The sequence below is a fragment of the Nymphalis io genome, chromosome 24, assembly GCF_905147045.1.
Source record: "Nymphalis io chromosome 24, ilAglIoxx1.1, whole genome shotgun sequence".
Lineage (NCBI taxonomy): Eukaryota > Metazoa > Arthropoda > Insecta > Lepidoptera > Nymphalidae > Nymphalis > Nymphalis io.
In genome coordinates, this window is record NC_065911.1 from 6,521,765 (window position 1) to 6,638,007 (window position 116,243).

General features: G+C 32.9%; 1 protein-coding gene across 9 annotated transcripts; it reads left to right on the forward strand.

The window, feature by feature from the left end:
• Positions 1–3,654: 3,654 nt before the first annotated feature.
• Positions 3,655–96,545, forward strand: LOC126777819 (zinc finger protein castor homolog 1-like). Of its 9 annotated transcripts, XM_050500993.1 has the most exons (28): positions 3,655–3,690; positions 4,267–4,411; positions 59,937–60,018; positions 61,103–62,000; positions 62,090–62,249; positions 62,428–62,560; positions 63,245–63,346; positions 63,622–63,688; positions 86,165–86,249; positions 86,377–86,503; positions 86,783–86,923; positions 87,139–87,340; positions 87,866–88,088; positions 88,473–88,605; positions 88,690–88,832; positions 88,954–89,104; positions 89,197–89,601; positions 89,685–89,786; positions 89,859–90,378; positions 90,498–90,853; positions 90,956–91,084; positions 91,304–91,452; positions 91,861–91,986; positions 92,284–92,403; positions 92,988–93,083; positions 93,468–93,565; positions 94,183–94,332; positions 95,196–96,545. In XM_050500993.1, the coding sequence occupies exons 4-28, from the start codon at positions 61,145–61,147 to the stop codon at positions 95,351–95,353; spliced, it is 4,932 nt and encodes a 1,643-aa protein (XP_050356950.1). In that variant the 5' UTR covers positions 3,655–3,690; positions 4,267–4,411; positions 59,937–60,018; positions 61,103–61,144; the 3' UTR covers positions 95,354–96,545. The 9 variants fall into 9 exon arrangements, with proteins under 9 accessions (XP_050356950.1, XP_050356949.1, XP_050356954.1 ...); XM_050500992.1 differs by lacking the exon at positions 3,655–3,690 and having other exon boundaries at positions 4,158–4,411; XM_050500997.1 differs by lacking the exon at positions 3,655–3,690 and having other exon boundaries at positions 4,158–4,411; positions 93,468–93,556.
• Positions 96,546–116,243: the final 19,698 nt, after the last annotated feature.

Genomic DNA, 116,243 nt, shown 5'->3' on the forward strand with positions numbered 1-116,243 from the left:
ACGTCTGTTTGTCCTGAGTCTGGGTGTAATTATCTATATAAGTATGTATTTACAAAAGAAAAGTATAATATGTAGTATATCAGTTGTCTGGTTTCCATAGTACAATCTCTATACAAGCTTAATTTGCGATCAAGATGGCCGTGTGTGAAAAATGTCTCAGGATATTATTATTATAAATGCGAAAAAAGACTTAATTTATTTGCTTGTTAAGCTTTACGTCTTAACAACTCAAACGCTCATCATGAAATTTTGCATTTTCGTTGTTAAGGATACAGAAATGGATAAAGGGCAACTTACACCTGCCCCGTATTCCTTTGCCGGCGAAGCCTCGGAAACTATATGTATATTCAACGGTTTAGTAATACAAACAGAAAGAGTTACTTTCACATACATAATATTATGAATATAGTTTATTTAGTTAGGTTTGTAGGCAAATTGGTCACCTGATGGTAAGTGGTCACCAACGCCCATAGACATTCGCATTGCTAGAAATGTTAACCATCGCTTACATCACCAATGCGCCACCAACCTTTGGAACTAAGATGTTATGCCCCTTGTGCCTGTAATTACACTGGCTCACTCACCCTTCGAACTGGAACACGACAATACCAAGTACTGCTGTTTTGCGGTAGAATATCTGATGAGTGGGTACCTACCCAGGCGAGCTTGCACAAAGTTTCACCACCAGTAGAGACATTGACGCTGAAAAAAATAAAAATAGTTTACATCGTCAAAGCGCCACCGACCTTTTTTTTTTATAGAATAGGAAGGTGGACGAGCATATGGGCCACCTGATGGTAAGTGGTCACCAAGCGCCCTTAGACATTGGCATTGTAAGAAATGTCAACCATCGCTTATAGCCAATGCGCCACCAACCTTGGGAACTAAGATTTTATGTCCCTTGTGCCTGTAATTACACTGGCTCACTCACCCTTCAAACCGGAACACAACAATATCAAGTATTGCTGTTTTGCGGTAGAATATCTGATGAGTGGGTGGTACCTACCCAGAGGAGCTTGCACAAAGCCCTACCACCATTAAAGAACTAAGATGTCCTTTGTGCCTGTAGTTATACTGAGTCACTGATCCATCAATCCGAAACACGACAACACTGAGTCAATATTAACAAATTACTGTTGGACGGTAGAATCTCGATAAGTGGTACCTAGGCTTGCACATAGTACTTACCATCATGGTGGTCATCACTTGCCAGTCTGTCTACCTAATACAATAAAAAATATATATCAATAACAATATCGTACATCTTTAAATGTTTTGTTCTTTCCATTCAAACAAAGTCAACCTTCAATACAAAATGTATGAACGATAAAACCATTCATATTCCTAAAAACCAGTCGCCGACCATTAAATAATTAAGTGCCATCACACCACCGGTTTGGAAATTATTAATTGGTAATCGGAGTGGGCTGGTAACTGGAGCAAGTTTAGCGATTATGTTAATTATTATCATAAAATATCTCGTTTTGTTGTTTTTTTTTGGAGAGTGTTCTTATTTTAAAACAACAATTATAATTTTTTTTTAAGCTAACGTTAGTAATGATATAGTTTTACTAATTTTATGTTAATTTTTGTTTTTATTTTTTTAATATACAAATCTTTTTTTCAAATATGTACCGAATTTGGGGTTATTACTTATTCACTTGCAATTATAAAACAAATATAATAATGTATTAAATATCCTTTACAAACATATTATAGGCACATTGTATAAATACGAGTATAATTGTATATTTGAAGTGAGCAAAACTAGATTTGTATAATTGCGTGATGCTTATAATTGCGATGTATGATGTTAGTAAATGTCACAATTTACATATATACAAATTATATATTGGATGGCTTCATATATAAATGAATACGAGATGTAAATATGACAGCAAATTTTTGTCATCGCAAAGTCAGTACATTCTTCCTAGGCAAGATGTAGATATTCAATTCTAACACCGATAATTGTATATTAATTCTACACAAGAATATATATTTGACTTATTTCCGCCCGCGGATTAGTTCGTGTTTTGGGGTGGGGGGTGAGGTTCTTGATCTCGGTTTTAAGATATAAGATAATAAATCTTGGGGTCCAAATCTTGCGTCAAGCCGTATTACATCAAAATCGGTTCATTGGTTTCTTTAACTTTCACATTTTTAAAATTATTAAAAAAAAAACTTTGGACTATTCGATGATTTTCATACAGGATATAAAATTAATTATATATATGACGATTACATGTACTTATAAATTAAAAAAAATAACAATTGAGTTTCTCCACTCCACCAACACAAACCAGCAACAAAAATTTTAGTCAATACCTAAAATTTGTATTGTTTTCAAAGTATTCATTGTTATTCTAAGTTTATCTATCGACAATTAAAACATTATTATTATCAACCACTGACAACTGCTTTAAATTTTCTAAAACAATATTCAAATTACATTCGAAAATTAATACGCAAAATATCACATTTACAGTCTACATATAAATAGATCTCTAGTAGGTATGAATATAACTACTGTGACACTCCTTTGAGTTGTCTGGTTTAAATTTCGAACAGTCCAGGATATTTAAATGTTTCTTTTTTTATTTATTGTTTTCTACGTTTTTTTTAATTGTCATAAGTTTTTTTTATTCTGTCTTATTAGGTCTTACAAGGCTGCACTGTCGAGTTACCGTTGCCTTCATATCTATTTTTCAACTACTCGCCAGTAACTCAATTAACTGAGCTCTTTCAAACTCTTCGAGCAATTTGCCTACTTTTCCGGCCTATTGGGCTATTCTATAAAAACAAACTCAACTCAACGCAGAAAACCGTCGTGAAATGTCAGAAAGTGATATGCGACATTGACCATTATAATGATAACAATACACAAATCAAAATGGTATACCGCCATGAGTCGGTTGTCAACATTTCACGGGTGAGTAATTGAGTTCTTACGAATTAACACTAAACTATGTTTGAATACCTAATATATTATATAGAGGATACTTACAATGAATTAATATTGACTGGCGATAGGAGTCGCGAGAGAGCATAGATAGTTTTTAACAAAAAAAGTTGTTGGATTTTGGATGTTGTTGGATTGGATTGTGGGCGGTAACTTAGAGCAGGAATGTGTATATGCATAATTACTTACCTACACTAGTCATAACTTTCGGCTGCCCAACATTTCGGTTACTGGTAAGTCTACTTAACTATTGCAGCTTAGAATACAACAGGGTACAGTATCAATATAGCCAACTCTACTACTCGTATGGAGGGTACGTAACGAGGCTTTCGGTTATTTAATTACTCATTATATTCATGTGACAAATAAAAACAAAATAATTAGCACCTTAAAATATAAAACGACTAACATATATGTTCAATGTACACAATATTGATTATAAGTCATTCGCCATTGAAAGAATCATCGCTAATTATTAAATGTAGAGCTACATAAGCGATCAATCAGATCGTAAACCAATCGGTCGAAGGTCGCGTCGTTGCATTACGCTCCAATTTCACTCATAAAAACATCTCGTCCGACCTCACAGTTAACCCTACACCGAACAACACAAGACCCTTTACGTTTTTTGGCAGAAAAAAAAATGAACTCGCGCGTTCTTGCACCCGCTGAGTATTGAAGTATTCGTGGCCGAGCGGCTGCACAGCGCGGTCGCTCCGACGCAAAACGTACATAAAAAATTCATATTTCGAATTTCCAGGAGCGCGGGAAAAGTTTGACATCTGTCAAAGTATTCGTCATAGATAGTAATCCGATGAAACTTATAAATGTAGGCGTCACGGAATGCGTTCCGACGAATCGTATATTTTGATTAGCACAATCGGTGTTTATATTATGATTCGTACAATTTAAAACGGGTATTGTTTTAAATATTTCGACATTGTCAAAGTTATAATACGGCAATTGTTTAATTTAATCCGCGGGAACGTAGTCGTTTACATTTTTGTATAGTTATAAACATTATTGATAATTTCGCGGAGGAATCGTGCGTGGTTTTTATGAATGTTTTTGCGTATCGTGCTGTGGTGGGGGAAGGGTGGGGCCTCCGCTGACTCGTCCCTCTCCTATCGAGTATTTTGATTTAGTTTCCAAGTCTTACGCGGTTGTGGCAATTTTTTCAGTCGCGTGTGTAAGGCGCGCGCGACTGTATCCTTTACGAGTTCCGAATTTTACTTCGTGATCTTTTTTCGAATTTTTCGCGCGCTCCTCGAGCGCGGGCTTCTAACTTTTATTATTTCTTACAGCCAAGTTATCTACGCTTAGTACAAACTTTTTTGTTACAAACTGTGTGTGTATTGCTGTGTGTGATCAACTTGGATTCATTGTGACATTGTGTGTGACTTTTATTTAGTTTTCAATTGCTTTCAAGTTTGGATGTCTTAGATTAAGGTAAGGATATCCTTATTTTTATTTACTTTAGCTTTACTTGAATTAATTTTTGTTACATATGTAGTAGCAATAAAATTTAAGAGAAAATAATGAAAAAAAAAAATTAGTTTTAAAAATATTTAAGTACATGAAAATATTAACTTATTATTATTAATACGATAAACTAAATCAATATATCAATATTTATACAAAAAATATCTCGATAATAGTTGAAAAGTTAATCAAATTTACTTAAAACTAACTTAATATGTTGTATACAATAATAATTTAAGTCCCTTCCTTAAAACAGTATTGTAATTATTATATATTAATAAATTTTGTCTTCGAACAAAATAATCCGTTATTTTTTTTGTTACTACAAATATATCTTACAAGCAGACATGTATCTATATATATATAGGTTTAGGTCATAGGTCGTATAGAGAAGAAAGATCACGCGGTACCGGGTTCAATCCTATATATATCTTTTGTTATTAAAACGGCATATCATATAAGTTATAAACAACAAACAAACACAAAATACATATATTTATAATTTATATCCAATGTGTATGTTCTTAAAATATATATTAAATAATACATTTTTTTTTACATACTGGACTAAAAGCATATTTAATTAAGCGTGTTATAATAATACTTATTTTATTATAAAAATAGTTTTAACTTAGAATTATCCAAATGTACATCACCTCTCTACAATTGAATTAATTAATTAATCATATATAACACATTATAATTATAAATATGTTAATATAATATGCTATTTTAACTTCAAATAATATAAACTTATATTTTCTACAATATGTTAAAATGTAACACACCTAGTTGACGAAATAAAATCACCAATTATTGTATAATTAATGAAACATAACAAGTAATCATCAAACAATAATGTAAATTATTTTTTAATAATGATAGCGCGATTTACACTGGATATCTTATAAGTACCTTTCTAATGAACGGTCAATCATCACGTTTCCATTTAGGAGCTGAGTAATTATAAAAAAAATCTGTAATTAGCACCGCGGGGTAGAAAGTATTTAGCGTTTGGTTAAGATATTACTTATATTCTTCGTGATACTTGCATTTACTATTTAATTAATAATACATTCAAAGAACAATATCTAATTAAATCTGAAAAATGCGTAATCTGTAAAAATTAATCTTTATATCTGTGTAAGTAAATAAAAAAATATATATGTCTAACATTATAATAAGGACGCTTAAAACCTTTTCAGCACGTACGAACGATGTCACTTAAGTAAGTCTTTACAAAAAAATATATATTAATAATATTAAAATAAAATAAAAATATGAAACTTCCAACACGTTATATTCCTAATGTTTTTATAAAGAAGAAAGATTATAATTAATCGTGAACTGCGTTTGAAACTTAACGGTTCGGATAATCAAATGTAGTTTTAACTTAATTTCAATATAATGTTACATTATCTGTGTACTTAAGATTTACTTTCAAATATTTAAACTGAGATTATATCGTAATAATTCTAACAGCCTAAAATTTCTTATTCAAATAGTCATTTCGTTTTCTCAATAGCCTAACAATAAACTCACTAAATGATTAAAAGAATGTAAGAAACACAATAATGAGATTCAGAAGTTAAATTATATTTGTGTAATTTGAATATTTTAATCATATCCATTGTTGAAAAACTATTATTAACACCAAAACTAACGTTTGAAAACAAAATACGCGGGCGAATTAACCATATTTTTATTTACAAATAAAATAAAAATTGATAATTCAAAAATTAAATAACACAATAAATTTTATCATTTAATAAATAAATAAATTTGTTTTGCGGTTACATTTAATATTTTATTATTCAGAATTATAATTAAATTTGTAAATGTAATTCGTCTCCTGTTTACACTTTACACAGATAATAATTAATTAAGAATGACGAACGACGAATTTGTTGCATACGTTTCATGTATTTACATAAATGCATGGATTTCCATACATTAATTTAAAGAATATTTTTATTACAATACTTTATCACATAATCGTTTCTTGCGGTTTCATCTTCAAATGCGGCGCCTTTATATTGCGTGAACTTCGAAGACGAATTGAAATAGATTATTTTGTCTATAATTGATAAGTAAGTTCTTTTTAGGAGTTTTTAGTAGGAACTAATTATTCGCTCAGTAAGACTTTAACCGTTTCATGATTCATTTTTAAGCTGTTGCGAATATTACTATCGAAACTGCAAATGAAAATGTCTGTCCTATTATATTACATGTATGTTTGTATGTTACTTATTTGCTTATAGACGTTTCGATTAATTTGAAATTTTGTTACTTTAACGTAATATTCATGAGGCATGAAAACTATTGTAATTAAAATCATACTTACTGGCTAGGTCTGGCTCTATACTAGGAAAAATATATTTAGGATCATTTTATATTAATATATGACTTAAATAAGATGGTATGTATACTATTTACGTTTATATATAATACTTTATATAATGAGAATTTCGTTTTGTTTCTATTGTACATATTCTATGTACTTGAATAATAAACGTATTTGATTTAAATACTTAGTTAATATCATATAATGAAGCAAAACTTAGTTTCGTCAACTTAGTACTAAGAGATTGTGTGTTATTTACATTTATTGTTAATAAGTGTATAATATAAATTATAATATGTAATATTTAATTATCATTTTAACAGATTTGAAATTATGTTGTAGGATTAATTTTATTGATATAATAATGAATAATCCTTAAGCGATTCGAACGAACGAAATCAATTTTGTTTATTTTAGTCTAAATTTACATTTGTTTAATTTAAATTTTTACAAAATGCCACATATTTGGATATGAAATTTAAAACACGTTACAATACTAATGTTAATATAAATAAGAAATATTTCAATTAATCGTGAACTGTGTTTGAAACTTAACCGTTTGAATAATCAAATATAATTTTAACATTTCAATATAATGTTACATTGGCCGTGTAATACTTTCAAATATTTGAGCTGAGATTATTTGGTATTTATAGAAAACATATTGTTATTTTATATTTTGTAATATAATTTAAGCACCAGTAAATTTTCATGTGCTTAATCTGTGATTATAATTCATCTTGTGTTTGACGGTGAAGGAAAACATCGTGAGGAAACCTGCATGTGTCTAATTTCACTGAAGTTCAGCCGCATGTGTATTCCACCAAACCGCATTGGAGCAGCGTGGTGGAATAGCTCCAATACCTTCTCCTCAAAAAGGGAGGCTGTTACTGGTAATATAATTTACGTTTTAAACAATAACAGTAATACATTAAAGTTTATTCTAATAAGTCAAAATTTATCTGTGTTGGAAATTTAGACGTAAATAAAATATTTTTTTTATTTGTATTACGAATATTTCAATTCGGTAAAAAGTAATAAATTGTCTATGGTAAAATCTGAAAGGCTTAGATTAGAATCTGTAATATTTGACAGCAAGACAGGCTATGTTTGAGTAGGGTATATGAAGGATACCTCTAAAGTATTAAATTATTATATAATAATAATAAATAAACTAGACTTAAGACTTATAGTGATCTTAGTTCGCCCTAAGTAAGCCCTAAATAATAGTAGGAGAGAGGTGTTAGGTACACTATTTCCTCTTCTATATGCAATAATTATAATATGTATGCAAAATTTCATGATGATCGGTTGAATAGTTCACAGGTGAAAGCGTAACAAACGAACACATATACAAGGATTAATACAATTTATTATCTGTATCTCAAAAAAGTTAGTCCCCAAGTTCCGTAAGCTATTTGAGTACTTACGTCTCATGAGGTCTGCCCTTAAATAAATCCAATGGCACGTATCCGTCAAAAGATAGTGTTTATCAATATCGAGAAGTTCGTGAATATTTACAAACAGTTATGAATCAATTATATTTATCTTTCGAAATAAAAAGAATATTCTAGAAATAGTATATTCTAAGTGATTAAAAGAAACCACCACATGCCTACATGTAATTAAAATTAAAGAATGTCTTTTGTACATAATTTATTTAGATTTGTGTAAACTACACATGTGTACAATAACAGCAGTAGACTTTTTAATTTATTCAATTATATTTGAACAGTATTTATATTCTGTAATTTAATTATTAATATTAATAAGAGATGTATATATTAGCTTATAATTTTATCACAAACTTTGTTAACTACATACACCTTTTCGTTCTTTTACTAATTGTAACATTTCATTTATTTAAATGTCAAGTTATTTAATGTTTCTTTTTTGTTCATTTGCGTCAAATCGTAATTCTAAATTTAAATTCTATAATTGAATTATTAATATTAGTTGATTGACAATATACGTTTGATATTTAGGCGATGTGAAATGTTTTATAATATACATTAATAATATTTCAAAAATAAATGTTTGTTAATATTATAAATAATAAATGATTTTTTATAATTTTAATTAAATAAAACAAAATGTTATGTTTTCTATATATTATGATAATAAAGTTTGAATAATTTTTATTTAAATTTTTTGAAATGACGTAAAGTGACATGACATTTTTGGTAACTTCTTCGTAACTTTGTAAGCGCTATTTATAAAACAAGCAATTTTTTTATGTTTCTCAAGATTAAGGAAAACCCCGTTTCTTATAATTCATATTTAATTTGTAATCATATTGGTGGTTTTTATTATGAATATTTACTTGACTATCGTCTGTTTTTGTGAATTTTAATAATACACACTTTGATTTTAATAATATTGCAAAAACTGGTTACGACTGATGCTATTATAAGCTATTTTTTATTGTTAATATGTTGCGTTATCTATTTTGTTATTCTGCAAACATCAGTATATGTTAAGCGAAATAAATAACGAAAATTGCAACGCAAACGTAAGTTATGCAAGGATGTTGCACGAAATCGACACGCCCAGCCTTATCAGTGGAAAAAAAATCGTCCTTTCATCGGATAAGGTCGCAAGCCGTTCATTCGGTCATCCATTCACCCATCAGGATTTCGACCGGAAGCCCGCCTTATCAGGCGAACGGAGGTGACGTCACAACCCTCACCAAACAATCAATGTGAGTCGAACGTGATCGCTATATAAATACAAAATATAATATACAATCATAAAACAATGCGAACCGGGAAACGTACGAAGCAGTAACTTGTAAATATTCCGAATATAATGTTCATATATTTTAAAAAGTTATGACCATAAACAATTGTGTTTAATTTTATTGTGTTCCTTGGCTCTTTGTTATAGAGCCGCGTTGATGTCCATAAACATTTCGTACTTGCCGCTCAAGGGACATTGATAATATTCAAATATTCTCACGGTGCTAACTGGAAACGTACGTGTATCATAATATATATCTTTCAATTGTAATTCCGAATGGATTTCCAATAAAAAACACATTTCCTAATTTACTCGGACCCGTGTACTCGGTATTGTAACAGAACAATGGTATTGAATCACGTCACGTGACTCATTCGAATACACTTAAACGGTTATCGATAAAAGACTTTTCGATTTTTCAAAACTGCCAATCGTTTTTCGAAGTCGCTTAACTTTATCGCCCGTGGAATTCCAATTTTCTAATATTTCCGTTCTCTCGACCACAGAGTATTGACTGATACAGATGAATTCTTATTAGAATTTTATTTGAATTTAATTTTCTATTATGTCATGAAACATAAGGTAAAGAGGTCGAGGCGTTTAAGTACACAGACGATATTTTCACATTTGTAAAATTAATAGGGACATATCAACGACATTTATTACACATATCTAACCATTACTAGCGAAGCCATCTTAAAAGCACCACTATCCCACAATCAGACATCTGTCCGCCCGTCACATCCCGGTCCGAACCATATACAGGTTATTAATTGTTACTTACAATTGCAGATTGGCAATTTATTCAACTGATGTCTCCATTACCGGTATGGAAACTATTATTTTTGACATTTGATGGTAATTTTGTCTCGTTATAGCTCCTATTTTAAGCTAGAAACAACGATGCGCTTCGCCGACACGCCATATGTAGTATAATAAAATGTCCTTTGAGTTTTTACTGTAGAAAAAATCAATTAGATGTCGTTTTACAGTTAATACACTTTAAGCGCTAATTAAGTCATTATTTATCTTTTATATTTTATCTTGAATGTCTTAACAAATTGAACGGATAACTTTGTACGTTTTTCAACTTAATTTATGACCAAAATATTTATGTACAATTAACTTAATTAACTAGGTAATTAATTAATCAAAGGCTAAATTAAAATCCGACCAAATTGCATTGTCACTTACATTATGGTTAATTATGTTATAAGCGTAAGATTCTGTATTTTACAGGATAAATGATGTTCACATCGAAAGCGGTAACATTTTATATTAATACGATTTTGTCGTCTCATAATTATCATAATAAACGGACACATTGCGGAATCGTGCATTTTTGATCTTCTCTTTCTCATTATATATCCGTCTCCTTCGCCCCACACATGCAATTGTCATTAACCAATTAGTAAGCAATTTTCGCCCTTTCCACCTATAGATAAGATACATTTCAGCTTAAACAATTAATATATTAAAAATCCAGCTGCTTGATATTACGTTTCTTAAAAATGTGCCATACTTTTAAGTAATAAGATACAATTTTGAACACAAATACACAATCAATGAAGCTCTTGGTATGAAATGCGAAATGGATTATTTTTTCAAAAATGGAATTAAGAACAGACAATAACGCTCATTGTTTTAAAGATGGCTGCATTGTTGGTTCAAATATGAGATTATAACGGTTTAAGATAACATAATTTGAGGTCAAATTAAACGGAAATACATATTTATGTTACATTAAAAAAATACTATAAAGATAATTTGCGACGACCGGAAACGTTATATTAAATCTTTCTTAAAATTCGATTCACAAGTGTACGATAATTATAAATTCATTGATAGATTTTTTCTCGATTTCCTGAATCGGCGAAACTTGTAAAACAGTATTTAAATAACATACTTAATTACTTTTATTTTTATAACCTTTAAAAATGTATTCAAACAATTTAATTGCGAACCAAGGCCGTTACAAATAAAATGCAAACGCTATTTTCAATTTAAGTTCAAACGTGGAACGAGTTCCATTTTATACTACTTACGCTTCGACCTCGATCGTATACAAATAATATAAACAGCCGATAGACACATTTGAAATTTTATTTAATCCTATGTTAAATAATAAATTTTAACGAATTCCTGTTTCAAATTTTAAAATAATTTATATTGTTCTTAAAAAGTTGATCATGCATAGGCAAAAGAATAGATTACGAGTGACGTGTCGAAACTTCCACAAAGCTGTACGTTACGAGTAATTTAAATAGAGCGATCCCTCAATTGGGGTTAATTCCACTGTTTAAGGAATATGGAGTTTAATTACAAACTGACGTATGCTTGTGAAATAAAGAAAATAACACAAAATTAATAATGACATCGCTACTCGAATTTTTATTGATGGTTTCTCATGTCTATATTAAACTGAGGTCCGCGTATGTATTCAATTTAAAGGTTATCTACACAATAATGACTTAGGAATAGCTTATATGAACGTGTGTTTATATTATGTTCTAACTTTTTTATATTCAAGTGTGTGGAGCTCCCTTAAATTTTTCCCTAGTTTATGTATGATGTATATGTATTCGTCTTTTTTTATATAACACGTTAATTTAACTTATTTTAAGTCTAATAAGTTAAATCTAAGTATCATAAGTTAAATTTTGATTGTTTGTAATTATTATTTAATCCAGCAATTAATACAATAACGTAAAAAAATACTTCAATCGAACTTTATTATATCTGTTAGTCGGTAACGAGCTATAAAATAATTTAGATTGTACAAAATATTTCATTTGATGCAAATCGATTTTTCGTGTTTGGGAATTCAACTTTTAAAGATCAATCCTTAATTGGCGTTCTACTTTTAAATTGAATCGAATATAAAAATTTTCTGTTTCTAATATTGAGATATATTCCAAATACAAATAACAAAACGTTATTTGAATAAAATCAATTAAGCATAGTACAATCGGGCGCCTCTGGTTTAGACTTTCAATTCGGTCCGGAAACTTCAAATTCTAACAACATAAAGAGCACGTTTGCCACTCTTACATCACAAGACTTGGAAGTTTTTATCAAAACGTGATCACTCTTTTTGTTGAGTCCACATATTCAGATGTGTAATGACCAATCTCCGGGCGTCGAGAAAAAAAAGACGAGAGATCATTCGAGGCATTAATGCATCAGTTACTAAACCGTCAGAGGCATGCTCTTGCGCATCCTTAACGCATTCATAATAAGAACAAGACGTTCCATTTTCGAATTACAAACGGGGAGCGTTCCATCATCGAATAGACGGTTCATATTCAAATTTCTGTTTTGAAAATAGAACGAGAACATTCGAAATTAGATCTGAGTTTAGAAAACTGTGGCCTGCTCTAGAGCCCTGAGTCAACGATACATTTGATGCGTTCAGGAAATTAGCCGGATACCGTTCGAATACTTTTTTACTCACACTTAAATAATATTTTAATATTTTCAGTCATATTAGATTCGTCGTCGACAATTGATTGTGACCAAAAGATAGCTTGAATTCAAATTGTTTTTGCCGTTATTTCTTTGTAAACTTTTTAGTTAAATTCCTCACAGAAGGATTACTAGGTAAATTTAAGCACATTTTAACCGATACAAATAAATAGCTTCGTCAGTATCCGGGTATTTGGTTTTAATTTAAGTCTATTTGTAACGAATGGAAAATACACAATGAACGTATCGCAACAACGAAAATTGAATTTAGTACATCTCGGTGTGATGTTCACAAAATTAAATTTCTATCAATATTTATCTTCAATCAATTCACTGATTGAATATTAAAACTTCGACAAACACGGGGGCGGTCGTGACATGCAATACATACTTTATATATTTTTAATTAAGTCTAAAACATGCTACGTTCTAACCACATATTCGGGGTCAACACTCTTAGATCAAGCGCTTACCATTCTACTCTGACCTCCGAGACCACTATGTTAACACTTACCGTGGGTCAACAGTAACTGGTAGTTTGATCCCGCAGCGTGGTCACCCATCAATCAATGGGATCATATCTCCGCCGAAACGAAACTAGCTGCGTCCGATATTATGATTTTATACGTTCGGGTAATATTTTATTCAAATCTAAAAGTTGATTGAATGTTTTAGTTAAGATGTATGGTTTTATGAGCTCGGATGGAATATTATAAATAATCTTTATCGAATTTTGTTACACATCAAACGCATTTGTTTAAATGTTTATCTTAGTTATTAAAAAAATTAAGTCTGCAGGAAAACATAATTCGTTCTCCAGCCGGTCCCGCACGTCATAATCCGTCTCGACGTTCGATATTTGAATACTCTTAAATTTGGAACGCGCTTGTAATACGAAGTTAGTTCGTTTCGTTTTTCAATTGCTTCACTTATATTTTGAATTTAGAACGACGAGTTTAAGATATGAACGTTTTGCTTTTTTAGCTTTCGCTGACGTTCGAAATTTGAAATGTTTGAATGTTACACGTGCGCTTCCAAACTGGCAATATTTTATATCGAGGTAGGTTATTTAGAGCTTCATATTTTTTGAGTATAACGTTTTTTTTTTCTTTATGATGTTCTTAATATAGAAAACGTCTTGTTAAGTAATATTATATATTAAATTAAAGTAAGTAATATGTTTAGCGAGTAAGTCGTAACCAGAAACAGAGTAAACAATGCGAACAATACATAGATAACTTAAGACATATATCTTCTAGAGACTGACCACTATCAACATGGCACGCCAAGGTATGCGACCCGCCACCCCAGGTTACACTGGCACGCGCCAGCATACACAATGGCCAGGTTACGTGGTTACGTAACCACACGCGTACAGAATTCACCCGTCGCGATTTCTCTCACCTTTCATACAAATGACAGTACAATAGAATTTATTCGATAGTTAAAAATTGTCTAGACGTGCCCGTTTCGGTTGATGCAAATTGATTGATTTGTTCTTAGGAAATTTTGATATTCAAATGTTATTATTAATTTAATGAATCATAACTTCACGAATTATTATAAAGTGTATTTATGAAATAATTATCGTTTATAATTTACATTTGTAAATAACGAATTTCTTTATGAATGACAAAATATCAAACAATATTTAAAAAATTGGGACAAACATTTAAATAAAATGTTTTTTTTTTAATTTTGTCTTATATAAGTGCTAAAGGTGTTAATATGTTTTAATTAGATTTGTATAATAATGAGACTAATTAAGTCTCACGTTTTGAATACTTAATTTGAATTAGCTTCGAGAATAATTTAATACTAGGCTGTGCCTGCGCGTGGACCGCTCTCATTCTGACGAGACTTAACACCGCGTCAGAGGTCACATCTCGAAGACAATGCTCAATGAAAGCCTCGGGGGAGGGATCTGGGGGGAGAGGTAATTATCCCCCACTAGTCCGCCACGCCCGCCATTGTGTCGCGAATGTGTGCTGAGGTGACGATATAGGATATTTTGATTTTTTTATTAATTGTCTTTTTTATTGTTATTTTAAATTGTGATTTTTTTATTATTCTCATTTTGCAAATAACGTTTAATATTTTTAAATGATATAATAACTTTATCAACGTATAATTCTCATCTAACTAGTAAAATCCAGTTTTGTGAAGTTTTTTTGTTATCGATATATATAATACTAAATAGTATTATTTAAATCCTTGTTTGTTACTTTTTTATCAATGTCAATTTTTCATGCCTCTTGTCATTAATTGTATATATTTCTCTAATTAATTCATTCAACTCACTTCGTAGCATAAGCGAAAACCGACATATATATGAAATAAGAGTGATACGCAATTTTGATGCGTATATCCATTAAATGTTATAATTATTACCGTCAATGGCGCCTATCACTGTCTGACATATGACGATATTGGTCTGAGGTGAGATTTTCCTAACACAATTCCTCAATAAAATGCGAACATTTCAGAAATCCACTAAAAGTAAATCTGCTTCACATGGTGACAACCGACTTATGGTGACCATTTTGAAGTGTGTTTTCTTGAATTGTTATAATTGTCGATTATCACTTTCTGATATTTTACGATAGTTAACTCTACTGATAAAATGCAGAATACAGTAAAAAAATTCAGTTTAAGGGTTTTTTTATAGAATACGAAGGCCACCTGATGGTAAGTGGTCACCAACGTCCATAGACTTTGGCATTGTAAGAAATGTTAACCATCGCTTACCCACCAATTCGCCACCAACCTTGGGAACTAAGATATTATGTCTTTTGTGCCTGTAATTACATTGACTCACTCACCTTTCAAATCGGATCACGACAATACCAGGTACTGCTGTTTTGCGATAGAATATCTGACGAGTGGGTGGTACCTACCCAGACGAGCTTGTACAAAGCCCTACCACCAGTAAACAAATTATAGAAAATAAAACGTAATGGATCCAAAGGACCGGACCTACCAATATATAATTTCATAATCGCGGTATATCCTTAGTATTTAAAACAAACTAAAGTGTGTATTTATTATATAAAATGCTGGAAAAGACTAAATACTGTTTCTTGCCGGTTCTTTTCGGTAGAATCTACATTCCGAACCGGTGGTAATATTGAATTTATTCAGTACTATGGTAGTAACATGAAGATGTATTTTAATTTTGACTCAATAAGTTTATCCAAAGTCGCCGCATGCGCAGTAATAGGCACGGCTCGTACGAATATAAAAATCTCATATCAATTCGGATACGTGATTGATGTTATTGCTTCCCGAATTGATGTTTTGAAACTGTGCCGGCTTTTTGTGATTTATTCCAGGAATCACTGAGTTTCGACATTTGTTGCCTTTTTTATATTTTATTTTCTTATAATTTTTACCTGTTGTATGAAATTTTATTGCCAATGTTAAATTATTGAATTCGTTTTTTAAACAAATTCAAAAATCAAAATGACAGTCCTTTTTTTGGAATGTTTTTTTCATTAATCGTAACCGGAATCGAGACCGGAAAAGAATTTAATTGAATTTGAAAATGGAATTAAAATACAAATTAAAAAAAGCATGTTCTGTCACAATTTTAATAATTTTATCAATTTACAAAAGAACATCATTTATAATTTTGTAAGCATATACTAATTTAAAACTTTTGAAGCATAATGTGTATTATATTAATAAACAAAATCCACCCATCGTATTCATTAAAATAACTCATCCTAAACGTAAAATATCCAGATTGTCGATAAAGTTTTTATTAGATATCGTCTTCAGACTGACATAATTTACTCATAAGTGTTTAAGAAAATAAATAAAAAAAACACATGAGTAAGCCCGTCTGGTAACGCCTGCTACTCAATAACGCATCTGGATTATTTCTACATCATAAATTGTATATTTATAAATACATAGATTGTGGGAAATTACATTTTATCGGTAAATATAAATCGTTCTATATTTAAATATATTTCGTGTTTAACGTTTCATTTTATGATCAACTATTTCACCATTTTAGGCGTTCTTTTTTTAAATATTTTAACTTCTAATTCATCTTATCCTTCTGGGATACAATGTAGTTTACAAATATCAATAAATAAATGTATTCAAATGAGGTTTGACAAATACAAACCATAGAGGTATTTAGCGTTTTATTTTATTAGTTTAATAAGAAAAAATGAATGTTTAATTGATTTAGTTAAGATCGATCCGTCCACAATCAGCGCCCGGCTCGTTTATGAATGTGGTATTTGTCCGTTTTTAGCTTCATTCCTGTTCCGCGGCAGCAAATTAAAAATGTAAGAATTCTCGCTTCAAAGGAATTTATATTTTATTTCATTTCATTAAAATCCGCCATCTTTTGTTTCCCGGGGCCCGTTCCGATCGGAATTCATATTTTTCTGTGTTTTGTTTCGGTTTTGCGAGCGCCGTATTGTTTTATTGTTATGTTCGGTTCTAAGCGCTGCGGTTCACGTTCCGAAACGAGTATTAATTTATTTCTTATTTTTGATGAATGCGACTTTAGAATTTAAAGACGTATTTTAGTGGCGATTAAGAGGGAGCGATTATAATTCGGCTTTTGGGACTTCAATCACGATTTTTAGTTAGAATTCTGCGGGTAAAAAAATATGTCGGATCTCCGATTGAAATCGCCTTTGCCAGTCAAGATTAATCATAACTCATACCGTAACACATCGTGTGCTTAAACTATTAAACGGTACATCGACTCGGAACAGACGTAGATACGTATCGTTTACCGAAAATAATACGGGCTCGGTAATCTGACGTTCTCATACGAGATCTCTTGCGCAAGACATTTCCCGCCTTCCGACAACAACGAGGATTATTCGTTACTCATCAATCTCAAATAGACACCGCACTCCATTGTTCCCGTGACATTTAAACCAATTTATAAATAACGAACTCTAATAAATTCTCACCATCTATTTATAATATTATAATCAAATTTGAAAATGTATTATGAATAAAGTAACCGAATTTGATGTTACGTTTAATGTATTCCAATTTTAAATTGTGTTACGTATAGGTATTTTGAATTTGTATTAGAACGCATTCCTAATTGTTTGTGTCGCTCGCTGGCATTTTGGCATACGCTCTAGCGCTATCGGCTGATACGTTTTCGTATTTCGAACGTCGCTTTGTATACGAATTTAGAAAAGCATGATGCTTATATTGCTTTCTTTCTGTCGTTGCACGTCATTGTGTGCAAATGTAATTGTTGCCGCGTCTGGTTATTGCTGTTGAGCCGCGTTTACATGCTTGCTAGAGCTAGATAGACTGTTGTAGGAACTATCTTGAACATCAAACTAATTGAAAAAAAGGTATCTATTTGCACTTTTCAATTAAAATAAATATTTAGTTATCGTTTATAATTCAGAATATTATTTAAAAATCGAAAAAACAATTTATACCATATATCATATATCATATTTATATCAAATACATATAAGTAAGTACTTATTATCTCCAAATTGTTTTTTCGCGATTTATTTCCTAATAGAATTCTAATTTGCGATAGGAAATAGAGGTTTACATATTAAATCTGTTAATTCAACGATTCGTGTAACTCGCGTGTTTACTTGGAATCAAGTGAAGCCGTCATAAATATTAGAGATCGTCCGGCGTAAGGCCGCCTCCATAAAGATTATGTTCGATGTTACGATGACGTATTGATGGCTGTTAACAATGTTAACACAAAAAAATATGCATTTATTTTTTATAAGCTTACAGAAAAAAATATTAGTCGTATTTTTTTTTACAATTCGTTCGATTTTTGAAAATGTTTTTCGAACGGTTCTGATAATATTTGAGACGTAATATAAGAACTTACGTATTTTTTTTTCTACATTTTTGTCTCTAAGCATTTGAAAGCTTAGGTTAATCTTACTAACATTTTAAAATCCAAAGCAAGTTTTGCGAAAAAAATTTATCAAGCTTAATAAGTAAAAATAATGACATTTTTACTTATTAAGCTGTATTTCGTCTTCGTGGTGCAGAAAAACGATGTCGTGACTAAATTGTATCTTACAATATTAAAAACAAATTGAACTTTAAAGGTCTCAATAGCGGTCAAAGAAACACGTGTTCGTTTTAACCATGTAAAAATTTAAAACAAACTAGCAGCTAGAAAGTGTTGATTTTTATTTGATTTTAGTGAAATATCACAAAAATAATTTAAAAAAAAAACGCCGCAAAATTAAGCGTCAATATCTCAAGATCAATAACGAGTTTAGTCATAAACAAATATAACGTAGACATATTTTACAAATATAAATATATGATCCCAATTTGGCACAAATATAAGGTTTATCTAAAAATGCATTGTCAACTGAATCGTATGAGAATTAATGCACGTAAACATTCAACTGTAATATATTGTATCTGTGCCAAGCAATATGTCGCCAATGCCAAATTCGAAGCCACCTCCGCGTATTGCCTATCCCAAATTATTAAAAAAATCGTATTATATACGATTAATCAAATTTAAAAATAAAGCGGGAATAAGAACACTTTGTTCCAAATTTGAATTATTAAATGCACAAACTTGATTTTCGTTTTCGATTTATTTGTATCAAAGTAAAAATTAAAGTAATTCTTATTTTAGTATTAAAGTTGATGGATGCCTACAAAATATTGTTTCAAAATTATTTTACAACATTGTTATTATTACATAATTTTTTTTAACAAATATTTTTTTAATTCCATGTGACATAATTTCGATCGATGGCCATGTCACGTGACACGTCGAGACGCGAAATAGACGAATGTATTACAAATATACCCGAGCACATAATATCAAACGTATTCATCACTCGTAATTATTCTAAGGATAGATTTCAGAGGGATTTGTTTGAAATTAGAACACGTACTTCTGGCGCTCAATAATAAAAAAATATAAAATTATTTATTGTTTAGATAATTAATTACGGTTATGATTTTACTTAATATTTGTTTATAATTGTTTAAATTCAATATGGATGTATATAATAAATACATATATCGTTAAATTGCGATTTGAAATTTGGACCGGTATTTTTTATAGATAGAACTATGATACATTGCAATCGTTTTTCACCTAACATTTTCACCCGTACGTCTAAACTAACATTACATCGACCGAATAATAGCTAGAATAGCCCAACTAAACACTAGTCTCGTCTCGAAATAGGGCGCCTATGCAATTATTTTAGTTCTGTCTTTCTGAAAATTGGCAAGAGAACGATTCGCACGCGGCATTCGGTTGGGAAACAGTCGTAGTACTGTCCAGTTAATAAAGAACCCCGATACGACCCCAACACTTAACGACTCGTTATTAAATCGACGAATGGATATACCAACTTGGATTGGACATTATAAATAAAGTACACTGTTTCGAATAGATAAGTACGTTGTATTTTTGATTCTTTTTACAGTGATTTATAATGTTTAATTGTGGTTGATGTGATCAGAAGTGCAGCCAAAATTATGTAGGTTCGATCCAATAGTGTTCCATCTGATATTATATTTTGATAATAAATCTTTAAAGGTAATCCCGGCGATATAAGTAAATTATTTAATTACGCACCGAAGTTATAAATAAATGAGGTTTATTTAACGAACAGTACAGAAATATCTTTGATAAAAAGTTAAATATGAAATTCATATAAACATAAGTCATTGCAAAAAATTAACATTTCATAACTAGTTATGGACGTTTGTAAAAAAATTAAAAATATCATCACAAGTTATTAATAATTGTGCTACAATTTAATACCATAAAGAGACAAGAGAAAAAAGCCGACCAACGCCGACGCGAACTGAAAATTTACATTTGTAATCAGTACCATTAACGTCGACAATAAACTGCATTGACATGTGCCCGAGCGGGACGGAGCTATCGCGAGCGAGCGGGACGGACAGCTATCCGAGCGCCGTCGCGAATACAATAGTGTCATTGGTTAAACAAAAGACTTAATTCAACATTGATGCTCTATTGAAAATGAACTGTAACATATATCAATAGAGCTGATATTCTAATATTAACAAAAATTATATACGGTGTTTATAATAAATCGTGTCACCGGCGCGTGCACCGCACGAAAGGGAGAAACGTATCGCGGTAAAAAGAGACGGGTATATTTCGTTGATGTTTTTAATTTCAATTACAGTGCGTTCAGATTTTATGCGTTTGCGAAAAATGCGCGCAGATTTATCGTTTCGCTTTCCGCGTAGTCTATTATCGCGTACGCATGGTTTATCGTACACGCACATGTAGGTACATGCATGCAAAAGTTACATGTAGCGATGATATGCAAATGATTGTAATTTATTGATCCGTTCGTAATAACGCACGGCACGACTGTGTTTTTGAAAATTAATGAGTCTCTCTTTGTTAAGCTGCTTATGATTTCCTTGTAAGTTAAAAATTATCCCTTTGTTAAATAATACATTTTTTTTTAATATACGATTTTTATTTTTTAACAATGAATCAAATAGATCTTATTTATCTATACTATATTTTATTATATTAATACAATGTTGCCATTGTATTAAATATCACAGTAATACAAGTCAATGCTAAACATCTACATATTTAAACAAAAGTGCTTTCATGTTTTAAAATAAATCATAAACATATAAACAATAACGATGTAAAACAATAAACTTAACACATAATAGAGTGCGGAACAGGTGCGCACGCGCACGTAAACGAACAGAAACCTCGGTTCGTATGAAATACGCGACACGCTCAGGTTAATTAATATTATACTATTCTAAGTCTCGACGAAATATTGTTGTTATTTATGCGTCTGCGCAGATCTAGAACAAAACGAGGAATGTTAGTCCAGACTCCAGACACTAGATCATAAATGTGTTTTCATATTAATATTGTAAGAGTAAATTGCTTGAGAGAATGTCTGTATAAATACTTGTTTGTAAAGTTGTATTTATATCGTGAGCTATTGTATTCATTCCTTGTATTCATTACTTTATCGTGTTGAGAAAACTAGCGAAGATTATGAAAAACCAAACTGACAACTTCAATTGAGTTGATGAGATATCGTGAATTAAATACAATTCTTTCTTCTTTAAGTTTCTTTAAGTAACTAAAGTTGAAAATTTTGTTATTCATTATTCAATAAATCAAAAATTGTATTTTATAACGTAGCAACATACGATTCTCTAAAAGTAATTAAAAGATAAATAAAAAATGTAATAATTTACCTTTTACTGCACTGAATGTAACGTTTGTGTTAGCAGCATATGTACAAGGCGTAGACTGAAAAGCGGCCTAGCTGGGCCTACGAGCTTTTCACCTAATTATCAAATATCATATTGTTAACTCTTTTTTATGATTTTGTACCTTAATTTTGTCTTTGTTTCTTTTTTGTGAATAAAGTTATTTTATTATTATAATTATTAATTTGAAATGTAATAAATATAATTGAATGTAATTTAAATGTAGTAAAGAAAGTTTAGATCGAAATAAAGTCGTGTTGCACATCAACGTGACAATTGTCGCAATCGACGTCACACGCTCAAACGTCCCGCTATTTACGGGCTGTTATGTTGTGTTGTTCTTGCGCGGGACGTTCGCGTTACATTCGATTTCGTATTTTGTTACGTCAAATTCAAAACGAATGTATTTTTATTTTGTTATTATTGAAATAAATATTTTTTACACAATTAATTTCAAAATGATTCGAAAATGGAACGTGACGGCAAAAATTCTAAATGTAAATTAATATATTATTTAAATATTTAATCGAATTATTATATTTGAATATAGAATGGATATTTTAAATGTAATGTTAACATTCTACGTAGCAATTTAAAATTTATGTACACATATAATACATTTCATACGCATTTCTTAGTTCAGAAATAGAAAATGATACTAACAAACAATAAATATATTAACAATTGTATAGATCGAGATTTCAAAACGATTTTTATCAGCAATATTAAACTAAACTCCAGTGTTTATTGACAACGCCATTATAAAGTTTATGACAGTCATAAATTGACTACTGCTCATACAAAGTCACTACTATGAAATGAACAGACACACATATTATATTATTACTATCATTAATGTAGCTAAAATATAAGGATTTCATGTTTTCAATCATTTTTTTAATTGATTTTAATAAAACCATCTATATAATAAAGCCGATAAAAATTAAAAAATTACAGCTTGTGTGTTTATTATATGAATTGCAAATGAAAAGCAAATTCGACTTTTTATATGGAAAATAGTTCCACGAGGACTCTAACCTTTCAAACCGGAACACAACAACTCAGTTTAGCGCTGTTTGGTGGTAGAATATCTGATGAGTCTATCCTCGCACAAAGTCCCACCGCCCAGTGTAGAATCTGCATTTAATTTTAACTAACAAAGTATCTTCATGATAAAAAGAAACGGATATATTATTTCAATAAACATCTGGTTCAAGTAAACATTTCGTTAAAGATGAAAATCTCATCTCATTTTATGAAACGAGATAAAAAGAAGGCGAAGCATAAATATTATACCATTTCAATCAAGTTACTTGGTATTTTATGAAAAACTCACTTGAAAAACAATCATTCAATTTGTAATGCAACAATGACCTTAAAATCAAACGTGTTAATGCATATATTCGAATGCACCGCCGCAACCGAACGGTTTTCTCAACTTTTTTATTAACGATCTAATACGTAATATTGTTTTAGTTTAAGAGATGACCAGTAATGTATTTATATTTTCCGTTATCTTTTTTAAATTATCTAATACATGTTTAGCGTTCTATATTTAAAATAATTCATTTTATTTTATTATATATATATATGACAGGCCGGTTGGCGTGGTTGGTAGATACGTGCCTTTCACGCCGAAGGTTGTGGATTCGATTCCCACCCAGGACAGAAATTTGTGTGCATGAACATGTCTGTTGTCTGGTTTCCATAGCACAAGCTTTGTACAAGCTTAATTTGGGATCAGATGGCCGTGTGTGAATAATGTCCCATAATAATAATAATAATTATTGTTTTTGATTTGAGAACAATCAAATATTATTTGCCTTTGCCTTTCTATCTATTTATTTATATATGTCATTTGTAGCCGGTTATATTATTTAAAAAACGATTTATCCTTTTAAGATAAGTACCTGTCATATAGATAAACTTAAAAAGCAAAACCTTATCTAAATAAAAAAATGAAGCCAAATCGTTAGAATTGTAAACGATAAATTCATTTAGTATTATAAGATAAATAAAAGTGAATTTTATATTTCTTAAAATAATATTATAACGAACAGATGTATTAATATACAATATAAAAAAACCAAAGCATATATTAAATATTATCAATAAACAATTGATTTTCCACACCCATCTCTTATACTATTATGATCATAAAGAGAGACTCTGAGTCCACATCCTGTAATATGACATTCCAGCTGTCTCTACATTTCGTTATACATTGACGAATTAACAAGAGAAACCTTATAAGATATCAGCATGTATCCTATGTTTAGCCAGCGTTGTATAACACTCTAAACAATTTAATCGAAGTAACGTTCTTCCCTTGATCCCTTAGGACATTCACCCTGGCCTTTTTTTCCACGAAAGATACCTTCCTTTTTATCCATAAAGTTTTTATACGATTTTAATTGTGAGCATTTTTTGTAAACGTCATGTTGACAGCCATTTTGATTAATCGTTAATGATTCGGTTTTTGGTTCGTAATCGTTATAAATTAGTATAAAGTTTAGCGTTTAACGTTCGGCGTTTGTGTCGTTTTGTTTATGAATTGTGAGTTATATTATAGATTTTGAATATTTTCTTAAATTGAATTTGGAATGTTTATTTAATGATAGTATTTTTTATATTAAATTTTCAAATTAAAATTTAGAATAGTGGAATGAAAATATAAATTTCATATTTTCAAAATTTAAAAATGGAACATAATTATTTATAAATTAATTGTTACTTTTACGTTACTTTTTATTGTTAATTTAAATAAGAACGCGAATTGTTGAAACATAAATTGCATTAATTAGCGGCGTATTTTATGATAGTAATTTAGTGAATTCACACTTTTTATTTATTTTTTTTCTCGCTGGAAAAACACATTTATGTGTTTCCCCCACATGAGCTGGGGGGGTATGTGGGACTCCCACATCCCGCCGGAATACCCACTAAAAAACCAGTACCCACTCCGTCTTGTCGGGGGACGTCACGGGATCGCTTGCGCATACTACCGTGCCGTCCCGACGGTTGGCCCGCTTCTGCGGGCCTCCAAATCCTAGGGGGTTCTCGGGGTACAGAGACCCCCTAGCCCCGGCGACACTCACGGCGGGAGGAGAAGATGCGCATAGCGCCGACGTCTTCTCCCTGGTCTTCTTCGGCGAAACGGGTCAGCGGAGGCACTCTCCTCGCGCTCCCGCTCCGCGGCCTCCTTCTGTGACATGACATGTTCGCAGAAGGAGACCATCTCCATCCAGCACCTTCGCTACCAAGCATGGCATTTATCACGCTCGGCAGCGAAAGGTCTCCGCCGATTAAAGTCGTCAGGGAAAGGCGCTAAGGCCCCCAAGCGGCACACTCCATCAGAGTGTGGCATGCCGTGTCCGTAGGCGCATCACACTCGTGGCAGGAGGGCGTTACCTCCCGCCTGACTATTCCGTGCAGGTACATACCGAAGCACCTATGTCCAGTAAGCACCTGAGTCAGTCTGAAGATCAGTGTGCCGCCTTTTCTCGTTACCCAGCGACTCAAGTGGGGACGGATGGCCTCCACTATCGCCAGGCCTGCTGATGGGGACCTCAGATCCTCCTCCCACCTACGAATCAGGGCTTGCTGGGCGAGAGTCCTGATTCGCAGCACCTCCTCCAACCCTGGACGGTCGCCATGCGACCTCACTTCCGCCCGGAACCGGTACACTTCCGCAAGCACCTCCGCCTGGAGCTCCTAAGGCGGATCGCCCGCGAGAAGTGTTGCCGCCGTCCACGACACCGTACGATATCCGCGTATCACCCTCACCGCTATGATTCTCTGCGGCCTTCGCAAGAGAACCTTGTTTCTAGTGAATTCACACTTAGTAATCTAAATAAAATACATTATAACGAATAAATATTAATTTTCATTCGTATGTTTTTCGTTCCATCATCGTTATTGTTGTATTAAATAAAATTACAACAATCGCGTTCCATCTCAGGCTATTTATTTCGACATAAAAACCAATTCAAAACTATAAAAGGATGAGATAAAACATAACTAAATCTAACTCGTTCAATGTAGGCGCACGTTTCAAACAATTTAAAAAATAAAATTATCGCCGCCCGCATGTTGAGTCAAAGAACCCTTTATACCAAAAAACACCCACTCCCTCACCCTAAACTAAAAATTGTTCCAGAAATATTAAAATAGTCAAAAGAGTTAAAATTAAAAAACGGGGTTAGACAAAAACACATAATCCGAAAACTAACACAGCTGAGCGTATCCCACAATAGTTTCGGGATTTAAGCAATAAAGCGCTTTACAGCGTGGAATGATTGAGAATGAGAATGAGAATATCGATGATAGCTTTTTCTCTCAAAAGGTCTCTCTCTCTTTCATTTCGTAAAATTATAATAATAAAAGAAAATAATACTATAAAATTTTAATAAATAAAATAAGTACCTACTATTTGTATAATGAAAACATTGACAACAAATGTGCTTAACAAACCCCGATAGGTAATAATTTAAGAAAAAACTATTCACACATCCATAAGAGGTTTTTAAAAATTCCAAATTCAAATTTCTTTGTGTCCAGTTACATTGATAACTCTTTGTATAGAAAAGCTAGGGAGCAGCATGACGAACGCAATTTAAAAAATGGTAGGGTTTCGTTTTACGTTCCAATTCCACAAAAATGAACCCGCGACGAGTGATTTGACGACTTGAACGGATTGTAAAACGGAATGTGTTATGCGGTAAGGAACTAGCTTTTAATTAATTCGTTTAATTATTTATTTTTTATAGTACAACGTATTTCCTGTTTCCATTTAGTAAGTAAATTAATATCATACTGTGTTTCTATCCTAATTAAAAATGTATTCCAATAAAATAAAGTAATTATAATTAATTTAGTTGTAATGGAAAAATCTATTATGGTTTTCAAGAAAAAAAAATATAGGTAAAAATATAATGAAACATTACGAGTGAACCAAATATATTTTATAATGAAAGAGCACTCAAATCTAAAATTAACATGAGTGAAAACAGAGTTTGAAATGTTCCCATCCACTTGAAAGTGTTTTACTTTTAAGTAATTTCACTTGTGTACATAAACCCCTCATACATCGCACGCACACATCGCCTCGGCCGCAGATGTTGATTCCATAAAATAATATTTCATGTAAAGCACTAACCGCCCGACCGAGGGCGGAAGGATTGAGTTCTATTTTTAAATTTTTATATTTCAACAATTCACGGCGACCAGACTCTTTGTGCCGGAACGTTTTTTTTCACATTTCAAAAATTACTTACAATTTGTAGTGTACTGTGTTCGATCGAATTTTATCTTACGTGTTTTGCGAGTCGACGATTACAGGTAAAAAAAAACAACTTAACTTGATTAATCATTCATTTTGTATATACTTTTTGCTTATTTATGTGGAATTTTCCCAAATAATTAATAGTTACAAATTTCAATATTTATCAAACTAATTACTATTCAAGAAAGTAGATTCAATTGCGATATATTCACAAACGTCAAACAACATTTTGACCTCCAAAGCTATTCACATACAACTCGCGATCATTCATCAATTAAATCGGTCGAGGACTCGTTATTAAAGAGAACAAAAAAGGAATAAGTCTCGAGGCGAGTTTAAAAAGCTTCGTTTCGAAGTAAAGAATGTTGTGTACAATCTCGGTTCAGACAAAAAAGTGACAACAGATAAAAAATAAAGCACAACACAACACGGCCGGGGAACAGATTATCAGCGCTAAAAGGGTTGCTCCCGCGCTCTCCTTCTTTTGTTGCTTCCAAATTCAAACTTCAAGTCCGTACAAGGAGCGTTCGAATGCGAATTCTATTTTTGAATATTCTACCGAGAATTTTTAATTAATGCCGCTCGACTGTGCTCGTATTTTTAAAATTCGTATTCTGTTTTAAATCGACTTCGATATTCAATTTTTGCGTTCGATTCCCGCGTTTTTATTTTTTATTTATGTTGTGCGATAATGACGTTTCGCTTTAAGTGCTTTATTTCGATTGCCGATTTTATTCCGATGTTCTCCTTGAAGGTCGGCAGTTTTAGTGATTAATGACCGAGATATGTGGAGTGCTTTTTAAACGAAATATTGAATTTAATGATGTTTTGTGGAACTCTCCGCGATCTGTTTTTATTTTGAGCGTGGGTGGATCTCTATGGACAATCTCAATAACACCGTTTTCACATCTATGATAAAGACGTATTGCTCGTTCATCGAGAGCTCGGTTATTATGCGTTATAATTTAAAATTTATTGACATTAATAAGAGACTGTATGATAAAACTTTATACTCGCTCGATTAACTGGCAATTTGGTGTTTATTGCGTCCGTCGTATCACAATGAGCCCTTATGAGGAACCAATGAGAGTGAGCAGAGCTTAGGAGTTCGTTCCAGTTGGGAATAATAAAGCGCAGTGTCCAAATACACGATGTACGTTATGTAATGCAAACTGTCCACCGAATTATAGCTTCGAGTAGCGCTATGCCCTATGAGGTGCATCTCACTTGTTTCAATAATAAAAATTAACAATATCGATTCTGCAAAAATATAAAACCTTGACATTTACGTATTTATTTTAATAACTTCCAGTAACATTGTCTAAATAATGCATCATCTAATAAAATCTAAGATTCGTTATTTTAACATACAATAATCCTAATATACTCGAAATAAATTAACCACAAATTAATTATAATCGAGTGAGCAGTGTTTTATAGAAGAGAATCATAGCATGTAATAGCGCTATATCGCGCTATATCGAACGGAGATTCCACCTTTATTCTAACAAGTCGTGCACTTATGAGTAACCAATAAGTCGCATTAAGGGGTCACTTGACGCACAGCACACGCAGCGCATACGCAAGTCGTTGCCCCCATTACAAATGGGGACTTCTTATGACACCTATTACTGACATATAATATTCTTATATTAAATACTTTAGTAACATAGTTCGTGTTTTATCATATAAATATTGAATGTTCCGTTGTTGTAAAGACGGCAACCTACCTGGTTAAGGTAGGTCCCGGTAGAATAATCGGGACTATTTTATATATTATTTCATATACAGGTAATTACAGACATAAGTAAGGTAAAAATTTAGTTCCTATGTTCTTCAGTGAGACTCACTCAGGTCACGATTATTTCCTATACCGCCGAGCGCGGGGTGAAATATATATAGCACATGAAAATTTACTAGTGCTTGCCTGGGTTTGAACACAAAATCATCGATTTTATATATATTTATAGTTATTATATATTTAGAAATTAGAACACAATAAGTTAGTATTAAATTAATAGTAACATTATATGACAAAATATTATATTAAAATTATGTTAAAATTATTCAATTTTTTGTTCTCCTTAATAAATGTCATTCGAAACGAAATATAGTTTTATTCTTAGTACGAATCTTAAGATCTTCTAATCACAAATAATTTATATTTCGAATATTAAAAAAAGAACGAATTTAATAACAGGGGTAACGTGTCTGCCATCTTTCAAAAAGCAATTGTAATCATTCGATCGTATAATAGCTTCACTTAATATTCCATTTTCAAAAATATTTGAACCGTCATGCTCGTTCCATTCCTTTGTATTGGAATTGTAGCTGCTGTTATGTATCAGATTTTAAATTTGGAATCGATACCTATTGGTTATAAATGAGAAATCAACGAATAAGGAAATGCTGTATTATTACTTTAAATAATAAAAAAATTACATTACTGTTTTTTTTTTATATAATAATTTCTCCAAAAATATAAATGTGGCGAATATAAAAGCATTAATTTAATTATGTGTTTCTTATTTCCAGGTAACTATCCTAATCGTGTTTAGAAATTTACACAAAAGGAGCAACGGAAACGGCTGAATTGTCACGAACTTTTCCGCGAAGTGAGTGATTACATCCTAATTGGAAAAATGTTCTAATAAATAATTTTGTATTATAAGTTTTGATAAAGGTGATGCTAAAGTCAAAATGTTTAGTTAATATTATGCATTACAGTTGCTAACAAAGAAAAAAAGTTACCAGTTCGGAAATTATATTAAGCCTAAATTTAACCAAACATTGAAAATTTGCGGTTTATCTTTTTAAATATTAAATAAATTGTTATTTAATACGAACTTTAAATTCATTGTTTAGCATTATTATATATAATTTAATAGTAGTAACCTTCAGCAGATAAAGATTTTTTTAAACTTTTGGTTGAACATTTTTAAACTTACATTGTCGTATGCAAAATAATTAATCCACATTGGGTAGAAATTAAAAAGCATATACTATATACATATATATTAATAGTAAACAGTTGTTTATATAATATTCTATTTAGCTTTTGTAAATAAGAGGTAATTGCTATATATATTTGCTAAATATGTTTTAATCAGTTTAAATGTTCAAGTGAGTTTTTAACATTTTTTAATTGATAAAATAACTGTAGCTTTGCTTTTTTTTATACAAAACACTTTTTAGGATATTCTGAAATATTTTAAAACGCGTCCATAACGGATACACATATGTGATTTTATTAGTGTCCCCCTACCCTTGAGTTTATTTAAAAAAATTGGAAAGCTGAGCGCATTCAGAAATAATTGATGATGGAACTGGACTCACCCCTTCGTAATCTCGTTGCTGAGGGATAACACTCACACATGCAACACTTATGTACTCGTATGCTATAAACTTTTGTATTTACGGCTGAGTCACAAAGGGTTATAGTTTGACGCGAATGAATATATTTTTCGGATTAAAAAAGACCGGGACAGGATTTCGCTTAATTGATGAAATGTTTCGTTGCAATATTTAGTATTCAAATTTCGAACTTTTATATTTAATTGACTGATAAAATAAAACAAATTTTAAATTATTGTTCTATATTTTTCGAATTTCAACTGCCATTCCATTAAAAATAATCCAATTGAAACGATTATTTTATATTTCTATCTTTATCAAATGTATAATTTTAATTAAATTTCGAATATTAATTATTTATTAATGTAAACAAAATCTCATTGGATTTTATTTTGCATTCTAAATTTGAATTGAATAAAAAAATTTAAAACGACTTTTTTATCGAACGGTAGGATTTGCGTAATCATTCGAGTAATTATTTGACATTCAAAACGCGCCTAATATCGTCTCGGTAATTATTATAAACGCATCGATATGTATACCATTAACACCTTAATTAGAACTCAAATCTATGCGTTCACAATTACAATCGACATTTACAACGGGCAACGCATCCACACCATTACTAAAACTAACAAGCAATTATCGCCTTCAAGCTATGTCATTAAGAGCCAAAATCCCTTGAGTTTAATTAAAACAAATAAAACATCCGCTTCATTATTACAATCGAGAATCGATAGCGAACGTATTGATATTAAAAATCGTGTTTTTGTCCATTCAAAGTTGAAACAAAGCGATGATAATTCGTATGAAATGACTTGCATGTCTTTCTCATTGTCCGTCTATTCATAAAAACGTATCAATTTTTTTTAAATCAAAGATTAATTGTCATTAATAATTGTATACGAAATGGACGAAGGCGATTTGATTTTTTTTTTGTTACGTAACGATGAAATAATGATTCCCATACACTAAGTGGTTAAGATGTATGGTTCCCGTATAAGTGAAGATATGTTTTCGTTTGTTAAAATTTCAAGTTTAAAGTTTATTTTTCGTTTCGCATGCTCTGAATTATTTATGAACAACTCACTTCCCGGGACGTTCGCTAGCGTTTCGTTTTCGGGTATAAATTCATCGAAAAACGCCTTTTATACCGCATTAACATTATTTATGGAACTCTCGAACGGAGTAAAATATGATTTTCGAAACTCGATTGTCTCGAAAACCATTTTTTTTTTTTTCGAGCATCGAAATATTGAATTTTGTTCGTAATTTTATTTAAGAATTCCTTTATACGATGGTATTTTTCTACGAAAAGACGAGGGATTTTATGAATACCATATTTAGAGAGGAAAAAGTCAGAACAAGTTGAGGCCGAATTCGACGATTGGTTCGTGAGATACTTTGTAACAATGCGATTATTGCCTTTTTAACTGTTTCCGAACAAACATCAATTAAAATACCAGGTATTTAATAATTGATGATAAAACAAGAGAACATTGAGTTTAAAAATAACTTAAACAATGAATTAATATTACCAAGTCGGCGCAAGGACCGCATTCTCTTTTAACTTTAAACATATAATTGACTTTTATTTGACTATACAGACTTCTAGATAATTACTAGGTCTCTAACACGTAGGTTTTAAGACACGTTGCCTTAACACGAATTATCCTTTAACCTAGATTAAATTAATTACAATTCAACGAACGTACGCGATGAAACAGTGCCGTCCATAACATAGGATTATGCAAAAGCAACAAAATACATTTTTCGGTCGATAATGGTCACTTGATACGCCGAAAACGGTATAGAAAGTCGTAATAACATATTTGATGTCGTATAGAATAATTTCACCGATACGTGAGCGGGAATCGTACCCAGCACCTGAATACTGATTACAGTTTTCCGAAACACTCGGACGTTTCCGCGGCAACGTTTCTAGGATTATGTTTTGATAATAACCTTCGCTATGCAACGTTAATGCTAATTAAATTGCGCAAGCGCATGACAAGTGTGTATTTCTACTGACATTTCTATAAGATTTAAATGTATATAAAATGTCAGCGCACATTAATTATCAAAATGTAATAGATCGTAAATTTAGATTGGAAACGAAAAAGTACTCGTATCAAATACATAAACACACTTACAAATTATTAAAATATAAAATATTTATTTAACAAAATATAAATGCATAATTAATGGCTAAAAAAATCAATTGTTATAAAAGCAAAATTCGAATTAGTAAAAATAAAAATCAATTCCCATTAAAATATATTTTTTATAAATACGAAGGAAGGCAGTGACAATTATACGGCCAGTAATACTAGTAGCCATATTGCTCCATTGTGAAACTTCAATAACTGCGTAGCCCGCATATTAAAAACCATCGCTCGGACTAAACTGCCAGCGAAAACGGGAAACAATCGGCCAGCCATATTTGAAATCGGCGTTTGAATATGGAACTATTTAAAATTTCGAATCCGTTGCGTTATCGCCGCGACGTGCTGGCGTTTCCCGATTGTTCTTTTTTTAATTTGAAATTGGAACGCTATGACGATATCCGTTTAATAACTCCAACTATGACGTTAGATGTCTTAAAAGTTTTCTAGGTTTTTATTTATACATTAATGTCATCATACATGGCCTTACTTATAAACGTTATTAAACGGGCGATGAGTTAGACGGCACTGTATTCTTTTTTCGAATGTCGAATCAAGAGCGAAAACAGTGTTTAACCGGATGTTGAAATGTTGATTTGCAGCATATTTTTTAGTTTTCATTACAAAATTAATATTAATATATTATTAATGTTTCCTTAACATTATAATAAAACGATGACAGTGTTTTATTGAGTAAGTATAAGATGTAAAGTCAATCAATATGCATGCATACATACAGTGATTAGTGTATATGCTCGAGGAACGCCATTTTAAAACTAACCATAATTAGTTTATTATAGAATATAACGGTTGAAGCCCAAAAAGGCCAATGGATCTAGTGCCTTAACATACAACTTTATATGACTTGACGCTTCCTATTGATCGTTTATATCGATAACAGGCATTTGATGTGTATTTATATCACAATCATATTTTGTTGTCTGTTTGTTAAGTGATAGAGTGAGGAAATATTGAGTGCAACTGTTTCGTGTTCAGTTGTGCACTATTTATATAAGTTGCCCTAATCTGTTGGCTACAATAAATCGGACGGTGGGACATCGTTATTATGACTGACTTAGGTACCGTACAGAACAGTCAGTGTGTATTTATAACCTTCTCGCTTTTTATAATATGTAACAATAACAGCCTGCTAATGTCCCACTGCTGGGCTAAGGCCTCCTCTCTCTTTTGAGGAGAAGGTTTGGAGCTTATTCCACCACGCTGCTATAATGCGGGTTGGTAGAATACAAATGTGGCATAATTTCATTGAAATTAGACACATGCATGTTTTCTCACGATGTTTTCCTTCACCGTTAAGCACGAGATGAATTATATTCACAAATTAAGCACATGAAAATTCAGTGGTGCTTGCTCGGGTTTGAACCCACGGCTTCGGTTAAGATTCACGCGTTCTAATCACTAGGCCATCTCGGCTTTTTTATAATATGTAAGCGGACTGGCAAATGGACCTGTTGGTAAATGATCACCAGGATGGTAGTGTACAAGTGACGAGGTACTTACCCAGGTGGACTTGAACAAAAACCTTCTACCAAATTAAATATTTTACGTCAGATGGTCGCAATGTTTAGCTAGTTACAATATATGTATTTTAAACATAAATTTTTAAATGAATAAGTTTTTACGGCATAATCGATTGATACCATCGTCTAAAATAAGATTTAAAAATTCAGAATCGTGATATCAAAATGTCACCTGTCATATATTATTACATAAATTACTTAAGCAAATAATATAAATACCAATTGCCTTAGACAAGAATGATTTATAAATTTATTTAAATTTTCTAAGAACGTAATACTAAAAATGGCGCGATCTTAATGTAAATCGGTTTCTTGAAATTGATAGATCTGCTTCAAATTCACTTATGGTTTGGACAAATAAAAAAAACTGTGAGTGACAAAAAAGTTTCATTAACACGGCAGGCGGGCAAATTAAAAATAATAATAATGGCAACATTTAATTTTTTACGTTTAAAAAAAGAACGATGAATTTAACTGTTGATTTATATAGCTATAAAATATAAAAACAGAAATTAAATGAGTATAAAGCTTATTCGATTAGTAATCAAGAAAGTTTAAATCGTTATCACATAAGCTTTAATTAACATTAAATTAGTATTCTTTATGTGTTTATGAGGTGATAGGGCTTTGTATAAGCCCTTCTAGCTAGGTACCAGTAGTAGTACCAATTATATACCATACCAGCCATCAATTCTAAGATGTATCTTGTCTGTTGTTACACTGGCTTAATCACCATTTAAGCCAGAACATAGTAATACAGAGTATTACTGTTAAGAGGTAGAATAAAAGATGAGTGGGTGGAACCTACCCAAACCATCCCTACCACGAAATTTCTCTCTGATTAGTAGCTATGTACTTATGATTGTAAATAGAATTTAATTATAGATCGTGTTATGTTTTAAGACGGATAATGCAAAATTATTCCATATTCAAATAATATACAAATTCGCAGCTTTATATGTTTTTTTTTTTTTTGTTTATACATTGTGGTATTTGCGTTTTAAGCCACTCATATATTATGTAAATAAAACTCGAAGCGATGACAAATAGAATTGTAATTTGACTACGTACTACAGTAAACAAGCAAATTGGTAGCTTCCTTTTGATTTTTATTTTATTTTCATTGATAAGCCGTCTCGACAATTGCTAGGGATTTCGTCTGGAATTGACTCGATGGGACCATTGTGGAAGACTAATCTATGTTAACTGGCTTATATTCACGAATCTGTCTGTTTTTTTTTAATAAATTTAAAATATATATTATAAAGATTGTAATGTTTACGATGTTTATTTATAAATTATCATCTTATATTCGTTTTTTTTACGTCGAAGAAATTAATATTGTTAATTTTCATATATTTAGTGATTTTGCAAAAAAAAATTCGTGAATTTTATTCGTTTCATCGATCTTACGGTTTATTGTGCAAAATTTTCACATCTGAGTCTTCACCCCATTTCAGAAATTGTGTTAGCGTCAAATTTTTAACCGGACCCCGCGTCCACTTACCCAACCCTTCCAAAAAAATATAAAAATAAAAAAGCGAAGGGGACTTTAAAATCGTTATTATAATCTCGGACGCCATTTTGCCTAGTACGGGGGACGCGCCCTTCAAAATTTTAAATCTTTTTTCAACAAAAACCCCTTTGATGTTTATGCATTTCGGCAATATCTCCCGCTCGACTAGATACGCGACATTTGGCCATTTCGAGGATTTTACTGATGCATATTTTAGATAAAATTTTTAAAGCCACTCGCTGCCCACCCGTGCTTAAATGCGACGTCAACAATTTATTTGTTAACTATAAATCATTTTCACTTTTGCCGTACAACTGTACGCTTCGCTGCTTCGCGATTGTTCTTCGCGATTGTACACGTGAACTGTCTGTGCCTTCGAAACGATGGTGACTCCCCATATCCCTTTGAACTCTTGTACGACTCGGTCATACTGTATACAACAATCAGCACTAACGCAACATCTAATTAATCAACTCATTTAAAAGACAAACAACTCAAAAAAGACGTGTGGGAAAACGTATCCGACGCAACACATTCCAAATTCGAATGAATCTGAAAGGCGGGCAAGATTTGAAAAGAGAATGAGATTTGAAAATAGAACATGCCATTAGGAATGAATACAATAGTCTCATTGGTCGATTTGAAAAAGGAACAATTTGTTAAACGTCAAATATGAACTTTTTTATTTCCGTTGTAATGAAACGCGGCTCAGTGTGATGTCTAGTACACATCTACGGGGTTTTTGTTGGATCACCGCGCTCGTTTTTCATTTGTTTTGTCCGTCCATCCGCTGTACTTATTAATGTCAAAATTTAAAATAAGAATCCGAGCAATATACCGAAATGCCAAAGGCGACAAGATTATTACGTTATTAAAGTCTTTCAACCGCAAAGACGTCCTAATTAATAGTCGCCGGTGCGTGCAAACTGCTTATCAAATACACAATAAAAAAAACGAAACAAATAATATCATAGTCATGTACACATACAAGATATATAGATATTCGGATTCTGTTTTTTTGCGTTCGCTGCCTACATATTGTCTACTCTCTCATGCGTCCAATTCTATACCCGACAGACTTTCTATCTCCCAATCGTTTATCGGACGATCGCAAACACGAGCAATGACATGAAACTATCAATATTTCTAATAACGTTTAAAAACAATGTATTAGTTTTGTATACGTAAGCGGCGGCCATATTAATCATTGGAACGAATTTCCGTGCGCCATGTCATATGGAGTTCGTTTATTAAAAATGTGACGTATCAAGATCAACATCTCATAGAATGAGATAAAGATATGCAGGGGCTGAATGTGAGAGCGAGACTGATATATGCTGACATTTCAACGGGTCATCAACCCTACGAGCGTCCTTCTCTAACTAGAATTCAAATTTGATTCGATTTTTGAATTGTTCCTAATTTTTTTTAATATCGGCCCGTTCGCTCCGGGCTCCGGTCTTTACGCCTTGTTTTATATCGAATCACATGGTTTATTAAAATTTATTTCGTCTAGATATTCACTTGTTTGGCTTCCGTTTGATGTTCTTAATGGTCTGGTAATCCATAAAAGAGGAATAAATGGTTGTAAAATATCGTTAAGTAATTTTATACCTTCACAAAGATTGATAACAGCCCGCTTCGAACTAAGATCGCGCCGCTCAAGCGCGTTTTAAGAATTCGGTGTTTTTTACCTGACTGGTTTTATATTACTGACATAACTTTGAATATATTTGTTATATAAAGGATTATGATAAATCGGTACATCCATATGAACAGCCGACGGTTTTTCAAATTGTGTTTGTCCGATTCGTGATTAATACATTTTTTGCTTTGATTTTGATTTGATTCGAATTAGTTTTTGCTTCGCTTAGACGACAGATCAAATAGTTATAAATATCATTAGCTTTGCGTTTTTGTTAAACTATCGACCGAACTTCAAATAATAGCTTCATTAAACGCTCTACGCGTAAGTCCGAGGGCACATTGACATAAATGAATGTAAGGCCAGGACGCATATACAGAACACATACGCCCTAAGTCTAAATTAAAATGCAAGAACACAGTTCTATTCGAAACAAAAGGTACAAAAATGTTAAGCAACCCATAGGAGAATCATAAGCGGTCATAACTGGTTATTCCGATCCATTTATGGCGATGTAATCCTATTGTGAGATCCTGCCTCTATAATACGTGAGTGTGTGCGTACAGAAATACACATAACAAGTATAAAATGTGTTCAATCATTAATTTTGTCTGTAATTGAACGAGTTGCGATCTCCGGCAGCGCAAAAAGCTGATGTTTCTCCGAAACTGAGCCAAGTATTAAAGTGTACCGATCGGATGACGGACCGACATCTCGAATTTATACGTTCATAAAATTCCTTTGTCAAATTTACGTCGGAGTTCCCAATAAAGTGGCCGCGCACGTTGAGCGCTGAATTCTTTACCGAAATCATCGTCTACTCGGGTTTTTCTGCCGGTTATTATCTTTCGTATGTACGCATGAAAACATTTACGTCTCCCATTAGAGGTATACAGCTTTGAAATTCTCAAAATTTAACCAAAGATTAGACGTCCGGTCAGAGCCACACACGTCTCTTTAATACCCCGACGCTTCGCCTTAAATGAAGTACCGGCCACAAGATCGATAATTACTCAAAAATAAAAATCTCCACCGAAACGCATTCATCATTTATCAGCGACCAATATCGGCTACTTGGACAGGCCACTTTTCTATTATTCATTAGCTCATTGTGGCGTGACGATCGGGGGAGTAGGGCGGTGCGGGCAGGGGGTAGAGTCTGTGCTGCAACGACCTGAAATTCGGTAACCGACTTAACATTAATAATTACTTCTCAAAATAATGCTAACTCCGATGCACGACTCTGATAACGGACTGGTACGGTCAGCATAGCGAGTAGCTACCACGATACGGTCGCCATAGAATAACGATTAAGCCTAATGCTATGTCACTGTTGTTTCATTCGATATTTAAAAATGTGAATTGAATGTTTAATATCCTTATAATTATTTTATATTTCATCTAAATGTGATAAGCTACGAAGGTCTAACAAAATTACGAATTTAGATTGCAATTAGCTCGACTTTATATTTTTATTATATGTCAATTTATTTATAATTAAAAATTTAAATTGAGTAATTACAGAAATTTGTAATCTTGGCATTTACGAAGTAAATTTTTAAATGTTTATTTAAAATACATTTAAAATCTGTACCATGGTCGTATTTGTCGATAAAATTGTAAATAAATTTAAAAAACTTTTTGGAACATTATTAATTGATAACGATCTAAACTAAAAATTTCCGAATATTCGGACTATAATATTTTTTAATTAAATATAAAAATATTAACCTATACAAAAATGCATTTTACTTACAAACGTAATTGATCGATTAAACGGTGAGTTCTCTTTCTGTCATCATTGATTCGACATTCGAAAGAATAAGATAGCATTTAACTAATCTGCCCCATTAAAATGTGTAGGTAAAGCAGTTAATGAATATTAATTTTGAAATAGGAATTAATATAACGGTTATTGGCGACCGATTCATTTTCTTATCAGTCCCATTGTTTTGCATTTCGTAAATAGATCACTTATCTGTCACTAAGAAGTTGACGGATTGTCGAACTGGTTTTTTTCTTAATCTATAATCTTGCGCAAGACGTTGCATCGGTTAATTAATTTCATGCGGTGTCAGGATCGATCACATGTATTTAACATAGTTTGTTTGTTTGTTGACATGTAACGTTATTCTTAATCATGATCTCGGACGATTTGTGTCACGATGTAAGTATAATGCAAATAATTTCGAAAGTTTTATTGTAAGTGGTATTTGATTGTAGTTTCTTCATACGGTTTTTTTTATAGAGACATTTGTATTTGGAACTATAGTTTGTGAACATTTCATGGTCATATGTAAATTCAATTTGGGAAACGCAAAACGCGATACGATTTGGTAGTCATTTAATTACTATAAAACATCAAAAACTAAGGTTATATAGTGTTAGTATGTAAGAAGACTTTACTTCGAGGTAGGGCTTTGTGCAAGCTCGCTTGGGTAGGTACCACCCACTCATCAGATATTCTACTGCAAAACAGCTGAACTTGTTATTGTTTTGTTCACGGTTTGAAGGAAGGATATAACATCTTAGTTCCCAAGGTTGGTGGCACTATGCGATGGAAGGGATGGGTAATATTTCTTACAATGAATGTCTATGTATAGTGCCTTTAGGAGGTCCATTTGCCCGTCCGCCTACGTAATCTATAAATAATAATAACATCTTAATAAAATTAATAATAAACAAATTCCAAATATAATTATCTATCCTTACTCAGCACGTGTTGAACCTCGGCTCGGATACTTCGAATATATAGATTTTTGCTGGCCAAATATCTCCGTAAGATATTGTCGAATTCAATTTATTACACAAATAATTCAATATTACCAAACAATTTACATAGACACAACACGATAACAAGTTACAATATTCTTGAAATAGGTAAATTTTGTGTTTGTTTTCACGATTCCGATCGAAGTAATAAATCAATTAGCTAATAAATATAGATAAATAATAAAGGTGAAAATACATTTTTGAACTATTACATTGTTAAAAAATTCAAAACGAAAATATGATTTAAATTATTCATTAAATACTTTTACTATATTTTTTTTTTGAAAATCGAATTCCGAATTTTATGGCTTAAATTTCGTTTTAATTTTGTTATTTAATAAAGTTTTATCCGATAAACATGGTGATTATTATTATTTAAATTTATTTTAGTAAAAATTATCTATTTTTTGACTGTTAAAAATGGGAATATACTACTGACGTACCGATTGAACATACTTGAAAGTGTGTCATACAAACACCATATTTATCGTTTTTGATGATATACATTATTTTATGTTATTAATAAAAGTCAATCAATTATAGTTCAAAAATGACGTCATGTTTATATTTTACGCAGTTCGGAATTATATTTATTATCGAGTGGTGAGTACTATTTATTCTCGTTATTCCTTTATAAGATATTCCTAATAATTTAATATATTCAACAAAGTTTTTCATACTAATTAAATAGTTTAAGTTACTTAGTTACCTTTAAGTAAATTTTTTATTATTTTATGAGTATAATAAAAAGAAGCATGTAAAGTTTATCCATATATGTCTTTAGTTTAAAATGAATAGTAAACATTATATGACTAATAAATAATTCAGTCATCACAAATGACTTTTATAGTTAAATAGCCGATACGAATCCAGCGTATACTAATAAATGCAAATTGAGCGATTAACGCCATTTTAAAATGCGATGTTTATTCATTTATCTTTATTTATAAAAGCTGATAATACAAAGTTTGAAATTATTTATTGTTATTGAATAAACGTTTTGCGTTTTTTTTTTACTTATTTAATGCAGATTTTTTTTAAAATTTTTCTTCTATTTTAGTGTTGATTTGTTTTGTTATATTACTATAGTCAGAATAAAATTACAGAAACTATAACTAAATATTTACATAATAATTAAGCATTACAATGACAAATTAAAAATGAAATGTTATATTTACTCAACCACCTTTCTATTATAATTTAAAAAAAAATAATTGGACTATAATAAATCGGTTTTAAGCGTAACAGAGAGGCCAAAGTCTAACATATGTTCGCCCTTGACCGCAGATATATAAGCAATCGTTATTTAGAAATAAATAACTTGACAGGCCCCAAACTAATTATGTTACACGATTTCTCAGAACTAAATAGAATGTATAGTACGCGATGTAACTAAAACTAATTCTGTAATAGTTACAATTACAATACGTCGTAATATCGAATTTTCTATACTATTATTTAAATAACAATCATTGGTACTTCATAAAAAGCTAGGTAAGTAGGTAGTTTTATACGCGTTATAAAATTACAAGTCGATAACGCCCGAGGCGCTTACGGTATAAACAGCGCTCCAAATTCTTATGTCAGAATACGATTAGAAATTTCGGTTTGATGTAAAACTGTGTACCAGTTTATATTATAACGAGACATTGAAAAAAATCGCAAGAAGTTGTTTGCAATAAGATCTTTTGTGGTTTAACGGTATCAACTGTGTACAACATGGCAACATTATTGACGAAACATTGAATATCTGTGACGACCTGCAATGTACATGACCTACAAGTTCTAAATTTAATTATTAAATTTAAATATATTATAATATATCTTTTATAAAAATAAATATTTTGTAATGTTAAATTGGTATTTAAAAATAAATGAATTAATGAAATTATGAAATTTATGATACTGCAATGTAAACTTGTCCACGAATCTATTCCCATTTGAATAGCACTCGTTTTGTGTGAAACAACACATAATTACCGACATTCACGGATTTTATCGTGCTTGCATTCTTGTCGGTGATTTTGTTATTATTTTACCGACAAATGTTGAGCAATCTTCGGTGATTTATGTGATTTCATGTTTTTATTTGATTAATATTATATTTTACTATTTTCATAATATACTTTGAACTATGTCATATTTTGTATAGTTTGTACGATTTGAAATTATGATTCTAAAAAAATATTTTCTTAATATTAATAATGTGAAAATGTATGAAGGAACGGATTGAAGCGGTTGTTTTTGAATAGAGATACTTTATAAGTCGGAGAGTGACGCAGGTTTTTCAATATGAAAATATTGTACATTAAGTAACGGTTAATATCTAGTATCTATGTAAATAACCCAATGTAAAAGGTGTTTTACAATTTTTTTTTAACAGAGTAAATTAGACCCAACTACATTACTACAATGTATTAATACGATATCGGCAAACGCATTATCCTTTTTGTCTATCGTAATCGAGTAATAACGTAAACAAGGCAACGTATGTTTGCATTGCTCCCAAATCTTTGTGTCAATACTAAGAAATTGAGAAAAAGTTTTTTTTTTTTAATTCCACCAAGTATTTGATTTTACACTCGATATATTCGAAGTTTTTTATAATAACACGAATAAGGGCCCCCTATAGTTCCTATGCGTATTTGTTTTCACTGAGTTAGTTGTAATAATATTGACAATTCTAACGTTTAGCGGGTGACTAGTCAAACAATTATGTCTTCTTCTTACGTATGTCAAATTAATAATGACAGAAAGAGAGAAATCGGTGTTTAACTGAACAGCCGCTAAGCAACGTTTATAAGTAAGGCCGTATAATAATTGTTTTCTAATCGTGTACGTTGAGAATTTATAACATAATACTAATACTGGTTGTGATTTATTGAGTCTTGTATGTCAAAACAACGAAATAGATTCTAATAAAATCTTCCATTGAAATCGATCAAAACATGGATAGGTTATTTTTATTTACAAAAAAAAGTCATTTTACCAATAAAACATAAGAAACTTAAAAACAGAAATACAATATATAATAATAATTCAACGATGCCTCGAAAATACCAAGGAGTTTTTTTTATTTTGTCAGTTAATTAAATAGTTAAACCATTAATAAATCCTACGCGATATTATCTACCATCTAATAAGCGTAAATAATTATAATATGTATATCCAATAAGTAACGTAAGATTGAACAGATGGAATCAAAACGCGAAGGAATTCGTGTTTCAAAAACCTATAATGATTGATTGTCAACCAATGACAATCGCGTATTCAAATTCCTTACCAATTTGAATGTCGAACGAGTTCTTTTTCCTGTTTGTGGCGCGTGTTGCCTGTAACGTTTCCATAGATAATACAATAAGCAATTACTTTATATATTTTTTTTTACTCGCAAGTAGACTATTGTTTGGAGTAATGAGACGAAGTTTTTGTTGAGTTGATTAAGATGTATAATGAACAATATTTAAAAATATATAAAAGTATAATCGAACAAAGAGCTTAATTACTTTTTTTAATTTGATACGATCAGATAACGCGACTTTGCTCGTTTGGACGTTTAATTTAGTGTTTGTCTTCTATTGTTTTTCGTCCACCAATTTGAAATCCTAAGATTTATATACACATACCGTCATTAATCCATTATATCTATTTGGAAATCAAAATATCCTTTAAAGCGCACTTAAAAGCGCTTTTGAATCGTTATTTTACAAGATTAAAATATAGTATTGTATCAAAAAGCACTTGAAAGAAACTCTCAAAGTTGATAAGATTTAAAAAAATAGTGATCATTACAGGCTACAGCTGAACGTATACAGCCATATATTCATATTTTATAAATAAACAGTACTCTAATCTAATACTATCTTAAGAGTAATATATAATAATTAAGTCTTTGAAATAAAGAGATACGTTGTGGGGAAGAAAGTAACCTATTATAATGCATTCGACGGGCCTAAACAACTGGGTTCGTTTAAAAAGCCATGTGTAAGGGCTGCTACTTACATTAATAAAAATAGGCTTGTGGGGAACCGCGAGGAAAAGTATGAGTACGTCATTGATAATAATTCTTAAATTTAAAAAAAATGTTTTTTCTTTTATCTGTGGAAGATAATTGAGTGTTTTTAGTTATTTTTATTTTTGAAATGTTTCTTTAAATTAATCTCGGATATACCGAGACTTCTTGATATACAGAATACCATATTATAGTAATTTAAATGTACCTTTTAGACTTTTTTTAAGACAGCTTTAGTTTTTTAAGCAGTGATGGTATTTTATCCCAAGTGGCAATCGCCAGCCCTATATTAACCGTACATGTGTGTGTGCGTATCAATGTGGGTGCGTATGTAATTAAAGTATGGAAATAGTTATATGCGTTTTGAAGTGTTTTCTTCATAAAAGTCGAGTGTCTGGGAACACTCTCGTGTCAATGAACCCGATTAATTTTTTCTACTGTTTACTAACATAGCCATATTCGATTCACGGCTGATTCATTTTGTAATATAAATAATACGTTCATTTTAACTAGACAACATAATTTGTTATATCTTAGTTTATAATAAAATAACTGTTTTAAAAACAACAATTTAATCATTATATTAATGTTTTATGCAGCACAGTGGAATACAGTTATGGCTCTTTAGCACCTCTAAAATTAAAAAAAAAAAACCTAACCAATATTTCTACATCCTGTGGTTAAGACTTCAAAAGCGTACAGCAGACAAAATAAATCTTAATAACTTAAAATTAATCTCAAAAGTTAATCTATATTACCGTGTTTTTCTAATAATAACGATTACTAAAAAAAATTGTTTATTACACTTTAGGAACCGGTAATATGAGTGTTGCGATATTTGACTTGAACGGTTAGTGAGGTCGTTAATCTCGTATGGACCAAAACTGTCTGTTGTATGAAAAATGTGGACGAAAAGCTTTGTGACGTCATCAGTTAAAACATCTAAGACTTAACAAGATAGCTATTTCACAAGATCAAATTGTCACAATGATGATTTTATCTAAAATGTCAAGAAATTCCATCGTTCAATCTAAAATTAATATAATTATTAATTACTATAAATTTTAACACAATACTAATAACAGGTCAAATTCTTAAATTTAATCTTTTATATAATACTAAACATTTATAATTAATTATTCAAAAATATATAAATGCTTTATGAACACCGAAAATATAAACAAACGATATTACGTCCGCTTAAGAATATTAAAAAAAAGCTTCACCATAATCTGTTATTTACATTTTAATATTAATTGCGTCTCATTTTCACAACTTTATTTTATTGTTGTATGATTCTTGAAATACCATTAACTAGTAAATCTATTATCTTATAATGACATTAAAATTTTATTTACATTAATTGGCAAACCGTTTAAAAGTTACCAACCTCTATTGTAAAATGAATTACTTTATAATGTAATATTTTCCACAAATACAAGATAACTATTTCGCACTGAATAAAAAAACTAGGACAATGGTACACGACTCGACTCACGACCAACCCACGGTAATTGAAAATAATAATTGAATTCGAATTAAGAATACGAAATCAGAATAGAATGCGTTCCATATTTGAAATTCGCGTGGCCGCGTACCTACGCTCTGTTCTTTTTTAAAATTTGAATTTGGAATCGTGTGTGCTCTATTGTGTAGCAAATGATATTCTCATTGCGTACTCTGTTACTTAAACTTTATAATAATTTCATATAATAATAATAATAATAATAATAATATCCTGGGACATTATTCACACACGGCCATCTGCTCCCAAATTAAGCTTGTACAAAGCTTGTACTATGGAAACCAGACAACAGATATACTACATATACTATTTTTCTTTTGTAAATACATACTTATTTAGATAATTACAACCAGACTCAGGGCAAACAGATATGTTCATGCACACAAATATCTGCCCTGGGTGGGAATCGAACCCACAACCCTCGGCGGCTCGGCTTGAGCCCTAAATATTCGCTTTCGCGATCATTTTGAACTGGTTAAATAAAAGTTGTATATCAAATTATTATTTTTGAATAGTGATCAATAGATAATAAATTACGCAAAGGAATTTACGTAAATAAGCATTACTCAACTCTGACCTAGAAGTAGTAACAAAACAAAATAGTCAATTAATAAGTTTCGAAGTATTCGCCTCCAAGTTAATTGAACCGTCGCTAGGCAAATAAAATGTATGTCTGTAGGAATGTGTGTGTGCAATCGGTCGAACGTGATGTGTGTGACAATAACTAAACACTAACACCGGAAATTTATGAATTTAAATGTGAAAAGTGTTAGGAATTTAATGACAGACTTCGAAGTAAACCACGCCATGTCTTCCTGGTGCTCTATTACATAAATATTGAATAGTTTCATTGTTTATGGTCGATCGACTGCGCATAGACAATTTTCTTAGATTTTTAACTGGCACTGTTTCCTTTTCGTCATAACAAGCGGTAATAAAAAGTTATAGCGTAATGATACTGTTACGTTTTTTTATTATGATTCGATGTTTGAAAGGTTTTAAGATAAATGAAAATTTATAGTGAAGTTTTTTTTGAACAATTCATAACATCGCATAGTTGGCCAACGCTCATACCTAATTAGGCTTCATATGACAGCTACAAGGCGTGGCCTTATAACAAACGCTGTGACACACGGACGCACAGCACGGTAATTCTCCTTTGTATGCTAATAGAGAATTATCTAGCCTCTCGAAATTGTAATCTTGAAACTTGCTTGGAATTTCTTCATCCGTTGTACGGGAATTGTACTGAAGTTGTCGCGTTGACGTTCGCTTGACGAATGAGTTGTTGGGCACGCGTTTTTAATTACGAATTGAACTTTGTTCGAAATTAAAAAAAAAATTGAAATGTAAAAAAAATATTTTTTTTTGTTTATTTATTGGAACACTATTTATATATACATGGAAATGAAATTAACTAAACAAGGTAAATAATTATTAATTTATTCCATATAGAGATGACTAATAATTAATTTTATTCCATATCTACTCGTCTCCCTTTCCCTTGGCCGTCGCCCTGTTTATGAAACCAAAAAAAAAAATGCCTACATGGCCACCCACAAAATGCTCGTATCCAATAATTTGTACTAAAATAATTTTTTTTTTTCATTTCACATAAATCCGCAAACATACATACAAAATTGAACTATTCCTAAGAAGATTAAAGTCTAATAATATGTGATTGAAATATTAGAACCGGACGTAAATGCTTTGCCTGAACAAGTTATTTGACAATTCGTGATAATCGTATTAACTTATTACGGATGTAGGATTTTTACACACAGTAATTCCTTTTTTTTCTTATACAGTCTAAGACACGTGTATTATCTGCTGTCTTAAATATAATTGCAATTTGGCTTTTATATTCTTTTTTTCTTTTCAAATCGAATTCGTTCTATTTTTAAATAATTACAAAATAGGAATCAAATATTTGACATAGAATTATTATATAGATATAATATAATTGCGTTCAGTGCTACTCTGTTGTCGATTGCGCGATACAATAAAAATCAGCCACCCGCGTATCCACCACCACCAGCATAAATGGAGCGGTGAAGAACCATCTGCTTCAGATGAGCGTCCTTTGTCCAGCAGTGGTTTTTTTTTTTAACTTTTACATAAATCGCTATAGTAAAAAAAACAACCATACTTCTGTATGTATATTGAATTGAAGGATGAAACGATAATGTTAGGAAATTATTTCTTAACACTATCTAACTCTTTATATAATTTCGAACGAATTAACGTTAAACATTATACTCATGTTTATAAATAAGTTAATTAAATAATTGTACAAGAAATATATTATTATGAATTATTTATATCATCGAAATACCCACTGGTGGTAGGGCTTTGTGCAAGCTCGTCTGGGTAGGTACCACCCACTCATCAGATATTCTACCGCAAAACAGCAGTACTTGATATTGTTGTGTTCCGGTTTGAAGGGTGAGTGAGCCAGTGTAATTACAGGCACAAGGGACATAAAATCTTAGTTCCCAAGGTTGGTGGCGCATTGGATATGTAAGCGATGGTTGACATTTCTTACAATGCCAATGTCTAAGAGCGTTGGTGACCACTTACCATCAGGTGGCCCATATGCTCGTCCGCCTTCCTATTCTATAAAAAAAAAAAAATATTCAAGTATTTTACCAAGTTAGTTATGTAAGTTATGAGGTCATACGAAATGTTACTAACTTGAACAACCGCCACGCAACAGTTAGTACACTTATCATTCTAGATACAACTACATTCAAATCATGATCATATACAATGATATCATAATTATAATCATCATATTGTATATTGATAGGAGGGAACAGCTCCCCGCGACTCCATCGGCGTAATTTTTTTTTAATTTAGGTGGACTAATATGTTACGTCTCTTGTACCGTTAGTTGCACTGACTCACTCAACATTTCAATCGGAACACAACAATAGTTATTGCTGTTTACCCGAAGCCGCAATTTAAATTCCTTGTGTTCTTATTACGATTACTTCAATAGCTTAGTTGTGATGACGTAACAAACCATCATATAGACCATCTCAATATTCACATGAAATTGTTTGCGTCGTTTCTATCGTAGTTTCCAGACGAATTCAATTTGACGTTCGAAATTCAAAATTATTAAACCGGATTATTAATTCGAATTAGTGTTCGAAATTGAAAATATAACCCTAACATTGCCCATTAAAAGAACATCAGTAACAGAACGGTTTTATTAATTATAATATATATATGCGCAATAGCATTATTAAACATATAACACCTTAGTGCAATAAGTCACTGTATTTATAATTCAGCACGTATCGCGAATAGACCAACGCATTTTAAACGTACGAGACCTTCGTTGACAGGAAAATGACGATCATTTGAAGTTAAATTAACATTTTCATATTTAAATCGGGACATTCTGTTATGAGAACGCTATGGAGATTGTATTGAATATTAACATTGATTATAATTAATGTTGCTAGTTAATAAAATTATTATCGTTGTGTGGATGTGTGATTTAAATGAATTATATGCTAGATGAGACATAATTTAATACATATATAATAATATTATAAATTCGAAAACGTTGCAAGTCTAAAGTAACGTTACGAATAGACTATGACGAATTATTGTTAGAAATGCATAGCTAACGAAATATGCTTTTTTTAATAAATCCTCTCAAAGTATAAAGGGGGTAAAAGTTAGTAATTGTTAGTGCAGATTATTATATTTTAGATATAATCAAGAATATTATTAAAAATAATACAGACAAATAAAAATGATCGAACTATATCATGAGAAAACATCTAAAACTATTCATAAATATTATCTGCTCTACCAAGTGTCTATAAATAATTTGTGTATTATCAAAGTGGGAAAATGTCATTATAATGCCCAAAAAAGATGCATCTTATCAAAATGTTACCAGCATTAAATAAACGAGCTGTTAATTTAATAATATCGCTCATTAATTTTTTTTTCGGTAATCAAAATCATAAAACTAATTTCTACTGCCTACGCGTTTTAAAATTATTCGTTCTATATATAATGAAATCAAAGTGAGATGTATGTTTGTTTATTACTGTATTATATATAATTATTAAACATTGAATAATTTTACATACGTTATTACTGTTTTATGTATTTTAATCATTAGGGTTGTAATACAGTCATTTAACCTTTATTAATAAACGGACACAATAAGGCAAAAATAATTAAAATCGGACATTTATTGCCGAATATGAGAACATTTAACCAATTAATCATATTTATATTTAAAATAATAGCTGTATTACAAAATTGAATAACATTTATTAAAATTAAAAAAAAAAATGTGTTCGAAAAAAAAAAAGAAAAAAAATACATCACATAAGTAAAGTCACGTGACGTTAATGTAATCGAAAACGACCGCCGATGGCGACTAATAAATAACCCATACAAAACCCGTCGTTTTGAAATTAATAATGTATGGAAAACAGATAACACATATCAACCTACGCGCATTACGATCTAATTAAATAACTCCGGTGTCGATTACGAATTGATAGACTTGTGTTTACATTAAAATCGAGTTAAACAACAAAATATTCCGTTAACGTAATTAGACTAAAATGATTGCTGTCCTTATTACCCGTATACATAAGAATGAGAGAACAATATTTTTAGTGGCATTTAAGATATTTTAATCAAACATTATTGTTTTAATACCTATTGTGTTATAGAAAAACTGTTGTCGAATTTGTCAAAATTCTTATATGAAAATAATAATAAAAAAAAAAAATACACGGATGCCCATTATAAATGACATTTTTAAAATCACTAATCATTTCTCCATTAAACATTTAAAAAGTTAAAAAGGTCCGTTTATATGACACGGTTCGATGAAATGTCATTTTAAATATAATTTTTAAAAAGAGAACGTCTCCGCACGAGTGCTGTTAGCCGTTCCACAAGTGATCATTATAGGCCGTAAAGTCGCCGATAAAACAGATTAGCGCCGTTTGAATATTCAAACACTTAGTTGTGAATAAAATCGTTGATGTGTTGATTTAGGGCTGACATCTTTTGATTTCATAGCTTACATTAGATTTAAAGGCTGTAAATTTTATATTTATTTTATTGTAGATATTGAATTTAAAAATATTTAGGTTATAATTTATAGCCTATTAATACAAAGTTATTATACATTTAGATTTTATTGATGTGATGCTTATAAAAAGTTATTTATTTAGAAATATTTTTTATTGAGTGGCGTAGCGTCTACGAGATTCGTAGCTCTACGTCCTACAAGGAAGCGGATGTTCGCAAGCTTCTACGTTACGTCGCTAAAGCAATATTTCCGGGAATTTGAAATAAGTTATACAGCGCATATGCAAATAGTTTTTTATGCTATATTCAACCAAGACAGAGTTGTTGTTGTAATCATTTAATGTTATGTAATAAATATTACTATATTACAAAACAGTGTATGTAAGCTTTTCGTATACATATATATATATATATATATCCATATAATTTAATTTTAAAAATACTCAAGTCATTACGTAACTCAAAACTAAAGTGATTAAAAATGTAGATGTCTATAATTAAACGAACGAGCGTAATAGTAGAGATTACGTACCTCGACCATATCTAAGTGACTAACTGTCCGTACCAAATGCCGAAGCTAATCTATTAAACGCTGTCAACTCAAAGCAAATAACCTTAAGATATAACATTACACTTATAACAACCTAAAAGCAAGTACGGTAATATAAAAAAATGGCGCGGCTCGTGCTTGTTACGCTACGCTAATTACAAAAGCGGACACACTACGTGTCGTAATCATTTATTTAGAATCGATTCATATAAACATACCGTGAAATCTCTTTTCTAAATTTAAAAGTTACTCAAACATATTTACCGGCCACAAAACAAAAATTTAAAAAGTCAACGTTCTAATTCAAAAATGGCGTTCGAATTATGATTTAAAACGTGTTCCGGAGAAACTCGACGTTTCTAAAAACGAACATCTAGCGGCGACGACCGCCGTCATTATACATACGGGTAATGAGAGGTTGACTTACGAGTAAATTGGACATTTACATAGACTAGTAGTAGTGACTAGTTAAAATAAAAACTAACAAAAACTTTCATTTTAATATATTTTTCATTGCATAACATAATAAGTGTTTTAATTCAATTGAACTTTTATATTATAATTTTTGAACATTTTAAAATTATTTATAGCATAACTAAAACAATATAATGTTACCCACCTACAAACGCCAGATGTAAGTAATAAAAAGCTCGTTATCGAGCTTTTACTTGTACTACACAAATGCCCACTCTACTCGTGTGTTGAACGAAGATAGTGTACTTCATAATAATATAATGTTTCAAATATTTCAAGGCTAACCGTTCTCAGCTGTCAATCATAATACGCTATCTGTCTTTGTCTGTTATACGCTCCGTTATATGTTTATCTCACTCGGTCGCGCTCGATCGGCCGCCTCGCCTTTATTTGAAAATTTGATTTTAAATGTGGAATGAATAAGCATTATCTTAAGGAATCCATTCTTTTATTTGAATTTTTAATTCCTTTTTTCTGGCTGACTACCGCTTTTATTTTTTCTTTTAATCATTTTTCGGCCAGGACGTACTTTTTTAAGATTTATTAGATGTGAATACGCTTGGAACTTTTTTTAAAAGTGATTAAGCCTTTTTGGTGTCGAATGAAATTTGTTTATTGCATGTTTAACACTTTTGTCGCCTCTTTAAGATAAATATTTATAGGAAATATAATATTTCAGCAGTAAAGTGAATTTGTTTATGAAATTGTACACTTGAAATATTTCTGTGTTAATGCAGCAGGAATTTCTCTCGTGTGGAATTTGTCGAGTTTGTTATTGTAAGACAATACGTTGCATTTCTAGACAAAAGTAATGCAGAGCTAGCGTCTAGATTCGCCCACGATATTTTTTATCTTAATTTATTTCATAACATATAATAAAATAAAATTACAATAAAAACAAATGTTATAATTATTATATTTCCATAAAACATTAATAATTGTATGATTATTATTGAAAATATAAATATATTTTTAAATATGGTATTTTGGTTTACGTATGGCAACATACATCCTTGTCATTAAAATGTTGACGATTCCAAGTGTAGCGTCTAGACCCACCACGATCAAATAAAAAGTCCTACGCACAAATCCGCGAATCGACACTAATCATTGTAACCGAACACCCGAGAAGTAAACGCAGAAATGTTATTGTTACATTAAGAGGACCTTAAGTTTGTTCTAAGAAGCTCATATCAAAACATACAACTGAATTGACTTGACACTTATTATTTAATTAACAAACGAAATTAACCCTTATATACCAACCAATAAGATCTATTATAAAAATCCTTTAACGCAAATAAATAATTGTCGCAATAAAGATTTGGATTTAAGTGGAAACGCTTGAAATTGGAACGCATGCGTTTACAAGAAAAATATTTGCGATTAATTGATCTTGTTTCGTTTTTATTATTAAAGTATTAAGGATTACATTTCATTGGCAAGTGGATTCTGAAATGTTGTTAATTATTTGTGTCGTTACACGCAAATATCTCGTTTCGTTTGACGGTAACGAAGACTTTTTAAAAAGTCCTTTGTTAGTCCCATGAAAAAAAAAAAACATAATATGAAACATATTCTTTAACAATGTGTGTAACAATGCGTCAAATAGGCATAGCTTATGTAGATAAGTTATGCCTATTTGACCAATTTCGGCCACGGCGGCCAATCTCAAGAGAGGCTAGCTACTGCGCAGGATATATTATAGTATAAAACTGTTTTTTATATAATAGAAAGGCGGACGATCGTATGGGCCACCTGATGGTAAGTGGTCACCAACACCCTATGGCACTGTAAGAAATGTTGACCATCGCTTACATTGCCAATGCGCCACCAACCTAAAATTTTATGTCCCTTGTGCCTGTAATTACACTGAATCACTCACCCTTCAAACCGGAACACAACAAAACCAACTGTGGGCACAAACAATGGTACTCTCTCTATTCCCTCGGACTCATAATCCGATTACTGGTGGTAGGGCTTTGTGCAAGCTCGTCTGGGTAGGTACCACCCACTCATCAGATATTCTATCGCAAAACAGCAATACTTGATATTGTTGTGTTCCGGTTTGAAGGGTGAGTGTGCCAGTGTAATTACAGGCACAAGGGATATAAAATCTTAGTTCCCAAGGTTGGTGGCGCATTGGCTATAAGCGATGGTTGACATTTCTTACAATGCCAATGTCTAAGGGCGTTTGGTGACCACTTACCATCAGGTGGCCCATATGCTCGTCCACCTTCCTATTCTATAAAAAAAAAAAAGATATTACCGCAAATACGACACGATTTTACGTGTTTTCTGAGGCACGGGAGTGTACACATTTCCAACGTCACTCTGGACAGCTATTGAGAACAGAAATGTTTAACGGTAAAAGCCCAAACTTTTCTCGGGATCTGCCTTATATCTAGATACAAAACCAACGAGACAGCCGCTAGAACTAAATAAGCATAATAGTCATAACACGGAAAGCTGTATAATTGATTGAGCGACGCATTGTTTTCCTTCGCGGAAGAATTTTTCCCAGTCGTGGCAACTTAAAAGGTCGCTTAAAGTTTAATACTATAAATTTTCTTAGCAATATTACTTCATCCATATAGATATATTTATAGTGACTTGACTTTGACGAGCCGGTTGGCGTGGATGGTGGCTTGCCTTTCACGCCGAAGGTTGTGGATTCGATTCCCACCCAAACATTTGTGTGCATGAACATGTCTGTTCGTCCTGAGTCTGGGTGTAATTATCTATATAAGTATGTATTTATAAAAGAAAAGTAGTATATGTAGTATATCAGTTGTCTGGTTTCCAAAGTACAAGCTTTGTACAAGCTTAATTTGGGATCAGATGGCCGTGTGTGAAAAATGTTCCAGGATATTATTATTATTATAATGAATTCATTATATAACTAATATTATAAACGCGACAGTAAGTTTGTTTGTTATGCTTCCAAGTTTTAATTACTCAACCGATCTAGTAATTTTGAATACATATAATAGAAAAGTACATAGGGTACCTAGCACTTGACCAACACATAACCCCCATTCCCTTACACGCGGGGGAAGTGGTATATGGTATATACATAAATTTCTACATATCCATACATTAATTTATAATATTGAATCTATAAATTCGATAAAATTCCCAATATGTCGCCCAGTCACAATAACCAATCAGCGTACGAGACGCGTAAGTATATTTCGAGTAATACATATTAATTCGTAATGACGCTAGATCACCGAAGGGCCGTATTATCCTCGACACGTACACAGGCTGAGTAAATCCATAAACGTGTTAACTGAGACCATAAATGTTTAACATGCCTTTTTTGCACCAACCTTGGTCCAAACAATATCCAATAATAACAATAAAACCGTCACAATTACATGCGCGAGCGCATTATTAATATTGATCGGGACCAAGATGGCGGACAAGATGGCCGAAGGACGACGGAAGTGGCTTAATAGGCGGATTTTTCATAAGAATTTCGGTTACATGAAGTTTATTAATGTGTCGTTTATAATAAATCAGTTTTTACAGCTTAATACATTTATAAGTTGGTGTCTCATTAAAGTTTCGCTGATGTTATGGAAGAATAACCTTTCAATTTTTATGGTACCACTAAATTTTGTACACAATACGACATGGTTGTATGTTGTATTGTGTGTAACTGACGTCCTGTTTTGAGGAACCATGTGCAAAAAAATTGGACGCTAAAATATATTTTTTCGAGAATCAATGTATAAAAATATAAATGTTTGTGTTTAGTTTTATATATATATAGGCACTTGTAGGTTAGTGGTGTTTACGTCATATCCTGAATCGCTAGTAAAGCCGTGGGTTTTGCTAGTATATAAATCAAATATCTAACACAGACAATGCGAAAAGTAAAAGTATAATCAAAGTCATAAACACAATAGATTTGACACTCAGTATTATATATTTTATACCTTACAAAATACATAGCAGTTAAGAAATAATTACGTCACTTTAATTGCAATTACATGACCTTTTACACTTTACATAACTAACTATAGACAAAGAGCTTAATAAAACTTTTTGTTCCATAGACAATGACTCTATTCTGTTATAAATATTCAAGGCTAAAAACAAATAGATTATTATATAGATCTATTGATATAAAGAAAAGATTTTGGGGCAGTGTCTCAAAGGTTTTTAATAGTAATTTAAGCGAAGCGTTAATCAACCATATGATATATAACTGAAATGGCTCGACCATTTCAAAACGAGAAATAGTATGCAATTTCTTTCTTTTTTATATAATTTAAAAGTGTTTTTAATAATTACCCTTCCAGCATTATGTATAAAGCTGCAACCACACTGATGCTATTGTTTAATATCAAATCGTATTTAATTTGATGATATAAACACAATTTTCATTTTAACATGAATATATAAAACATTGGAATGTTTGGCACAACTATCGAATATCGATAACAAATATTCGAAAAATTCTATCACGTACATATAAAGAGTATATCGATAAACATATTCATACTTAGCACACTCGATATATACCTAAATATATACAAACGAGGCAATCATATACAAAAATAAAACTTAAATCCGTCCATTGTTTCTTAGAAATGCGAGTGACGTGACATGTTGACATTTCTCAGTTGTCGATGTCGAATAACTTGTGATATGACAACTAGAGACGGGATTTTATCGATATGTGTCAATCGTTATAAATTTGAAACACGTTCTTCTAAGCTTTATGATATGAAGCAACTTTATGATGAAAAAAAAAATAGTTATGTACCAATGATGGATAACAAGGGCTTCACAAACATTGCTCCAACGTAGGTAGGGGGAAATTACGTTACGCTATTTCATCAGACACACGCAGTAGGGCTATTCTGTAAGAACAAACTCAAACTCACCGCAAACGTGATGTTAGATATTGATATGCGACATTGACCATAATAATCATAACATTTCAAGAATACACATATCAAAATGGTATATCACCATAAGTCGATTGTCACCATGTCACGTGAGTAATGTAAACGAGATAAGTCAGCTGTGATCGACCAGTACCCCTCGAGAACCCCTTCTGTAAATATCTATACGGTCTACTAGCCCATCTTGAATTTATCTAGATTTAACTTAAATCATAAGCATTCACTAGTGGCTTTGGGCAAGACCGTCTGATTAATTACCGCTAGAATTGTTGCGTTTCGGTTTTAAGGATGAGTTTGCCAGTGTAACTACAGGCACAAGGGACATAACAACTTAGGTCCCAAGATTGGTAGCGCATTGGTTTGTAAGTACCAACGTCTATGGGCGATGGTGTCCACTTATCATCTAGTGGCCCATTTGTCCGTCCGTTTGTCTTTAACATAAAAAGGCATATTTTTATTTAATAAACCGTTTTTTGTTTCAAATCATTAGCACAAAATATTACTTAACGTTAAAGTTTTTTTTATTTAACAAAGTTTACTCGGAAAAATGATATATCGAATGTTTAACGAACACTCGGCAAAAACTCCAAGTACACTTTTTGTGTTGAAAAACTCGAGCTTGTGAAATCAATGGACATGATTAAACAATTTATTTGAATATATTTTATATAATTAACTAGTGTTCCGCCTGAGGCATTTGCAGTGTGAAATACTCCTGAAACGTGTATGGAAAGTTTGATAATAATCGGCTTAGTAATTAAAACGTGAAAACGTAACAAACAGACTCACTCACTCGTATTTATATTATTCGATAGTTTTTATAGTTATTTAACATATAAATAATCGTGGATGTATTTATCTGACGAACAGAGCATTGGACATGTAAAAAGTTTAATTGGGAGAATGTAACATTCATTTTTATAAGTATTCAAATCAGTGGTCAATATTAACAAAAATATATGATTACACAAAATGTTGCCAGATAAAAATATAAATTTAGCGTAAGTAAGCCAGTAAGTATCCCACTGCTGGACAAAGGTCTTCTTTCCTTTTGAGAAGGTTTGGACCTTATTCTACCAGGATTCCATCCCTTCAGGATTCCTAAGGACGTTTGTCTTCACCGTTGATCACGATAAACATTCGAAAAATCTGATGCTTTGTCGGTTTTGAATCCCTAACCTGAACCTTTGAACTTTTCGTTAGCATTCACGTGTTCAAGCCACGAGCCACTCTGTATTATATAAAATAGTTATTCAATTCATCGTAGCACTACTCTCGATGTTTAAAAAGTTTAATTAAAATATTAGTAATTCGATGTACACTTTATAAATAAGTACAATATAAGTAAGCGCTTCAAATACAAAATAAATTGTATATGCTTTTTAAATACTTATGTTGTGTGTGTATATATTAATTATTGTACTTAATTGATATGTTTATGATTAATTTGTCCTCTGGAAAGAATCGGTCAAGGCTGCCCACTTCAAGGATTAGAACTGCGTAACAGATAACACAAGCCTCACTCTCATAGTCGTGGGGTGACAATCCGACACCACCGGAACAGGCCCAAGAGTAGTACCGTTAGTCCCGTCTAACGGAACTAACCTTGGGCCTGACTATACTACCTAAAATCTTAACAGCTTCATTAATGTCCAAAATCTATTGATTAATTTAAACTACCCAAGCAGTGTTTTATTCTACCCACTTATCTAGTGGATAGCTTAATGACTGTACCATAACACACATCCTGATTCCACGTTGAAACCTGACAAGGGTACCCTCTTGATTAGTCAGAGGAAATGACTAATTCGCCATAAGACCTCTTGTATTTATATCAATAATTACTCGTGAACACTTTTCTATGTTGTTTTATGTCCGGTTATTATATAAAAATGGTATGATGGTAGAATACTGTAATTAAGTAACGATCGGTTAATGATGTACAATAACTTTAAAATATAGAAATCAATATGTTTTACATATAATTTTATATTAGGGTTTTGTGTAAGCCGATCTGGATTGGTACCGCTCACTTAGTTATTCTGGCGCTGAGCAGCATTACTTAGTATTGTTGTGTTCCGGTTTGAAGTAAGGTTCCGGGTCCTGTGAGTGAGCCAGTGTAATTACAAGCACAAGAGACATCTTATCGTTTATCAAAGTTGGTGGCGCGTTGTGAAGTAAGGAATGTTTAATATTTTATTTATATGCGATGGTGACCGCTTACCATCTATTACCAAATCGGCCATTTTGTTAGTCTACCTACATATTGTAAATGGAAAAATTATTAAAAATCAAATGTCACAAACATTAGAAATATTATTTGTGAAGTGAAAACGTCTCGATAACTAGTCTGATTATAACCGCGTCCGAAGGCCGTAAGTGTTTAATGAGTAATTGTATACCGATGTAACTTATTTCGACTCGAATACAAGTTTATTTTTTTTATAGACACGCTCTCAGCTCGTTTTCTCGAAAACAGATCTTATATGTTAAATATAATTAATTTCGTAGCGAGTTGATCGATGCGTGATACTTTGTGTTTTTTATCGCTATTTTTTAAATTACAGCGAATTACGTCAATTCGTCTAGAAAACGGGACGGCTTTTTTTTATATTCGTATCGTTTTACGCGAATTTAGCGTGTTCGGCGATTTTATTATAGCTTCGAATTCCTTGACCGCTTTGTTAATATTAATCTTAAGGCAATCTCGAGTTTTTTTTTTAATAATATACAATTACCAAACTGGAGTAATTACCTACGTTTCTATTACACGATATTGCTAAATTATTAAGTTTTTTAAAATATCTTATTAGGTAGATTTAATTTGTTTGTAATAAAACGTTTAAAGTTTTTTTTTTGTTTTAGGTTATCTTTTGGCTGATCGAAGACTGAAATAGAAACATACTAAGCCAATTAGGATGTAACTGAACAGAAAATTAATTCCTTGGTAAGTGTTTTTTTTTTCAACATGGCGTTTAATTGGCGCTAAGATAGTTTGATAGGGATTCATGAAAAATCATTGTTTTGAAGTATTTGAATGTTACTTGTGTCAGGTTGCAAAGTGGGCTGTTTAGTTTTTAAAATTTTAATATTGATTTAGTTTAAATAAATAAATTACACCTTATCTAAATAAATAGTGAAACTGTATCTGTTATCTGGACATGCAACGTTTTTATACAGATTAATCGTGTGGGAACTTTTCATCGATACAAAAAACTCATGAAAAAAACTCGCTATTCATTTCAAATTCTCCACTGCAAGTTTACCCACGACTTGACGCCAGACAACATTAGGAAAAAGTGCTAATGTAAATGTGTCAAAAACGCCGAATTAGTGTTTTCATATCTTTTGATAACTAAATGAATGAAATTAATGATAACTTAGATTATTTCTTATGGTAAAAAATAAAAAGATTTCTTGGAAATACCATAAAATTTCAACTTCCGCGTAGACGAAAGGGTAACAGTTCCAAGTAGATCAAAACTATATTATATATTTATGTATTTAAGTTGGAGACTTTGTATGATTGAATACACTTATCTCAGGATCAAGCAGCTCTATTTGCGTTAGGGAATCCGTTTATCGAGGAAGGTTATATTATGCTACAAAACTAAGGAGTTGACTACCTAACAATAACCTGAGTCAATGGCAAACTGTATGAAACAGGCGTATAATCTTAACCGTGGATGAAACCTCGGGTCACAACTAGCAGCTATTAATAATAATCGATACAACATTCAATCGTTGCCAGTAAAAGTTCGAAGGTGAATGACCTCAGTCATTACATAAATACATTGAAATCAATTTATTATTTTCAAACAACGAAGAGAAAATTTTAAAACGAAATCAAAACATTCTTCAGTATTCAGCTAATCTCAGCATCAACAAAAGACTATTGTCTCCCCTCGACACATTGTCTCAATTTAAATCGAACCAAAATGAATCACTGTTATTATTGGATACTAAAATGTGTTGAATTCATATTTTATTGTTTGTAATCTTATGAAACTTACCGTCCCGTATTGTTACAGGTCGGACTCGCTTAAAGTCGCGGTGATCGGAGGCCGAGAGCGATGACTACTGCGATGGCAGCTCACCAGGAATCTATACATGAAAGACTGAAGCCTGGACCGGAGGAACCTTTGTATCTGCACCATGGCTCGACCTGGAACACGGAGAACTCCGACCATCAAGAGGAACACAGCACGGACATGTCTCCATACTACAATATGCCAAAAAGGAACAAACGGAAGAATTTTAAGCCGAGATGTGCCCCTAACGCGACGACGTTCTCCGACGAATCGAACGGAGCTAATTGTGAGACAGGCTCTGTTAATGGAAACGAGAGAACCACTCCGGAACAAGTCGAGGATGAAAGAGACGAAGCGAGTTACGCTAAGATAGGTGTCAAGAACTTTAGTCTATTAAAAAGCGGTGCAGTCGACCTAAGTAGGAGATTAAGTACCGACTCAAATGAAAACATAGAAACGAATTACCAAAATAGTCCAGACGAGAAGAAAGTCGATTCATTTCAGCGCTCGTATATACACAGCTTACAAATGAACAGAGATGCTGAAAAGGATCGCACAATATTAAAAGTTAGTAATTTACAAAACAAAACATTCTGTGCCAAAAATCCCTTCGCTATATCCCAGTTAATTAAGACAAATTCACCCCCAAGGAGACGGGAGTCTGATTCGGATGACGAGATTAAAGGTCAGGACATAAATGTTAACGAGAGACTTGAGAACCAGGACGTGGTTGAGAATGAGGGTCAGCAGAACGGTGACGCTTCCAACGCCACCAATAGAATCTTAAGGGATTACGCTATGAATACCATGAAAGAACTACTCGGAATCTACGGGCTGTCGTCGAATGAAGTAGCTGATGCTATAAGTGGGCAGATAAGAGCGTTGGAGGCACTTCAAGGTAAGATGGTATTTGATATTAACAACAGCAAACATAATAATGAGTCATATAATTTTTTATTTCAATATTAACAAACATCTTTTCAACAGGTAAACCGTTCACCCAGTTACCTCTGAGTCTGAAACGACGTCACGATTCTGGTGATGGAACTGACAGGAGTTTCCGGAGATCATCATCAGCTACTGAAGACGAGGGTTCGACTAATATTACACCTCCGAAGACACCAGATAATGATATAGAAGCTCAGAGGTAAATAATATTAATTTATACGTAACTATAATTTCACAGTTTCGCATCTCGTTTTATATAAATCTTTGAGTACAATCGACATGTTCAACTCAGCTATCTAACTTTTCCAAAATGAAAATAGGCAATTATTGTAATATTATATCAAAGGTGTAATAAGTTTCGTATTTTTTATATTTAGACAAAGGGCACTTCAAATTATCAATCAGCAGTCAATGAGGCTGTTCCGATCACAAAACCAGGAGGAGGAGGCCAGTTCTGATGATGGAGACCAAACCTTGGATCTCAGCGTGTCCAGAGATACAGACGGACAGGTATTAAAGTTGTAAAACGCCTTATTAATTCTACTTTTAGTAAAATAACTAAATATTGTCAGTATCAGTAATAGCCTGGTAATGTCCCACTGCTGGGCTAAGGCCTCCTCTCCCTTTTGAGGAGAAGGTTTGGAGCTTATTCCACCACGCTACTCCAATGCGGGTTGGTAGAATACACATGTGGCAGAATTTCAATGTAATTAGACACATGCAGGTTTCCTCACGATGTTTTCCTTCACCGTCAACCACGAGAGGAATTATAAACACAAATTAAGCACATGAACATTCAGTGGTGCTTGCCAGGGTTTGAATCCACGATCATCGGTTAAGATTCACGCGTTCCAACCACTATTATTACCAAATATTGAATCAAAGTTAAAATCTAAATATATTTCATTAAGTACTTAAGAAGTACTTTTAAATCGTTTTACAAGATAACATTAAATATAAAACCATCGTTAGTTCAAAATGTAGATTCTACTGAGTACAACCGTCAAAAGATAATATTTTCCACTAATTAAATTACTTAGAAAATAACAATAAAGTTTTAACAAAATATTATCATTTTTGATCGATGAGATGAATCATATATTATTAATTATTAACACACTAATAATTTAATATTAATTTATTGAACGACTTTTATTTTAAGCTTTTAGTAATAGCTATAATTTTTACCCGTAGGAACAGTCGACAACTTCGAGCGCCGGCAACAGTGTATCGGAGTTCGAACAACAAAGTATTTTAATGAGGAAGAATCTTGAGGACTTAGCTAACTTACAAATGGTCAGTTCATTTATAATCTATAATAAAATATTTATATATTTGTATTTAACTAACGATAAACTTTATTAGTACCAAAGGTGGTTTATAAAGTTTTGTTTTTAATATTATGATGATATTAAAATTTAATGAGTAGCGATGTCAAATGCCGCAATTGATGAAAAATAAAGGAAATATTAATAAATCCTCGAAAACAGGCGTAATTAATATTATAGTTAAAAAAAAAAGGGAATCAAGATTTTACAAAAAATAAATTATATAGTTTTATTTGTTTTTAGAACTTCTTCCAAAAACAATCAATGATGGACGGCGATGATTCACAAGAAAGAAAACTCCAGGCCAGTGGTAAGTCATCAAAGCATTATTCACCTCTATATACCTTCAACAGAACAAATGCATAACGTTATATACCATAATATACTAAATACCTCTATGCAAATATTCATATCGACATATATTTCATCTTACGTTTTATTTATCATAAATAAATGTATTGATTAAATAAAATTATTCCTATAGTGAAGATAAATCAATATTTTCCCCTTTTTTAAACTGGCAACAATAAAAACAGATATTTAATTGTGAACGATATTGGAATCATTGAAAAAAACGCTTTTTTTATCATGCGAATGGTTTATAAAGTAAGTTATAGCTTAGAGATAGAAGAACATAATCCACACCTTATATAGGTGTTAGGTAAATAAATACAAATACAGATAATTATCGTAAGCGCGCTAAATAAAAGAAAACCTTAAGATTGTGTAAACACGAGAAAAACGTTTCAAAGTGTGACACATTTTCAACGATAATTGTTCTAATTCTCACTAAGAGTATAATTAGTGTCAGGAGCGATGCTCAGTTTAGCGGACATTACAATGTATAAATGTTGCAATATTTAAATTGGTAATACCACACACTTGGAAGGGTTTTAATCGCGTCTGTATACTCCAACTCATCATATATAAAAAGCTTAAAATATTATCTTATAATCATTGTTTTTCATGTCTAAAAATAGGCTTCATAGGTCTATGTACTAGCTTAAAAGTACTTATTACGAGCCCGTCTAGTTAGGTATAACCTTCTAAACACATATTCTACCGCTAAACAAAAATACAGTGTATTGATGTGTTCCGGGTTGAAGGGTGAGTGAGCCAGTTTAACTACAGGCCTAAAAGACATTAGCTCCCAAGGTGGGTGACGAATTGACGGTCTATGGGTGGTGGTGACTACTTACCATCAGGTGGCCCAATTGCCAGTCTGACAAACTATACATTGTATAATAATATAAGTGACCAGCAAAAAGCCCAGATCACATTATAGTGCGAAGGCATCTATCAGCTCGCATTGGAGCAACGTCGTAGAATACGTCTTAAACATTATTCTTGACATGAGGCATATATATAGCCATTAGTAGAATGTTTACTGGTAGATACATTACTATACTCGCGACCGTTGAAAATATATATATATGTGCAAAAAAAAGTAAATTAAGTATGTTATCATTCAGATCAAGTCTTTAATGCAAGTGTATCCTTATTAAAAGTAATATATAAGTAATTGTTTGAAATACGATTTATATAAATATATAAATATGTATATATATGTAATGTAAATTACATGATATAATCAACAGTTAAAATCTCTTGACTGAAGATAGAATTAAAAAAAAAAAACGTGTAACATGTTTTTGTAATGGTATTAGCATAATTGCTATGTTGTTTAATTTCAAAGTATCCTACTTAATATTCCATTATTTTAATACATTTAAATAAATAATTTAAAATACGAATAATATAGACGAAAAATATTATTGTTCGAAATTTAAATTAATAAAAGTTTGTCTCGTATTTGGCGGCAATTTTGAAGAAACTAAGATATTCAATATACTAGTTAATTGTCACTAGAACAATGGAACTAATTGAAAATTTTGACCTACGCACGCTAACAGTTGAAGTTAAATAAAAAGCTTTGAGTAATATTTAGCTATAATTCAAGATAACACGAGAAATAACAATCATTTGATAATTCTAATTATTTAAAAATCTAAAATGAAATATTCGCTTATTATCGATAACATCTTTGAAAAAAATAAATATTTATTTTAAAAATGGAATACTTTCTTACTATCGATTACACTGACGCCTTTTTTTCATCTGTGCATTTCAATATATACCAAAAGCTTTTTTTTTTTTTTTTTTTTTTTTATATCGCCGGGAGGGCAAATGACTCAACTCCACCTGATGGTAAGTGGTAGTAGAGTCCAAACGCGACGACGGCCAGTACAGACGGGAAAAACGTTCTGCACTAGCCGCCTTCGCCTTGCCGGCCCGCAAGATGCCTCTTCACGCCTCGTTTGAAGGAACCCGGGTTGTAAGAGGAGGGGAATACGTGAGCTGGTAAGGAATTCCATTTTTTGGAAGTGCGACAAAGAAAGGAGTTGCCAAATTTCTTTGTTCGCGATGGAATTGATGTCACAGTTAGGCGGTGACATCGAGAACCAGCTCGCGTGGACTTAAGAAGGAAGGGGGAAGCAGGAATTAGAGAGAATAATTCCTCAGAGCACTCGCCGTGATACAGTCGATAGAAAGCGCTCAGTGCTGCTATCTCACGACGCAATTGTAAAGGTTCAAGGGTGTTTGAGACCTTTACGTCGCCAATAATGCGTACGGCACGTCGCTGCAACCGGTCCAAGGCCTCAAGTAGGTACTTAGCGGAGCCATCCCAAAGGTGCGAGCAATATTCCACGCAAGACCGTACCTGTGTTTTGTACAGCAGGCACAGTTGTTGTGGCGTGAAAAAGCGCCGCACCTTGTTCAGAACTCCGAGTTTCCGTGAAGCTGTTTTTATAACAGCCTCGATGTAATCCCTTGGACTAAGGTCGCAGCGAACGTCAATCCCCAGCATGGCGATTTTGCTTTGCATCACCAGCGGAGTACCACAGAGGGAGGGAAGAGGGGAAAATGTTGACTTTTTCGCCGTGAGAGCGCATACCTGTGTTTTCTTGGCATTAAACTCAACAAGATTATCAGAGCCCCATTTGGCGATGAGATCTAATGTCCTATCGAGTTCAATGACAAGATTCTCCCGCCTCTCCTCAGTTTCCGCCCGCCCAGCCACTGCGCGTCCGTGGTATCCACCATGCACTGTACTATCATCTGCATAGCAATGTATGTTCCCAAGGGAGAGCATATCATTGATATGCAAAAGAAAGAGTGTGGGAGATAGCACAGATCCCTGGGGGACCCCAGCATTCACTACATAGAATTGTGAAGCGCAACCATCTACTAAAACACGAAGGCTACGCTTGTGTAGGAAGCTGGCAATCCAGGTGCATAGCTGAGCAGGCAGACCATATGCCGGTAGCTTGGAGAGAAGACTTCTGTGCCAGACCCTGTCGAAAGCCTTGGAGATATCGAGGCTGACAGCCAACGATTCTCCATGCTTGTCGATAGCTTCACCCCAGAGGTGTGTTACGTACGCTAGAAGATCACCTGTGGACCGTTTTGGTCGAAACCCGTACTGACGATCATTAATTAGACAGTGATCTTCTAGGTAATGGATCAGTTGGTTGTTTAAAATCCGTTCCATCACCTTACAAAGTACTGAGGTGATAGCTATTGGCCGATAATTTGCCGGGTCAGACCGATCCCCTTTTTTGGGAACCGCTTGCACATTAGCTCTTCTCCAAGCCTCCGGCACACTTCCCGAAGAGAGAGAAAGTTGGAACAGGCGCGTTAACACAGGAGACAGCTCCGCTGCGCACTTCTTCAGCACTATGGCTGGTATTCCATCGGGACCGCTAGCTTTCCGTACATCAAGTGATTGCAGCTCCGCACGCACATCACGTTGCCTGATTTTAATGTCAGGCATCGTATGGCCACATGCAGGTATTGTAGGTGGCAGTGCACTACAATCATCGATGACGGAATTGTCGGCAAAGAGTTTAGCCAGGAGATCAGCTTGCTCTTGCGGACTGTGAGCTAGCGATCCGTCCGGATTTCTGAGCGGTGGCAGCGAAGGTTGGCAGAAATTGTTTTGCACAGACTTGGTCAGACGCCAGAAGCTACGGGAGCCCCTAGGATGCGAAACAAGGTCATGACCAATCTGTACAATGCGCTGTGCATCCGCTCTCGTGTATGCCTTTCTACAGGACTTGGAATTTTTATTATAGTTTGCTTTCAGTGAGTCAATGTTAGATGCCCCGCTAATGCAACCGTTGATCCACTTGCGATATGCCGCCTGCTTAGCTGATACAGCATCGGCACATTCACGAGTGAACCAACGGTTACGCGTACTCCTACTGACGAGATCTGAGCTAGGAATGTAGTATTCCATTCCCAGCATGATCTGGCCAGCAACAGCAGCGGCACTAGCTGTCGGGTCATTCCCACTGAAGCAACGTTCCTTCCAAGGGACCGACGCATAGTAATCGCGCATACCGTCCCAATCCGCCGACTTATAGTGCCAAACGCGACGTTTGCATACCGCTAGTGGCGGCAGCTTGGCCTGTGGCACTCTGGTAGAAATAAGGCTGTGATCCGAAGAGCCAAGAGGAGCTTGAACCACAACCTGATATTCCACCGGGTGAGAAGTCAGCAGAAGGTCCAGTAGAGAAGGTGCTTGCCCATCAATGTCTGGGATCCTGGTGGGCTGATCAACCAGTTGGGTCAAGTCATGTGTGAGAGCAAAAGCATGAGCAGTCCTTCCAGCATGGTCAGTTTTGAGGGATTTCAACCAGGATTCGTGGTGAGCATTAAAGTCCCCCAAAAACACCAATTCCGCGTTAGGAAATTGCTCTTGCGCAGCATCTGCCACCCGACTAAGATGGTCAAATAGTCGGCTTGTCTCCAAGTCACCATTGTGGGATCTGTAGAGGCACACGTAGACTCGGCTCTGACGAACCAGGTCCACACGTACCACCAACATGGAGAAGGAGGGGTCCTCCAAGCAGCGCAGTCGGTGACAGCAAACATCCGTCCTGACGAACAAGCATACTCCGGCTTTCGCTTTGAAGGATTCTTCAAGCGTGTAGCCGGGATAATTAAGGTAGCTGGTATCGGCAGGACGGAGTATTTGTGTCTCCGTGAGAAACAACATTGCTGGCCGTGCTGTCTCGAGATGGTGGTGGACAGCGTTGAGGTTAGTGTGGAGTCCTCGGATGTTAGAGAACTCGACCTCAAACAGCGAGGGTATGGTGGGGGTGAGCACCGCTGAACGACCGTTATTTCTTTTTTGTTGCGCCATTTGGGAGAAATTAAATGGAAAAGAGACGTGAAGCGAGCGATGTATTGCCACGATAGGGATGGGCAAAGTGTGGAGGCGTGTTTCCCCAAGTGGTTGCCAAAAGGAAAAATACACTGACCCGCCGGACGGAAGGGCCCCCGAACCCCCCCGGAAGTGGCCGCCGGGACCCCACCTACCGGTCACCAACCGGCACGACGGTCCACCCCGAGATTATGCGTGGCCTGGTGGGGCAGCCTCACGAGCTGGTTAGGCACGCTCGGGCCCCTGTACTATGCCACGGGCGGCCAGCGGAACAGCCGTTTCTTCGGGTCTCCCTGACCGGCAGGTCAATACAGTTTCCCCCGGCATTGGTTCAACAGCCGTCTCCAACCGGACCAACACCCATCGCGGCAATACTCGCTCGGGCTCTGGCTGTACGCTGGCTGACCTCGAAACGCGGCTGCAAGCCACTTCACGAGTTTTTCACCATGCGTACGGTGGTAACAAGCCAGGCGGATGTTAGCATCCTACCACCAGATGAGCAGATGGTCGCTCAGATATCCCTTAGTCGCCTCTTACGACACCCATGGGAAAGAGAGGGGCAGTGAAATGTATTCTTTCTCCGTCACTGCACGGAAAAAGCTGCTGGAAAGACATTAAAATATCCACAAAATATTTAAAAAAGAAACGTATAAATAAAATAATTTAAGAATTCCAGTGACAAATTTCCCGCTTCAATTTAAATGAGCAAATATTAAAACGTAACTGTTCCAATAATTATATGCACAACAAACATAATTAAAATATTAGTTCGAAAGCACCGCCACAGTCTAAAATAATTTACCACAAAACGGTGGATTCTTTACACGTATCCGTGAAATGTGACATGCCACTAATTTATTCTGTGATCGGCTATTTCGGCTGTTTTGTCTTAATTATCGATTCTAAACAAATATTTGTTCTATTGGACGTTGAACTCGGAAAGTTGTAAGTGTTGAGTTGCTTTCATTATAAAAAGTAATCGACTCTAAAATGTTCCATTTTTAAATTCAAAATTTTTTTTTTTTACAATTTTTTATTTAATTAAATAGGCGTAGGTAAATAAGTATAGATCCTATATAAATCATATTAATTCTCTATTCTTATAAATACTTCAAAATTGCTAGAAATTAAAGTTAGAGCAAGACAAGATAAAATAAATTAATGTTAATAAAAAAAAAACACTCAAACGCTCAACAAACCATGACGATAAAATACAAGCGGAAAAAAAATGTTGTAAATCAAAATAACTAACAAGGAAAAACGTCAAATTCAATTCATCTAGTTTTAGGTCCCTTCCTCGGCGGCCCCTAGCTGTAATTGTGGAAACCTCAGCTTTAATCTCCTCAATAGAACGAATTCACTCAATTGAGCCCCGCCGTTGGGAGCGAGTTAATATACTCCCATTTCGTAATGCTTTATATGACCCAGTATTAGGTCATTTATATGTGTATTTTTGTCACGCTTTAAATTGATAGTGTTAGACGTTGATAATATGATAAAGCTTAGGTATTATAAAAGACCTTTTTTATGTTTTTAATTTTTTTATGTATTCGAAATTTAAAAACTGCAATTCAATGTGATATTTAGCATACATTTAGACTATTATTATTATGACTATATATTGGTGGATAACTGAAATCAAATTATGAAATATAATTATTTCATTATATTTTCATATTCATTGTCTTAAATGTGTAGTGAGCCTTATATAATGAATCTGTGTGTATTCGTAGAAACATCATAATTAAAAAATATTTTCCATGTAAATTATATAAAGTTTAAACAAAACACTTTGATTTATATTTAATTTATCTGAAAGTTCGTTTGTTCTGTTTGAGATAACCAATATATTATATTATATTATATACTTAAAGGTCATTCGTAAATTGCTTAAAAGACCAAAACGAGTGTCTGATTATATTAGTTTTTTATTTTTATTTAACATAACAAAATTCTCATTAAGTTATTGAAATCAGATAAAAAAACAAATTGATTTATATAATTATATCATAGACATACAAAATGTATACAATATATATGTATATATATATATATATATATATATATGTAATATATATGTATTATAATATATATGTATATATATATATATATATACATTATTATAATGTGTGACGTATATTATTAACTTAAACAAAGGATATGCAATTTCGTTGATACGACAAATTAGTCTTAGCCGCTCGTCTGTGCTCCCCCTAAACTAAGTTTCCGAGGCCGGTGGGGCACGCAATAGGCAAATAGTTTCCCATTTACCGTATAATAGTTCGTTCCATTGCGTCCGGTGCGCGGCGATTTGCTCTATTGTCGTGAGACTGCAGTGCTTTGTAACACCTGGGAGACGAACGCTCGTACAATGTACTTGTTAGTCTTTGAATCTTATTTACATTCTTTATATACCTAACAAGATCAATATATATAGTTCCTTCTTAAATCACCAATGTCTCTGTGTTGTATTTCATAATTATTATAAATTAATAAATGTTTCGCTCGATACATATTTTTAAAGTTTGTTTTGTCAACGGTACAAATCTATCGATAAAAAAAATCGATTTAATATTACAAAATTGAAATATTCGATTCAAAATACAGACTTCACACTATTTCTAGTTACAAGCTCTGAATTCAGAACATGATCCTGGACACCGAGTGACTGCTTAGTCGGGTTCATTTGCATTCTCATTCATTCTAGACTTAATGAATTCAGGGCTTTCTAAGAAATTAATGTCAAGCACAATGTCACTCGCAGCACAATCGTTTTAATATTAATCGAGTTTATAACTCTGTACTCGGTATGGTCGCGTTCGATTTAAATGGATTTCATAATATCGATTACTCAATGTTATTCGATTATTTTTATATTTAGAATTGAATTTGAAAATAGAATCCAATGGATAATCTACAATTATAATAGCACTTTGTTTTTTAAAAAAGGAATGCATATTTATTTGACGTCAGATCGTGATATTTTTTTCATTATTCATTAAAATTATAATTCCAAACCAACAATATGTACATTCATGTGTATAATATTGATTTGGAAGGTTAATCGTGATTACTTAATAATGCTGTCTTCTTCTTTCGAATGTCAAATCAATAATGAAAGAAAGGGATAAATTAATGTGTCACCAAACAGTCGCTAGCAACGTTTATAAATAAAGCCGTATTTTATAATTTTTTTAATTATAATAAGTGCAATTATTTTGTAATGAATAAAACATTTTCTTAAGTAACAGAATTTTGACTACATTCAGGCCAAGGCGGCCTTCCAAACCTAACTATTCAGAAGATATGATAGTCTTAGCACCATCTTAGGGTTCTCTATTCCCTGACTCGATACAGAAAGAGGGCCGGAGGGAATGATCTCCCTCCGGCCCTCTTTCTGTATCAGCCAGCAGGAGAAATATCAGAATCCTGGCAACACTGAAATTTTATGAAAACCGATTAAAATAATGCCGGGAATCGTACTCGGTAACTCGTCTAATACAGTTCGATCCAACGTACGATACATGTATAATCTTAATCAATAAACATTACAATTACAAATTACTTCGCATTAACGGGATCCATCTTTAATAATTGAAGTTAGTTTTTTCCCGCTAATATAATCTGTAATCCTAAGTGATACGTACATAAAAATATTATCATACAATTCTTCAAAAATCACAAATAAATAATCAATTTTGTCTATACTTCCCACGTTCTCTATCTCGCTCTTTCTATGTTAGAAATTCGTATAACATATACAGCTGTCTCGCTCCAACTGGCCCCGAAACAAACCCGAGGCGATAAAGCAATAATTTATAATTTAAAATTGTTAATTATGGTTATTAAAACACTGCTTCTATCTTGTCCGTTTATTAAGTTTTCTGAATATTTATTATAAAATATTAGTTTCCGTACTAAATAAAGATTAATATTAGGGTTCCTTAACGGTACAATAAAAACTTTAAAAAAAAAATAACGATATTAAAAATTAATATTTAATTCACAACACGATATAAGAGAACTGTAATAATTGACTGCCTCGTTGGTCTAGTGGCTTGATGTGAAGCCGCAGACCCGAAGGTCCCGGATTCAATTCCCAGGTCAGGCCAATAAAAAGTTATTGGGTTTTTCTGTCAGAAAATTCTCAGTAGCAGCCCGGAATCTGGAAGTTGGAAGTGTGTACACTCCCGTGCCTCGGAAAACACGTAAAGAGTTTAGGCGCAGGACCAATGGGGTCCTGCGCCTGAACTCTTTCTGGCCGTGTCGGGTTGCCGTCGCATCGGACTATGAGAGTTAGGGAATACAGAGTGCACCTGTGTTTGCGCACACACTTGTGCACTATAATATCGCCTGCGTAGTTGGCTAATCTCCCTTGAAAATTTCTGTCGTGAAATCAGTCTAGAGGACATTATTATTAATAAATTATGTCCAGATGTCCAGTAGTGGATAAATATGGCTGAATATAATGATGATGAATTAAAAAAATCAAATCATTACATTATTACATCAAATATTACAACCTCATATAAACCTTCTATAATAATATCCTGGGACATTATTCACACACGGCTATCTGATTCCATACTAAGCAGAGCCTGTACTTTGGAAACCAGACAACTGATATACTACATATACTACTTTTATTATTGATTTTATTTTGATCATAGTATTGATTGTCCAATTAAAAATACATACTTATATAGACAATTACACCCCGACTCAAGACAAACAAACATGCACACAAATATCTGTCCTGGCTGGGAATCGAACCCACAACCTTTGGCGTGAAAGGCAAGTATCTACCAACCACGCTAAAGAGTTAATAATAACCATGTTTATAATTAAAGATGTTATTAATACATAAGTATTCTTCCTATGTGAACACTTTGCTTTACAAACCGTGAAATATATTATCCTTCTATATTATGTGTTATTTATATAAGCTGTGATTAAATATACTTTAACTAAATATATAACTAAATATAAAGCCGAGATGGCCCAGTGGTAAAAACGCTTGAATCTTAACCGACGATCGTGGGTTCAAACCCGGGCAAGCACCACTGAATTTTCATGTGCTTAATTTGTGATCATAATTCATCTCGTGCTTTACGGTGAAGGAAAACATCGTGAGGAAACCTGCATGTGTCTAATTTCATTGAAATTCTGCCACTGTGTGTGAGTGTATTCCACCAATCCGCACTGGAGCAGCGTGGTGGAATAAGCTCCAAACCTTCTCAAAAAAGGGAGAGGAGGCCTTTAGCCCAGTGGGACCTTCACAGTCTGTTACGGTACGGTATATATATAAGCATTGCAAGTATTGATTGTCCAATTAAAAACTACCGATTCGGTTTCGTTCCCTGATAGAAGAACCGGCGAAAGAAACTAACCTTTTTTTTTCTTTAACGTATTTTATAATAATAAAAATCATACGGAACCTGAGTTACGAAATTATTATTCTTTTTTTAAATAAAACGAATGATATCACATCCTTTCTAATTCGGTCTCTCGATTGCTTCGTAATCGATTTATCAATCGATAGAGCTTTTAATTAGTTACCGATTATAATAATCATTATACTGTATCGATGTTTCGTGTAATAAAACGATTATTAGCGGAGGTCTTTATTGTGTTGTAAATCTTGCTAAAACAGCCGTCATTATATATAAGTAGAAATTAAAAGTAATTTAAACTAGTATATTAGCTTATATGACCTTGCTTATATATATATTTTATAATGGAGAAATGTAGAAAACTTCCATATTGGCCATGTGGTAAATGGTCACCCCCACCCATAGCCAAGACACTAAGATATCTACCAACCATTAAACCGCACCGACAGCAAACCCAGTAACTCGTTACATTTCAATTACATCTAACATCTTCAATAGTTGAATTAAATATCTATCTTTGCAAAGCTTTCAATGATAATTTCTTAATAGTTTTACCTATGAATCGGAGCTCAACCCATCATGCTGCTTCAACGCTGCTTAACGTTATCTCTACATTTCCTTTAGAGCACGTGGTATATAAATTAAGCAATTAAATCATCTGTTATCTAGATTTAAGATAAAAAATACCAATTAGATACCGTTCTATACAGTACAAGTTACTTATGAAACAAAGTTTTCCCGCCGTGCTTGTCTGTCTGTTTGAAAGCTAAAAGAACTACCGAACAGATTTTGACACGGTTTTCACGAATTGCCGTAATTTGCAACACGGACCAGCTATTTGGAAGTTTTCGATGCTTATTAATATTTTTAATTTTTTCATCTTATCAATAGCTTTAATTTCAAGCACGAAGCTCCATGATACGGTCTGTTATTAGTTTTATATCGAATCAAGATTACTGCAAGCTTCCTACGAGCGAGAGGATGCAGAACGATCGTTTAAGCAACATGTGTGTATGTGTCATTGTTAATTAGCATCGTATCCTTTAGATAATGGAACAGGAGATGTATGGACGGGCATAAAACTAATTTAATTTTAAGCATCTTAACAACGTAAAGTACTATCCTTATTAATATAAATATCAAAGTGAGTTTGTTTGTTACGCTTTCAGGCCTTAAATTGAATCATCGTGAAATATTGCATGTGTTGTCAGAGGTACAGAAAGGAATATAGGGTACTGGTGGTAGAGCTTTGTGCAAGCTCGTCTGGGTAGGTACCACCCACTCATCAGATATTCTACCGCAAAACAGCAGTACTTGGTATTGTTGTATTCCGGTTTGAAGGGCGAGTGAGCCAGTGTAATTACAGGCACAAGACATAACATCTTAGTTCCCAAGGTTGGTGGCGCATTGGTGATGTAAGCGATGGTTAAGATTTCTTACAATGCCAATGTCTAAGGGCGTTTGGTGACCACTTAGCATCAGGTGGCCCATATGCTCGTCCGCCTTCCTATTCTATAAAAAAAAAAACGAAGGAATACAGGGTGAAACCGCGGGCGAAAATAAGTTATATGAAGGCAAAAGTGAGTTTGTTTATTTGTTACGCTTTCGCGTCTTCACTACTCAACTGATTATCATGAAATTTTGGATACAAGTTCTCAGGAATATATAGAAGGATATAGGGTAGCTAGGACCTCCCTAACAGCGCAGGCGAAGCCGCGGGCAAATACAATAAAATTTGATGGTATTAAAAGGTTAACGTCCTATTAAATTGGGATATTAATGCTAGGCGAAATACTATTAATTTGCCTCTTAAACCGACTTGAGTTGATTCGAACTTAATTTAAACTTATATAATTATAAAAAAATGTATTAGAGTACACAACGAATTACACCAACTATGATTATTATTATTAATAACATTTATGCTACTATTTTCATAAATTCATATGAAAAATGTTTATACCAACATTCCGATTCAAAACTCATAATACCAACATACGAATAATCAGCGAACAGTATTGAAATCCAGGATTCACTAGCTGTTGTATATGTATAAAAAAAATAAAAAAGACTCACACCTCCATGGATTTAATACGCGTATAATTTCTTTGTGGCACCGCGCAGAATGTGAACAGACGTCATAAAGTATGCATTTCTTCCTATGCCTGCGTGTGCGCAGCGCTCACAAATGAACGCACGCACACACGCAATGTAAGGTCCCTCAACATAGCCCGGAGTACTTTTTTTTTTTTTTTCATGTATTCCAAGTTCATTATGCGATGACCTTTATGAGTTGAATCGAAATAAAGCATTTATAAAAATAATAAGAAATTGAATACATATTGTGTTATGGATTTTCGCGTCGATCTTTTGTTGTTTTAAATCTGAGTCAATGTACATAATATAACAGTTTATATATTAAAACTGTGCTATAGTGATATCAGAAGTTCTTTTGTTAAAATATCTCTATATTTTTTTCGTATATTATTATAATTTGATAAATATTAATGAAGTAGGCTATAACTTAAAAATAATAATTATTTTTAATATTCAATGTTACAGTCTTAGGTGTGACACTCACACATATAACCTCGTCCTCTTTTGTGTGAAAAGTACATGCAAATAAAGCTCCACGCACACATGTAAACGATGACAATAACTCAATCGTACGCATCGCCTTTGCATATTCATTTGGCTCGCAGTTTGTATCTTTGTATGAAATTATAATGCATTATGTGACCCGGCGATGCGTCGTCCTTTTTGTTACAAAAAGCTATTTGAGGTGAGCGTTATTATTGCATTCGAGTATTAAAACGAGACTGAATATGGTCCTTGACCGTGTAGGTGAGCTGTTTTGATTTCTGGAATACCTTTGATTTAATTCATTGTCATAAGTAAGTAAAGTAAGTAACAGCCTTTAAATGTCCCACTGCTGGGCTAAGGCCTCCTCTCCCTTTTTGAGGAGAAGGTTTGGCTAATTCCACCACGCTGATCCAATGTAGGTTGGTGGAATACACATGTGGCAGAGTTTCGATGAAATTAGACACATGCAGGTTACCTCACGATGTTTTCCTTCATCGAAAAGCACGAGATGAATTATAAACAGAAATTAAGCACCCACGTTCATCGGTTAAGATTCACGCGTTCTTACCACTGGGCCATCTCGACTTTGACATAAGCTGTATCATATTTTATATATTGATATATTGTAATAGTTGAAGAGATTTACGTTTGTCAAATAGATAAATTACCCAGGAATTAATGATCGTCAACGGAGAATGGTTAATTGTTCAGGATACATTACAGCGATCGAGTGTAAGCGTTATCTATAGTCACTTATCAATTAGAGTTCTAAGCTGCAGGCAGGAGTGCAACTTCGAATCTTTGAACTGCTATTGAATATTTCTTGACAGAAAAATCCAATGATTTTTTACTGACACGCGTTTGAACCCGGGACTTCGAGATCTTTTAAGCTAGTCACTAGACAAAAGAAGCATTCAAATCGATATTCAAACAATACTGTTTATTACATATCTATACTTATATTATAAATAATAATAATAATAATATCCTGGGACATTATTCACACACGGCCATCTGATCCCAAACTAAGCAGAGCTCGTACTATGGAAACCAGACAACTGATATACTACATATACTACTTTTATTTTGTAAATACATACTTATATAAATAATTACACCCAGACTCAGGGCAGACATGTTCATGCACACAAATGTCTGTCCTGAGTGGGAATCGAACCCACAACCTTCGGCGTGAAAGGCAAGTATCTACCAACCACGCCAAACGGCCCTCAAATGCGAAAATAACTCTATCTGCCTGTTACGCTTCCACTACTAAATCACTGAACCGATTTTCATTAAATTTGACTCGCAGCAAGCTTGAACTCCAAGAACGGAGAGGCTTTAACTAGGACCTGATCCATTCACGAGCGGATGAAGTCGCAGGCGGAAACTTATTCTAAACATTTAAAAAAAAAACGACAAGTGATACATTAAACATATTTCAATATGCATTAAATACTTGAATTTATTAAATAATGTAATGTTAAAATCTGCATTAATAAGTTAAGCTACGCCTAAAGTATTATCACAAAGCATCCATCATTAAATTAGACTTAAAGCGATTGTAAAAAAAGTATACATTACTCTTACCACGTGACCCTGCATAGAACAAGATTAACAGTAGAAATGGCATCGGTAATAACAGACAATCGTAACGTACCCTATAAAAGGTGGTACTGGTACTTGGATAATTATACTTTTAATACTCGTTATCTGATAAGAATCTTAATACAATTTATTATAGGCAATATAGTTCAAAATGATACAACAAAATCATCTGCTTTTCGCATCAGCTCAGCCTATGCATATAATAATCTCTTCCTATGTTGAAGTCGTTAACAAGTAAATAGCAATTATAAAAAGTCACTTCTATGGTATTCTCAACTCTCTGGTTGCGGTCCCGAAACACGGTTGAGATAAAAAGCTGTAAAATCGGAATGGCGTCGTGGATTTTCGATTACGTGTTCTGGCTGCAATAACTTAGGTTTCTCCGAATAACTTAAGTTTGCGCGGAGTTAAATTTTATTTATTTACGACCGAACAGAAATATAAGAAGACATCGTTTCACGAAACTCCTCGCGAAATTAATTCGCGGTATTTAAAGATTTTTTTTTTTTTAATTTCAAATGGTTTGGTGTAGTGCATATCAAACTTTTAGTGGTCTGGGATTCGATTCAGAATTAATAACAAAAAGGGAAAATCATTGAATTGGGTTCCTGGGGAGGAACTGAGTTATGTGGGATTCTTATTCACTAAAACTTCTGGTATGGTCGTGCTAGACACTGATCTGAAAGTTAGGGGATTGTTTTCATATTTAAACCCTCTGTGCTGTACTCCGCAGAAGACAGGGGCGGGAGTGATCTGCACACCTTGTTAGTACGTCATGTATATCCTACCTTCTCAAGGTAAGGTCTCTAGCTGCAACAGTTTACGCAAAGCCCCCAGCCCCTCACACATTCTCAGCTTTTAACAGCTACCCTCTTATCGTACTTAACGTTGTATAGTATTTTGAACTTAAATCATACAGATAATTAAAATTGAAGTGTCTTTCTGTGATTTCCAAATAACTTATTTAAGTTAATATGGCTATTTGCGTTACCTAAAGCAAAACAACATTTTTTTAATTAATTATATAATTCAAATAAGCATTATGTACATACGTTAAAATGTTAGATTTCGTAAGTCGTATTTTCTTTACAAACTGATTTTTTTTATGTAAGTATGTATGTATGTTTGTGTTATTTCGTAATATGTATATTTTTAGTGTACATATTAAATAAATAAATAAACTTACAGAGGAAAATATCAATGTCAAAAGATTCACACATAAACTGCTTCGGTACACGTGTCGGAAACCTAATGGTTTATTATGTAAATTTTATAATGCCTACGTGACACGCGTTTAGCGAAAACGTTCCTAGATTTATAAGAAATTACAATTCATTGTTTATTCAACAGATCGGAGATAATATTTAGTTGTTCCGAGAAATATTATGTGAAATTAAATATTTCATTCTGTATGATTTTCTGCTTAAAGATATGCCGTCGAATTTTATCCATAGCTAGGGGTAAGTGGCCTGTCTTTCAGTGAAGTAAACTCGGTTCAGTGATTTAGCGTGAAGGTGGAACAGACATACAGCGCTACTTTCGCATTTATAATATTAGTACAGAAGTACAGATATGATATTAAATGTACATGAAAAACGATTCGACGTGTTTTTATCTATAATTATAATAATAATAAACTGCAATCGAATATTTCGAGCCCCTTTTCCCACTAAAAAGGAATATTTGCGAATGTGAAATATTCCTAGCGTCAGTTGTTTCGAATGGTATTTCAGACAACAGCTATATATATATAGCTGTTATCTCTATATTATATATATATATATATACATTCGCGATATATTTACTGGTGGTAGAGCTTTGTGCAAGCTCGTCTGGGTAGGTACCACCCACTCATCAGATATTCTACCGCAAAACAGCAGTACTTGATATTGTTGTGTTCCGGTTTGAAGGGTGAGTGAGCCAGTGTAATTACAGGCACAAGGGACATAAAATATCAGTTCCCAAGGTTGGTGGCGCATTGGATATGTAAGCGATGGTTGACATTTCTTACAATGTCTAAGGGCGTTGGTGACCACTTATCATTAGGTGACCCATATGCTCGTCCGCCTTCCTATTCTATAAAAAAAAAATTGTCCGTCAATGCACAATGTTATATTACAGCTTTGACATTTGACAAATATAGAACATTTAAATTTGAATTAAGATTACTTAGAATTAAAAACTGAGAGTTAATATCGAACCGATTTCGGATCAAGCGACTTAACCCGAGAAATGACAAAATATCTCTCGTTCGAATCGAATGTTTCGATTACCACCTGCTTGAGTATCGATTCACAAACGTATTAGTTTGTCTTAAACGAGAAAAGTTAAACATTTTCAATGACATAACATTTTGAATGATTCATTAAGAAATTATTATACGATGTTAATGTCAAATTGAAATCGATTTTTCTATTTGTATTTCCGTTGCAAGAACTGAAACGATTCAACCTTATATATTATAGCAACTAGCGAATTAAAAATCTAATTAGTATAAACTATACCATAAAACTTGTTACCAACAATGTAAATACCAGAATGACAATTAATAAAAACGATAATTTTTTAAATCGTGTATTTGACATGACCAGAATCCGAAACACGATAAAAAAAAATAACAACTTTAAACGCTCGAACAATTATCTTAAAAGCTGACGTCGGTCCATCACCAATTAAAACCTTACGTCCATCCACAATTCTGATACATATCGGGTTGAATTAGACAAAAAAGGCAGTTTCGATCGTTCTAATTGACTACCATTCCGATTGAGATTGTAAAAACAAACGAAAAGTAACGCAGAACTCAGCATCAGTACAAGAAAGATTAAACAGAGCAAAAACTAAACAAGATCATGCGGAATCGTTTACTCCAATCACCGCGCGGGGCGGGGCGGAGATGGCCGAACAAAGCCGAAGATTTATAGTCTCTATTGTGTATTGTGATTACTATTTATCGGTACAGAAAATTTAAAATTTAAATATAGAACAGAAAAAGAATTTCGTAAAAATCTAAATTTGAAATCAATACGTTACAATTCGATAAAAATGATATATATTCGAATATTCCTATTAGAACTAGTAATCGGGAATCGATTGAACATATCTCGATCCTGTATCGATCGATGGCCCCTGATTTGATCTACGCATGCGTACGTTCATAATTATCTGCGTTCTTTCATCCGCCGACAAGAGTTTATGACCGCCTGCGCTGTGTAAACGTCTCCCTTCATATTACTAAGTAATTAATGGACTTTACTTACTTAATAAGAATAATTAAGTATCCGATGATACAATGCGAATTACTGATGAGTTATTACCTTATTAAGTAGAAGTCTCGAATGCTTTTATTACTGTACACAATGTATACATCAGCTCGATTGTAAAAAAATAATATAAGTAATCGTACGATATTATTAAACCGAACATTCCAGTTAAAATTTAGCTTAAGTCATTGTTTTTTTAATTGGCTGCGAATAAAGGCTATATTTCATGGCCCGTATATTGTTTAGTTCTGTTAAATAGTTCTACGATTAAGTGCATTAATGGTAAGTGAGGATCTAAGTAGCATTAATGTTAGTTTCCCCCACATGAGGTGGGGGGGTATGTGGGGCTCGCCGGCACTGAAGGCGCCGTAATACCCACTAAAAAACCAGCGGTACCCACTCCGTCTTGTCGAAGGGGCGTCACGGGATCGCTTGCGCATCCTACAGTGTAGTTGATATAATGGCCTTGAAAATAATCTCAACACAGAATTCTGATATTGGTCACCTTTGATAATGAACAAAGGTCCATATACCGCAAACTCATCTTAATAAATTGCTGATTGAATCTTAAATCATAGACTAAGCGAATACAATAAATACAAATTAAAAACAAAAGGGAACAAACTAGCGTAAAGTCTCTGGCGTATATTTTAAATTATAATCGATCTCGCTTTTTGTTCACAAAAAGATCTCACGGTGCGAAATAACAATGAGATACGAATATGTAACCATCTGTACAGGAAAACGAAATATAACATACAATATCAGATCGAATACTTGAAATAGATATAAAAATTCATTATCATATCGCGGGGATCTTAAAATGAATATGTTAATATAACTAACCATAATTCACTAAATATCGACGCATTAAAACCATTGTCACCCTTAATTAAAGGTGATAAAGTGTTAAATGGTCTAACCGAAATATTATCAACGGAAAATAAAATACAACACATTGACGTAATCAACAATGAAAATTATGATTCATCTCGTTGCGAACAAAACGGACATGTGATTCTATTTCAATTCAATTAAACATCCAGGAACTTCCATAAATGTATGCGTACTCAGAAATATGTTTTATTTTTCGTATTTCTTTTGGTTTACTCATTTTTCCTTTGTAATCTTTATCATCAATAATATCTGTGGGCATTTTTCGTTTTGTTTTGTTTTATGCGTCTTCAGATTGTTGATATGCCTCTCTGTCTCGAGTGGTTTCCATTTTTGTTTTATTAATGTCAATTGAATTAAGACGGGGTTGTAATTGTTTTTAATTTATTATAAACGAGTTCTATGGATCATTTTCTTTGTCAATGATTTGTTCTTAAAAGTTATTTTGACATGTATTCGTTTTAAAAAATCTAAAAGTTTCTATTAACTTACGCTGTCATTAAAATATTTCAACACACCTTTGTATATTTACATATGAATTTGTACACGTTCATTAATAAGCCCAAAGTAGGTGGTTGTAGTGTGTGTCAATAGCCAGATCTTTGTCCGTACATACACCTATCGCCCCGCCTCATTGCCTCTTTCATAGCGCTATGAAATTTACTATAACATCCCACCAGTTAACCGAGACCCCTTGAATCTATACACGCTCTTAATAAACCAATCAATACAATGTATCAAGTTACAACAGACGTACGTGGCGAAAGACACACACGTCTTAAAGTTGGTAATGTTAAAGATGGACTTTATTGCAATGGTATAAGAGCGAAAAATAAATTTCGGTGAAGCAAAGTTATGAAGTTGTGGGTTGGTGCGTATAACCGCATTTACATTTTAGAGATACTTGCAGGGAATAAATGTCAATTGAGATGGAAGACCGAGCGCGGATGCGAAGAATTGATGATGCAGTTATTGAACTCGTTGATAATAATCAGATTCTAGATGGGCAAGGGGAAAATAAATGTACTCTTATTAGAACTGTATTACTTCATTGTAAGAGCGCATAATGACTTTGGATTATCTATAAGAAACATCCAACTTGCAATTATAGTGTATTTATTAATCAAATAAAATATAAACGGTAAACTGAATGCAAACACATAAGTTAAGATGAATACAACAACAGTTAAAGAAGATTAAGTCTAAGATTAAAAAGTTTTGACATTCATCAATTTACTAGGCAAAATAAATTTGCCGAGTAGGCAAATGTCAGAAAAGGATTAAAACTAAGTTTGGATTAATATATCTCTCGAAACGTGGGAATAGATTTATTGTTGTTCGTAATTTCAAAATCACAATGAAATAAAACAACAGCATCTGATAAGGTCTAAATTTCAAATCTTTGAGTCTCTTAACTATAGATATACTGATCAAACTGGAATCACGTAATCAAATACATAATAAATTACGTAACAAGTAATAATTACTTTTATTCAAAATAGACAAAAAGATTTTACTTAACAACAAAAAAAAAACTAACAAATTATCTTGAACTGATTAAAATAAGAACACTAAATCCGTCATGTATTTATCTTGAAGTCGATCGCGAATTCTAAATTTATGATTAGGATCGTGCTTAAAGTTATCTTTTTACTTAGTCGAATCCGCCTGAAACAATTAAAAACAATGTATGTATTGTTGAATATATATAAAGCTGTTTAATCAATAATATAGGAAACTATGTACAGGCATTTTTATAGTATAAAAAATAGACATTATATTTGATGAATTATTATATGTAACAAACAAGTTGGTGTATAAAATTACTATTATATCTGTATTATATTTTTAAGTCGATGAATATAAAATAAAACATTAAAACATTTAAAGTTCATCAGGGTCAGACGAAATCATTTGTTACTTTACTTTCAATTGAATATTGATTGACGCATTGTATTAAAGATTTCGAAACCGGTAGCCATTTAGGAAAGTATAGGAAGTTTGAGGACACACCCGATTCTCTGAACCCGATGAGACTGAGGACTTTCGATCACAACGTATGGTTCCACTGAGTGAATTCAAAAACCCATTACGATGAACATTATGAGGACCCCATTGTTTCGGTTGAGTGAACCGGCACAATATCTTACAAAATTCCCTAAAAAACTACCTTAGTATAAATGTTTATTATGTCCAATATTATCTGATGCGGTCTCGCGTCCATTGTCTTTTTTGTTTTCCCCATCAGCTTATTTCTACATCGTGGCAGCCGTCAAATGAGATGATGTGAATTTACATTTGAGAAAATTAGATGTTCATAACGTCGGAATTGGTTTAAAATATGTTGGATATTTTTTTTTTAACGCTTGATGGATTTCGTTTATGATTGTCTGGGATTTCGTTCAAAGTTTTCGAGTGTTTTAGATAATAACAGAATTACGTGTTTTTTTTTATTTGGTTTATATTTCATTGTGTTGCTAATGTTTATTGCTGTTTTATTATGTGTAATAATGTACTTTGTATTTTTTGTCGTTGATAATATTTACGCTATATTTATGCAACACACGTAACCTAACTAAATTTTTGATGAGAGTAAAATATAATTAAGGTTCAATTTATATTTGGGGGTTCGTAACAAAGCTCCATTGTTCCAAAATCATATTTCTCCACCTATCATTCAAATCAAATCCACGAATTAAAAGCAATAAATCCGCTTCACACACGTATCGACGTAACAATACACATTTCTATGTAGTTTTCGCACAATCACTTACAAAATCGTGAGCTATTAACGCTTGAAACAAGAAACTTAAGAACAAGTGATCTCTCCCTCATTTATAATAACCTGCTCTCACTGGTCCCTCGTCTATTATTACAATCACGAGTATTCATGCACGTCTTATGTAACACACCAAATTATCAAACTGTATGTTAACATCCATTGTGTTGTGAACGCTAATCTACATAAGTATAGGTATTAATTCGTCTTTCAAAACTGTTTTGTAAAAAATAAGAAGAGATTGTTTCGACATACCACGTCTACTATAGCTTAGGTAGGCCATTTGTACGAGTAATTCCATTTTTCAATACAACTGTACTGTAATACTTTTAGCTTAGACTCGGTGTTGCCTTTTTACAATTAATTTAAGATAGCCGACAAGTTATGTTACCAAGCAAATTGTAAAAAATCGAAACAATAAAATTTCTTAGAAACCTTTTAAATCTATTAAATAGTTATGTAGTAGAGGATTAGGAAGTAAATAGAAGATGTAGTTCAATGCGAGATAACGTAATAGACATATTAATACCAACAGATACAGTTTTTTTATTAACTGATAAAATCTACCGCCATTTTAAAATAGTTGATTTACAAAAACACTTTTGTGATGTAATATATGTAGACGAGTCAACGATCACTCACAATGGCATAGCCCAGAGTGACTAGGAGAAAACATTGATTAATTACCATAATAATTTATTTGATACTCCAAAACTTGATGTTGGGAGGGGCCGGTTTCACGAGCTAGCTTATGTTCCTTTTGAACTAAAAATGTTCGCCGCTCAAGACGCTAACGCAAACGGCGGCGATTTGAATGATAGTGACTTGGAAGTTATTAAATATTTCCTACACGATGAAAATACAACATTGTTCGTTTGAATATGATGCATGGAGGTGATTTGGCTGTTCCAAACAAAAGAATAAGTTTGGAGGAAAAGGAACGGTTGAATGTATCGCCGCTTATTGTTGGTTTGGGTATTAGCATAATATAAGTATTTTTTTGTAACGAATTCTTATATATTTTTTTATTGTTTAGGCTTGCTGTCAGCCTTGAATCATTTGGATCAAGCTCGGAAGAATTCCATGCAAACGACGGTGGATTACTCCAGATATGTTAAAAGGTATTTAATGTCAGAAATAATCTTTGGGATGATTGATAACAATGATTATAAGTGAAATATTGTGAAATGACTCATCATCAGTCTTATGTCATTATTTTTACTACTTATAATGGAATGTTCTTTCCAGATATAGTTCAACGCTAGAATGCGGGTCATCCTACTGCAAGGACTTGGGTTATCGGGAGCATTTTCACTGCATGGACTGCACTGCCAGAGTATTCTGCAAGAAGGAAGAAATGATAAGGCATTTTAAGGTATACATCATTAAGAAAGTTTTTACAAATTCTATATTTTTTTGTTATTAAATTATTTATTAATAATCTTAAAAACATAATTGACGTGCGTTAAGCTGATAATAAGAGCCTAATGCACGTCATTCGTATACACTCCTAAAATATGTTGTTTTCTTCACAAATGTGACATAACAATGCTATTAGTTATGTATTGAGTTATGCCCAAGAAAATAAATTCAAATTATTTTATATTTTTAAATTATATAAGTATTTAAAGTAATATACTATTTTCATTTACAGTGGCACAAGAAACGCGATGAATCTTTAGCACATGGTTTCATGCGATATTCTCCACTGGACGACTGCTCGGAGCGGTTCAGCGATTGTCCGCACAACCGTAGTCAAACCCACTACCACTGCATACAAGATGGCTGTGATAAGGTACGAACAATATTTTCTTCCACCATCATTTACTTGTTATAGATATCAGAGAAGGTTCGTTATGTAAGGTCTTAAATTACTCAGAATATATACATATATATCTATAATATATTAAAAATCAAGAAGGAATTAAAATCTTCAGTATTACGCTTAGATATATATTACAATTTTTATTTTTTAAAGACTTTTAAAACATCATAACAAAAATATTTCAGGTATATATATCGACATCAGATGTCCAAATGCACGCCAATTACCACCGTAAGGATTCCGCTATACTGCAAGAAGGTTTCCAAAGGTTCCGAGCCACCGAGAGCTGTGCTGCTCCACACTGCATATTTGCTGGACAAAGGACCACGCATTTCCACTGCAGACGACCTGGCTGTACATACACCTTCAAAAACAAAGCTGATATGGGTAAGTTTATTAAAATTTCAAACCAAATGTGATTATATATATATTTATTTATATAAGCTACATATTATACTCTTAAGGTAAATAATACAATTGTGCAATATTAAAGTTCGTGCGTTAATGTGCACTATTCAATTACTGTCATAATCCGATGAAATCAAACCCAACATAACCGGAAATAACTTAGGCGCGACACCAACGGTTTTCCGCTTGTTACTAACCCCTGGAGTGTAAACACAGACAACTCTAGACTCCGGAAAACGATCATGAATTTAGAATCTAAATACGTAAATTAAAATATAAGTACCTGGCTGACCTAACTTCGTTCTTATTAGTTATCGTTCAGCCGTTTTCAAGATAAACGATATAAATTAAAATAAGAAATATAAATAAGAAACATGAATCAATCAAATCAATATATATCAAATGCATGATAGTATATGATAAAAACAAAACAAGAATTTTTTAACGGTAATAAATGTTATCATCGGTCAATCTAATATTAAATTGAATTAAAAAACTTTACAGAGAAACATAAAACTTACCACATCAAAGACGAGGCTCTCTCCAAAGATGGCTTCAAGAAATATATGAAGAACGAGGCCTGTCCATACCGCGACTGCCGGTTCAGTAGGACCTGCAACCATATTCACTGCATTCGACCTCACTGCAACTATGTATTGCACTCCAGCAGCCAGATCTTCACTCACAAGAGGAAACATGAGAGAAAGGAACAGGAAATGAATTTTGGGTATGTATACCTACTATTATTGTAATTATAATAGTATTAAATAATATTTACTTAAACACACATTTGCAGTCTTAATAACCATTTTTTTAATTCAGTTTAGTCATTATGTAATGTGCTTGATGTAGTCTCCTATTATTGAAGGAGCACACATTTTTAAAATATTATTCCACAATGCAATGTACTCGTAAGTCCTTTGATAGAGATCCTAAATAAATAAATAATACATTTGCAGAATCCACTTCGACAAGTATAAGACGAAATAAAAATAAAAATTCTTGATATAAATTTAATTTGCTTTTTATGTTTTTTTATAAATATTGACATGTATGTATATGAATATATTATAAATAAATATATATAATTACAACTTTCTCAAATCCACAGCTTACCGACATCAATGATTCAAAGCGCTTTGTTGCAACAAGGAGCAGACCTCAGCATGTACTCACCAGGAGGAAATCTTCACGGTGATGACGACATGTCCAGTTCTATGATGGACGATTATCCTCAACAGTTCGTAAGTTAAAAATAAATCATCATAAACCATTTCATTTCATGTGACGTAATACTCAATTCATTGAATTCTTATTTTTTTATTTAGAACCAAGCCTTAGTCGATGAAGTGTCACGGAAGTATATAGAAACGTTCAATGGGGGTAAAGACGCAGAAGACAAATGCGGGAAATGTAGTGCCTTCAACAAACATTACCACTGCCTGGCCGAAGGCTGTAAATTAGCTCACAGGTAAGTATTTAAATTATAAAATCAAGAAAAATTTGATCAAATATTAGTCAAATACATAGACATTGTAAACTTTTTTTGTAAGAAGCTATTCGATGTCTTTTGTAACGTATATATTTTTCAGTTGCCATAATACTATGGTGAAACATGTCATGGAACACGAACAACAGAACCAAGTGACGGACGCTTACTTTGTAACGTACACTCGACACAATCCGTGCTCTAACTCAGCGTGCCAACACATCAGGGACATTACCCACTATCATTGTACTTGGGTAAGTTATTCTCATAAAGTGGTGACAATATCTAGATCTTGTAAAAATTTTCTAAGTACTGATCTTGAATACTAAATATTATTTATTTACAGGAAAATTGTGGAGCTGTTATACTGTCATCAGAAGATCAACCATTTAGACGGCTGGAACATCATCGCCAGCACGCAATTTTAAGCCCAATGTCACCAAATCTTGCAGCCAGATTTGCACCAAACTTTACACCACAATTATCTGCCCAGTTACATCCAAACATGGCAGCACAGCTTGGACAAGTAACAAGTTTGCCAAATCTTCCGCCAAATTTGGCTCAATTAGCGCAAATGGCACCAAACCTCTCGTCTCAATTGACACCGAACTTACAAGCTCAATTGAACCTTGGTCCGAACCCTGGAATAGTGCCTCAACAGGTCAACCCATCCAGCTCATTAGATGAAATGTTTAGCAGGAAAAGAGGAAGACCACCAAAGAATCGTGTTGTGGAAGTTTGGACTGATAATGTAAGTAAAATTACTTAACTTAAAGACTTAAAAACTCTAAATTAGATATTTAAAAAATGAGTATAATGTATTTTATTTTATAGGTGACTCCACAAGCCATATTTACATCATTCAAACTACCGAAGAGCAATCAACTACCTCCGGTCATTCAATCGCCTGTTATAGCTACGCTTGAAGAATTTCCTGTAAGTTTCATTAAAAATAATCTATCTATGTAATCAAACTGTCACATTCTAACATTTCATTTATTTTTCTAGCGCATTAGATTCCAACATTTCGAAGTATTTACTTCGCCAGAATCATGTGCCCAATATTATCCTAACTGCCACTTGAGAGCTACAAGACTTCATCTCCACTGTTTCAACTGTAGTTTTACAGGAGAAAGTCACATGACAATGGAAACACACATGAGGGAATCCCATGCTGTTTCCCCACTCTTGGACGGTTTTGATTATTTCTCCTCATTTGACCAATGCGGTGGAAAAAGTTGCTTCAAAAACCAATTGAGGTCTCATTTCCATTGCATCCAAGGGAACAATTGCCCCGCAATTTTGACCCAATACTCAGCCTTGGCCACCCACAAACATGGTCGAGGAACTCCAGTCATTAAAAGTGAGACGGAACCAGAGAAATCTTTTGAAGAGGCCAAAGATTATTCTATCAAAGAAAGGGCTTCGGCTGACAGCATAGCATCGATGAAAGAACAAGGTGACTTATTCACTCCTACTAACTTTTCTATCAAGAGTGAATTTGAGAGGGAACAGGATAACATTTCGGGTAAGGGTTTTTCCTTGTATAAATATTAAAATTTTGCATTATATTCCCATTCAAAATAGTATCCAATAAATATCAAAAGCATATTTTAGTTTAATCTTTAATCCGACTCTTAATTCCAGTAGTAAAAGCGACGGGAACATTTTACCCATCCTCTCACCTCCGAAGTAATACGTCATCACCATCACCGAGAAGCATCTACGATGCATCACCGTCCAAAGAGATGAAACATAGAGAATTCGATCAGAAAAAACAATACGAACCGCCAAAAATATCTGGACCGACAATTCCGCCATCTTGTCACGATCAAACTTGTCCTTTAAACAAAAACGCTGGTGGTATGAATTTACACTACCATTGCCCGCATTGCAGTCAAGCGTATGTTGATCTGAAATTGCTGTTCAGTCATATGGTCAAGAAGCACAGCAACAACATGGAGCCCGGCCCAGTAGGCTTGGCTGCTACCAAGGTAAGTTATGTAAGTTACAACAATTATATACATTTATAACTATAAATATATCGACCAAATCTTTTAATATCAATATTGTAATTATATATATTGAAATCTTATTGCTTATAGGATGTGTATTTCTCGCAGGAAACCTTAGAAAGGGAATACCCTGAGATATCCATATTACCGTCGACAGCTTCCTCATCAAATGCCCAAGTGCCTTCGCCGAGTCAAAGACCACCTAATCCAGCGGAACAGGTACTAATAATTCATTACCCAATGCAGTAATTAATTAATGACCTAATAAATAGTAATACCAACTACATGATAATTAGCACTTCTCTAAAAAGTTTTCTTCCATATATAACAATTTTTATGTCAAAATTTTAATAATATTAAGTAATTATCTTTCTAACAATAATTGTTATCGTGTGCGATTCATATGATTTTATAAAAATATATATGATATTATTTTAGGTACAAGCTGTTCAAAGCCTCCTCCTGCAACAGTACCTGGCTGGTGGTCGCAAGGGAAGTCTTCAGGAGCAGTTGAAAATGCAGCAACAGTACACCGCTTCGCTTGCTGGTCTTCCAGGACTCGCTCAAGTTGCACTGTTTTCACAGGGGTAAGTTATTTCAACCAGTTCTTTGATTTAACAATTCAATATATGAATGATATAATAAAATCAGATATATAACACTAGTATCATCATCATATTCAGCCCACATTAATCCACTGCTGGACATAGGCCTCCTCACAGGCGCGCCAGGTCTCCCGGTCCTGTGCTAATCGCATCCATTGAGCACCCGCCATCTTCCTAAAACCGGTAACTGCTGCTCACCAGCTTCTCTCTTGGTGGAAGGAGCTAGTGAGGAACAGGCCAACGTGACAGGAAGACTCGCCAAGCCGCCTGGCCAGCGTGGCGTCTTAAGGCTAAAAACCCCTCAAAATGGATAGCGCACCAACACTAGTATATAACCCATATATCGACGAGTTCTGATAAAAGCTAATCTAAATATTGTTTTATTTTTAGTGGCTCCGCCTTCCCGTTATACCCAACGATGCTTTACCCACCGGAACTACTCCTCGAACAGAGTCTCCTCCAGACACACGGTCTACCACCAGGTCTGGACAAGGAAGCTGAACTTATCGCTAAGACGTGAGTTGAACTATTTTATTGCTGTCTTGTCATCTACTACCCTTTACTAGGATTTAAAAATTTGTATAAGGAATACTTTATACGTTATTGTACACCACACCACAAAGAGCAAAATATGTATATTGCCTAAATAAAAGTACAATTATGGCGGCCTTATCGCTACATAGCGATCTCTTCCAGGCAACCAACGGTGTGAGTAATTACTTATGGGATATGAGGTACAAATACATTAGTAGTATTCCACTCATTTTAAACAGAATACATAAATAATCTAACAAGATGTTTATTTGATCTTAGCAGACGCACACACACACCACGAGGGCCGCACATGCGGGTTCTAAAGGACGAACCCATCCCTGAAGGATATTTACGGTTTCGTTTCAACGAAGACTGCGCATACCAGCAATGTGGATATAGGTAAGAATTATATTTGACTAATTTAATAGACGAGTAAAACAGATGTTCATAATTTTTTTTTTGTTTTTACTGGTGGTAGAGCTTTGTGCAAGCTCGTCTGGGTAGGTACCACCCACTTTGATATTCTACCGCAAAACAGCAGTACTTGGTATTGTTGTGTTCCGGTTTGAAGGGTGAGTGAGCCAGTGTAATTACAGGCACAAGGGACATAACATCTTAGTTCCCAAGGATGGTGGCGCATTGGCGATGTAAGCTATGGTTAACATTTCTTACAATGCCAATGTCTAAGGGCGTTGGTGACCACTTACCATCAGGTGGCCCATATGCTCGTCCGCCTTCCTATTCTATATATAAAAAAAGTTGAAAGTTGACTCCATATAGAGTACACTGAAAGGGGTTCTGAAGAGGACCTGAGGATTGCCAGTTCACTATTAATTCTACAATTCAAAATTTCTTGAAATAAAGTGTATTCGCTAAATTTCGAATTTACCCAAACATTTAATATCAAAGCTTTAAAATCAGCATGATCTCTGACCATAGATATGATACATTATTTATATAACTTATATGTATTTGTATTACAGGGAGCACCAAACCCACTTCCATTGCACAAGGAAAGACTGCGGATATTCATTCTGTGACAAAACCAGATTCGTCCAACACACAGCCAGACACGAAAGGTAATATAATAGATCTATTAGCATTGAGACCTATTATACAAATCTCTTTATAACATTACACTACCAATGGAATGGCATTTTTCAAATAAATGTAATTGTCCCACTGCTGGGCCTCTCATTTTGAAAAGGTTGGAAGTTTATCCCACGTTATCGTAGATACAAATGTAGCAGATTTGTCATCTGCCACTTACTTAGTGATATTATAAATGCAAAAGTGACGTCAAGTCATGGTAAATACTTACATATTAGTATGAAAATTTTCATTTACATTGTTAGGAATACATAAGAAACATACATATGTATACCTAACACCTCCCCCCATTCATACGCGGATGAAATGAGAGGTGAAAATTATTTACTATAGTCATAATATTATTATTTCAGATTGGACACGCTGATGGGCGGGGACTTCCAGCAGTACCGAGCCAACGTGTACTGCCAGCGGCCGGAGTGTCCACACGCGTCTACCTTCGGTAAGCATTGTTAGTGAATCGTTCGATACTTTATTACATTACTTGGACTTTAAGATTATTAAAAAAGGCCTAGTGAGCCATTAGCGGTATAAGAAATGTCAACTACTCCTTACATCGCCAATGCGCCGCCAGCCTTGGGGACCGAGGTCTTATACATTTTATGTATCTTGTGCCTTTAGTTACACTAGCATACAAACACCTCAAAACTTTACATAACGAAACTATGAATTGCTGTTTGGCGGCGAAATATGTAATGATTGTGTGGTACCTACCCAGGTGGCTTTGCACAAAGCCCCCGAAGTCAATTCTTCTAATCAAATAATTATTGTAATTAAAAGTTATACTAACTATTACATTTTAATAAACCATGTACAGACATTTTTATTAATATATTCTATAATTAAAATTAAAATAAAAAACAAAATACTTATTAAAAATTTATAGGAAAAAACACGCCATCTAAAAGATTGTTTTGGCATTGTACCCAAGGCGCTGGCACTATTGCCCCTCTGCACCGCTAAATAAATACAAAATATTACAATTTTTCCTCAATTACATAATTATAACAATAAATAATCATTGAGTTTTCTTATATATTTATGTAATTTATTATTTCTATATTTCAGGTACTGGTCAAAACAAAGCATCTCACTTCCACTGCCTCAAGTGCGATTTCGTATGCACAGACACGAACAAGGTGGTCGCTCACCGCAGGCAGCATCAGAAACTAGATTCTATACAAGCTGCCGGTTTCGAGAAATTTTCTCCCGGCAAAGGTAAGAAATGATTAAAAATACAGAAAATGAAATTCAGTATTTGTTGAGTTCCATACAGGATAAATAATAATTTACTTATCAGAAAGCAACTACTCGGTTTCTTGTCGGTTCTTCTTGGTAGAATCTGCATTTTGAATCGGTTACTTTAAATTTAAATCATTCTTGTAAATAGATAATTCAAATATAACTTTAATATTGACATGAATGCTTTTCTTTTGTTTTTTCCATTTAAAGTTCGGTAGTTTAGTACCGGACATATAAAAGAGAGTTTATATATTTTATAAAAGAAGTGTCAATAATTGTAACTATTTGATATATTTTGAACCAATTGTACATAGCAATACATTACTTTGATCTGATATTCAAATCGTAAGTATTTATATACAGTAACAGCCTGTTAATGTCCCACTGCTGGGCTAAGGCCTCCTCTCCCTTTTTGAGGAGAAGGTTTAGAGCTTATTCCACCACGCTGCTCCAATGCGGGTTGGTAGAATACACATGTGACATAATTTCAATGAAATTAGACACATGCAGGTTTCCTAACGATGTTTTCCTTCACCGTCAAGCACGAGATGAATTATAATCACAAATTAAGCACATGAAAATTCAGTAGTGCTTGTCCGGGTTTGAACCCACGATCATCGGTTAAGATTCACGCGTTCTAACCACTCGGCCATCTCGGCTTATATAACAATTACACAACAGTAACAGTATTTATATAACTATTAATATATTCGACGAGCCGGTTGGCGTGGTTGGTAGATACTTGCCTTTGTACAAGCTTAATTTGGGATCAGATGGTCGTGTGTGAAAAATGTCCCAGGATATTATTATTATTATTATATTTTATTTTATTTCAACAGGATGTGGTTATGAACCTCAGTGCATTCACAGCAAGAAACAAACGCACTACCACTGTCTACAGTGCGGTTTCGCCGTTCTCGGTCTCTCTCAAATGACCTCTCATAAGTACAAACACCAAGAAGCGAACCTTGGACCCTCCACTAGTGCGACCAACTGACCTTATACAAACATGTTCGGAATAAATCATGTGAAAATTGAACTTTATCTTTATTGTAGGAAGACAAATATTTGTACTACAAAGAAAAAAATCGAAGAAATATCTTTTTTGCAGTGCGTTTTCGGCTTATACTAAAATGTTATGTATTGACTTTTCCTTAAAGTTTCAATTAGATGTAAACGAATTTTATGTGAATTTATACATGTTTCTTGATATTCCATCAGTCCACATAACTTATATTCCTAAAAAATGAACGATATCTATATAAAATAAAAAAGGAACTAAAATTGTCCCTTGTGGTACTCTGAACAATAAAATTGTTAATGTAGTGAAAACTCGATATATATCCTCAATTATTGTGCCTTAGATGCAAAATAGTTTCTGAGATTAAATTTAAGAAAGGCAAAAGATGTTGTGCCAAATTTATATAATGATGTGAAATGTACTTGAGGTGTACTCGACGCGAGTTGTATATAAGTTCATTTCTGAAATGTTTTGCAAGTTATACGCATTTTACAACTGATACGTTTTAAAAGCAATGAGATTTTAGAGATGAGTAATAATTTAAGTGCATGTGCAAAGTGTGTATCCTAATATCCTGACCAATGTAGATGATAGTTTATATAAAAATATTTATATTTATTACTTCCCCATGAGAAAAGACATTTTTACGAATAGTATTATTAATTTAGGTTTCGTAAAATAAATGAAGGCAATAAGAAATTGGGTTAAGAACGCCATTTTGTGCCTCGGAGGTAAAATCATGACAATACATTCGTTTGAAATCGTTTACAATGAAATCAAAAATATATTATGGTAAATATTTTTAATAAATTAAAATAATTTATAAATTTTATCATTAAATATCTAAGACCTTGAAAAGTAACGATAGAAAACGTCAGCAGAATTCATTGGAGACTATTTCAAACGACAATTAGTTTTTACATGCAAATTTATATTAAAAAAACGTATTTAATAAAAAAATAATAAAAACCGTCAATTTATATAAAATGTAAATAAGATTAGAAATATATGAAAAAAATATATGTTAATAAAATTTTTATTGTTATACGAATATTGGTATGAAATTAATGTATAAATTATACGAATTGGACGTTGTACAGAAAATGAGTGCTAACAATGTGATCCGTGAGGTAGCCATAAAATGCCATATTTCATTTTAATAATAAAATTAAAATAAACTGCAACATCAGATCAGTATTAGTTACAATAATTTCAAAACCTTTGCATTCCTCTTTTATTCCCGGCTACATGCATAGTCCATTCCCACGTTAGTGTTAGACGAATAATCGACGAACTCTGTAATATGTTCGACGTAATGTATACTATTTTCGACGAACTTTCATTTAATAGTTCACCCATTCCTAGCTTGTATCAGTATTTTTTTTAGTTTAAGTCCTGTCCTATCGTTCCTAAACTATCTTGTACACGATCAATGAACTTACTTTAGATAATATTTTCGTCGATTTTAATTAAACTTTCATTTTTATTTGTTATTAGATTCTGTCATTTAATATGATAAAAGGCCGTGCCATAAATATTTAGTCATCGTTTCAAGTTATTTTGTATACTTTATCGTGCTAGTGTGTTCACTGATTATAGAACAATATTTTAATATCGTAATTACAAATAAATGAAATTAAAAATTTAATTAATTAATTAAATAAATTAAATTAAAGAATAAATATTCTTTCGTCGCCTGATGTTTATTTAAAATGATTGATTACATTTAAATTTATGATTTCGTCGCAAACTATTTCTTTGCAATTATAAATATTTCACACATTATTGGTTGTTATCTTGTTATGTTATCTAATTTTACGTTCATGTTTTTTTTTTTCGATTCTTTTACGTTTTCGTCTTTCACGAACTTTAATTAATCAATTATTTATGTATTTTAGTATTACATAGTGTAAATTATTATTAATTAAATTAATTTTCCCTATCGAATGCAGTACTTGGTCCGTTTAAGTATTAAAAATGGATTGTTCACAATTTTAAGTAATTTTCTAAGGGTTTCATAAAAAAAAATTCTTGTATGTAAGTAATTATTTGAATCTGAATTCGTACGAATTATAACTGTAGCAGTTTGTTTGAGATTAAAAACGATTGGTATGAAAATAGCTTAGAGTTGTTTACCTCATGAGTTTTAGGAATTAAACGAGAATATATAATGATCTGATATTTTTCTTTCTCTGTTCCCAATTTCTTTCTCAACAGTGATATATTTATAAATACACAATTGTATTATATCATTCATCCTATTGGCAATTTTTTTAAGTATTGTAATTCTATTTAAAAAAATATACTAATTTCACTTGCTTTGAATTAAAAAACAAGTCAAAAGTTGAGACGAGGATTGTAGGTTCGAACAATGTATGTAATTCATCTCGTGCTCGGCGGTGTAGATATCGTCAGGATAGCATGTGTCTGATGAAATTCTAACCCACTAACCTATAGAGCAACGTGGTGAAATAAGCTCCAAGCCTTCATCTCAAGTGGAGAGGAGACATTCGCCTGGCAGTGGGAATTTTCAAGCGTTTAGGAGGAGAGTGGCATTATACAATATATAACAAATCTTCTTTAGTGTAGAATCTTAAGGAATGATGTGAAATGCTTTATTGAAAAAATAAGCGATTATATAATATAAATTAAATAAAAATGAACTAATAAAAGAACAAGAAAATCATAACATATAAAAAAATAAAAATGTCTACTTTAAAAGCAGGTATTCTGATAGGCGCGTAAAATAAATTTTCTGTCATGCTCTCGCAGTCTTCTCTCTCACTCGATCACGACCGCTTATCCGCGGCTGTTTCTGTAAATAGTAATTTTCCGCGTTGTCTCGTTCATTCTGTTCGAGCGACGCATAGAGTGAAGATGTTATTGCAGTACGAAGTCAGCAAATCGAGCTGTGTTCTTTGAAGTAGTAAAATTCCAACAGAAACGAAGATTTGTTGTATGAAGATAAACAGTTTTTTTCTGAGCTTGATGTTGCTTTTCACTACGTCATTTCAGGCTGCTTCTTTCTGATAAACAGTTCTTATTCGAACTAATCGCTGTTTTATATGATTTCGTCATATATAGCGGAATGTGTGATGTGAGTGTCCTTGTTTCTATGACGTAACGACGTCCGACGACAAGCTGTTGTTACTTTACTTTTTTGCTAAGCAATAAAATAAAGCGGCGCCGCTTAGATAAGGTCAATTTGAAAGCATGTGAGGCGAGACATAGAGAAAGGAAATCACCCCGTTGTATCGGAGTGCCTCCTTGTAGTCTCGGAAGGACTGTTAAAGACGTTCGCCACATCGATATCGCTAGGACCATTTCCCCGTCACCGCCTCCGTGTTCCGGCCCTTCTGGGCAACCAGGGCATCGATGACTCATAACCCAGCCTGAACCTGCACTAAACTTAACTCATCAGTAACTTAAAAAAACTAAAGTAACAATGCACAAAACAATTCCTTACTAATATTATAAATGCGAAAGTGACTTTGTTTGTTACGCTACCTCGTCATACTCAACCGGTCATTACTCAACCAAACAAACGCGGGTGAATCCGCGAACATCCGGAAACTAGTGCTTCAGAATGTACTCTATCGTCATTACAATGCAAAGGCGGGAGGAATTGCTAGTTTATTTTTATTAAATCCATAAAAGCGTCCGCGTCCAGTCAATTACTAAAAGCCTATTAGCACTCTGTCAGCCTGTCCGTCCGTCCGATTGACATGAACCCATCGATTCTATTGAGTGCAAATTGCTTTTATATCTACATATAACAAAATCGTTGAAAAGTTCTCTGTGTATTTACCTACGCTACTACAACTACAAATATCTCGCTACAAAGTACTCAGAGTCATTTAATTATCTTTAAACTTGACTATGGTGAAACTAAAAGGATGGTAATGATTTCAGGAGGCTATATATGTATGTTCATCTGTTCTTGCATCTTCTAAATGACTTTTCATAATTTGACAAATGAGGTATCTTGATCTCTTGATGAATGACAAAAACTTAGAAGACTTTTAAATATCGTTTTCAAATATTTTTTATTGATAATACAAAAGCTCGTCAATAGTTTACAAGCAAAAAAAAACGAAAATCGCTTGACCGACAGAGATGGAAATGGTACTGAACTGCTTCGTCTTTACTATACATTAAATGTATATATATATATACATTATATATATATATAAATATAAAAATAAAATTATATATATATTTATATATATATATATATATATATATTACAAATGCGATTAATTTTGGATTTTAAGTATTTTCGCGAGAAAGTTTACACATATATATATATATAATAATATATAACATGTGTGAAAAAAATTATATTTATATCATGTTAACTTTTTTTTATATAAATAAATCAATTTATGCGCTCTCTAATAATTCTTGCTCCGTCAGAGTTTTGACTGTGACGTCATTTCGCCCATTCGTTATTGCGGGCGACTCTTTGTATTTGATGCCTCACATACGTTCTTTCACTTATAATAATATTAGAACGATTATTAATATATTATTTATGCTAAAATAAGAGCAGTTTTTTCACGTAGACTAATAAATAATCTAACGAAAGTCGATCTTATGATTGCGGATTTTTTCACAAATCATGCGAAATATATTAGTGAGCTTATTATTATTGTTTATTTTAATCTTTTGTTAATGCAGATTGAACTGTAATTGGCAATAGGTCCGTGCTCTTCATGTAGAGATAATAGTATACATTTTAATTTTAAGTACACAATTCAGTGCGCGATACTTACGATACAGAGCCACGGCATATTATTGTAAATTTGCTTGTGATGAAAGTGTAAAGAAATTAACAATCTCGAATGTGAAGGATGCAAACATACATACATTAAAAATTATAATTATTAATTATACATAAAAAAAAACAATTAATTATGTCTTGGATTACCGTTACTATAAAGATAAATATTTAGTCTCAAAAATATGGCCTTAAGTGGCCAATTTTTTAGCACATTTTAGTGGCTTACAAAATTATAAATACAGTAGATAATTTGTAAAAGGATGGTACTGTTACTATTAAAATAAATAGCTTCAAAGAAAGAACTGTCCCATATTACTTTTTAAGATTAAAAAAATAATACGAATGAGAATGCGACTTTTTTGAATAATAATAATAAAAATAAAGATTTTTTTTCGTATCGAAACGGACAACAGCAGTATATTTTCTGTAGTACATCAAAACATTGTCGGGCTATTAAATAAACTAGATTTGATTGAATTGTATTTAAATATATGATAGCAATTTTCATGTCGATGCACTGAACACAGGTTTTACTAAAACGTTTATAAAAGAAGGTGAGGAACACAATATTAGTCTACGTAACTATTATATAGCATCAACCTTTTGCTGAAAACTGGAAAAGCGTGGGGGAGTCTGTATACTATTAAAAACAAACTTAGAATGTAAACCAATACAACTATGCCGTGATATTTCAACAGGAAAAATATTTGAATGCTGTGGTTTAGATATTCGTCTCCTGAAATATCAAATTATTTGCTTATACAGAACACCTAACTCAAACATAAATGTATTCTTTAATAAACTTAACTCATTTTTAAGTATGCTTACCAAACAAGATAGAATCTATTATTTTAGCAGGTGATTTTAACATTGATGTATTAAAAATAATATATAAGATAATACATACAATAATCTTAGATTAAGCATAAATGAGCCAACACGACAAAAATCTTGCATAGATATTATTGCAACGAATATTACCAAAGCTGAAACAATCTTGAAACAGTCTTATCTTTCGGATCATGATACATGCCAAATAATACAAATATCTTTAAACAATTCAATTCAAAAAAATAATTCTTGGTACATATTTAGACGCAATTATTGTAAAGAAAATATTCTAAAATTTGAAAATTCATTACAAAGTATGGCGTGGTCGAAGGTTTTTGAAGCAGATGATAATGTAAACTTAGCTTTTAACAATTTCCGTGAGATATTTAGCATGTTTTACTTTCTGTGCTTTCCATTAAAAAATTAAAATTAATTTTAACTCTGCAAAATTAAAATGGATAACAAAGGATATTAGGAATTCTTGTATATATAAAGAAATTTAAGATTCTTATCCTATAAACAAAAATCAGCAGATCTAAAAAACACATATGATAGTTATTCTAAAATACTAAAATCATGCATCAATTGTTCAAAAACTAAAGTTAATAATAAATATATACATAATGCAAATAACAAAAGTAAAGCGACATGGGACATAATAAAAAAGATTGTAAAAATATTTGTAATGAATTTTAAAACCGACATTATCTTTCATAACAAGAAAATTGATGGTGCATTGGAAATCGCAAAAATATTTAATGAACACTATAGATATCACAAAAAAAGGAATTTAGCAAATAATAAACCGAAGTGTTCTTTTGAACGACGTTAGTTCTAGCATCCAATTATTTATTCTTGTATCCAACATCAAATGTGGAAGTAGTGAATATAATAGGTAATCTAAAAAAGGCTTTGACAATATATGTACGAGCGTCCTGAAAAAATGCAAATATATTATAGCACCTATTATATCGCATTTAATAAATCTCTCTTTTTCAAAAGGAATTTTTCCAGATAAATTAAAAATATCTATCATAAATCCAATATATAAAAAAAGGTGATCGCAATGATATAAATAATTATAGGCCAATTACATTAATTCCAGTGTTGTCAATTTTTTTTGAAAAAGTCATGCACAATAAATTAACGGATTTTTTAAATAGAAATAACATAATAAAAGAAGAACAAAATGAATTACAATAAAAGAAATCAACGACTTTAGCAGCTTTTTCTCTTGTAAAAACTATAACAGAAAATATTAAAAAAGTGCCAATAGTAGGTATTTTCTTTGCTGTGTCAAAGGCATTTGATTTTGTGAATCATAATGTACGGCTCATGAAACGTGAAAAGTACGGCATTAGAGGACCCGCTCTAACTTGGATAAATAGCTATTTAAAAGACCGTACGCAACATATAGAAATATCAAAAATAAACACAAATCCGAATTAACTACTTATAAATCTCACAATCTACAAAACAACTCTGGCGTCCCACAAGGAAGCATTTTGGGTCCACTGTTATTTATATTGTACATTAACGATTTACCCAATGTTATAAAATATCAACGTGTTTTATTTGCCGATGACATAGCGTTAACTGTACCTCATACTAAAACTAACGTCGCCTTTGAGGATGATGTAAATAAAGCTGTAGAATCAGTGTTGTCTTGGCTAGAATCAAATGATTTATGTGCCGTACGTATCAAAAACGCGATTTGTCCAATTTTCAAATTCTAAAACTAAAAAAATAAAACTAAAAATTGGTTATCGTGGAATGGAACTTGAAGAAAACAATGATGTAAAATTCCTTAGTGTACAATTGGATCATCATTGTGATTGGAAACTGCATATAAGTAATCTTATTTCTAGAATAAAAAAGTTTGTATATGCTCGTACTGTTGGCAAAGATGCTGCTCTCACTGCATATTATGGATATGTTGTTTCTTTATTAAATTATGGCTTAATTTTATGGGTAATTGTACTAATTTTAATAATGCTTTTATCTGTCAGAAAAAGTGTATACGAGCTATTTTTGGAATTCAACCTTTAGATTCATGTAGACCGATTTTTAAAGTTAACAAAATCTTGACACTAGCTGGATTGTATATAATGGATGTAGTCATGTTTGTAAATTATATCCACATTTATTCAAAAAAGCAGGTGATAGAAGCAGGCTTTGATTAAGAGATCCTACTAGGTTATTGATACCACCTTGCCACTGTGCTTTCTTCCAAAAAAAATCCTACATAATGTGCATCAAAATATTAAATAATATACCAAAAAGCTTAAGGGAGTTACCATTAAGGTTACTGAGGTCTAAGCTTAAAAAATTGTTAATAAATAAAAATTCTTACTCTATAAATGAATATTTAAAAATTCAAGAATGTATTGAATGAATGAATACATTCAACTTTAGTAAATGGATAATTTTGGATAATATTATTTTTTTTAAGTTAGAAATATCAGTTAGCGTTTACAAAAACTGTATTTTATTAACAAACAATTACTTGTTAACAAATATATTTGCGTGCCTATCGTGGGCGAAATGTATTAGAGACTTATAAAGAAATCATAACATCTGTAAAACTATGTTTCATGCAAATAAATGATTACTATTATGGCATTGGTCACATCAATATGTGATCAATGCCATAATAATACTCTACTTCTTATGAAGTGGAAGAATCCTTTTTTATGTAAAAGGTGGGCAAATAAGCAGGAGGCTCACCTAATGGAAAGTGATTACCACTGTCTAAGGGCACCTGCAATACCAGAGTACTTGCAAATTCCTCAATTCCTCAGAGCACTCGCCGTTCGACGGTATTTGTGACCTTTACGTCGCCAATAATGCGAACCGCACGTCGCTGCAACCGATCCAAGGCCTCCAGTAGGTACTTAGCGCAGCCATCCCAGAGGTGTGAGCAATATTCAACGCAAGACCATACCTGTGTTTTTTACAACAGGCACAGTTGTTGTGGCGTAAAAAAACGCCGCACCTTGTTCAGAACTCCGAGTTTCCGTGAAGCTGTTTTTATAACAGACTCGATGTAATCTCTTGGACTAAGGTCACACCGAATGTCAATCCCCAGCATGGCGATTTTGCTTTGTATCTCTAGCGTAGTGCCACAGAGAGAGAGAAGAGGGGAAATTGGTGACTTTTTCGCTGTGAGAGCGCATTCCAGTGTTTTCTTGGCATTAAGCTCAACAAGATTATGATGAGTTCAATGACAAGATCCTCCTCCCTCTCCTCAATTTCCGCTCGCCCAGCTACTGCGCGTCCGTGGTATCCACCATGCACTATACTATCGTCTGCATAGCAATATATGTTCCCAAGAGAGTATCATTGATATGGAAAAGAAAGAGCGTGGGGGATAACACAGATCCCTGGGGGACCCCAGCATTCACTACATGGAATTGTGAAGCGCTACCATCAACTAGGACACGGAGGCTACGCTTATGCAGGAACTGACTGTCTTACCTTGTTGAGCAAACAAAGCTTTTAGAGTCTAATTTGGCTTCAACTTCCAATAGACCGCTGAACCTATCGTCCCGATACTGGAGTTGGCAGCGAGGTGGTATTCTCAAAATTAGAGGAATGACAAAAGGTGACATTTAAAAAAACAAATTTAAAAGTTTGGTTGGTCTCAATCTCAGACTTTATTTAATAAACACTTGTGATTTCAGACACAAGCTTATACTCATCGACGTGTTCCCGACAAATATTAGCGCAGCCGGTGTATAAGGTGTCTACAGTGCTTTCGTCTGCCAACATTTGAATGTTGCTAATTCGCACATGTCATTAATATGCAGAAGAAGCAGAGTAGATGATATGCAGAAGAAACAGAGTACACAAAGCCTTGTGGAACACCACCATGCACCGTCGACAATGACCTTGATGATCCGATCTAGCAAAACTAATGATCCGGTTGCATTATTACCTGAAAAGCCCAATCAAAGGCTTTTTCTATGTCCAGACAAACTGCTAATTTTGTTGTAGTTGACTGCCTCAGCCCATCAGGGAAACTAGAAGATTACCGGTGGTAGCTTTACATTTAATTCAATAATGTAACATGGTGATTAAAAAGTGCCCTTATAAGCCTATGGTAAAAATCAATTTCAATGGGTAACAGTCATTCAAGGATTTTTTCAACTTATACCATTGGCGTTATGGAGTTGTTCACAAATCATCTTCAAGATTAACAATAAACTTAAGATTAACGTTAAAATGCATTTTCATCGATACAAACTCTTATGACAACACTATCGGTATTAACGTATCAAGGCCGTATTACGAACATTCTGAATTATGTTTATATTAAACGAATACCAATAACCAGCCTGTAAAAATTAAATGTTTGATCCTCAAACTAAAAACTTATAAATACGACAAATCAATGGCTACTCATCCAACCCCTTTCATATCTCACTCTGGTGTAGCTCAGGGATCCCACCAAGATCTTTACTGCTTAACATCTTTATTAATGACATTTGTTCATGTTTCAAACATACTAAATGTTATTTATTCGCAGACGATCTCTAGCTGTTTAGACCTGTATCCACTGTTTCAGATGCCATACTTCTGCAGAGAGATTTAAATAGTTTATTCTCATGGTATCACATAAACGACATGAGCTGAAACACTGAAAAATGTTTCGTTATACGGTTCAGTTGGAAAAAACCACTTTCGTTAGATCGTACACTATCAACAGACATTTGCTTGCAGAGGTATTGTCCACCACCACATTGAGGTAAGTGATTTAGGAATCATTTTAGACTCTAAACTGCGGTTTCCACTTCATGTGGATACTATAGTAACTAAAGCTTTCAAGGTTTTGGTTTTTGTCTTGCGTAATTGTAGGGATTTTAAAAAGCCTCAGACTAAAATTAATTTATACACTGCTCTAGTTTGCAGTATTTTAGAATACGGTAGCATTGTATGAAATCCTCACTACGATATTTACAAGAATAGGTTTCAAAGTGTACAAAAAAAGTTCTTATGGCATTTATCTTATAGTCAAAATTAAGCTAAAGAGCTACCCAGTTACGAAGATAGACTGTCACATTTTAAGCTTCTTTACGATTTCTTTACGATTTCTTTACGATCGTAGACGTTTTCCTGTATAAGTTATTGAATGAAACAATCGACTGTAGTTACCTCCTTTCTAAGATTATGATTCGTGCTCCCAAAAAGGTCACTAGACCATCTGTGTATTCTCCCTTCGTTGAAAAACTTACTCACTCCCGTTAGGGGCGCTACTCTCCAATTAACAGGCTAATCATCGATTATAATAATATCTACAAAATGCTCAATAATATTATAAACAATAACAATCTTATAATTGATATTTTTAATGACAAATTGAATCAGTTTCGTAAAAAATTATCTTTTTTTTCCGTCAATAATAATGTATAAATTTTTGTTTTTAACTTCTTTTTCTTTATAAATGTACCTGTTACTTTTGTTTGTTTTTAATCGTATTCAAAATTTTTAAATGTTCTCATTAATTGTTTTTTAAAAAAATATTATTTGGCGAGCACGAAATTAATTCATCAGTAGGTTGTCAGCAAGGTGACCTACTTGGCCCCACCATATCTAGTTTGTTATACATCCGATAATTTCATTATTAATTTCAAAATTTTATTTATGGTACCTCGATAATGGCTCTTTGGGAGGAGATGTAACAACAGTCATTAGCGACTTAAAAGACATTTTAAAAAAATTTGAAAGCATAGGGCTTAATTTAAAATGCAGTAAATGTGAAGTATATTTTTCAGAACTTATTTCTCTTTCACAAGAAAAGAAAAACAAAATTTCAAGAGATTTAAACCTTTTAATCCCAAATATTATTACGGTGCCCAAGCATTCTTTAACTTTACTAGGCGTTCCAATATTTGATGACGCATTTCTTCCCTTAATAAATTCAAAATTTGAAAAGTTTAACCTCATTTCGAAGCGTTTAGTAGACATTAAGCCACACATAGCCATTTTCATTCTTCGGACATGTTTATTTGCCCCAAAGTTTATGTATTTATTAAGCAGCAGCCCTTTTTGGAAATTTCCTTCTATTAAAGACACTATTTAAATAAGGCATCATTATTTAAAGACACCGTAGCCAAAATTATAAATTTACAATTCGATACACGTTCTTGGACACAAGCAACTCTTCCAGTCAAATATGGTGGCTTAGGTATACGGTCTACTTCATCTTTGGCGCTCCCAGCTTTCTTGGCCTCTGCTAATGGTTCTATCACTCTCGTCAGTCGGATATTAAGCTTTCCAAGTTCGACTGATGTTGTAGTGAAGGATCTTGCTGAGGCTAAGACAGCTTGGAGTGTTTCTTTCCCTGATAAAGTATTTACCTCAGATATAGCTTGCCAGAAGCAGTGGGATTTACCCCGTATTAAACTTACACACAATTTGCTCCTATCCCAGTGTACTTCAGATACAGACCGTGCAAGACTGCTAGCTGTATCTAAAAGAGAGTCAGACCACTGGCTTCAGGCTCTCCCTTCTAAAAATCTAGGGACAGTACTTGATCGGGCAACGATACCATGGTCGTTCGATACAAAAATAATCATAAAAGATATTTCTAAGAAACTGGTCCACACTTCTGGTGACCCAAGAGCTGGCGCTTATTTAGCCTAAAGACTAAGTCTAGCGGTGCAGAGAGGCAATAGTGCCAGCGTCTTGGGTAAAATGCCACAGAACAATCTTTTAGACGGCGTGTTTCTGCTTTAAATTTTTAATGTGTATTTTGTATTTTTCTTTTTATTTTGTATTTTATAAAATTTCTGTACATAAAATAAATTATTTTGTGTTATCATAAAAATGACTTGAAATATTAAAATAATGTTCTCATCAGATATTTATATTTTATTCATTTTATATTAATCCTGTTAAAATTTTATAATAATTTAATTGTTAATATCTTTTCTATTTGTTATAAATATTTCAATTTTTAAAATTATTATTTTTGTTAACTCGAAATGTTGATATATTTTGCAACACCTATAATTTAGGAGTCACGTAAAAGATGCATAGCATAAGAGAACGTCATGCTGTTTATCATCACGGCAAGTCAGTTGATCTTACCCCCAATTCCCAAGCCACGCCAATATATGTTTTACCTTTAAAATATCTTTTTATTGCTTGGTTCTGATTCGAAGATTCGGAGATATGTCAATGGATAAAACGTGTGAATTTAAATCATAATTACAGGTTCAAACCTGACTAATTCTTATAATAACATAGTTTTTTATACCAAAAGAATCACGCGAAATGAAATAAAAAATATGCGATATTTGAAAAGCTGTACGATTGTGGGGTGTTATCGAGAAAAGTAATTTCTACCAGACAACCAGTAAATTAAGGGGCGGCATAATTATTAATAAAGTATCCTTATATTATAAATAGCTAGTGACTCGTGCCGACTTCTTCCGGGTTGAAAATCTTTGATACTTTTGAGTTACATTATTGAAATTTTCGTAGGGATCTCTAACTTTTTTGAAAATAAAATCCAGTTTATTTTAATGTTTAATAATGAAGCTTTCTGTAGGTGAAAGAATGTTGAAAATCGATATTGTATTTTATGAGTTTACGTATTGTAATACGTACAAAACATAAAAATAAAATTTTATCTCTTTACTATATTAGTATAAATGTATTTAGATATTTTTAAATATTTTAAATATGTAAGGTTACGTTACTTATAAAAGTTATTTAGCGAATGATTAGTATAAAACAGATTTCTCTCATTCTTTCATCATTGATTTCAAACTTATATTAATGTCAAATTTCAGTTATATATTTTGCTATTTAAGTTAAATAAATAAATTTTTATAAAAGCAATAATAAAATGTTTTTCTTAATAAGTAACATTGGCTTCCTAATTAATAAAATAAATGAAATTCGACTCAGCTTTGTTGAACTATTCACCCGCTAAGCAAGCGGATAGTTATTTATAAAGCCGTTAATGGTTTTATTTAGTATTTACTTATATGAAACAACATTATGTAATACTCGTGCTATTCAATTCTAGGAAATTATGTAATAGAGAAGTGGCGTTATTCAGATATTCCTGATATTTCAATTGAAATAATTTGCTGTAAGGATTTCCATTGAAATATAAAACATTATCAGTATACTAAAGTTATTTTTAGGTCTTTGTATCTATAAATATCGCTCGGTCTATTCAAATGGCTGATGCGCTTCGCATTGAAACGGAAATTACAAATATCGTTTAAACGTTGTAGTTTGTTGGCTGCGCAAAGTTCAGAGGTTTATTTTGTTGAACCGCTGGTTGTAAAGAAATAAAAAAAAAACATTCTGACATGCAGGCTTCCTCACGACTTTCTGAAAACGAGATGAGCTGTACATAAAAAAGTTGGGCAAAAGTGGAAGGATTTTTTTTTCGTCATGCATTTTTTAATTTAATTTAATCTATGTATATATATAAGCGAAATATCGAATGTGAAATATTGAATTGAATATGAAATAATATAAGCAAGATCTCCTAGACTATCCGCCCGATTGACTTGAAATTTGTTACAGGTTACTCCTTCTCCGACGTAGACGTTCAATAATAATGGATTTAACGCCAGAAAACCCACTAAAAAACCAGCGGTACACACTTCGTCTTGTCACGTAGACGTCACGGGATCGCTTGCGCATACTACCGTGCCGTTCCGACGGTTGGCCCGCCTCTGCGCTCCTCCACATTCTAGGGGTTTTCGGGGTACATAGACTCCTAGCCCCGGCGATCTTCACGGCGGGAGGAGAAGATGCGCATAGCGCCGACGTCTTCTCCCCGGTCTTCTTTGGCGAAGCGGGTCAGCGGAGGCACTCTCCTCACGCTCCAATTCTGTGGCCTCCTTTTGCGTCATGACATTTTTGTAGAAGGAGGCTATATCCATCCAGCACCTCTCGCTACCAAGCATGGCAATCATCACGCTCGGCAGCAAGAAATCTCCGCCGATTAAAGTCGCCAGGAAAAGGCGCTAGGCTATGTTATTAATATTAATATATTAAATATAATATTTTTTTAAATAAAAGCACTTCCAGTTGCACACAGAGCAGAAGCGTGGAGCCTTTGGAGTTAAGCTTATAAGACTGTATTCTCTAAGAGAAAATCTGAAACCGAACAATGGCATAATGGAGATGGGAGAAAAATAATTGCACGTAGAGTAAGCCGATAGCTGAATAGCGTCCAAGAATAGGATACAGAAACGTCCTGTCCTTCATATAGGCAAATAATAAAGAAAAAGAAGGAGGTCGAGCCTTTTTAAGGCTAGCGAAGAACTATGAGGTGTGCCACAGGCAAGGCCTTACCAGAATTGGATCAAGTAAAGCTGTGGATGATGATAATGAAAGCCTTTTTGACAATGATTTAATTCATTTAACAGCTTAAAACTTGGTCTATAATAACATTGCAAATGATAATAGTCGATAATCTTCCCAAAGCAGAAACAGCCCCACCCACGCTACAATATAACACACATATTACAATGGACACGGTACTTCGAAAAGGCAGCTGTAAGTTATTAGCTAATTTTTCATTCATTCATTTCCAATATTAATAAGGGTTTGGCAGGTCATGTAACCTCCATGGAAAGCCATTTTAGATTATACAAGAGCTTTTGGAAATAATTTGAGGTATTTTTAGAAACACTTCAGGTGCTTTAGAAATTTGCCCGAATAATTACTTTTATAAAAAGAAATATATTGCCACTCATTGTGTAAATTAGAGCTGTGTGTACATATTTGTCGGTTTATAATATGAGTAGTATAAGATATTAATATCCTGCAAATTGAAAGAGGGGACAAACGTAAACTAAACCATACCATGCACAAAAAAATATCTATCTATCTTATAACAAGCACAAGTTATTTGGCAACTCATTCGACAGAAGTAGTAAAAATTCTAAAGCAATATTTCGGAAATAAAATATTCGAAATGTTTTGCAAATCCATAAATACTTCCTTAAATTATTCAATGATGATTATGATCGAATTTCGACCCCTGAGCGAACGCTAGTAAAATAAATTAAATTAAAATGAGATAAATTATTTTCGCTCCAGTACATGGATTAATTTTTTTACATTACTCGTAATAGACATGAAAACAAATGAATATTGTCATAGTTTCCATTGTTCGGAATTTCTGACAATAAATCAAATTACAGAAATAATGAAACCTATACGATCCATTGATATAAAAAGGGTTAATGCTGTTTTAATATTAGAACACTACAAACAATGAAACCCTATTACGAGGACAGGAGGTTTATGTCCAGCTGTGGGACATTTTCGAATGTAGCTGCAAACAAAGAACTATAAATCCATTTCATTAAAGTGAAGACATTATTAGCCAGCGGTGGGTTATTATCGGAAAGTAGATTCAAAAAATGATCTCCTAATCTTAAAATAAAAGGAGGCCTTTGCCCAACCGTGGGAAATCAACGTGATGTAGCTATAAACAAAGAACAAAAGAATAGCCCCAATTCACTGAAGGCGTATAAAAATATTAATGGTCAATAAATCGTAATATGTACGTTACGTATACATAAGTATAATACTATGTACTTGTCGAAAACGTAACACTCCGGTTAATGGCGGTTATCCAATGGTTGATGTGTCGAACGCCCACGTGTGTCGATCATACTATTTTAAAAATATATAGTATCAATATTTTTAACTGCTGTCAAAATATTGATAATTTATCGGTTTGTACGTGTGCTTTTCAGACAAACATGGTTGATGATTTATTTATATAAAGGTTTTATATGATTCACTGAGGTTAAAGGGAAGGTTTAGTATATAAAATATATATAACAACCTGTAAATATGCCACTGCTGAACTAAAGCGTACTTTCCTTTTTGAGGAGAAGGTTTTGGAGCTAACTCCACGCTACTCCAATGCGTGTTGCTGAACACGTGGCTGATTTTCAGCCGCCGCATGCAAATATCCTCATAATGTTTTTTCTTTACCGCCGAGCACAATACTAGTAAAGTAGTTATATAATAATTTCTGTAGTTCTTATGTGAGTATTGAATAAGCGTGGCAAGACAAACTCTAAGCCTTCTTACTTATCAGTGGAACTTTTTTACTTTACTTATTTTACAAGCGTTGTAAATTTCCTACCAATGATTAAACAATATCGTATCTACAAAAAACACATCTAAGACCCAGTCATCCTAATTTTTCATTCAAGTATAGGAAACGTACCCCAAAAAAAAAAACAACCACTAAAAATTCCGACACCAGACATCGACATTGCATCTCCAATGGAAATCACCACCACCCACAATCCCCCCGGATCGATGGCACGCCTGCGCGCTCACTACCACAGTATTGAATGGTCCATTCATAGCGCAACTGGTGCCTTAAGAATGAACGCTATGTGTATACATACAACTTGTACGTATGTAACGTAGGCGCCCCAAATTTGATATTCACAATCTGGCGTAACTTGCTTCTGATTTAGTACATACGAAACATTTATTTACCGATATTCATTTAGCAATAATAATAATATAATTGAAGATATAAGTGGAAGGTGTTGAGACAGAAAATTTTTTTTTAAGTAATTATAAGTCTTATGTTTTTGAGTTGTACATATTCGTGTACATAACCCTTTATTCATTACGTATAGTACAGCTATTAAAGTTTTAAAACGTGAGAACTGAAGATGCCATATGTACAGTGACTTCAAATGTTCATCGGTATAATTCATTTAAAAATTAAAAATATGACGTAACACCTTCATCCACTACCTTCAATTAATACTAACGCAATTATATTAAAGAACCTGATGTTGTAAATGAATTTATGCCAATGAGATATTTTACTATATATTAATAATAATTAAATCCTGCTTTCTTATTGGCTGAAATCATTCATGACTATATTATGAAATCATTCATTTGTCTTCGTGTTCCAAAATTATAAATTTGTACAGATCGAGTAGATGAGAACAAAATAAAATTATAGAGATTCCATAATATAAAAAAAAAACGCAAAAGCTTTTCTGTCTCGTTCTCTACAAGGCCGTTTCCAACTTACAAGTAACTATGACTTACAGTTTTAATTTTTTTTCACACTAAGCAGAGCTTGTAATATGGAAACCAGACAACTGATATACTACATATACTACTTTTCTTTTGTAAATACATACTTATATAGATAATTACAGCCAGACTTAGGACAAACAGACATATTCATGCACACAAATGTCTATCCTGACCATGAAAGGCAAGTATCTACCAACCATGCCAACTGGTCCATCAACATTTTTTATTTTTACATATTTATTTATTTCTACATAAACATGTTGATTGTAGTATATGTATTGATCGCTTATGGCTTTTTTCATTCTTATTATAAGCCACACCGCATTGATGTAATTAGTTAAAGTCTCATGGACAGAGGCACTCTGCCTAACACTGGCACTGGCTGTTTTATGTTTTCTTACTATCCTACGCATCGATATACAAATATAGTAAAACGATTTATTTGATCCTTTCATTCATTCAACGTTGTTCTTTGTTCGTTCAATATTTGAGCTAAAAACGTAACCTTAAATTTAACTTCAAACAATGAAATTTCGAGATCAAAATGTTTTGATATGATAACAGCCCTAATGAATAGAGACATCGTAGTTTTAGCAGCAGCTCTCTGACAGGGTTGCCGCAACCCTCGGGTCCAGTCAGCTTAGCTTAATTTAATCCGTTACTCGGCGGCGCGGCCCACGGCTGTCAGGCAAAGACAATTAAAAAAGTAATGTATATATTATGTATATCAAATCTTCTTTATTAAATAAATAACGAAACTTTTTTTATAATTCCCAACTTACTGGTGATAGAGCTTTGTGCAAGCTCGTCTGGATAAGTACCACCCACTCATCAGATATTCTACCGCAAAACAACAGTACTTGGTATTGTTGTGTTCCGGTGAGTGAGCCAGTGTAATTACAGGCACAAGGGACATAACTTTTTAGTTCCCAAGGTTGGTGGCGCATTGGCGATGTAAGCGATGGTTACAATTTCTTACAATGCCAATGTCTATGGGCGTTGGCGACCACTTACCATCAGGTGGTTACCGGGTTCCTTCAAACGAGGCGTGAAGAGGCATCTTGCGGGCCGGCAAGGCGAAGGCGGCTAGTGGAGAACGTTTTTCCCGTCTGTACTGGCCGTCGTCGCGTTTAGACCCTCCCGGAGAATATAAAAAAAAAGGTGGCCCATATGCTCGTCCGCCTTCCTATTCTATATAAAAAAAATAATAACTGAAAAACTACAAATCCAATATAAACGCGTTTCAGAGAAGGTTTTAGTGTATATTACACAAGTAGATGCGCTTTGCAGTTTCACCCGCTTTAAATTTAGACTATTAACATACGAAGCGTATTTTTATGTTCTTGTAAAATTATATGTTGAATATAAATGTATATATAATATATATGTAATGTTTATATTACAATTTAATTTCACTATTAACGGAGTGAAAATTATATTAAAATTACACGGGCGCCTAAATCTAAAATGATACATTTAATAAAAGAAAAACTCAGAGAAAGAAAAAAAAAGAAAAAAAAAGAGAAAAATTAATATTACCACTACATTAATTGAATTCTTATACAATAGCATATTATTATTTCAAGCTTAATTTTTAAAACTAAACACGAATACAAAAAAATTATAATAAGATATTTTTAATTCAAGATTAATTTTAAAAACAATAAAATCCTGTCACGAGGTATAGCTTTTTTTTTTCATTTATCATGTTTGAATATATTCATTTTCTAAAACAACAACCTTTCATTCTTATCGAGTTCATACGAACAGGGGGTACATTGAAAAAAAAATGTGGAGCTTAACTAGGCTTTTTCTACACTGGGACTGAGTTGTTTAACGACCTCCGGGACGACAGGAATACAAAATGTAAGTCTAATTCCGAGGGATTTGTATGACTGCATAGTTAGAACAATCGGAAGAAACGATAAAATTCATACATAGATATATAGAGCACTAAACTAAAGTTTTCATGCAAAAGCTCAAAAATCTACGAATCAACATCAAAAAGCAGCCTTTTAAAAAAAAAGTATTAATCCGTTGAATAATTATTGGCACTATTAGGAATATGTCAAATCATTAAAAAGTACTAAATTGTCTATGGTTCCATCGTTATATCTTTGATTACTGGCAGAACGTCACAAGGCTACGTGCGAGCAGGATTAATGCCGAACAAAGCCGTATCAAATAACACTTAAATAGTGCATAGTTAAATAAACAAGACAAAAGACATAGTGACAATAATACAGGTACAAGACTTCATATCCGGATAATTTAGATCTTAAATAAACGTATTGGTAACAGCCTGTGAATGTCCCACCGCTGGGCTAAAGCCTCCTCTCCCTTTTTGAGAAGAAGGTTTGCAGCTTATTCCACCACGCTGCTCCAATGCCGGATGATGGAATACCCATGTGGCAAAATTTCAATGAAATTAGACACATGGAGGCTTCCTCACGATGTTTTCCTTCACCGTAAAGTATGAGATGAGTTATAATCACAAATTAAGCACGTGAAAATTCAGTGGTGCTTACCGGGGTTTAAGCCCACGGCCATAGGTTAAGATTCACGCGATCATACCACTGAGCCACCTCGGTTTAGTATATTCATTAATTAATAAATGTATATATTGATTAATTATTATTATTAAATTTAAAAAATAAAAAAATATAAAAGTTGATTTTAATATTATAGTATTTGATTCTCACGAATGTCGTTGAAATAATTAATATATATGTCTTATTATTTTAGTTTGTAAATATTTTGCTTTTCGTTGCAACTTTACATTTTTATGTCAATTCAGTAATTCGGTTGTTTCGAATCGTTTTCGTCTTACAATTCATTTTATTTTTCTATAACAGTCCATTTACGTCTCACAATTAAAGAATTTACAACGTAATATGCTATGTTAGTAATACTTTCAATCCTTGCAAGTTTGTTCACAATTTCTTGCTTTTACCCGAAGCACGAATTATTTCAAATACACATAAGAAACGTGCCTTGAATGAACGCGCAACAGTGCAACCCTATCAATTTTATTTGCTCAATGTTTTAATTAAAATTAAAATAAAATTAATTAAAAAATTTAAATGTTTTAATTACAATATTGTATTTATGTTTATTAATTTAATCGGTTTGTTAAATAAATTTCGGTTATTGAATCTGCATTCATTGTTTCAACATTTTATT

Excerpts from the sequence above, each read along its gene's own strand:
- LOC126777819 (XM_050500993.1), top strand. The coding sequence starts at position 61,145 with ATGACTACTGCGATGGCAGCTCACCAGGAATCTATACATGAAAGACTG. Across the intron at positions 62,001-62,089 it reads AGCGTTGGAGGCACTTCAAG|GTAAACCGTTCACCCAGTTA; the intron begins GTAAGATGGTAT and ends TCTTTTCAACAG. Across the intron at positions 88,089-88,472 it reads GAACAGGAAATGAATTTTGG|CTTACCGACATCAATGATTC; the intron begins GTATGTATACCT and ends TCAAATCCACAG.